We start from the raw sequence: 144,179 nt of genomic DNA, 5'->3' as shown, positions 1-144,179 counted from the left end.
TTCTTTCTTCTCTCTCTTTTGTAAAACACTGAATTTGGACTGCTGAGGTGGCACAACTATGACAGCTCAAAGTTTCAGTCTTGATTTGAAGATGAAAGCCAAACTGTGTACATGAGCTCTTTATTCCTTTGCTAAATAAATTCCTCTCTGAACTACAGGAAATAAAGGACTCTACTGAGGGAGGCAGTAGAGTCAGAGAAGGCCACTGCCTCCCATCTGTGCAGAGCTGCACTTAATGCTCCTTAGGGAATCTTTTCTAGCCTCTTCCCCATCATCAGTCTTTAGGAACTCTCTTTATTTAGAGACATGCAGGCCTTGATAAGTGCTAGATTTTGTGTGTAGCATTGAAGATACAGGAGGAATTAAACATCACCCCTGCCCCAGTGTAGAGGGCAGGGTATAAACAAGCAGCAAGTTAGACCAGGAACAGTGTTGTAAGAAGCCTTTGACAAGACATCTCTCCCAGGTCCTTTGCTAGAGCTTTTGGATTGCATTTATTAAGAACTAATTTCCATTTTTTGCGTTAACTTAGAAGCCAAAGAGGGCCCGAGGAAGAGGGTGAGATTAAAGGGGTAGGGTTTCACCTTTAGTATTTAGAGTAACAATAATGTAAGATGTATGGATTGAGGGAAGCTCCCCTTACCTTAATCTGGAATTCATTGCAAGACCAAGGACTATACGTCTCATGGATATTTTGTTTCTATCTGGCTAGTATCCATTCCCCTGTTTTCCTCCATTCATATTGAACTTTATACAGGCAACCACCCCTCCTCATTTTCTCCATGGCTTTAGAGTTCAGACCTCTCCTGCATGTAAACCATGACTGGCCACTCAGAGTCTGACATCCTCAGTCTACTATAATAAGTTCAAGGAAGGGCACAAAGCTTGGGCTGGACCAGTTAGGGCAAATGGGACTCCATCCCAGGACTTTTGTTGAAGCTATTGAGGGAAAGCATTCTTTCTCTTGTGTGGTAGTCAAGAGGATGGGATATAAGCCTGGAGCTGCTGACATCTTGCCACCATGAAGGGAGAAGTTATCTAAGAGGTCAGCCATTCTAGAGGAAAGAAGAGAAATTGGTGCCAGGGTCTTAATGACATTGTTTGAACTCCTGGATACAATCATGTTTGAAGCCTCATATATCCATGAACTTTTCAGTTATATGAACCAATCTCTTGCTTCTTGGCTCTTGCTCAAGTCAGTGGTTCTTAGACTTTGGTGTGTATCAGATCATTTGAGGAACTTGTTAAAATACAGATTGCTGTGCCCCATCTGAAAGTAGGTCTAGGGTAGGGACCAGAAACTTACACTGCAAATAATTTTTCAGGAGTTGCTGATGCTGCTGGTACAGGCACCCTACTTTGAGGACCGTTGGCTGATAAGCTGTTTTTGTTTCCTGCTGCTTATGACCAAAACTGTCCTGACTGATACCAGAAGATCTTTTTTATTTTATTTTTTTGCGGTACGCGGGCCTCTCACTGCTGTGGCTTCTCCCGTTGCGGAGCACAGGCTCCGGACGCGCAGGCTCAGCGGCCATGGCTCACAGGCCTAGCTGCTCCGCGGCATGTGGGATCCTCCCAGACCGGGGCACGAACCCATGTCCCCTGCATCGGCAGGCAGACTCTCAACCACTGCACCACGAGGGAAGCCCCAGAAGATCTTTTCTAAGTGGGAAAGAATCTTATTCTTAGAAGAATGAGTAGAAAAAGATAAAATAACGTGTTTGGGAAGTTACCAATAAGCACTTGAAAAATGACACGGCCATACCTCACGACGGCACAGGACCAATTTGAAATTTTCTTAAGGTGGTTTTCACACTGTTTTGACTTATGCCTGAGCCCTTTGTATGGCTAAAGGCAAGGCCAATGGAGTATATGACAAATGAGCAAAAACAGCAGGATGAATACGTGTTTTCTCAAACCTGTTTTGTCAATGCACTTAAAACCTGTGCATTGAGAAGGTGCAGTTTTTTTTCGCTGTGATCCAGTCTGTCAACAAAATGCTTTTCATGGGAAACATCAAAGCCATTTCATCTGCACATTTCACTTTTTTGAATCCCTTAATCTACACTGTTAACAAAAGTTTCTGTCAAGTGCCTCAGACCATTGTATTAACAAATTTTGTTTTGTCAGTCATGATTTAGTCTGCTTGCAAGTGCGTTTTGTAATGTTCTGCTCCATCCTTCAGGAAGAATACCTAAGTCAATGCCTCAATCTTAATATTGAAAGTAAGTGAAGAGGCAAAGTAAAAGTGTTGTCGAGCCTGTTCATTTAGCACATCTATCGGATGTCCCTGTGCATTTTAAATAAATCCAACTCATCTGAAGTCTTCCCTGAGTGATGCAAGCCACAGTGACGGTAAGGATATTACAGTTGGTGAAATTATACAGTGCTGTTCCTGTTTTCCAGTTTGGTTTCTCATCTGCTAATCATAACCTTTCTGTTCTTACCTCTGAGACTTCTCACTGTGACTGGTCCTTGTGGCTTTTACAAAAGCATCACCATTCACTATTTTCCCTCCTTGTAAATTCAGAAGGATGGCATGTACATTGCAGTGTCTTCAGATTTCAGTGTATCTCCACTTCAGTTATCACGCCATTAAAGTAAGGTATGGTCACTGCAGTTTTCCGGAGGTGCTGTAAGAGCATCTGGGTATTTCTGCTCAAGAAGATTCAGTGGTGGGTAATCTCAAGCTTGAGATGTTTGTTTTCTGCCTAGCTTATTCCTGAGTTCTTGGTGACGCCACGACAAGAAGGTTGAATTTCCTGATAATCTCTGACATGTTAAATTGCTGTGTTTTCTTATTTACTTCAAAACAAGTTAGTTATAAATTGACGCCACCAAGTCACATTATGGTGGCTACCCTTATGGAGAATTTGCAGGTGCCAATGTATTTGTAGGAGATTGGACAACTTGTACTGTAGACAAGAATAAAGGATGTGCCTGGTTAAAAGCTGGGGGATCAGAGTTTGAGTTCCGATCCCACCTTATAATAGCTGTTTGACCTTGAGCAAGTCACTGGACATCTCTGTCCCCCGACTCTCCTTGCCTATACAGTGGAGCTGATATAACTACTTGTGCCTTGCAGACCTTCGGAGCTCTAAGGAAGATCAAAGGAGATGAATGTATAAGTCTAAGTTTAGAGTGATTGTCCAATGCTAGATAAATGTAAGGCTGCACTGGATGTTGTTTCAGAAATGCTTATTTCATTTTAGCTATCTTCAAGGAGGCAGTAGATTCCCCTCTGTGGTGTAAGCCAATGGCAGAGTGGTGATGTAATTTGAGAACTCGCCTCAAATCTCTCCTGTGTTGACCTTCTGTATAGCCTGAAAACTCGCTCTTAGGTGGTCTTTGGAGTCTGGCATGCAAAGGAGAGGGGACCACATATAAAGTGTGTTGGCAAAGGTGGGTGTGCTTGTGTATACCATATTGTTTTCTTGTATGAGCATCACTGGACACAGGGATTGATCTGATGCAGGAATCGTTGAGACCTGGAACCCAGAAGCTGCCCTTGAAGAGAAGGTAGGGAGGACACTAGGCAGGAGAAGACTCCCCTGGGCATCTGGGGGAAGTAGCAGGTCATCAAGGCCTCTTACACAATTTTGCTTTCATCTAGTCCTTCACAAACAAAGAATCATTTTATAATCCCAAACTACACCTAGAAACAGTGGTCACTGAAGAAATGCTGTGGTGGCAAGTTTGGGTGGGTGTGACTTTTGCCAGGGGGACCCTGTGTCCAGCATTGTGACAAGTCCACTGAGTTCTGCATATCCTCTTACAGCCTTCTTGACCCCTCTAAGACTTCTTCACACTTCTCTTCTCCTGGCAAAACTGCCCCAGTTCCTGCACTCACTCTTCCCAAGCCATTCATCATCTCCATGGTCACCAAAATCCATGTTTCCTCACATGACAAATTATGTGTAGCTAATAATAGACTTCCTGGAGCTCTGGGCCCCAGATTTGCTATCTACAGCCAAGGGAATCGAGATTGAGTGCACAGTTAGGGAGAAGCAAATCAATTATAATAAGTGACAAACAAGCAAACTCTCCTTTCTGTCAGAAGCCTAAGGTAGTAGGGTGAGTTACACAGACAAGGGCTTTCTGAACTCATGGTTTCTGAGGAGTAGTTCTCAGGATGCACATTCACAGATGTTGGGAGGAAAGGGCCCTGGGCAGCCCAGAGGAGAGAGAAAAGTAACGTGGTGGTCTCTGGCCGCAGGTTCTGCACATTTGTGCACATAACCTTTACTTCTGGAAAATGAGATAGGCCCACAAACTACTATGTTGGGTAGTATGATGAGAAAGGGTTTTTTTTTGTTGTTGTTGTTGTTGTTTTGGTGGTACGCGGGCCTCTCATTGTCGTGGCCTCTCCCGTTGCGGAGCGCAGGCTCCGGACGCGCAGGCTCAGCGGCCATGGCTCACGGGCCCAGCCGCTCCGTGGCACGTGAGATCCTCCCGGACCGGGGCACGAACCCGTGTTCCCTGCATCGGCAGGCAGACTCTCAACCACTGCGCCACCAGGGAAGCCCGAGAAAGGGTTTTTGATTGCAAATGTTGGAGAATGTAACCTAGACTGGCTTATAGAAAAAAGAAATAAATGAAACCCCCTTGGCTTGTATACCTTAATAACCACCTAGGATTTAATCTTACTTTAGGTGCAGCTGGTTACAAGAACTCAAGCCACCAGAGATGTAATTTATTCTCCATTTCTTGGCTCAGCTTTCTTTTTGGAGAACTCATCCTCAGATGGGTTTCTTCTCACGGATGCAAGATGCCTGATTCTGGTTTTCAGGGTCACATCCTGCTAGCTTCAGATCTGACATAAGAGAGTTAGAGTCTTTATTCTTAGCATTCCCAGAAAACTTTCCTGAGATTCACTCCGACTGGGTAGGCTTGCGTCACATGCTTTCACCCCTGAAGCAGTGACTGCGTGAAGAGGGCTTGGGCCTTTCATTGGCTTAGGCCTGGGTTGTATATCCTACTCATGGGGGTCTAGAAGGACTGAGGTAAGACAAGATGGGCCTTCAGCTAAAAATTGGGACTGATAGTGGAAAAGGAGGATCTGTTAGTCACAGCTCAGGGGCAGAACACACAAATTGCTGTTTTATGAAGAAAGCAATTTGCGGAATATGCAGTACTTAGAAAATGGGAAGAGCTAGGAATGACTTGCAGAAGAGCCATAGAGAATTGGTTCACATAAGGAATGGCTCCTGTTATGCTCAGGAGGTGGAGAATTGAGGGGCTGCCCTGCCAAGTGCAAGCTCCTAGTCTTACCACTTTCCTGTGAGCCAAGGATTGGGAAGTTTGCCATCAGAACCATTGGCTTCAGAGCTATACTACTTCTGTATCCACATCAGCAAAATGGTGCCCTGCATCCTGCCTCTTGACTTCCACAAAGCTAGTGAGTCCCTTCCCTGGACTTCTGCTAACCTTGCTGTAGAAAAATCAAATATTGTTATGGCACCTCTGGCCAGAAGCAGCAGCAGAAGCATGGTTGCTGCCTCACTGCTGCCTTCCAGGTCTTATGCATCTGAGTGGCCAAACCCAAATGACATCCTGAACCTTGAGAAGTCTGAGAAGTAGAGTCTTTAGCTGTACAAAATCTGCAGCCACTAGAGAGAGGATAAAATGGAAGTTGAACGGCCGTCTCCATCACTACATGGAGGGCCAGTTAGGAATGTCCACTGCAGTTAAGATTTGAACAGTACCTAAGTCCCCTCACGGGCAGTTTCCATGCTGAAAGCTCCCCCCAGGTAGATCCATCTTGCTGAGACAAAGCTGCAGAGACCCATGGAAGGACAGACACACCGCATCAGGGAGAGTCACTCATGAACTACCACGGATGCTCAGTAAAAGGTCTAAATGTGCACACCTAGCTGGGAGAAGAAACCCAGAGATATAAGCATGGAGAGACTGTCAAGTTCACATAATGTTTTGCCAGGGGGACAGCAGCACACCAGAGAGCAGAGAGTGGGCTGAGGAGGAAGAAGCACTCCTGATGACCACCTTGACTGTACACCCAGGGCTGTTTTGGCTCTGGTGAATCAAACCTGAGACTGTGGCTGTGTGTATTTAGGGTTAGTAATCCTTCATTTGGACAAAGCTTATTGCCAGTGTTACGATATCCAGTGTTTCTTGTACGCATACCATGGGCCAGGCACCAGTCTACATCCTTCACGGATATAATCTCATTTAAGTCACACTGCAGTCCTGTGTGATAGGAACCATTATTCATTCATTCATTCATTCATTCGACAAATACTTGTTAAATTCCAGCAACGTAGCAGGCACAGTCCTAGGTAGGAGGGGTACAGCTGTGAACAAAATAGATAAGGATCCCTGCCCTATGTTTCTTACTTCCTAATGGTAACTATTATTATCCCCATTTTACAGGGAGAGGGACTAGAGGTACAGATGAGTTGAGTCACTCACTCAAGGTCATTTGGCCAGTGTCAAGCACAGTGACCTGTGCTTGAAACCTGGCAGTCTGGCTCCAGAGCCCATGCCATCACCCTGCCACATTTCTGCTTCCTCACGGCTGCTTTGAGAGAGGGTGACACAGCCTGGTCTTATCTCCATTTCACTGATGGTAAATTGAAGCTCAGAGGCTCTGAGTTGATGTGGCCAGGCTCACAGTAACGCCAAGGAGCAAAGCTGGAGCCCTGCCACCGGTGTGTAGAGTCACAGTTAAGTCTTTTCAGGGTACCGTTCTGCCTCCAGGGCTTAGCATGTGATGTTACCGCCACCCTTCCCCATCGTGCTCCTAGTAATGATCATGATGACGTTGCTAAGGGCTGGCATTCGAGGGCTAACTATGAACCAGGCTCTGCGCTAATCACTTTACATGGTTAGCTCATTTAATCTTCACTGCTCTGAGAAATATATACAGTTATTATTCCCATTTTACAGGTGAGAAAAATGACTCCAAGAGTAATTTCCCCAAGACCACACAGCTAGGAAATGGAGAGCCAGGGTTTAAGCCAGTTTTCCTGATCCAGAGCTATACAAAATTCCACTTGACTGTAGTGAACCTCTGTCTTTCCCTCATACTTGGAGGAAAAGCTTTGGGCATTGGCAAAGAAAAATATGTTTCTGAATGCAAGAAGCATCTCATGTTTTTACCTGTATTGTCACAAAATAGGTTCAGAATTCTGGTGAAGAATAACCATTTTGGCAAAGCCACTTTGGGTAAGTGTTCATTCCAGCACATGAGCCAAGATTAGGTGATACTAAAAATAAACAAACAGAAATTCATAATACAAATCATCTGCCTGCTTTTCCTTGGCACCACCCCTCTACTTCCCCTTGCTGTTCTGGTTGGAGCAGACTCTTGGTTTGGCTCATGTCTCTGATTATTTGCAGTCGTATTTCCAAAGGATATATTTTTATTGGAGCAATAATTTCCATCATAAGTTAGATAATTGGCACTTTGCTTTTTGCATTAAAGGAAAGAAAATCCCTCTATTATTTAAATTTAACAGTTTCATGTCAGTCTCAGGAGCTCTTCTAGTGGGGCAACCTCTGGTGCCTCATCCTTTCGTAGAATCATATAATGTTAAGAACAGCGTTTCTCAGTCGGGGCGCTATTGACATTTTGGCTAGGTGATTGTTTGCTGTGGGGACTTCTCTGTGCATTTTAGGATGTATAACAGCATCTTTGGCCTCTTCCCATTAATGCCAATACTGCCACCTCCCCTCCCTCCCCTCAGCTGTGACAATCAAAATGTCTAGAGACATTGCCAAGTATCTCTGCGGGGGGTGGGTGCAGGCAGGCAAAATCGTCCCTACTTGAGAAGCAGTGGTTAAGGGCATAGGTTTAGGAGTTAAAACGACCTGCATTCTGAGTACCGTTTGGGCTTTGTGAACTTGGGGAGGTATCTGACTTCTTTGTAACTCAGTTGTACGTGGAAATGAAGATGGTGCCCACCTCATATACTTGTTGGTGGGATTAGCTGAGATCATGTGAAAAATGTGTGTTGGTAGAGATTCCTATGCATTCCCTGAAAGCTTGTCCATCCTCTTCCTGGACACAAAGCCAGCCTACATTTCCCAGCCTCCCCTGCAGTTAGCTGAGGTCAGATGACTAAGTTCTAGCTAATGGAATATGAGCGAAAGTTATCTGTGCCAGGTCCATAAAAACCTCCTAGAGGCGAACCTCCATGATCTTTCCCTGTTTGTAAGGTCTCTGAGGCTGTATGGAATGAGGGATCCATATGATGGAATCAACTTATGTCTCTATTTGGCTGCATGGAGCATAACCAAACTCTCTATGTTGCCACTACTGACTGCACTTTTCGTGAGTGAAAAAGTTAATCTTTTATTACGTTAAGCCACTGAAACGTGGGAGTCTATCTGTTACAGCAGCTAGCATGATACTAACTGCTATATGTGCATAACAATACTTTTGGCATATAGCAATCTTCAATAGATGTGAGATAATACTCTTATTATTAATAATTAGTGAATCCTATCTTGGTTTTCTTAACCTGACAGACAATTGGAGATCAGCTAGGGGAAGAAATGGGAACTGAGCTGATTGACATATGTCACAATGTGTTTCCCTTTAAGCTATGAAATTTGATGGATGAGTCAACCTCAGCTTATGTCAGACATTCAAGAACAATCTTGTCAGCATCTCAAAAACTAGCTGCCTTGGCTCTCCCAGAGCATGGATCTTTCCCGTCTGTAAGTAAAATCTGTGGTGCCCTCCCTTGAGGCCAAGCCCACATCTATGCTTAGATCCAAGTAAAGAGCATGATTTAAGGGGAAGGCCCTTTGGGTCCTCAAATTTCTTTTGTGTCAAATGCTAGAAGTTCATATTGCTGTAGAGAACTACAAAATAATGTACGTTGGACAAAGGAAAAACTTAACATAGGAGTCCACACTGGTAAAATGACAATGAGACCCCTCAAGCCCGCAGGGAGGACCTGGTGGCTCTATTCTTCTTTGTCCTTTTGCCTATAATCCTCTGCCTTCCCTGATATTGAAGATGTTTACAACACTGGGCTTTGGAAAGACTGCAAATACTTCACCTACTTTTTTTTTCTATAAATGCTTTTTGCACACAGCTATGCTAAGCTGAATAATGGCCCCTCAAAAATGCCCACATCCTAATCCCTAGAACCTGTGAATATGTTTCCTTCCGTGGTAAAGGGGACTTTGCAGATGTAATTAAGTTAAAGATCTTGAGATGGGGAGGTAATTCTGGGTTATACAGATGGGCCTAATCACAAGAGTTCCTAGAGGAGGAAGGCAGGAGGAACGGAGTGAGTACCAGCGGAGGGGACGACAAAAGCAAAAGGTTGGAGTGCTCTGAGGAAGCGCCCTGAGCCAAGGAACACAAGTGGTCCTAGGAGCTGGAAAAGCAAGGCAACACCTACTCTCAGGACCTTCCGAAGGAACAGCCCTGCCAACACCTTGACTTCAGCTCAGTGAGGCTTACTTTAAATTGCTGACTTCCAGACATCTAAGACAAGACACTTGTTTTGCTTTAAGCGCTGAGTTTGTGGCCATTTGTTACAGCAGTGATAGGAAACTAATACACCAGCCAATCGTCATTTACAGGTTGAGGAGCTGGGGGGGGAATTAATGATTCCCCTGCCCTGGAAGTGCTCATTGAGCTCACTGTCTGTTCATCAAAATGGACAATTAAAAAACCATTGCGGGCTTCCCCGGTGGTGCAGTGGTTGAGAGTCTGCCTGGCAATGCAGGGGACACGGGTTCGTGCCCCGGTCCAGGAAGATCCCACATGCCGCGGAGCGGCTGGGCCCATGAGCCATGGCCGCTGAGCCTGCGCATCCGGAGCCTGTGCTGCGCAGTGGGAGAGGCCACAGCAGTGAGAGGCCCACGTACCGCAAAACAAACAACTTGCAATTAGTGCCATTTTCAGAGAAGATAAACTAATCCAGTTTTGAGGGGGATCACTATATAGGTCAGATTCTTTCAGTTGTGACAGAAAATCCAGCAAAAACTATCTTCAGTCAAAAACAAAAAATTAATGGCTTCAGGCATGCTTAAAATGAACTCAAACAGTGTCGCCAAATCTCTCTCGCTCAGTCTCACTGTTATTCTTGCCTTACCACTTCCATCTCTTTGTACTGAGTTTCTCCCCGTTAGTCTTGCTCTTTTACTTTATATGGGAAGATGGCTGCCAGCAACTCTAGAGAGAAAGAAGTCCAACTCATTGAGTAGGGAAAAATGTTCTTCTTCCAGAATTTACAGGACAACCATGAGGAGTATTCTGATTGGCAGGTTTGGGTCACGTGCTAATCCCTGGGCCAATCTTTGGGACCATGGGAATCACATAGTATGATTTGTTAATACTAGGGCATGTGTGAACACCTGGTGATTGGGAGGGGGGCAGGTCAAGGTAATTGGATGCCCATCAGAATCACATGGAGCACAGGATGAGTAGTTTTTCGGATGAAGTGGAGGACTTCTTTTCAGAAGAAGGAAAAAGCATGCTGGACAGATCAACTCCTGAGATGACCATTAAAGTTGGCGAAGACTGTGTAAAGTTGATTATAATGAAAGTTTTAAGTGACTGGCTAAAGGGACCCACCTAAAACAGGATTGCATGATCCCCCCTTCCTTTCTTTTTTCTTTTTTTTTTTTTTTAAGAGTGGCTGTATCCCCAGTTTCAATTTCTACTAAAAAAACCTACTGCTGAAAAGGTCAGAGCTATCTTGGCTCTCCATTTTGCCATTCACCCTGTTATATTTTGGACTAAGAACTTCTAAGAATCAACTCCTGAGCATAGCTCTGGGGGCTCTCTTTGCAAAGACTAACTCAGATGGATGTAATTAATCATGGTAACTATTTAATTTTCTTACGGAGAATGTCAGTCTTTCCTAAAGAAGCAGCACTCCTGAGTTCTGGCAGCATTTCATACCTAGAATTAGCTCTCTGCCCCTTTTGCCCTGGCCCTGATCTTTTCTGCACATTAATATAGCTTATTTGGTTCCTGCGGAGTTGACCATGAGAGCCATCAAGTGAATTTTCTTCCACTGTAGTTCTGGATTAGGATAATGCCAGTGAGAACCTGCTGATTATCTAAAAATGACTCGAAGAGTGTGTCTGACTCTATTAATCTTTCCTAATTTGTGCCAGCCTGTTACATTCAAATTCAAAGCTTTTCTCCTTGCCTTGATATTTAAATGCTCCTCGGTAAGTTCACCCTCCAGTGTTTGTGTTTGAGCTGCTGTGGATGTGTGTGAGGTGGGGGGTTAGGTTAAGGGTCTACACCCTTGCTTCTATCCCTTTGGAAAGCAGACATGCTGAAATGGAAGTGGGCTGGGAATATGGAGCAGGTGCTGCTGGGAAGCTCTAGGCTTTCTGCTTATCACGCTCTAGCTATGCCTGGGCCGGGCCATGGGAAAGGGTTACTCGCTCACTGGTGGCCCTTGTCCAGTCCTTCCCCCATTCATGGTCCACACATCAGATCCAGGAGGCGGGGGTGCTAATGGATGTTTGGAAGCAAAACGTGTTCCTTAGCAATAAACAGTTTGGGGTAAACAGCGTACTAAATAAAGTGAGACATATTTCTTTTCTGCAGAACTTCTCAGAGTCTTTATTTTTGCTTTTTTGTGCTGGGGATCTCAAAAGAGAGGATAAAACATGGAACGTTTCTCCAGCTTATTTGACGAGAGACTAGGTTTTCATGGCAGCTTTATTCACTCACTTAAATGTATATTTGGTGCTTACCCCCCCCCCCCGCCACACACACAAGGCTCTCTGCTAGGCACAGCGTGTGCCATTTTGAGAAGAGCAGACTCAGTTCCACATCTCCCAAGATTAACGTTCCAAGGAACCTTCTGGGAAATGTGACCCTGGCCCACTGCATTTGCCTTGGAATAATAGGTTTCTATGGGGTTTGTGTCCTAATCTTCTTGCTCTCAAGAACTGGTTTATGGACTGAAATGAAGCAGTTTGAAAGAGGGAATGGCAGATATTGTTTAGTGCCACTGAACACAACCATTAGAGAGAAGAGTTTTATGGTCATTCATATTCTTGTACGATTTTATAAGTGTACCTTTGTGCTGGTTAAGGCCTCAAATAGCTATACTGGCCTCTTTAACTAGATGTTAAGCTCCTTGAAAGTTGAGATCATGGCCTATTTTCTATTTTATTTCCCCTTCTCTATTTGCAAGTGACAGGAACCCACCTTTAGATAATTTCTTGGCTTTTATAATCAAACAAGGACAGAGCAAAAGTAAAGTTGGCTTTGGGTATTACAGATCCTGGGAATCAAACCCCGAAGACATTCTACCTTCACCTCTCTCTTTCTCTCGTACACATACACATGTGTGTACACGTATAAACACGTGTGCACACGTGCGTGCACACACACGCACACACTTTTCCCTCTCTTTTTGTGTCACTTCATTTCCTCTTCTGTAGTCATCTTCTCTGCCAGCTGGGCGATGTAGCCCTGTGACAGCCACAGAGACAGAGTCCTACATCTCCTGGACCACAGAATAAAGAGAAGTCTGGTCAGCGTCTCCAGTGAAAAAGCCCCAGAGCAGGGCTCTGATCAGGCTGTGTTTATGTGCCCATCACAGACCATTCCTGTGAGCACGGGATATACTGGGATGATCCACTCCCCACCTCTGTGGCCATGGGCACATGGTGTTTCATCAGAAGGGAAATACACAGTGGGCAGTTGAAATAGCACCCCTGTCAGTTTCACACCTCTGGGAGCATTGAGAAGCTTGGAGGCACTCAGTGAATTGTTGCTAGGTAAATGGAACAGTGAGACATGGAACAGTGAATAGTAGCAAGAAGTGGGATTATTTGTAATTAAAGAATATGTTTCTCCTTTTCTAACACAGTCTTGGAATATAGTAGATGCTTAGTAAAAATTTGTATAATGAGAGGTGGGGTCTCTGTTTTGGTTTAGTATGATATAAAGTTTTGTTATATGTTTCATTTTCTTTGGAAGCCTCTGAACTTAAGATCTTTATAAACATTTGTATTTTATGAATTCTTTTTAGTGAAGTTTGGCAAGCTTCTGACAAGTACCTGCCCCCAAATAGATTCCCTTTTTTCATCCCTAGTGCTGAAAATGCTTTCTGTTTCTAATTAGCCTCCTGTTTTTCTGGGTATTAGGTTCGTCACTTCTTGTCCTTATAAAGACGGTCGACCTTCACTTTATCACTCACTTTAATGAGGTTCCACACAGAGATACTGGTCTGTATGCACTCTCGTAATTGCAGCTCAAGAAACCTCATGCCATTTTATAGGCTGATGAAACACATGGGTGGGGAAGGCCCAGTGGTGGCTGAACAGTGACCTTGGGCTGGAAAATTAGAGCTGAGGGTCTCTGGACTCGTCCTCTCTCTCCCTGTCTCCTGAAATACAACTCCACACAATCTCAATTCTTTTTTTTTTTTTTCAAGGCAGGGATATTATTTATTAATAATATTTTTGTTCACGTCCATGGACAAAATCTGAATTAGCTGTTATAGACAACTCTCATTACCAGAAAACTAGAAAACATTTTATACTATACATCTTTCACAATTTTTAAGAATAATTTTGTTTGTAAAAAAATTACATTTTTATAAGTTTTCAGTAATACAGAAAAGCATTAAGGAAGGTGGGAGTGATCTCTAGATTGAGCCTTGGTTGGGCAAGCTCCCTCTTGGTCTGAGAAAGTGACTGCTCCAGAAAAGTCTCCTGGACTAACAGGTATAGGTGTCACAGGGGGGCCGCTCCATCCTGCTCAACTAACCATGACCCTGGACTTGCTGCCAGGCATGGGCTGTTCTGCTCTGAATGAACTCAGAACAGAACCAGGAAGGCTGTCTCCCAGGGGCCTCAGGAAGGGGTGGCACCGGGTGTTGCCGGGACCTGCTGGAGGTGCCCTCACAGCAGACAGCACAGGCCCTGTGAGTTATGACAGGGACTGTGCTTCTTCAGCCAGCTGCACTCTGTCCCCAAACCCCTGGTTCCTCCCTCACCTGCACACTGAGATGGCCTTGTGTGGGGATAAGACCATCCCCCTACCTTTTCCTCTATTCCTCCCACCCCAGACCCATAACCTCACATAGAGCTCAGACTCAGCAGTGCTGGAGGTTCTCCCTTTATGCACAAATCTCATTATTTCACTAGGAGCTTCCAGAAGTTTCACCACAACTAAACTCAGGAGCATTTCTGATTGTTAGGATATTAAGATGGAGATTTAGTTTCACACTTGGTCTTGAAGAGAAAATTCTGCAGTGCTAGATTCCTGCTCTGTGCCCATATTAGCCTCACTTCTCTGGGGCTGAAGTGGGTTTCCCAAATACACCTAGACGCCTAGTAAAGCTGTTTCTTCATTAGTGGAAAAAAAAAATTAAAATTAAATTCGGGGTAAGGTTACCTCAAATCCCACTAATCACATGAACATATGATAAACATCATTTCAGACCAATCTCTATGCATATGTATTGGGTTGGCCAGAAAGTTCGTTTGGGTTTTTCCTGTAACATCTAAAAAACCCGAATGAACTTTTTGGTCAACCCAATACAAAAAGGTTCACAGAAATAATTTTAGAAAGACATTTTAATACAAGTTTTACATTTAATTGTACTTGGACTTAACTAACAAAGAAAAACTGAAAGGTATTAATATACTTTAATAAAAATAATTCTGTGACACAGAAGCTAATCATTCTTAAAAGAAGTCTCTAAATTTAAGACAATGTGTTATAAACATTGAGGCTGGAGTAATTTCTGTAACTTAAAAAAAATAAATTTATTTATTTTTGGCTGTGTTGGGTCTTCGTTGCTACGTGCGGGCTTTCTCTAGTTGCGGTGAGCGGGGGCTACTCTTCATTGTGGTGCACGGGCTTCTCATTGCGGTGGCTTCTCGTTGCAGAGCACGGGCTCTAGGCATGAGGGCTTCAGTAGTTGTGGCAATCGGGCTCAGCAGTTGTGGCTCATGGGCTCTAGAGCGCAGGCTCAGTAGTTGTGGTGCACGGGCTTAGTTGCTCCGCGGCATGTGGGATCTTCCTGGTCCAGGGTGCAAACCCATGTCCTCTGCATTGGCAGGCAGATTCTTAACCACTGCGCTACCAGGGAAGTCCCTCTGTAACTTTTAATTCATGGAAAATTTCAAGCATATACAAAGTAAACAGAACGATACAATGAATATGTATTCATCATCCAATTTCAACAATTATCATTCTATATTCTATCAATATCACCACCCAATGCCCACCACCTGCATTATTATTATTATTATTATTATTACACTCAATTCTAATGGCTGTCTTATTAGGAAAAATGGGACTGAACACCTGTGTGCAGGGGGCTGTCTAAACATATGGCCTATGCCTCTAGCACAGAGGCTGTTCTGCCTGTCCTTTGCTTCTTTTCTAAACTGCAGAGAGGATTAGGCAGGGTCAGAGCAGAGAACAAAAATATCTCAGTCATCCTCATAATAGGTGATTGTTTGAGCATTCATTACATGCCAGGTATTGTATTAGTTCCTTTATAGTTAATAGCTCATTCAATCTTCAGTCATTTGAATGTTATTTTTCCTATTTTATAGTTGAAGAAACAGGTTCAGAAAAGTTAATGTTAAGTAACTTGCCTATATTCATATAGTAAAGATCGGGTCCAGATTTGAGTGAGGGCAGTTTGATTCCAGAGGACCTTCTCCCACACCCCACCCACCCCACCCTTGTGCCAAGTAAGTACACACTCTATTTGCCTGTGAAGTGAAAAGAGAGGAGGCATTTATACTGTGCAATTAGTGTACTTGACAGTACACTGCGGGTGCAGGAAGGCTGCAGCGTCCTGAAATGTGAGGCTGGAACACTCTTTCAGGTCCTGGCACGATGGGCTCAATTACAGAGGAAGAAACAGGCTGAGAGAAGAATGTGGCAGATCTGGTATCTTGGCTCCCAGGACCCCACGCTCCTTCCTTATTCTAGAACCTTGTAGAACAGTGATATTCAGAGTGTGGCTCACTGGCTGTATGTATCAAAACCACCCTCAGAAATGGGAGAAGCTGTGCATTCAGTGCATCCCTGTCCTCAGACCCCGTGAATTGGAGCAATTCCCACTTCTCGGTTAAGCTCCCTAGAGGAACTTTGTACACTGTAACATTAGTGAAAGGTTGTTGTTGAGTTCTGGGGTCAGAATTTTGTGTTGCATGTAGCATTATACATGTAGAGGCAGCTGCGGTTTGGAGGAAAACAGGACTGAGTTTGAAGGTCGATATGTCCAATGTGGCTCATTTCTTTTTACAAGCCTTAGTTTTTTTCATCTGCAAAATGAGCATCAGACACCTACTTATCTCATAGAAGTGACAGCATATGTGAGATATACTTTGTGAATAGAAGAAGAGCTTCGTGTAGAAATTAGCAGTGGGCATCGGAGCAGAGGAGGACCTTGTGTGGAATTTGTATAGATCCTGTGTCTGCCCTGGGAGCTCGTGTGTAGGGATGAATCTCACGATCCATGTGTTTGCTTGTCATTCAGCTTTCTGGGGTGGAAGGAATCCCAAGGGCAGATGGGGACTTCGGGTGGTTGATAGAACTTAGGTGGTGGTGTTACCACCTAGCAGACTTTCTTTGCCTCTGGCCATCTCCACCGTGCGTAGCTGTGGACTACCTGCTCCCCTTCACCTGCCTTGGACATCCTGTGTCCCCTTGCATGCTGCTCAGCCATCTCCCTTACCATCTTGTCGTAGAAGTTTAGATCCCAGAAGGGCAGAGCTGGAGGAAGCTCTTGCAATAATCTAGAGATGAAAGTTTCTAATGTCTCCAGCATTTCTCAAAGCCTAGTACACAAACTACTGGTGGTACTGCAATTTGTTCAGTGTGGTAATGGACAAATATTCTATCTTTCATTATAGTGATGCTGTAGTTATTTGAATGCATATTACAAAAGAACTTTAACTCTTTATATTTATGGTAAGGATATAAAATTTCCTTTTAAATATGTTTGTTAACAAATGTAATAGTATAGGAGTTACACGCAAACGTTGTTATAATGACGTGTGGAGGGAGAGGCTGTGCTCATCCCAGTTAGTGTCGACTTAAGTTAAATGACATTAGGAAAGTAAACCAGATCCTTAAAAAAATCCTCTCTAAGGTCAGCTAAAATACATTTTGGAGTAAAATCTCTGTCTTTTTCTTTTGATTATGTGTTTATTTATTGGTGATCCCTAGTGAGGGAAAAGCCAAACCTATGGCACGAGCTGGGATTCCGCAGCAGTGGTATGAGGCAGGGAGAGGCAGGCAGTGAATTCACCCGTCAAGGCTCCTCTCTGCTGAGTTGGGAGGTCAGGATGGTGTTCAGGGCCATCCCCACCATATCTTCAAAGCCCTAGGCTGCTGTAGAGGAATCTTAGGGGCCTCTGTGAGGCTGGGGTCTGTGTACGGGCAGCTGAGTTAGGTGGGCTCTGTCCCCAAGCCCTCTCTGCATTTACATAGTTTACAAATCAGAGTGCCACATAGGATTCCATTTCAATTTTTTAAAAAGGGGATTGTTGACAGGTTCCTTAGCAAAAGCTGGAAAATTGCTGGTATAGTGGAAAGAGCATAGACTTTGGAGAAATATGGGTCTGACAAATCCTAGCTTTGTCATACACCAGAACTGTGATCTGTGGTAAGTTAACCGACCTTTGTGAACCACAGTTTCTTCAGTGTTAAAGTTAAACACCCCTCCTTTTTGACCCACCTCCTAGAGAAAGGGAAATAAAAACAAAAATAAACAAATGGGACCTAATGAAACTTAAAAGCTTTTGCACAGCAAAGGAAACCGTAAACAAGATGGAAAGACAACCCTCAGGATGGGAGAAAATATTTGCAAATGAAGCAACTGATAAATCTCCAAAATTTATAAGTAGCTCATGCAGCTCAGTATCAAAAACACAAACAACCCAATACGAAAATGGGCAGAAGACCTAAATAGACATTTCTCCAAAGAAGATATACAGATTGCCAACAAACACATGAAAGGATGCTCAACATCACTAATCGTTAGAGAAATGCAAATCAAAACTACAATGAGGTATCACCTCACACCGGTCAGAATGGCCATCATCAAAAAATCTACAAATGATAAATGCTGGAGAGGGTGTGGAGAAAAGGGAACCCTCTTGCACTGTTGGTGGGGATGTAAACTGATACAACCACTATGGAGAACAGTATGGAGGTTCCTTAAAAAACTAAATATAGAACTACCATATGACCCAGCAATCCCACTATTGGGCATATACCCTGAGAAAACCATAATTCAAAAAGAGTCATGATAGGGAGGGTGGGAGGGAGGGAGATGCAAGAGGGAAGAGATATGGGAACATATGTTCCCACATGTATATGTGTTCATATGTATATACATATACATATGTATATGTATATACATATACATATGTATATACATATGTATATATGTATATGATTCACTTTGTTATAAAGCAGAAACTAACACACCATTGTAAGGCAATTAAACTCCAATAAAGATGTTAAAATAAAAAGAGTCATGTACCAAAATGTTCATTGCAGCTGTATTTACAGTAGCTAGGACATGGAAGCAACCTAAGTGTCCATCAATAGATAAATGGATAAAGCAGAAGTGGCACATAAATACAATGGAATATTACTCAGCCATAAAAAGAAACAAAACTGAGTTATTTGTAGTGAGGTGGATGGACCTAGAGTCTGTCATACAGAGTGAAGTAAGTCAGAAAGAGAAAAAAATACCATATGCTAACATATATATATGGAATCTACAAAAAAAAAAAGGTTCTAAAGAACCTAGGGGCAGGACAGGAATAAAGACACAGACATAGAGAATGGACTTGAGGACAGGACTTGGGGAGGGGAAAGGGTAAGCTGGGACGAAGTGAGAAAGTAGCATGGACATATATACACGACCAAATGTAAAATAGATAGCTTGTGGGAAGCAGCTGCATAGCACGGGGAGGTGAACTCGGTGCTTTGTCTCCACCTAGAGGGGTGGGATAGGGAGGGTGGGAGGGAGACGCAAGAGGGAAGGGATATGGGGATATATGTATATGTATAGCTGATTCACTTTGTTATACAGCAGAAACTAACACACATTGTAAAGCAATTATACTCCAATAAAGATGTTAAAAACAATAAATAAAGTTAAACTCCCCTGTTTCTTAAGAGTTTATTATAAATATCAAATGAAACAACATATAGGAAAGCACCTAGCATCATTCTTGGCATGTGGTAGACAATAGATAATTCGGAATTTTTATTAATCATCATCATCATCGTAATAATAATTATGTCACCTCTCCCAAAGTTATTTGTATTTTAAGAGGGTGCAAAACTCTAAGCTAGAATACTAGACTCAATAAGGAACTTTCAGGCATCCACGAATAGGCTGTGAGCATGCTAGGGTCGGTGGGGGAGATGGAGAGAGCCATGGGTGCACACCCAGGAGTGGTCTAGGGCATATGTATTAACACAGGGTACAGAAGTAGTTTATATGGTGGTCATCCTATTAACCAGTCCCCTAGAATGTGCTTTCTTCCCATAGGATGCCTCATTGTGGAGAAGGGAAGATAAATTGATTCATTCTACTTATGGATCTAGGAGATTATTCATAATGGCCTTTTTTCTTTTTTTTCCAAATGAATTCTTGCAAGAGTCAGTACCCTGAGCCAGCAGTGCTGAGGAAATGCTCTCACTAATAATGGTTTATCTGAAACGACCTCCACCTCCACCCTTCCCACTCTGTCTTCCCATCCTTCTGTCCAAACACTGCATTCTGGCCCAATTAGAAACGCACAATGACTGATGTTCAGGAAGTCTGTTTTGAACTTTAAGTTGCCTCTTCATAGTTTTAAATCATTGCATTTAAGTCTAATTCAATAAGATTCTTTATTTCCTTCAATTTAATCTGTGATCTGCTTTCGCCTACCTGTTGCTAGGACAACCAGTGCCTGCTCTGGCTTTCACTTGTTGTCCTGGCACAGGCTGTGTTAATTAACTCCCTGAAATTGTAGGCCAGGTAATCAATACCAAATGTATGGACTTGGCTGGAAAGTTTTAATTAAATTTACAGTAATTTTATTTGCAGCTTCTTCTGCAATCTGCATGGTGGGCAATTGATTTTTATTTCAGATACAATGGTCTGCTTGCTAGCTGGGTCATCCCTTCTCCTAAGTGCCTTTCTCCATCAGCTGAGCCGCTGTTAAATGAGGAATAGCCAAGGCAGATTATTAGTCAAAATAATAATAAAAAGAAACAAACCTTAAAATATCAGGAGGGTTGAGTTTTTGCCAGCTAAGATACCCTCTGGCTGGGTGTGTTTTGTATGGAATGAATTCAGAAGACAGACCAGTAGGATCCTGTGGAAAACGTCCAATTATGATGGGTAGGAAATACAAATACTGTGTGCTACAGGCACCTCTGTGCCACTTAAAAGAAAAAAACGCAAACTGCCCTCCATCACCCGTATTCTTGGTAAAGACGTGTCCTAACAGAATTGAGCTGTGTTCTGTTTAGGAGAACCTCTTCTCTATTCTTTAAGTATAGTGGTTAACTGTTTGGGCTCCCAAGACAGGTAAACCTGGGATCAGCAATGTCATCAAGACAACTTTATCAACTTTTCTTCCTATCTCAAGGAGAGGAGATCATACCCACCTTACAGCGTTATTGTTGGATTAAATGAAGTACACATGATGGGGTGTATTAGATCACGATGTTAAGACCATGAAGTCTTGAATCAGTCTGGGTTTGTATCCCAGCTCTATCACTTGCTCTTTGGATGACTTTAGGCAAAGTACTTACCCTTCTAGGCCCTCAAGCTCCTCACTTCAGAAATGAGGATATTGTCATCCTGTCTCATAGAATTATGCTGGGGATCCTGTGAAATACGCATGTAAAGCATGGACCTCAGTGCCTGGCACGTACATTTGCTAGGGTCTTCTTGATGTTGGGATCTCAGCACCCTACTGGGGGTAGCCATATGGTGTCAGCCAAGCAGCTTCCTCGGGCGTAAGGACCAAACCTGTGTCAGATGCTTGAGAGTGATGGAAGTTTATTGCAAGGATCTGTGAAGATAACAGGGAGAGCTAGAATTTGTCCCACAGATAAGCATTAGTCACACTAACACTCTAGACTCTGTTTCTCCCCACATGGAGGCCTTCAGAAGTAACCCAGAGTCTGTAACTTCTTTAAGACTAGGAACCGGAGCTGAGTATCCTACCATTTTCTTTGTTTACCCTGCATTCCCACTTTTCCACAGTGGGTAGTTTCCCTGCCATAAGTAATGGGGAGCTTTTACTGGACAAATTCCCTTCAACCACTTCAGAATCAGTTGAATTTTCTTCTGTTCAGATATGACCCTGCTCCAGTCCTCTGTGGTGGGAGCAAAGGCTGGCTGTGCTGCCCTTACCAAAGGAAACAGCCTAAAATGACTTAAACAGGAACAAAACAAAATAAGATGGCAGAGTTCCCTGACCCAGTAGTGGCACTAAGACTTTTATACCATCCAGTGGAGGCAACTTTTATTTGTAGATAAACCTTTTATTGTTTGAAATACCTAGTAGAAATTTACTAGATATCATTGCATGAATGAAAGAGGTAGGAACAATTTAGGGAGGCAAACATGATTCTATATTGTTCCTTCAAAATGGTGGAGAGGCAGCCAACCACTTACTCTGCTAATGTGTTTCCATAGCCATTTTCTAAGAATGGATTTAACTAAAGGCATTATTGGCCACAGGAGCTTGGAATGGCCGTTGGGGAATAAGACTGAGATTTTCTTATGGTGAACACCTGACTAAAAATCTTTCCTCTCTGCCCACATCTTACATTCCAAGTAAACAGAAATTTAATGAGAATATATTCATTTCCCTTCAAAGGCAACAGCAGAATACTGTATTGGAAGAGCTTCAGCTAATGGAAAAAAAATTGTGTCCCCTGGTGAAAATATAGTCGTCGTGTTGGAATTTCAGGATATTTCCCTTGGCAATAAAATTAATCTTTTTTTCATTGCTTAAGATGATTTCCTGATGGGAGACACTGTGTCTGTGGAGATATTTTTGCTAATTTATTTGAGTCCAGTTAGAGAATTGATTCTAATTCATTTTAGTTAGGGGATGGCTGACCCTTGACAACTACTTACTCTCTAGTTAAGTTTTCCCAATAAGCACCTCTTTTTCACTCACTCTTTCTTCACATTTATTGTGGTATCTAGACCCAGAAAAACACATTAGACAGAAACTGAAATCTATGAAGAAGTCAGGATTGAGTGATGTGAGGCCCAGTTGCCCAACCTTTCCTGTAGAGATAACGGAGTGCCATAGGTGAAGAGGCGGCCACGACCCCCAGTGTGAGAATCCCGCCCAGCGCAAACCTCAGGGGGCCTGGCTCAGGGCTGTGTAAGATTCCTGGAATCTCAGGGAGCTCAGAATTGCCTTAAAAGAACGTTAACAAAGCTGAAAACCAAACAAAACTCCTGTGACTTTTTGGTCATTTGTCTTGTCATTGCCCCTGAGCAGATTTTCTTTTCATCCACATATATGATTTCACATAATTGTTAATGTGGCTTGCCTTTTTTCTCTAACATTTCTTCTCTCTTTCCCAACTGCCAAAGCACCAGCATTGTGTGCATTCGCCAGGTTGCTCTGTCCTTAAGACCCAGATTGAGTTTGACAGTTGACATAACTCTGTGATCCCTCAAATGCAGTACTGATCTGGGAGAGTTTGATATGGGCTCAGTGCTCATTATCTCCACAAATAAGAGCAGAATAGATGCACAGATAATAAAATAACACAGTAGATATATATACAATGATAACCATGTACAAGGTACATATATAAACTCATTTAATTTTCATAGCAGCCCTCTGAGGAAAGTACTATTATTGTCACTTTTTTATAAGAGGAAATTGCGGCAAAATGAATTTAAGAAACTTGCCCCAAATCACACAGCTGGTAAGGGGAAGAGCCCAAATTCAAACTTAGGGAGTCTGACTTCAGAGTATGGTCCTATTGTATTTTCAGTATTCCTACTTCGCTCTTGAAAATATTTGGTGGTTCGCTTCCCAATGGGTTTCTCTTCCTAATTCCGCTTGGGTAATTCATCCATTTTTTAACTTATTCATTCAATTACTCACACATTCATCTGTTCAAAAAAATACTTACTTAGCACCCAGTGTGTCTCACTCTATCCTGGATCCTGGCACTGAGGCTCTGAACAGGAGGGCCACAGGCCTGCTTGGGAGTGTACAGACTAGCAGGGGAGCCAGACGAACGAGTATTTACAGGATTAACTGGCTGCTTAAAATTTCTAGTTGCATCTAATACCATTGCATTTAATATCTACTGATTGAAACAGTGGAAGGATGTGAACAGATTCATGGAGAGTGTATGAAAAGGGGCAAGAACTGGGCAGGAAGAAGGAAGGGGAGGCTGTTGCAGGAGTCTGGGTGAGAGGGGCAAGGCAAGAGAGGTGTCTGGATTCGGAGACACAGCATGAGTTTTTTCCATTCAAGAATACTTGAAGCAAATATGATTAGATGCTAACAACCGACAATTCTGAGTAAATTTTAATATTTCATTTATAAAAAGAAAGGAATAGGAAAAATGTGGAGTAGAACATTTCAGACTGACTTATTGTTTCTTGAAAGTGGAGTGGAGTTTCCAGTGCAAGGGTCTAATCTGACATGGAGTCAGATGTGTGGATTGACTCTCTAGTCTGGGAATAAGAGGCAGGCCACAGAGAGCCTTTAGTTTCAGCCTAATGGGGTGAGCATGTGAAGCATTGACGCATCCCTTCACATTCTGAAGGAGAAACAGCAGGTCCATTTGTGTCTGTGGTTTGTGGGTAGCATCTCTCCACCTCAGGGAGCAGGCGGAAGAGTCCACCTCTGAACCCAGATGAAGTCATAGAGTCCATTATATCAGGGCTACATTTCCCTGCCTTGTCAGAAGAGTGAGCATCTTAAGCACGTGTGTTCCATTGTCAGATGTGGTGTTTGATAAAGTAAAGGCCTTGGCTTCATGATATAAGCCCTGCAAGTGATGGGATCTACAAACCTTGTCAGGGCCTCCTCCGTGCATAGTGCTCATGTTAGCAGTAGATGATTGGAAATCACTCCTCTACCCACTCAGACTTGGACCCTACCTGGAAGATGAAAAGGGGTGACCCAGAATCACCCAGTCTCAGAGATGGAGGGCCCTCTTAAAGGCCACCTGACCATTGACTTCCAAATCTGACTGCTCATCCAAAGCAATTGAGAGCATTTGTTGCTTAAAACAGATTAAAAAAAATTTAGAGATACTGATTTAGTGGGTTTGCGATGGGACACAAGAACCTTCGAGCTGATGATTCAAAAACTGGATCTAGATTAGTGCTTCTCCCCTGGGGGAGCTTGTTAAAATGAAGGTTCTGTTTCAGTAGATCTGGGATAAGGCCCAAGATTCTGCATTTCTAATAAGTACCCTAGCGATGCTGCTGGTTCAGGGATCATTCTTTAGTTGCAAGGACTAAAGATAACCTTATAACCAGTGAGATTCTTTTTCAGTCCTATTTGAATCCTTCTAGAGATATGGAGCTCCCAGCCACAAGGCAGTTCCTACCATTGAGAGAAGTTTCAATTATTAGCAAGATCTTTCTTTTATTGAGTCGAAATCTCTATGTTGATAACTTCTAGAAGGTACTGTAGTGCAGTGGTTAAGTATGAGCTCTGTAGACAGATGACCTGATTTGGATCTTGGCTCTGACTTTTGCTAGCTTTGTGATTTTGATTAAATATATGGCCTTCTTGAATCTATAAAATAGGGTAATAATAGTATGTACCTCATAGGATTACTGTAAATTCATAATAGCATTAAACCATCATCTGATCCAAAAAGATTAGAACAATGCTTGGCATGGAGTAAGTACTTATAAGCATTTTCTTACTGGTGCAGCTGCACTTCAAGCAGAATCATTTGACATCAATCCTATTTCATTTCCCAATCAGAGGCATTAATAGACCAGGTAGAAACCTATAAAATACTGCTAAGACAAAAGTTAGAGTTCACTCTTTCTAACATTTCACTAACCTTTCCAAACTTCACACCCTGGTGGTGGGTATTGCTATAGGTCTATGCAGTTGGATCTGCCTCATATTACTTCGTTCAGGTAGAAATTAATAAAGCATTTAAAATGTGGAAGAGGACTTTTCGTCTAAGAACACAGTAATTTGAATATAAGCCACTGTGGTTTCATATTAAGCTTGGAAATTTGAATCCCCAACCCCAAACAGTGGAAGAAGAGAGAATCGTTTTTTCTTTTCTTCTTAAAAAATTACTAAATACTTTGGACATACAGAAATATTTATGAATACTATAACAAGGACCCATAAGCCTCCCTCCCAGCTTAAGAAATAGAATATTAGTAGTTACTTAAAAATAAATAAATAAAATCTCCCTATGACCCTTCCCCTGGTTGTTGTCTCTCTTTTTCAGAAGAGGCAACCACTATTCAGAATTTAGTATTTATCATGTTCACATATTTGGGTTATTCTTTTAACTATAAACATATGTATTCCTAAATAATGTAAGGTATTCTTTTGTGTGTTTAAAATGTTTATAGTATATATACTTCTGCAATACATAATTCTTTTTTTCCCTCTAATATACATTTAAAACGTGTGTTCAGAAGTTCAGTTTACTTTTTGTTCCAGGCTGTGTAAACTTCCTCTTTCTCCCACTAACCAGCTATTTCTGTTGATGAATGGAATCAGAAGAGTAATGGATACAAGGAAGTGGGAAAAAGGGATTGGATGGGAGGCAAAATCTCAGTCAATATCTTTTTTTTTTTTTTTTTTTTTTTTGGTGGTACGCATGCCTCTCACTGTTGTGGCCTCTCCCGTTGTGGAGCACAGGCTCCGGACGCGCAGGCTCAGCGGCCATGGCTCACGGGGCCAGCGGCTCTGCGGCATGTGGGATCTTCCCGGATCGGGGCACGAACCCGTGTCCCCTGCATCGGCAGGCGGACTCCCAACCACTGCGCCACCAGGGAAGCCCTCAGTCAATACCTTTAAATAATATCTGCCATACTGATAGGGACAAGTAAGTTGGCACTGGTGACTATATGACTAGCTAATGATACTGATTTGCATTGAATAATGTCCCATCTGTCAAACGCTATTGCATATGCCTGTCATCTAGGGATCTTATTAACATGTAGATTCTGATACCACAGGTCTGGGGTGTGAGCTGAGATTCTGCATTCCTAGCAAGCTCCCAGGTGATGCAGGTGCTGCTGGTTCTGGGCCAGGCTTTGAGTAGCAAGGGTGTATGGACGGGGCACACGTTTGTCTTAGACCTGAGTTCGAATCTTGGCTCCCTTGTTTTCATTATCTCGGGGGAACTTGGGAAAATTAGTTTCCAGTGCTGCAGCTTTTATTCTTGGCTGCACATTATATATAAGTCCCCTGAGTTAAAAGTCTTATACCCACTCCGTATGACAGACTCTAGGTCCATCCACCTCACTACGAATAATTCAATTTTGTTTCTTTTTATGGCTGAGTAATATTCCATTGTATATATATGCCACATCCTCTCCATTCATATACACTACTGAACATAAAATAGTTGGCTGGTGGGAAGCAGCAGCGTAGCACAGGGAGATCGGCTTGGTGCTTTGCAGTGACTTAGAGGGGTGGGATAGGGAGGGGGAGAGGGAGGCTCAAGAGGGAGGGGATATGGGGACATGTGTATGCATATGGCTGATTCACTTTGTTGTGCAACAGAAACTAACATGGTATTGTGAAGCAATTATACTCCAATAAAGATCTATTAAGAAAAAAAAAGTCCTGTACCCAGGTTGCACCCAGATCAATTAAATCAGGTATATAGTGATGAGATGCAAGCATCTTGTAGTTTTAGAAACTGTTCAGATTTCATTGTGCAGCCAAGGCTGAGAACCTTTGCTCCAGGGTGGAGATTCTCAAATTTTGGCATGCATCAGTATCACCTGGAGGGCTTGTTAAAACTGGTTTCTGGGTCCCAGCCCCGGAGTTTCTGATTCACGAGGTCTGGTGTTGGGCCTGATAATTTGCATTTATAACAAGTCCCTAGGTGAATCTGTTGCTGCTGGTCCTGTCCTAAGAGCTTAAGTTCTCATCAGTAAAATGGGTATAAATATTACCCATCTTTTGGTCCATTGGAGAATCAATGAAATAATACACCTAGTGATGTTTGGCATGTAGTAGACAATCAAGAAATGGTGGTTTCCTTCTATTATTACTAATAGTATTATGTCTATGTTGAAGTTAGGTGCCTATTTAGTCATTAGTTAGTTTACCCATAATATTGGTTAGGGTATTCCAGCTTAACATCTTCCTACTTAAAGTGTCTTCCTACTTAAAGATCACTTCCGACTGTGGTTGAATTTGTGCTGGCACCTCTCAGAAGGGTTTAACTTGTGATGTTTAACTTGTGATGTTGTTGTCAGAGACTAACCTTGTTTGAGTTTTCCAGACCATGTGTATACATACCCAGTGGTTAACAAGTGACCCCTTGTACATAATCCCCCTTGTTGTGTCTGATAAATTCATCATGGTCCTTATCTTGTTCTTTTTTTTTTTTTTTCAAGAAGAACCCCACAGGTCTTGCCTTCCTGGTGGTAGAACCAAGAGCCCCCAGGACCTCAGTCTGTATAATACCTGGTGGTCTCCAGATGGGCTGGCAGATGGGAATGGAGGGGGTAGGTGGACCCCTCCCTAGGCTGATGCTCTGTTGTGAACACTTTTCCTCTACTGGTATATACTCTGGTGTATTTGGTAACTCCATTGTGATTTTTCTCCTCTTGAATATTGTATTTGCACACAACTCCTTCCCAGTAAGAATGGTTCCCAGGTGATATTCTCTGGCCTGAAGGCTTCTACTTCATTATCATCTTTGTTAACCTGAGAATACCGCCCTTTGGGTTCGGCAAAGGAGCACATCATTCTCGCTAAACTGTGTCAAACAAGACTCCTTGCTGGGCTTTGGAGCTTCGTTGGTGAACTGCAGCTATTGATCTTGCTTCCAGGATTGTGCATAATGCAGATAATACGGTTTCTGGGTGTCTTCTCTGAAAACTGCCCAGATTTTGGACTTGAGCTTGATGCAAACTGCATTATAAACATGCCAGGCTTGTACTGACAGCACTGAAAGCACATTGGGATAAACATTTGTGTTTGCTAAAAATGCCTCTAAAAAATTGGAAGTATTTAATCAAAAGATTTATCTGTGTGTTTCTGGGGGTGTTTTAAAGCTTTCCATGACCCAAAAGCAATGGTTCCTGAGTGTCTCTCTCCTTTATCAGTTTCTGTATGTTCTAACTTTAGGCTTCAAAAGGAAAATAAGAATGAAAAGGTTAATTCTTGTTTAAAATTGACATGTGTCCCTTCTGTGGGATAAAAGATTTTAATTGACAGGATGTTTAGGTAGAGTTTTTGGCTTCGATGTGACTATTTTGCTATCTCTTTTAGGTTTCTTAGCAAATCTGGGCTTGGGGATCAGGTCTGTTGCTTAAGAAAAGATAGTAATTATCACTAAGAAATTGCTGAGTTAATTAGTTCCATCAGTAATTCAGAGGGCAATTGGAGCAAAGTTGAGACAGGTTTAGAGCCAAGCCTTGTTGCTGTTTTGTGAGACAATCTGAAATAAATCTCTCTTCCATCGATAACTCTGACTTGAGTAACATTTCACCTTTGGAATTGAGTTTAGGCAGAAGGAGCCAGTAAAAGCTCTGTGTTTATTAAGATCCACTAGCCATAGGACATTAAATTCTTCTATTGTAGAGTGGAACTGAAGCTGGAAGGAGGGAGTATCCATTAAGGAGAGATTAATGTTGTATGCCCATTTGAAAACTCAGTTTGTATCTTTGTGATGGTAACCAATGTTGTGGCCACATTTTATAAATGGTCTTTTAATGGGGATGATATAGTGCTGATTAGAATATATACATCAGTATTTATTTTTTAATATGTATATGAAGGTACTTTTGTAGTAATAATAGTAATAAGAACAATAACCATGATGATAATAATAATAGTGATTCCAATATGTTGAGTATCTCCTTTGTGCCAGGTACTAGGATATGTGATCTGCGATTCTCACAATAACTCGTAAAGGTAGGGATTATTAACTGCATTTTATAGATTAGGAGACTGAGGAACAGAGAAGTTAAATGATTTGCTCAAGGTCACATAGCTTATAAGTGGCAGAGCTGAGAACTTAGCTCAAGACTATGGGGCTTTGAACCTGCCTTCCACTGAGGAGGCAAATGGTTCAAGGAGAAAATGGTCCAGGGGGTAGAGCATTCAAAATGCCCGAGGTGATATTCTACTTGTACTAGGAACTGTGGTGTAAGTCTGACTTTTTGGCTCTAACCTTGTTCACCCAGGAGGACTCATCAGTGTTTTCTGCACATGTGCAGGGGAAGAGCCCAAAGGCAAAGTTTGGATTTACTGAACATCTCCTATAAATTGGGAAGTTGGATGAAGCATGGCACATATGTGAAGTCCTTTGGTTATCATAAAAATTTTGGGAGGTAGGTTTCTTAGCCATGTTTTACATATGTGGGAATTGAGGTCCAGAAAGAAAAAAATCTTGCTCATATGGTGTGTAAGCAGACAGAAAAATAATTTTTTGTCTTAAAAGTTTATAAAATGCGTAATATAAACCTTCCTGGATTTTTCAGCATGTGTGCCCTATATTTGATACTGTGACTAGATTCTGCAAATATAGGAGCATGTTGAGTTGCTTTTTGGGTTAGTTGTTCTTTCTTTCTATCTATCTATCTATCTACCTACCTGTCTATCTATATTTTAACATCCAAAAATAGAGAAAAATATTCTTTATACTTTAATAAACATCCATCAGATCAACTTGAAATCTCCTATGTCCACTTCTGCTATCACATTCTCTTTTCTTACTTCACAGTCCATTTCTCCTACTACATTGCTACATGTATACCACATTCACTAAAACACATAGAATTTTTATACTTTTCAAATGTATATGAAAGGGACCGTATGGCATGTATTATTCTGCAACTTGCTTTTATCTTTTAAGATGAATAGGTATGATCTTGGACCATCTTTGAATTCCTAGCATAATGTATCACGTCCAAGTAAGATTATTATTTTTAACAAATAAACTGCCAATTTTATTTTATTAATAATTTATTGGAACTTTTTACTTAAGATTGGTCTATAATTTACTTTTCCTGATTGACCTTGCTTGTTTATGCATATGGTTTTAGTAGCTTATAAAAATGAGTTAGTGGAGTTCCACTGTTACAATGGCAATGTGATTAGTTCCATGAACCTGCTCTTCAGCAAAACAAAAATAACTGTGGAAATTTATTTTAAAAAAAACAACCATTTAAAGTCTCCGGAAATTTTCCTAAGGGCATATAGTAAATATTCAAGAAAATCTACTAAAACTTGTTAAGAGCATTGGGAATCTGTGACATTTGAATCATGACCTGTTCCCTCTCTACCCTTCTCAGCTCAGTGTGATTGAAACCATACTCAAGGCAGATACAGCCAAGAACATAGGATTCCTTATCCTTATAAGTTGTAAATTGAGATCTAAGTAATCTTCCTGGGAAGGGCAGGGCTACTAGCATTTCTTGTCTTTCCCAGCTACAGTTTCAGAGGCTAAACTCCAGGTGAATGTGGTTGAAAGTTGGGGGCTCCCTTCTTTCACCCAGTCACTACTAATAGGGTGGAGGCTCTACTTCAGTCGTGGAATGCTGAAAATCCTGGGTCCACTATCATCCTTACTGGAGCTAATCCATAGAGTGGAGGTTCTGTACCAGGGAGAACAAGGGAATAAGAATGTAGGATACTGCCCTACCTAGTATCCTGCTCTTAAAGCAAAGAGAGTTGTTATTCAGATAGAAGCAGGCCTCTGTCCTTGTTTCCAGTTCTGGAGCTGGTGACTCAGAAATTTTGTCCAAGGGGAGAGGTAGGCCTTAATGACTGAGAACTTTAAAGCCCTACCCAAAGGAAATGACTTTATTTGAAACAGTGTGGGGGAAGTTCAAACCTAAAAGTGCTCTCAAAGACAGTGAAGGTCTTAGAGGTAAAAGCAACAAGCTAAACACTAAGCCAGTTAGTTTACCAAAGAGAATCAGGGAAAGAGATATCTAAGAGCTCTCCCTTGGTCAGAACAAACCTCAAACACTGGCCTCAAAAACTACCCATGCAGAGGGATCCAAATTTAATTGGAGCAGACTGTGGAACCATTTATGCTCCAGGCCATTGTCAAAAACAATATACAGCAACTATCTGTTCATTAATGGAGACTAACAGCTGGGTGTGATCATGGAAAGAAACAATCGAAGGGAGTCCTGCTCAAACCACTGTCATCCCAGGGTGATTGTGGGCATACCCAAAGCTGTGCCTCCAGAGGAACAACACCAAAGGCTACTACATACCATAGGGACAACAGTGGAGAATAGACTTAGAATAGTCCAGCCATTCACTGACAAAATGAACAAACAACAACAAGAGTCCTCAGAGGTAGGGCACCAGTATCCAGAGTTGTTATAATATATATCTAAAATGTCCCATCACCCCACAGCACAAAAGATGAGACATGCAAAGATATGGGGAAATATGATACATAAGCTGGAAAAAAAACCCAGACAACAGAAACTGTTTGTGAAAGGAACCAGACATTGGATTTAACACAAACCCTTCAAAGTAGCCATTCTAAACATATTCAAGGAACTAAAGGAAACCATGGTTAAAGAAGTAAAGTATGATGACAATGTAGCATAAAATAGAGAATATTGGTAGAAATTATAAAAAAGAACAAAATATTCTGTACAGTTGACCCTTGCACAACATGGGTACACTTATATGCACATTTTTTTCAATAAATACTTACTATAGTACTACACAATATGTGGTTGGTTGAATCTGTGGCTGTGGAACCACAGATATGCGGGGGCCAACTGTAAAGTTATACACCAATTTTTGACTGCATGGAGGGTCAGTGTCCCTAATCCCCTCATTGTTCAAGGATTAATTATAGTTTAAAAGTATAATAACTGAAATGAAAAACTCACTGATGGGCTCAATAGTAGACTTGAACTGGCAGAAGAAAGGATCAGTGAATGTGAACATAGATCAATAGAGATTATTCAATCTGAAGAAGATAGAGGGGAAATAATGAAGAAAAATGAGCAGAGCATCAAATGTGGGATACCATTAAGCACACCAACGTGTACATAGGGGTACCAGAGGAAAGGAGACAAAGGGTTGGAAAAATACCTGAAGAAATAATGGCTGAAAGTTTTCCCAGTCTGATGAAAAATTAAACATCTAAGAAGCACAATGCACTGTAAGTAGAGTAAATGCAAAGAGATCCACACACAGACACATCATAGTATAAATGCTGAAAGTCAAATATCAAGAGATAATATTGAAATCAGCAGAGAATAATGACTCATCATGTTCAAGGGGACTCCAATAAGACTAAAGTTGACTCCTCATCAGAGAGCATGAAGGCGAGAAGTCAGTGAGATGACATATTCAACAAACTGTGATTTAAAAAAAACCAAACTATCAATGATGAATTTTATATCCAGCAAAACTATTTTCAGAAATAAAGCCCTAGAGAAATGAGTATGAAAATATCTCAAAAAAATAGGGAAAAAATCATTAAAGCAATTAAATTGTTACATTGGAAAATATTCACTTCATGCAAAAGAAACCAGTAAAAGAGAAAGAGAAGGGAGAAAGAGACATGAGACATACAGAAACAAAAGGTAAAATGGCAGACTGTATAAATACATTAAATACAAGTGGATTAAACAATCACGAAGCAAAGATTGTTAGAGTGGAGAAAGAAAAATATTATCTTATTATATGCTGTCTATAGGAGACACACTTTAGATTCAGTGATACAAATAGATTAAAAGAAAAAGAATGGAAAAAAAATGTATCATGCAAATAGCAACCATAAGAAAGCTAGAGTGACTACAATAGTTAAGATAAAATATTTTTAAAACAACGTGACTAGAGAAAACAAGGGACATCTTATAATGGTAAAAGGGTCCGTCCTTTGGGAAAATGTAACAATTATAAACATACATGCCCTAAAAATAGAGCCCCGTAAAAGCTGACAGAATGAAAGTGAGAAATAGACATTTCAACAGTAATGTGAAATATGGATGTGGAAGCATCCATATCCTACTTTGAAGAATAGGTAATAAAACACCCATGCTGAAGATCCACAAGGATATGGAAGACAACCCACAAAATGGGAGAAAATACTTGCAACTCCCATATATGATAAGGGACTTCCATGTAGACTATATACAGACTCCTATAACTCAATAGTAAAAAGACACATAACCCAATTGAAAAATGGGCAAAGGATCTGGATAGACATTTTTCCATAAAAGTTATAAAAATTGCCAGTAAACACATGAAAATAAGCTTTGACATTATTAGCTGTTTGGAGATGCAAATTAAAGCCACAGTGAGCTACCACTTCACACTTACTAGGATGGACATAATAAAAAAGACAGATAATAATAATTGCTGGCAAGAATGTGAGAAATTGGAACCATCATACACTGTTGGTAGGAATGCAAAATGGTGCAGCCACACTGGAAAACCATCTGGAAGTTCCTCAAAAAGTTAAACAATGAGCACCATGTGACCAACAATTAAACTCCTGTTTATATTCAAGATAAATGAAAACATATGTTAACACAAAATGTACACTTATACAGAAATGCTTATAAGAACATTATTTATAATAACCTCAAAGTAAAAACAGCTCAAATGTCCATTAACTAATGGTATATCCATACAATGCAGTATTTGACAATAAACAGGAATAAAATGCTTATGCATGCTACAACATGGATGAATCTTAAAAATATTATGCTAAGTGAAAGTAGCCAGTTACAGAGGAACACATATTTTATGATTCCATTTGTATGAAATGTCCAGAATAGGCAGATCCATGGAGAGAGAAAATAGATACTGCTAAAGAGTATGGAGTTTTTTGGGGGGTGATGAAAGTATCCTAAAATTGATTGTGGTGATGGCTGCACAACTGTGAATAAATGAAATGCTGTTGAATCATATGCTTTAAATGAGTAAATTATATGGTATATGAATTATATTTTTATAAAGCTGTTAATAAATTAATGGAAAGGGCTTCCCTGGTGGCTCAGTGGTTGGGAGTCTGCCTGCTGATGCAGGGGACACGGGTTCGTGTCCCGGTCTGGGAGGATCCCATGTGCCGCGGAGCGGCTGGGCCCGTGAGCCATGGCCGCTGAGCCTGTGCGTCCGGAGCCTGTGCTCCGCGACAGGAGAGGCCACAGCAGTGAGAGGCCTGCGTAATGCAAAAAAAAATAATAATAAAATAAAATAAATTAATGGAAAGAAAAAGAATAATTAAGGAAGCTTTACCTTCTTATTGCTAGTCTCTGAAACTATAAAATGGTAAAATGCAGGAATTATCTTCTTGTTGTTCATGAAAAAATTAGTGTAAAATGTCTGGGCATGGTGTCTTTATAAGGAAGAGATCTGTTTTTCCTATTAGATTAAAATTATTGGTATTTAATTATGACTAGTTTGCTTAGATATCTTCGCAAGTTATTTTTGATTACCTTCCCCCCCAAAAATATTAGATATTTCATCTAAGTTAAAAAAGACTGTTATAAAGTAGATCATGGTATTTATTAGTTTTAGCATCTTTGTTACTAAATCTATTTTCCAATAAAAGTAGTTGGGCCTTCTTGGAGAAATGCTGATTCCCAAGTTAAGGTCAGCAAAATATAAGATGAACCTAAAACATCTTGTGATGTCCTAAAGAAAGGAAGTTCTGAAACAATGTCATGTTGAAAATACACGGGAACTCATCCAAGAGTTCTAAATGGTCATATCTTGGATAATTAGATGAACAATATAAACAATAATAGATAGTAATGGGTGATAATCCATAGAATAAAGCAAATACCCATGAGTCCATACTGATAGGAACAAATAACTGAATAATTGTTTAAATAAATAAGTGGAGAAAGGATAGCTTTTCCTTAAGGAGGATTTCAATTAATAAAGGTAGAATGAATTATGATATAGAGAATCATCATTTTATAAACATCATAGTAACAATTGTTGCAGACAAGAATCATCAATAGGTGTTGAAATTAGTGGGAGAAATTATTATGCCAAGCAGGTATCTGTATCGCCTCCATGTATTTCCCCATAAGATATTCATTAATTACAAAGGGAAAAAGGTAACTTTACTGTGGAGAAACTATCTTAACTCTCTTAACCCTGTGATTATATTTAGCATCTCCAGTATGAGACATACTGATATTATGTATTGCTGTTATGTTGTTAAGGACACAACATCACTTCTGTAGTTTTGTTGCCAAAAATGCATAACCTGAGTTTAATTGTGAGAATGCATAAGGGGAACACTAATTAAGAAATATTCTACAAAATACCTCTTTAAAGTATCACAGTCTTAAAAGAGAAAGGACACTGTGGAACTGAGAATGGAAGTACTAAAGAGGTAATGACAACTAAGTGCAGCGTTATGAGTTTGAATTAGATTGTGGTTTAGATAAAGGTCTAGATAAAAGATAAGCACTGTGTTAACATTGGAGAAGATGTTAACATTTAAGGAAACTTGGATGAGGGTTATACCAGAATCCTGCATAATTTTTCAAATTTTAAAACATTCTGAAATTATTATAAAATAAAAATTAAAAATATTTTAAAGTATTTAAAAATCTATTTTATCTGTTGTTTGGTAGTTTTTTATCCCTAATATTGTTGTGAGTGGCTTTTCTCTTTTCTTAATTAGTTTATACGTTGTTTTAAAATTTGTATCGCTTCCCCAACAGATTCAGCTTTTTTGTTATTGGTTTCTATTCCTTTTGTTTGATTGTTCTTCTCTCATTTATTACTTACTATTAATTTTATTATTATTTATTTTGTTATTTATTTACTTTATTTTATTATTGTATTATTTTTAACTCATACGTCCTTTGAATTTGTTTTTAGTTACCTTTCTAGCTTCATTTAGTGAATTCATTACTGTATTTAGTTACATAGGACTGCTGTAATAAAGTACCACAAACTGGCTGGCTTAAAAGCGTAGAAATTTATTATCTCCCTGTTCTTGAGGCTAGAAGTTTAAGATCAAGGATCATGTTCTCTATGAAACCTCTAGGAAAAGACTCATTTTTCCAGCTTCTTCCAGCTTCTGGTAGCCCTGGCTGTTCCTTGGTCTGTGATAGCATCACTCCAATCTCTGTCTCTGCCTTCACATGGCCTTCTTCCTATATCTGTCTCTTATTCTCTGGTAAGGACACCAGTCATATTGGATTTAGGGCCTACCCTACTCCAGTAAGACCACATCTTAACTTGATTACATCTTGCAAAGACCTTATTTCCAAATAAGGCCACATTTACAGGTACCAGGGATTAGGACTTGAACATATTTCCTTGGGAAGGGGGTACAATTTAATTACATTTTTTCTTATTTTTTGATACATGCATTTAAAAGCCATACTTTTGTCTCTAAGTAGTGTTTTAGCTGTATCCCACAATTTTAAAAATAAACTTTTGCAGATGTGCAATATGAATAAAGAAAAAAATGTACAAATAATAAGTACAATGCTCTATGAATATTCCATAATTTAACATACCTGGGTAACAAGTACCCAGAATACACGAGTGTATTTCTTACACTCTAGAAGCCCCCTTTAACACCTTTCTAGTCACTGCCCGCTCAAGAATAGTTAGTATCCTGATTTCTAAAAGCATTGATTAGTTTGGCTTGTTATTTAACTTTAGGTAAATGGGATCATAGGTCATGTCTTATGCAACTGGCTTCTTCTGTTAAACATTTTGCTTGTGAGATTCATTCATGTTTTACATGGTATTGAAAATTATTCACTCCTGTTGTTGTCTAGGATTCCATTTTTTATCCATTCTCCTGTTGACAGGCATTTGGTTAGTTTCCAGTTTTTGGTTAATAGTTGCCGTAAATATTCTGTATATCTCTTTTAATGAACACGTGTATGCATTTCTGTTTTGTGTTACCTGGGAGGAGAATTACTTGGTTACAGAGTTGGAAAATATTTAGTTTTAGTCAGTAGTGTCATATAGTTTCCTATATAGTTTCATAAAGTTGTATCAATTAACTTTCTCACCAGCAGTGTAAAAGAATTTAAGTCAATTCTTGCCAACAGTTGTTATATTCTGTCTTTTCCATCTTAGGAGTTCTGGGTGTGTGGTGTTATGTAATTTTGGTTTTAATTGTATTTTTATGATGAAATCAAACGTGTTTTCATAATTGTAATGACCATTTAAATATCGTATTTTGTGAAGTGTCTGTTGAAGTGTTTTGCCCTTTTGTCTATTCTGTTGTATTCTTTCTGATTTATAGTTCTTTTTATAAGTCCATTGCTGGATATATGTGTTATATATCTCCCATAAGTGACTGTTTTTTTTTTTTTTTTTTTTTTTTGGGCTGTACCATGTGGCTTGCAGTAACTTAGTTCCCCGACCAGGGATTGAACTGGGGCCACAGCAGTGAAAGCGCTGAGTCCTAATCACTGGACCGCTGGGGAATTCCCGGTAAGTTTTTTTTTTAATTATTTATTTATTTATTTATTTATTTATTTATGGCTGTGTTGGTTCTTCGTTTCTGTGTGAGGGCTTTCTCTAGTTGCGGCAAGTGGGGGCCACTCTTCATTGTGGTGCGCAGGCCTTTCACTATTGCGGCCTCTCTTGTTGCGGAGCACAGGCTCCAGACACGCAGGCTCAGTAATTGTGGCTCATGGACCTAGTTGCTCCGTGGCATGTGGGTTCTTCCCGGACCAGGGCTCGAACCCTTGTCCACTGCATTGGCAGGCAGATTCTCAACCACTGCGCCTCCAGGGAAGCCCCTCCTGTAAGTTTTTTATATATATTATTTATAATTGTCATTTGTTCTAAATATTCTAGAATTACAATCTAATTTCCTTAACCCATGGTTTATTTAGGTGGGCATTTAGTTACATGTATGTATAATATGCATAATAATATGTGTATGTAATGTTCATAATATATATTACACATACATGAAACTAAAATGCTTACCCTAAATAAACCATGGGTTAAGGGAAATGCATTTTAACTATAGAATATGTTTATTCCTTGTTCCAAGTGTACTTGAAACATTTTTCTTTTTCCTCTCTAGATATATAGACAGATCTGTTTATAAATAAACAGAGGTGACCTTCTAAAGAGAATCACTTAAAGTGGGAACTATGTCACTAATAATAAATCTTACTATGTTATTTATATCTCCTTTATCCTTGATTTTGGTAATTTTGATCTATTAGTTTATAAACAAAGTGTGTTAAAATCTCCCACTGTATGAAATTAAACCCTTTTTTGCTTTATGTTTTTAAGCTGCATTTGTTTGATGCATATGATTTTAATATCTTCTTGGTTATTTCTCTTTATGCAATAGTTATTTCTTTATGGTTATCTTATTAGGCAATATCCTTCTTTAGCTTTATTAGTATCACTTGCTTTAAATGCTATTTTATTATAATAATAATGCCAGTGTACCAGGTTTTGATGTTGTTTATAATTGTTTTTCTTTCACCATCTCTTTCTTCTTAACCTTCCTAATCATTTCTCTTAGTTTGATGTCTCTAAGCAGAAAACAATTGGGTTTTCATTATTTATCCAATCTGGCATTTCCTTGAACTAATATCATAGCACTTTAAAAAAAAAAAAAACTTATTTCTACTGTCTGTCTTTGGTTTTCAGTTGACCATGCTTTTTCTTAGCTTTTTTTTTTTCTTTTCATACTTCTTGTAGATTGGATAGGATTTTGTTTATTCCCTTTGATTTCCTCTCTTAGTTTGGAAGCTTTGATTTATGGTTTGTATCTCAGGTCTTTTGGTGATTATTCTTAAACTTATAAGACAATACTTAGATGCCTAACTTTCTTTCTGCTCTCTCTTTCTTCCTTTCTCTCCTCTTAGGTTTTACTTAGTCAAATAATTCAATGGCATAGTTTCAAAAGTTAAATAGATTTACAAGGCTTATAATGAAAAGTAACACTTGATATTGTCTTTTAAAAAATGTTAAATTCATTGTTTTGGACACTCCATAGACTCTTTTAGTAATCCAAAATTATTATTGCTAGTCAAAAAGAAACAATAATGCCCTTTTATTCTATGAAAAGGAAAATTAAAAACATAGTAGGTGAGAGCCTTCAGACACTTTACTCTCATCGCCCAAAAATATTTGGGCTTCTAAGACAGTGAAGGTGAAACCATAACTCTGTGGAGACTAAGTCTTAAAGGTAAACTTAGCACTGTGATCTAAAGAGAATGTTTGCACTACTCAGATGTGATAAGGAAATGCATGGCAGGAAGGGAAATCTCTCAGTTGGATGGCCCAATACAGGCTCTATCTTGGTTTCTGAATATCTTCCAAAGTGAGTCACCAAAGGTGAACTTATTAAGTAGGCACTGTGCTGTACATTGTGACATTGTAGATCTGCCTAAAATGTTAGTGTCTCAATAGCTTATTTCCTTAGTCCTTGAAACAAACAAAAAAATGATCATGAAGAATAAGTGGGTTTAGGGCTTCCCTGGTGGCGCAGTGGTTGAGAGTCCGCCTGCCGATGCAGGGGACGCGGGTTTGTGCCCCAGTCCGGGAGGATCCCACATGCCACGGAGCGGCTGGGCCTGTGAGCCATGGCTGCTGGGCCTGTGCGTCCGGAGCCTGTGCTCCGCAACGGGAGAGGCCATGGCAGTGAAAGGCCCGCGTACCACACACACACACACACACACACAAAAAAAAAAGAGTAAGTGGGTTTTAAGATTTGTGAAAACTAGATGAGAAACAGAAAAGTCAGACATATTCACTTAATTTTAAAAAATTAAATGGCTTTCTTAGAGGACTTCCTGAGTTGGTTAATTAATGAGTTTACACGAAGAATAAAGGAATATGTATTAATACTTATTTTTATTCTCACTCAAACCTCTGGCACATTACATCTTATCTGATTGCATTGTCTCTAAATGGCTTGAGGTGGTGATATATGGACAGTCAATAATTTCTGAGCGTTTTCATCTTTACAGTACACATCTAATGAGTTTATGTCTTCATTCTTAATTACTTCAGCAATAGATATTATATGATCCCATGTGAAAAGACATATTTAATTATTATTGCCTCTTAAAGCTTTGCGAGGAAACATTTCTTTGATTTGTCGTATAAATTTATAGGTTCCATCATGGATATCACTCATGCAATAAGTGCCTTGGGAAAAGAGTGCTAAGCAAAACCACTCAGCGATCTGGTGGCAAACAGGAAGGGAGGCAACAGCTTTATTTTCAATGTAAGGCCCCAGGGTGGAACACAAAGAATAGACATAGATCATCTCAAGTGTTACCAGATTTATGACAGGTTCTCCTCTTCACCAACAGAATGAAGGAAGAGAGGTGGCAGTGAGACCAAATTCTCTTCTAGTGCATTGAGGGAAAAAAAAGAAAGAACACAGGAGACTGGGATCATCTCCTAAGATTTTGTTATTTTCTTTTTTGACGTTTTAAAAACACTTTTTGAGGTTTTTAATTTTTTTTCTTTTTTGGTCGCACACATGGGATCTTAGTTCCTGGATCAGGGATGGAACCCACACCCTCTGCAATGGAGGCACAGAGTCTTAACCACTGGGCCACCAGGAAAGTCCCTGTTTTTTATTATTGTGGGAAATTTAACAATTAGAAAATAGTTTAAAGTGTAGAAAAAAATCCTAACACCCTGGTATAGTCACTGTTGTGGTATATATTTCCTTCCAGTCTTCTTCTTCTTTTTTTTTAATATGGTTGACTATCTTACATATATTTATATCTTCAATTTCACTTTACAGTCTTCAGAAATATCACTTTAATGCCTAAAAACCATATTGTTTTGATATTACTTAAAATGATTATTCATTTTCTTCACAATTCCCATTTTTCGACAAAGAGGTAATGATAGTTCTGTGTGTACTCCTCAAATAGTTATTAGCTGACTAATATTTTCTGCATCTCCATCTCTCCATCTCTAAAATGGGATTCTGAGACACACTTCTTCTTTCTGTTGCTAAATCCATACACATATAAATGTCCAAGACAGCCATTGACATTATGTTGAGGTAAAGAGCTTTTCTTAAGAGATTCAGGATCCAGAAGGGTAGACCTGGGGTTAATAGTGGACTGAGTTTCATGCATTTTAATTACTGACAAACCCAAATTAGATTCTCAGATAAAACATCATCAGGTATTAACAGGGACCAAGAGGTCAGAAGTTCCAGGGCCCTGCCAACTTCACCAGCCATCCATGCTATAATTGGTTAAAGCATTACAGGGTAATATTTTGCTAAGTGTGTCACAGCATCTCTTCTCATTAGGTGCTACATTGGCTTGCTGATGTAAAACATGCTGAAATAATTAGATTACTGGCAATCACAGGGAAAATAATGTCTGCCATGGATATGATGTCACAATATTTTAAAGGAAAAAATTCAAGATACCTCTTTCACAGCCTGCAAATTTTCTGTCTCATTCTTATCCTTTGTTCACGCTCTAACTCCTTGCTGCTTTGCTAAAAGGCAGAAAAGAGTCAGATTTCTCTGGGGTGTCAACTGCACAATACTTGAATGCGTAGGTAGACTAGAAGCTGATATGTTTCCCTGAAGGTCTTTAGGGATGGAATATCTATCTGGATATTTATATGGAATATCAGAGTGAGAAAACGTTTTCACCAATCTACAGATTTTACAACATCACAGTGGGTGCTCTGGGGATCATAGAAGAAACCCTGAATTGGAGACTGTTAGTTTTAGGGTCCCATTTCCTGGCCATGTTGGTTGTCTAATGCCACCAAGCTTCACTTTCTTCATCTGTAAAAATAAGGAAGTTGAATTATGAATTCAGCAGCTTCTCCTTGCTTTAGTTGGCTGTCAGAAGAAATTTTCTCTCCTCAAGCTGCCTACAGAAAGAGCAAAAGATCTTGTACATTAAATCCAAGAAACAGAATCACAGCATAGGAAATTAAGAAAGCTTGGAAGCTGGTGGAGGGTGCATCTGAAAAGGTCTGGTGGTCATTGACTAGTGGGAGTGACTGAAAAGTAAGTGACTTGCTTGTTGCTTACCTTTTCCCTCCAGAATGTGAGGTCCCTGAGAGATCGCCTGTCTCATTTTCATCTAGCTGTCTTTATTGCCTAGAATAGTTCCTGTAACACAAAGATGTCAGTATTTTTTAAGGGGCTGAATAATGAATAGGTTTGCTCAGTAGTAGAAATTTGTAATATGAGATGCAGGTTCATGCAATTACTATTCACAAAGAGGAAAGACATTCTTGGCAAAGTGTCCTCACCTTTTAATTGCCTCATGCCCAAGGATTGAGGGGGAGGTGGGTCTATGTGAAATCTAGAGCTATTTTCTTAATTGATTGGGTGGCAACTGGATTGACTTTCAGGGATACAGTTCAGGTACTAAAAAGACTGGAAATACTAGATTGGTTCTACTCTTCATTGTGAGGTTGCTCACCTAAATAAGTCCTAAATCTTAGCATTCACACATCTGTCTATGGTAATGTGTAGATTCTGAAAGAGCAAAAATAATTTCCGATGGGATTCTCTAGGGTGTCCGGTCTGACTAGGGAGCAATTCCTTTTGGCCTAGGGGAATTGTTTGCCAGGTGTCTCCACCCCACCCCCCTTCTTTAGGGTACACTTGGGAAGGAAGTTACTATGCACAGTCCACACTTAAGGAGTGAAAAGTCATGCTCCAGCTCCTTGAGGACAGAGTAAATATATAAATTATTTGCACTTCTGAATTTGAGAAATTCGTTGCTTCTCCCCTAATTTATTTGCTCAACTATTTATATCCATATGAACTCATAGATATTTATATTATGCTTTGAGTTATAATCCAGCACTATTTTATTTACATTGCTGCCCAAGTTGTTCCACCATTGTCCATTGGGAGCTCTTTCAGTTGACTCCTTTGTCCCTTTGATACACCCACATCAATGTGGGTTTTTTGTTTTGTTATGCTTTTTAGTTTTTTAGCACATCCTTACTTTCTGCTATTACAAGATGCTCCAGGCTCATTTTGTATATCTCTTACCCCAGTCCAATAAATCAGTTACTTCTCCAAAGATGTGCAACCTTTAAAAATCGACTTTTCCTTCCTTGAGAATATTTTGGTTCTTATTTTCAGATTTAGCTGTGCTCAGAAACTTTTATTGTTAACTTCTCCGTATGTCAGTCCAGAGGTGCAGGTATTAGTCAGGTTCTATTACTAAATAGGAGTTTAGAAATAGACTTGCACTTTCTTTTCTGAGGCGCCTATATCACCAGTGTCAAATGCTGTAGCTTGTTAACAAGAAAGCTACTACCCAGAGAGGGCTTAGAAATGCCAATTAGAGTCAGATCATTTATTTATAAATGTACGAATTCATTTCACGTTTTATCATGTGGCAAAGCATGCCTTGCCCCTTTAACTGTCAAGATTACTGAGCTGGGCAGAACGAATGACATGTTCTCCAAATGACATTTCTGACTTCCACAGCTGCTTCCCTCCTCCCCAAAGGCTCCCACTTCTCCTGAATTCACAGGGGGCGGGCTTTTTTATTGCTTTTAAGGATTGTTTTCCATGGAAAGAAGAAAAGACGAGTTTCCCTTGGTTAAGTAATAGGTGTGAAGAGAGCAGTTTATACGCATAAGAAGGATAATTTTAACCCTGGGCAAGTTCTTGAGTTGGTTTATTGAGTGATATTTTTTAAAAGTAGCAAAATATAACACACATTCTTTTCCTAGTCATTCTAGGTCTCAGGCCTGTGAAGGAAGTCTTTCCCTTGGTAATGTGTAGATTCTGAAAGAGCAAAAATAATTTCCGATGGGATTCTCCAGGGTGTCCAGTCTGACTAGGGAGCAATTTCTTTTGGCCTACAGGAAAATTGTACATTCGGATCCGGGAAAAAGAGACGCCACCTCTGGCGGCTGCCTCTTTCTTCTGGAGACTCAGATTATTAGCATCCTCTTTTTCGGCTGCGACTGCATCTCAGTGGACTGGCCAGAGGAAATGTAAATCCAGCTCCTCCCGGCTCTGAAATCAGGCAGCAAGTGAATTATTCAACGTGAACTCAATTAACAACACCAATACCTGTTATAGAATCCTGAACAAGATGGACAATTTAGGGGCAGCATTTAGCTACATTCCAAAAATGTGGCAAGGTGGACTAGGAAAAGGGAGCAGGGAAGTTTTATTTCTGGTTTCTACTAAGATACGTGATTGATTTGTCAATAACCGTCACAAGTTTTATAGATACTTGGATTAAACTTTAATATGTGTGTATGTCAGTGTCCCTCCAAAATAAAAGAAAATTGTTCAGAATTCCAGAAAGCTGTTGACCCAGATTGGTTGAGATCTGAAAGCTCTGAAATTCACTGTAGTGTCCTTTTTTAAAAAACTTCTTTTGCCTGGATGAGTCATTTGACATAAACTCAAAAGTTCCTCTCCAGATACAGAATGAGATGCCATTACTATTGGAATTGCTAGTCACCCTTTGATATATTAAACCTCACTTGTTCAATCATATTTATTGCAAGCTGTGAAATAATTACTATCTATAACCTTGGTTCAGGAGAGTTCAACTTTTCCTTTGAATAGCCCCTTCGTTATGCAGGGCTGTGCTTCCAAATTAACCATCCATCAGGGGAAATTTCTGTTGAGGCCCGCTTTCTGGACTTTCTGCCCTGGAGCCCAAATTTACAGGTCTCCTTCGGCTTCAGTTTGGGTAGGTAGATCAGATGTGATGAGAGGTGGAGGGCTCTCACCATTCCCACTAAGTGATCTCATGGTTGATGCAGAATGGGGACTCAAATTGCAGGGCTATTAAACTGAAAGGCCTCCTTTACACTTGCCCGTTTCCAGGTAGAGCTTGAAAGATATCCACATTAAAGTTTACTACATATGAAATGTACATAATGGCGGAAGGCAAAATGTGTGACAGTCTCCTGGCAGGATTCATCAATCATTCCAGACTTTTTTTCAGTAGGGATAAACAGCTCAGCAGGACTCAGTAAGGGTTTACATCCCAGGAATCTTGGTTTAGTAGAAATATATCCTCAGAGTTACTTTTTATTAATAGCTCTTTGGGGAGAAAAGGTTGTAAGAAAATTCCCCCTTCTTGGACCATGGATTTATTACTAAAAGCCCATATCACATCTCTTGATCCATTAAGTACTGTATGTTACTATACATCACAGGTGACTGTCTTTGGAGAAACAGTGACATAGTGTATAAGACAGACAATACTTTGTGGATTGAAGCTGTTCAGTACACTTTGCTGCTCCTCATTTTTTTTTTAACCAAGAGTGATCAGGAAATGGGATGTACCATGCAGTTAGATATTTGGTTAACTGTAAATATATATTTACTAATATATTTGCTAATATTTTAGCATTTTTCAAAGATTAAAGAACAGTGAAATATTCACACTTTTTTTTGTGTGTGTGGTACTCCCGTTGCGGAGCACAGGCTCCGGTCACGCAGGCTCAGCGGCCATGGCTCACGGGCCCAGCTGCTCCGAGGCATGTGGTATCTTCCCGGACCGGGGCATGAACCTGTGTCCCCTGCATCGGCAGGTGGATTCTCAACCACTGCGCCACCAGGGAAGCCCTTCACACTTTAAAAATATGCCAAATTTTCACCAGCTAAAATTTTCATTTTTAGCTAAAAGTAGCTAATATTTATTGAGTGCCCTGTATGTGCTAGACACCCTATTAACTGCTGTAGGTGCATTAGCTCACTGATTGTTCTTCATTTTTCTCTGAGGTAGGCACACATTGGCTTCAGTTTAATGAGTTGATAATTGAGGCTCAGGGAGGTTGTGTTTTGCCCAAGGTTTCACAGCTATTCAGTGATGGGGCTAGGATTTGAACCAAGGCAGGCTGCCTGTCCTCTAAACTGCCTGCCAAATAATGTAAAGTGCTACCGTGGTCTAGTCTGACCTCTTCTAATATTCCAGATGTAGGCCAGCTTTAACACACCAGAATGGGAACTCTGAATCTCCAGATAGTCCTTTGTTATAAAAAATCATTTTCTTTTATTATCTAAAAATCTCAATTCTTGTAGCTTTTTAATCCACTGCTTCTGGTTTTATCCCTAGTATATATCAAAGCATTTTAGGAACTAGAGAGTCTTGTTCTGGCATTGAGTGTTTTTATTTTAATTATTATTATATGAAAGGTGAATCCCCCTTCTGTGTGGTAGCCTTGCATGTATTTAAAGGCAACTACTATGACCCTTCAGCCCCATCCACCACTTTTTCAGGCTGAACATCATCAGTCGCTACAAGTATCTTTAATAGAAAATAATAATGATCATAATTATAATTCTGGAGGCGTGTGCCAAGCACTTAGATAAGTATGAATCTACTGAGTCCTCATGGGAACCCAGTAATATTTTTCCATTTTATAGATGCAACAACTGAAGCTCAAATCAATTAGGTTACATATTCAGGCCTTGTAGATGGCAGATGAATTTCAAACCTGAGTCCATGGAACTCCAAAGCCTTTGCTCCTACCATGATGCTCTTGGTGGCAACCCTTCTAAGGCTTTTCTATTGTTGAGTGGGATTGTTGGGTCATATGGTATCTTTAGGTTACATGTATTTTTATAAGAAAAAATATATATTCTTATAAGAAAAAATATTTCCCGTGAGAAAATTATGACTATTCATGGTTATTGAGGTGAGCAGAGTCATGAATCACCTAAAACAATAGATGATAATGTTATTGTTGTTTGGTTTGAATACACAGTGTGTGGTATCTTTGCAGCAGATTTATCTTCCTGATTACATTTGCTCTGAGCTGATGTTTAAATGAGTCAGTGTTCCCTGGGCACACACCAGTGTTGCAACCAAGCAGAAGGCTGCAGGTCAGAGAGGGGACAACCAATTGAGGATATCAGTGTGGCCACAGATAATCCACAAAGTGGATAACAAGCATGCAGACAATCAGTTGATGCCTACAATATTCTAATAGTTACATTGACAGTTGCCCTATTTTGCTTGTGCAGGATATTGAGTTTTTATTCTCAGAGTGCAATATAAGTCAGGATCATCCCCATTCCTTAAAGTGAAAATATAAAATTTGATTTTCCCCAGAAGGCCCATCCCAACTTCCATAGAGTTCTATTTCGTTTTTTAAAAACCATGACACATAACATCCTCATTGTATAGATGTACCCCAAATTTATTTATTCAACCTCTTGTAGATGGGCTAGTGGGCTTTTTAAACGGGGGTTTAGAAAGGTGGAGAGTAGTAAGAGAGGGCTAGAAACACTGGCAATAGGGAGAAGTTAAGAAGAACTGTTCTTCTGGGAAGGGAAAAAAAGAAAAATATGAGGGAAAAGTCATTAGTGAAAAATTCCACACCTATGATAGAAGCCATAACTTTCTTAAAGATGAAATAAATTAGAATATGAAAAGCCAAATTATATCTGGAAGAAAATATAGGAGGATATTATTATGATTTCAGAGGAGGAAAAGATTTCTTAGGACTCAAAAAGTGCTATAAATAAAGGAAAGGATAGATGAATTTGACTATATTTAATTTGTTTACAGTTCTTCTCACTAAAAGACACCATAAGGAATGAAGAATAAGCCACAAGTTGGGAGAAGAACTTGCATCACCTATGACTGACAAAGGATTAGTATCTAAAATATATTTGAAAACTGTTCTAATCATAAAAAGAAGCAAAGAAAAGGTAGAATAATGCACAAAAGATATAAAACAGATGTTTCATAAACTATATATTTGAATAGCCTGTAGACATATGAAAAGATAATCTCATTAGTAAGCTAGGAAATGCAAAATAAAATATCACTATTTTACAGACTTGCCCAATTGGTAAACATTTAAAATTCACACAACCAGGTGACAGCAAGGACATGAAGGACTGGGAAATTTCATTCACCTCTAGTAGAAGTATAAATTATTACCACAACCATGGAAAAGGGTTTGGTGGTGTGTGCATTGTATTATGCTGCATAACACATTACCATAAAATTTAACAGCTTAAAATAACATTTATTATTCACAGTTTCTCTGGGTCAGAAATCCTGGAATGGCCTTGCTGGGTTCTTTGTCTCAGGGTTTCACATAAGGCTGTAATCAAGGTTTTGGCTCAGGCTCTGATCTCATCTCAAGGCTTGACTAGGGAAAGATTCACTTCGAAGCTCACTCATGTATTGATAGCTGTTGGCAAGATTCAGTTCCTTGTGTATTGCTGGACTAGGGGGCCTTGGCTCCTTGCTGTCCTCTGGTTAGAGGCCTCTATCTGGTCCTTGCTACATGGATCTCTCCACAAGGCAGCTCACAACATGGCAGCTGGTTTCATCAGAGTGAACAAGGGAGAAAGAGTGACAGAGCCACAGTCTTTTTTTTAAAGAGCTTTATTGAGTAATTCACATAATATTTGCCCATTTAAAGTATTCAGTTTAGTGGTTTTTATATTCACACATTTGTGCAGCCAATGCTACCATCTAATTGAAAAACATTTTTATGACCTAAAAGGAATTTCATCATAAATACAGTCAATTGATCTTTGACAAAGGGGCAAAGATAATACAATAGAGCAAAGAAAGCCTTTTCAACTAATGGTGCTGGAACAACTGGACAGTCACATGCAAAAAAATAAATCTAGACAGACTTTACACACTTCAAAAAATTAACTCAAAATGGATCATAGAGCTAGATGTAAAATGTGAAAATATAAAACTCCTAGAAGAATAACGTAGGAGAAAACCTAGGTAACCTTGGGTACAGTGATGACTTTGTAGATTCAACACCCAAGGTACAATCCATGAAAGAAATAATTGATAAGCTGGACTTCATTAAAATTAAAAACTTCTCTAGGAAAGATAATGTCAAGAGAAAGAGAAGACAAACCACAGGCTGGGAGAAAATATTTGCAAAAAAATCTGATAAAAAACTGTTATCCAAAATTTATAATGAACTGTTAAAGCTCAACAATAAGAAAACAAACAACCTGATTTAAAAAAAATAGGCCAAAGATCTTAACAGATACCGCACCAAAGAAGATATACAGATGGCAAGTAAACATCTGAAAAGATGCTCCCCATCATATGCACCAGGGAAATGCAAATTAAAACAACGAGGTAACACTGCACCTTTTAAAATGGTCAAGATCCAGAGCATTGACAGAGCCAAATGCTGGTGAGAATAAGGACCAACAAGAACTCTCCCTCATTGCTGGTGGGAATACACATTTGGTGATTTCTTACAAAACTAAACATATTCTTACCATACGACCCAGTGATTTTGTTCCTTGGTATTTACCCAGAGGAGCTGAAAACACATCCACACAGAAACCTGCACATGGATATTTATTCTCACTTTATTTATGATTGCCCAGACTTGGAAGCAACAAAGATGTCCTTCAGTAGGTGAATGGATAAATTAACTCTGGCACATCCAGACAATGGAATACTATTCAGTACTAAAAAGTAATAAGCTATCAAGCCATAAAAAGACATGGAGGAACCTTAAGTGCATGTTGCCAACTGAAAGAATTCAGTCTGAAAAGGCTGCACACTGTGTGATTCCAACCAGATGACATTCTAGAAAAGGCAAAACTATGGAGGCAGTAAAAAAATCAGTGGCTTCAGGGGCTGGGCGGAGGGCAGGGAGGGAGGCATGGAGCACAGGACTTTTAAGGTGGTGATAATACTCTGTACGATACTATAATGATGGGTATATGTAATTATACATTTATCCAAACCATAGAATGTACAACACCAAGAGTAAACCATAATATAAACTATGGACTCTGGTTGTTAATTATGTGTTAATGTAGGTTCATCAATTGTAAGAAGTGTACATCAAAGGTACCATACTGGTAGGAGTTGGTGATAATGGAGGAAGATGTGCATGTGTGAAGATGGGATATATGGGAAATTTCTGAACCTTCTTAAACCTAAAACTATTCTAAAAAAATAAAGTCTTAAAAAAAAAGGAATCCCATACTCATTAACAGTCACTACCCCTTCCTGCCCTCTAGCACCCCCAGCCACAGGTAACGACATTAATATGCGTTCTGTTTCTGTGGATTTGCCTATTCTGGATATTTCACATAAATGGAATCACACAGTACATGGCCTTTGTGACTGGCTTATTTCACTTGATAATTTTTAGGGTTCACTCATGTTGTAGCATGTATCAGTACTTGATTTTTTTTTACTGCTTAGTGATATTCCATTGTATGGATATACTCCAATTTTTTTCCATTCATCAGTTGGACACTTAGGTTGTTTCCAGTTTTTCACTATTATGAATGATACTGTTATGCACATGTGTATACAACTTTCTGGGTGGACATAGTTTTTATTTCCCTTATGTATATACTTAGGAGTGGAATTTCTGGCTTGTATGGTAACATGTTTAACTTTTTTTTTTTTTTTAAAGAAGATGTTGGGGGTAGGAGTTTATTAATTAATTAAATTATTTTTGCTGTGTTGGGTCTTTGTTTCTATGCAAGGGCTTTCGCTAGTTGTGGCAAGCGGGGGCCACTCTTCATCGCGGTGCAAGGGCCTCTCACTATCGCAGCCTCTCTTGTTGCGGAGCACAGGCTCCAGGCTTGCAGGCTCAGTAGTTGTGGCTCACGGGCCTAGTTGCTCTGCGGCATGTGGGATCCTCCCAGACCAGGGCTCGAACCCATGTCCCCTGCATTAGCAGGCAGATTCTCAACCACTGCACCACCAAGGAAGCCCATGTTTAACTTTTTAAGGAACTCAGAACTGTTTTCCATAGCAGCTGTACCATTTTTACATTCTTACCAGCAATGTATGAAAGTTCCAATTTCTCCATGTCTTTATCAAAACTTATTATTACCTGTTATTATTATGTTATTACCTGTCATTTTGATTATAGCTATCCTAGTGGGTATGAAATGGTATGTCATAGTGGTTTGGATTTGCAATTCCCTAATAACTAACAATATTAGTCCTTATTGGCCATTTGTAATCTTATTTGGAAAAAATATCTGTTTAGATATGTTGGCCATTTAAAAATTATGTTATTTATCTTTTAAATGTTGCATTATAATAGTTTTTTATATGTTATAGATATATATTTCTTGTCAGATATGTTATTTGAAAATATTTTCTTTTTTGCAATGGGTTGTCTTTTCACTTTTCTGATGGTGTCCTTTCTTAAAAATTCTATGATTTTTAAGTGAAGTATAGTCATTTAAAGTATTATATTAGTTTCAGGTGTGCAACATAGTGCTTCAATATTTTTACAGATTATAATCCATTTAAAGTTCTTACAAAATAATGGCTGTAGTTCCCTGTGCTTTACAGTATGTCCCTGTTGCTTATCTATTTTATACATAGTAGTTTGTATCTATTAATCCCATACCCTTATTTTGCCCCTCCCCTGTTCCCTCTCTCCACTGGCAACCACTAGTTTGTTTTCTATATCTGTGAGTCTGTTTCTGTTTTGTTATATACATTCGTTTTATTTTTTAGTTTCCACATGTAAGTGATAATATACAGTATTTGTCTTTGTCTGACTTATTTCACTAAGCATGATAATTTCTAAGTCCAACCACATTGTTGCAAATGGCAGAATTTCAGATGACATGGTACTTTGTATAGAAAACCCTAAAGTCTCCATCATAAAACTATTAGAACTAATAAATGAATTCAGTAAATTTGCAGAATACAAAATTAAGATATAGAAATCTGTTACTTTTCTATACATCAGAAAGAAAAAGCAAAATAAAATCCTGTTTAAAATTTCATCAAAAAGAATAAAATACCTATAATAAACTTAACCAAGGAGGTGAATGACCTATACTTTGAAAACTATGAAACACTGATAAAGGAAATTGAAGATGATACAAAATAATGGAAAGATATCCCATGTTCTTGGGTTGGAAGAATTAATGTCATTAAAATGGCCATACTGCCCAAAGCAATCTACAGATTCAATGCAATCTCTATCAAAATACCCATGATATTTTCACTTAACTGCTTCAAGTAATCCTAAAATTTATATAGAATCACAAAAGATTCCCAATTGCCAAAGCAATCTTGAGAAAAAAGAACAAAGCTGGAGGTATCAATGCTCCTTGACTTCAGACTAAACTACAAAGCTACAGTAATCAAAACAGTATGATACTGTCACAAAAACAGACACACAGATCAATGGAACAGACTAGAGAGCCCAGAAATAAACCCACACACCTATGGTCAATTAATCTACAACAAAGGAAGCAAGAATATACAATGGAGACAGTCTGTTCAATAAGTGGTGCTGGGAAAACTGGACAGCTACATGTAAAAGAATGAGGTTATAACATTTCCTCACATGATATACAAAAAGCAAACTAAAAATGGATTAAAGTCCTAAATGTAAGACTTGAAACCATAAAACTCCTAAAAGAGAACATAGTCAGTACACTTTGACATAAATAAATAAATAAATATATATATATATATATACACACATACAGGATCTATATCCTAAGGCAAAAGAAATAAAAACAAAAATAAGTGGGATGTAATAAAACTTAAAAGATTTTACACAGCAAAGGAAACCATCAACAAAATGAAAAGACAACCTACTGAATGAAAAGACAACAAAATGAAAAGACAACAAAATGAAAAGACAACCTACAATCTATATCCTAAGGCAAAAGAAATAAAAACAAAAATAAACAAGTGGGATGTAATAAAACTTAAAAGTTTTTACACAGGAAAGGAAACCATCAACAAAATGAAAAGACAACTACTGAATGGGAGAAAATATTTGTAAATGATATGAGCAATAAAGGGTTAATATTCAAAAAACATGAACAGCTCATACAACTTAATATCAAAAAAATGTGATTTAAAAATGGGCAGAAATGTTTGCAGATGACATGATACTATACATAGAGAATCCTAAAAATGTTACCAGAAAACTAGTAGAGCTAATCAATGAATTTGGTAAAGTAGCAGGATACAAAATTAATGCACAGAAATCTCTTGCATTCCTATACACTAATTATGAAAAATCTGAAAGAGAAATTAAGGAAACACTCCCATTTACCATTGCAACAAAAAGAATAAAATATCTAGGAATAAACCTACCTAAGGAGACAAAAGACCTGTATACAGAAAAGTATAAGGCACTGATGAAAGATATTAAAGTTGATGCAAACAGATGGAGAGATATGCCATGTTCTTGGATTGGAAGAATCAATATTGTGAAAATGACTATACTACCCAAAGCAATCTTTAGATTCAATGCAATCCCTGTCAAACTACCAATGGCATTTGTCACAGAACTAGAACCAAAAATTTCATAATTTGTATGGAAAAACAAAAGACCCCGGATAGCCAAAGCAATCTTGAGAAAGAAAAATGGAGCTGGAGGAATCAGACTCCCTGACTTCAGTCTATACCACAAAGCTACAGTAATCAAGACAGTATGGTACTGGCACAAAAACAGAAACATAAATCAATGGGATAGGATAGAAAACCTCAGAGATAAACCCATGCACATATGGTCACCGTATCTTTGATAAAGGAGGCAAGACTATACAATGGAGAAAAGAGAGCCTCTTCAATAAGTGGTGCTGGGAAAACTGGACAGCTACATGTAAAAGAATGAAATTAGAACACTCCCTAACACCATACACAAAAATAAACTCAAAATGGATTAAATACCTAAATTTAAGGCCAGACACTATCAAACTCTTAGAGGATATCATAGGCAGAACACTCTGACATAAATCACAGCAAGATCCTTTTTGACCCACCTCCTAGAATAATGGAAATAAAAACAAAAATAAACAAATGGGACCTAATGAAACTTAAAAGCTTTTGCACAGCAAAGGAAACCATAAACAAGACAAAAAGACAACCCTCAGAATGGGAGAAAATATTTGCAAATGAAGCAACTGACAAAGGATTAATCTCCAAAATATACAAACAGCTCATGCAGTTCAATATCAAAAAAACAAATAACCCAATCCAAAAATGGGCAAAAGACCTAAATAGACATTTCTCCAAAGAAGATATACAGATTGCCAACAAGCACATGAAAGGATGCTCAACATCACTAATCATTAGAGAAATGCAAATCAAAACTACAATGAGGTATCACCTCACACCTGTCAGAATGGCCATTATCAAAAAAATCTACAAACAGTAAATGCTGGAGAGGGTGTGGAGGAAAGAGAACCCTCTTGCACTATTGGTGGGAATGTAAATTGATACAGCCACTATGGAGAACAGTATGGAGGTTCCTTAAAAAACTAAAATAGAGCTAACATATGACCCAGCAATCCCACTACTGGGCATATACCCTGAGAAAACCATAATTCAAAAGGAGTCATGTACCACTATGTTCATTGCAGCACTATTTACAATAGCCAGGACATGGAAGCAACCTAAGTGTCCATCGACAGATGAATGGATAAAGAAGATGTGGCACATATATACAATGGAATATTACTCAGCCATATAAAGAAATAAAATTGAGTTATTTGTAGTGAGGTGGATGGACCTAGAGTCTGTCATACAGAGTGAAGTAAGTCAGAAAGAGAAAAACAAATATTGTGTGCTAACACATATATATGGAATCTGAAAAAAAAAGTTCTGAAGAAACTAGGGGCAGGACAGTAATAAAATTGCAGACATAGAGAATGGACTTGAGGACACGGAGAAGGGGAAGGGTTAGCTGGGATGAAGTGAGGGAGTGACATGGACATATATACACTACCAGATGTAAAATAGATAGCTAGTGGGAAGCAGCCGCATAGCACAGGGAGATCAGCTTGGTGCTTTGTGACCACCTAGAGGGGTGGGATAAGGAGGGTGGGAGAGAGACACAAGAGGGAGGGGATATGGGGATATACGTATGCATATAACTGATTCGCTTTGTTACACAGCAGAAACTAACACAACACTGTAAAGCAATTATACTCCAATAAAGATGTTAAAAAAAATGGGCAGAAGACCTAACATATTTTTCCAAAGAAGACATACAGATAGCTGTCAGGCATATGATAAGATGCTAAACATCACTAATCACTAGATTAGATATCACCTCACACCTTTCAGAATGGCTATCATCAAAAAGTCTACAAATAACAAATGTTGCTGAGTGTGTGGAGAAAAGGGAACCCTTGTACACTGTTGGTGAGAATGTAAATTGGTGCAGCCACTATGGAAAACAGTATGGAGTTTCCTCAAGAAAAATAAATAGAACTACCATATGATCCAGCAGTTCCACTCCTGGGTATTATATCTGGAAAAAGAAACAACACTCATTCAAAATGATACATGTTCCCTAATGTTTATAGCAGCATTACTTAACAATAGCCAAGATATGAAAGCAACCTGTGTCCATCAATAAATGAATGAGTAAAGAAGATGTGGTGTCTGTATACAATGAAATATTACTCTGCTGTAAAGAAGATTGATGGTGTCCTTTTATGCACACAAATTTTTAGGTGAAGTCCAATTGATCTGTTTTTATTTTTTAGCTTGTGCTTTTCATGTCATATTGAATAAAATATTGCCTATCCCAAAGTCATTTAGAAGCAGCCTACCACATGTAGTAAAGTTGAACCTGCACTTTCTCAATAAACCAGCTGTTGTGTCCTCCAAAGTATGAATCCTAGAGAAATGCTTGCATGAGTGTACATCAAGAATATTCAGAGCAGCATAATCCATAGTATTAAAAATAGGGATGAAACTTATGTTCATCAACAGTAGAAAGGATGAATAAGTTTTTCTACAGTCATTCAGCGAGAATGAAAATGAATGAACTGTAGATACACACTTCAACATGATATCTAAAATATTATACATTTGGTGAAAAAGCAAGACAGCAGAATACATGCTGTTTTTATAAAGTTCATTTATAGAAAGTTCCACGTGAGGCACAATTAAACAGTATTTATTTAGGAGTAAATACATGTATAGCAAAGCTATAAGAGGAGCACAGGATGAATGCAAAATCCAGGATATTGGTTGCCTTTGGAAGAGAGAAAAGGGATATGATAAAAAGCAATGTATAGGCTATTTCTAAGGCTCTGGTAACATAATTTCTTATCACAGTAATTGGTACATAGATCATTCTTTTATTATTTTTTTAACCCGTACATATATTACACATCCCTATATTATCTTTCTTTGAACCATTTTTATACACTCACATGTCTTAATAAAAATTAACAATTTTCTGAAATAGATAATAAAACTTTTGAAATGCCTAAGGCCTGATTGTCTAACTTCCTACTGATCTGGAATCTTTTATTCCATAGATATTCCAGGTCTTAGTTGGAAACTTCTAGCAACAGAAATGATGTCTAGACCCACCATTATGGAAGCCAGTTTTACATTTCTTAAAAGCTGACTCTTCTCAAGTCCTCAATATGTTGAACTGAAAACTCTCTCCTAGTGACTTTTGCTACCGGTAGTAGTCCTACTCAAATAAGTCATGTACAACTTTCTAATCTCTCATTTAATTAGACCTACCCCCTAATTATTCAAAAATATCTACATGTATTTTTCCTTTGACCCTAAAGCCTTCCTTACCAAATTTCCTTGGTAAGCATGCTCAATTGCTTGAAATACAGACCAAATAAGATATGGCTGGAGCCATTTTTATTCTGGCTCTTTTTTTCCAAAGCCTCCTGATTGCTTCTCAAAAAGCTCATTGTCTATTTGGGAGAAGGGAGCTGAACACAGGAAATGAATTAACTGTCAAAGTCTGTGAACAGACAAAACATACTAAAAGAATTTAGAAGATGATTCTCAGCAGAATACTCAGTTTTGCTTAAAGAAAGGATAAAGCATTTTATGATTTGATTAGTTGTGTCACAGTTTAAAATTTTAATCTGACTTTGTACATTGAATAATAAGCCTGCAAACTAAAGAGAAGTACACAATTACAACTGAATATAGCTTTGATTTTTACAAAGTAAGACTTGCCCCTTAGAATGCCTGAAAGGTAATAACATAATCTAAACATCAATATTAAGAACATGATGGGCAAGAGATCTCTTAAGTCAGCATTTAAAAATAGTGGGCCCCTCCTTTCCTCTGGGACAGGGATCTGCCCAGAATTTATTCATCATGTATGAATTGACATTTTTGGAACTCTGATGTATTTCAATTAAATCCCATGGGGAGGGTTACACAGGCTCTTTGTTCACCACTTACTAGCTGTTATTCTGCTCCTTGGTTCCTCATCTGTAAATTGGTGATGAGAATTGTATCTACTTTGTAGGATGGTAGTCGGGATGGGATGGGATGATGTTTTTGAAGAGTTTAGCCCTGGGCCTGGCACATGGTAAACTTTCATGTGTTAGCTTTGCTATAATTTCCCCACTATGTTCAAGGATTTCACAGCCCAGGGATCTACAGCTCCATAGCACCAGGTGTCTTCTTGCGTATTCTTGGGGCTTTCTCTTTCTTCTTGAGGACTTCCCCCCTTACAGACCACACTCAGATATTTGAGGTGGTCCCAGCATTCCTCCTTTCCTGGAAATTGAAAGGGGAACATTGACTCCCAAGAACCCTATTCAGTTTGCCTGGCAAAATAATAATAATAATTTGGAAAACTTGAAAACTGGGAGACTTCACATAAAAATCTACAAATTCTAGTGTCTCTTTAAAAACAATACTCTCTACCAGCTCTGGGACTGTGCATCCTCAAGGCATCATTGGCTAGAGCTGAACAATGGCTTTTGTGACACAGAGCATGCTTTCTCCAGTTCCCCACCATCTCCAGCCTGGTCACTTCTCTCATATCCACACATTCGGTCCCTATACTCAATGAGTTTGCAAACTTTCCTCTTCCTAACTGAAAAGGGCTTCCTTTATTGAGAACATGAGCTTGGGTTTTGCTATGTGGAAAGGGAATATTACCTGCTATTCCAGTAAACAAAGAATGTTGCCATCCATTCCATTTCTACAAGGATCAAGTCATCAGCCACTGTGATTGCCTCCCCGGCTCCCTAAGGGGAATTCAGGATGGAGAAAAACAGGAAGAATTCTGTGCTTTGGATACTGGCTCTAGATAGTTAAGATGTGTATCTAAGTTATAATTTCAGTGAGCCCAGGCTCTTGCATCTCCCCATACATAGAGAACCACTAAACTCATTAACTTGAGACGTCTGTTTTTTATGATTAGCAGTATTCTTTTGATATTCGACTACATGTTTTGTTTCAGCAAAAAAAAAAAAAAAAAAAAAAACCTTATATATCCTGGTTCCCTCCCATAGCTCTTCGCAGCAGTTCCTCAGAGTTATCCGAGAGGCTGTCTCCAGGGCTATAGTCCTCAATAAGGTCCCCAAGTAAAACTTAACTCGAAACTTTTAGGTTATGTGCTTTTCTTTAGTCAACAACTATCATAGGTTTTAGCTTTTGATTTTTTTTTTTTAGATGATTTTGAATTTCTTCTCGCTTTTCAGAGAAACTTTGTTTTTTTCTGCTGCAGTTTTCTTTTTGTATTCTCCAAGAACAGCTTGCTGGCTTGCAAAAAAGAAGAAGCAGGGCTCTTCGGGGAGCTGTCAGAAAGAGCAGATGCAGCCCCAGCATGGTGCTTCTGATCCCCACAAGTGGCATGTAACACTTTATCTGTAAAGAGAAGGACAGAGAACTTCTCTTCTCCCCATGTTTCGATTTGCATTTTATTAGGCACCCAGTAGGATGGTTTGCAAATCACTATCTTCACTCGAGGATCTCTCTATCAATCCCCAACCTACCCGAGGGCAAAACACAAGGATGCAAAAAACAGAATGGTCTTAAAAGGAATCGGAAGAATGCAGCTCACAACTGTGACATTTTATTCTTCTCCAAAAAGTGCCTTTGTTTATAAGACTTCTCAGTGGCTTCTGCCCAGCTAAGTAGAGGTAGTACAAGGTTAAGGAGAGGAAGGCTGTTATAGGGGAGAGAGGCAGAGACTGAGGTTCTAGATTTAGCACCTCCACTTGCTGGTTGTGTGTTCTGGCATAAACAACTTCATGCCTAAGCCTCAGTCTCCAAATAATTTATTTCATAGAGCTGGCCTGGTTGCAGTGAAACAGTGCATGTAACTTCCCTGGTCATCTCCACATGGCCCTCCTCCCCTTCATCTTTTTTTTTCTTATCCAGCGTTTCCCATATTAGGCATTAGGAAGTGCACTAGGAAGTAAGCACTAGGAAGACTGTACCTTCCAAAGAAGAGCTTTGCTTTACTTCTTCACTCAGTTGTTACTATTATTTTAATCATTACAGAGAAATCTTGCTGTTGAAACAAGATAAAATATGATTTTTTCCTTCAGAATTTTATTTACTGGAAAGTGGGAAACTTTTGCATGAAATTAGGAATAACTTCAACTGGGAACATGTCCTGGGGAATCTTTTGAAACATGGAAGAAAGACCAGATTGTGTTTGGTTTAGTTTATCTTAAATATACATCATGGAAAGTAGATAGTCTATGTATGGTGTATGTGATACTTCCTTTGGTGTCAGAGCAACTACCTGGCCATTCTACAGGTAGGTTCAGCCTGTATTCAATATAATTTGGATTTAAAAAGTAAAGCTGTCAGCCATTACTGAGGAGATTGGAAGGTAGGATCGAAGTTTCTAGAATCAGTGCTAACTTCTTGTCTTTTTAAAAAAGTTATAATAGAAAGACTCCATAAAGAAGTCAAATTTTCAGGGTTTTATTTTCATAGGTACATGGGGGTTGGATTTGCTCTAGTTCTTTTGTTTTTCCAGGATGTTGAGAAGGGATTGGACTGTTCAGTTGCTCTCAGTCTTTCCCAGGCTAGATGCTAAGGTTAGATCTTGTAGGTCCCTGGAAGGTTGAAGTCAATGATCACTCAGAGTCTCTTCCAAGCCTGTGGCTCAATGAGGTGCCACAAGATTCACTCTTTAGATTGGCAAATTCCGTATCTCTTTGTCTCTACGCATTCCTTGTACCTCTTACCATGGAGCAAAGACCACCTCCTTCCTCTATTATAATCCCTTAACACCATTGAAGACATTTCACTGTAATTATCTATTTATCTGTAATTATCAGTATGTGTTGTCTGTGGATTTTCTGATGACACATATCAGGTCTCATTCATCTTTTTATTCCTGACACTTAGCATAATGGGTAAGTATTTTGCTGGGGGGCAAACATAATACTGTTTTGAATGAAAATTGAATGAATATGGCCCCTGTTGCAGTCAAAAGTGTGGCCCATCTTTTTATTGGTCACATTTACATACCCTCAACATAGGAAAAAGTTTGGCTAAATAGGGAAAGGTTCTTGGGAGAAAAAAGACCCATCCATGTTCCAACTCTTTGATTCAGCTTTGCTACTGAGGAGGGGATGGTGGGAGATGGAGGTTTTATTTTAACCATGGTCCTGGTGAGAAACAGTTCCCACCCCTCACTTATCCCATTCTTTCCCGGGGTAAAGGTTATGGTGGGAGGCTTTACTTTTACTACCAATATCACCGCAGAGATGCCCATGTTTCACCCTCTTTACCCTTGACACTGCAAGGAGGCTTGTCCACATGGAGCTGTATACATGTGGAAAAAGAATGAACAAAGTCTCTGGTCCCAGGTCTAGTCAGTCCTCAGGCAGAGCTAACCAGCTGTGGCAAAGGAGGTCCTTCCCAGAAGCTAGAGGTAAGCAAGATGGCAGAGCCTCTGAAGCAGTGCTTCTGGAGGGCACTCACTGGGATGAGACTGGGAACCTTATGGGCTACCCACTCAGCTCCCACAGTGAATGTCCCTGGTGGGTCCTCCCCTGAAATCATCTATATTTCTGTGGCCATGACGTTCTAACCCTCTTCCTTTGGAACCCCACTAATCTCTCTTCTCTCATCTCTTCCTCTTTTGTCTCTCTTTTCAACACAGGGGACTCTTTTGTTGTTGGAGAAATTATGTAAGGAATATGCCTTTGGAAAACAAGGAATTCTGTGTTTTCTGCCTCTTTTTTCTTCTTGGTTTTATATACATGGAGATGGCCTAGCTGACTAAATGGGAATGGGGCTAGGTGATGACTGAACATGAAAAACTGGTAGGACAAAAATGGAGTTACAGTTTGAAAAATACCATCTTACCAAATCTGTTATGCTGTGAAACCAGAGTTCATCCTATAGGTGATGGGAAGCCATAGAGTTTTGAGCAACGGAGCAATATGATCAAAGTTGACCTTTACGAATGGCATATCTGTTTGGAAGGCTTTTTTTCGTTAATTCATACTTTTTGTGTGTCTACCCTGTTCCAGTATTGTACTAGGATTTATGGGGGGTATATGAAGTAAAAGGCACCACTCATTCTTCAAAGTGCTTTAAAAACGTAGAGAATGGACTTGAGGACATGGGGTGGGAAGGGGAAGTGGGGGCAAAGTGAGAGTAGCGTTGACATATATACACGACCAAATGTAAAACAGTTGGCTAGTGGGAAGCAGCAGCATAGCACAGGGAGATCAGCTTGGTGCTTTGCTAAGACCTAGAGGGGTGGGATAGGGAGGGTGGGAGGGAGGATCAACAAGGAGGGGATGTGGGCACATGTGTATGCATATGGCTGATTCACTTTGTTGTACAGCAGAAACTAACACACCATTGTAAAGCAATTATACTCCAATAAAGATCTATTTAAAAAAAAGACTTCAGGAAATGAAATATTTTATCCATAAATAATGGAAATTCGGTTAAGTATGTGTGTAAACCAGTACTCTGGGTAATACAGTATGAAGTGTTAAGTATTATAGTTGTGTTTGGAAGAAAGAGCTAGTGACTTGGGGAAGATTTTCTGGGGAGGTTTTATATGAGTCAAGCTTCAAAGGATGGATGATAAGAAATTTGATTGACAAGAGGAGTGAAGGGAAAGTACAAAGTGGAGGGAGAAATATGCTATGGTAGGTGCTTGGTAATTGCCTCTTTTAACATTCATCTCCATTTCTATCTTCTCTACAGCCCCTGACTTTTGTTTATGGACCCACATGGTTCTGGGGAAGTTTACTCCACTCCTACTTCTAGGAGTGGATCATATGACCTATATCAATCATCATTGCATTAATTTGGCTGGAGCACCAATATAATATGACCTACAGCTAAAGAAAAATTCTAGAAAAATTTCTGCCGAAAATAAACCTCTTGTGTTTTTTTGTTCTAAGTTCCATTTACCTTTTAGAGAATGGAAGGGTAAATTAATCACTGTGGCTAAGTCATTTGAAATATTACAAAGCTTGTAGAGTATAGTTCCTGTGAAAGCTACGTCCCTTGAAGATGCCATACTCCTGATAAGGTTTTAGAAATTTAATTGAAAAAATGTTATAAAGATTTTAAGTGACCTTAGGATCCTTTGTTAGAAGAGAAAAAAACAGAGTCCTCTGATTCTTCTCAAAAGGATATGTGTGTGTGTTGAGGGTAGTGGGGTAGAGTGAATGAATACAATTCCCTTGAATAATGTCTCGATATATTGCCACTGTTAATAAAATTATGGTTGGTGAGCCAAGCAGAATACATTTGAAGTAAATAGCTTCTAAACCGGTATTACAGAGATTTCCAATATCAACTTGTTTCTGTTTCACAGTGTGTAGATAATAGGAGGGAAGACACATACAAAGGTCATTGCTTATGTTGTGGTTATATGTCTTAACAATGGCAGACTGATGTTTTTAAAAGAATGACTGAACACTTATACCATCCAGGATGGATATTCTCTCAGATGCTGACAAACACACATCTATCTAGATAATAGAACTGATTCTTTTTTTTTTAATGTGTTTGTTCACATAAATACAACACGTACAGCATTCAGCTGTGACTCATGAATAAATCTTGAAGATGCACGAGAAGACACAGCATTCAAATTTGATTTTCAACTAAAAGTGAGAGGATGGGGGAGAGAGATCATTCCATGGGAAAGAATGCTATTTTATTAAATTCCTGTGGTTTCATCGGGGAAATAAGGTTGCACATTATGGAGAATTTGCATGTCTTAGATTCAAATCGTGCTCATAAAAGCCAAAACATTTTGTGGTTTTTGCTGTTATTGTTGCTCTTGTTACCATCGCAGCATCTTGATCTTTGCTATCTAACATGATGGAAGGCCATTTTAATTTAGTTGATTTAATGAATGAATCCACATTGAGCACCTAAGGTGTGCTTAAGTTCAGTTCTGGAGGATTAAAGAAAAGTGATGGTTCTTTTCCATAAAAAAAACTAGAGCGTTAGAAACGTAGAGTGAGTAAAGTATAATTCTCAGTTAGGATCAGCAAAATGTGCACACCTGCTTACTACTTCCATCTTCAGTGTTCTTGGCAGACGTTGCTAATCACTCAGGCCTCTCCTTTCTTTTGAACTTGGATGTAGCTTCTCCTCTCAGCATCACACTCCAAGAAGCCACTACCAATGAATTGAAGATGACATTTTCAGTAAAACTTATTTGCTCTCCTTGTTCTCAAACTTATACAGGTGTCTTAGTCAGTTTGAGCTGCTATAACAAAAATACCATAGACTGGGTGGCTTAAACAACAAACATTTACTTCTCATGGTTCTGAAGGCTGGAAAGTCCAAGATCAAGGTGCCAGCAGATTCAGTGTCTGGAGAGCACTCACTTCTTCTTGTATCCTCACATGGCAGAGGATACTGTCTAGCATCTGTTATCTACTATCAGCAGTAGAAGTTCAAGGACTGCTGCCCACTGCATCTTGGTCCCCAAGGAGAAGACAAACCAGGCAAGCACTGGATAGAACAGTGCTTTACTCACACAGGGAAGAGACAGCAAGATCTGTTTCAGTTGTGGGCATCGGTCTTCCGTGGCCAGCAGGTCCCTCTCAGCAGCATTCAGTCTGCACACAGCCCTCTTGTGCTGTAGCAGACAGACCTTGTTTCTTGCCTGAAGAGGACGGATATGGGAGTGGGGTTGGCCAGGTGCCACATGACACACATGCTTAAACAGAACAAAGGAGTACACATTGAGTCTGAAACAGGGAAAGATATTCCCACATAAGGTGACAAGTCCAACACAGGCTGTGAGGGCTCTTTATCTCTTGGTAAGGAAGTGTTACAGGACCAAGGTCCATTCTTCTGTGGCTAAGTGGGGGTCAAAAGACTGCGTGCAAGAGATTGCCTTTCCTAACAGACATTAATCCCATTATGTGGGCTCCACCCTCATGACCTAACTACCTCCTAAAGCCCCCACCTGCTAATACCATCCCATTGGAGCTTGGGGTTTCAGAATATGAATTTTGGGGGACACAAATTTTCAGTTTATAATAATGAGTAATCCAATCTCATCAAGTGAGCTTATTTATTTACTTGAAAAATGAGAGTAAAAATATCTGTCCTCAAAGGAGCTAGTCAAATAGTGTAGGTAAGAGTTCTGAGGTGTGGAAAGGCCAAAGGTGGAGACGTTACCCTTCAAGTGGCTGGATGAGATTTATACATACTAGTTAAATAGTGTTAATATTATTGGTTGTGAATAATACTGTGATCACTAACAGCTTCTGGTAGGCCAGAAGTTAGTTTTGAAACCAGTGGGGGATTTTCTCTTTATTTGTTCATTCATTCATTATTTATTTATTTCCTTCAACAATTCAACAAGGAGCCTACCTACTCTAGGCCAGCATCTGTGCTTTTTGAGGACACTTCACACTAGTCCGAGGAGAAATGTCCACGATGCACACTGTTTTGTATCTCAGAATTGTCTGCAGCTCTGGGACCAATTAGCATTTAATTTCAATAAGTGGGACACAAAGCTGTCCATATTAACCCAGGTTTTTACAGGCCTAAGCTTACCTGCCTCACAGATCTTCCTAGAAACAACAGAAGAAGCTGGAAATACCATAGTGTTTGATGCCCAGATGGGGCATATGTGAATTTTCAGCACAGACAATTCAACATCTCTTTGTTAAGTCATTGCAGCCTTCATGGGGAAAAAGAATTGTCATTCAGCATATTGGAAATACTCCTCTGTAACATTTTTTGGCACCTGCTAATTATGCAGATTTCTTGGTAAATGAGCATTTTGGAAATGACACATTCAGAACCACAGTATATAGCAAATATATTAAGTATTTTTAAAAGATGCCTTGTGTGCTTATGGAGTCTTTACTGAAAGACTCTAAACGGTACTGGGATTCCTTCTGCATAGGTGAACATGCTCACTTAGCTCTCAACACAGATGGCAATCACATTAAAAACACTCCTGTGAAATGATGAAGATATCGTTTGATAGTTCCTGGTGGAAGTGGAGATGAGAGACAGGATATTAAGAAAAGGAGGGAGGAAAAAAGCACATGAAAAGGACATTCATTTAAAAATGACAAAAAGTTCTGTTTACTCTTTTATCAAACAAGGATAATACAACCTGTTTTGCCTTACAGAATTGTTTTGAGGTATAAATTGGGTAAGAGATGATAATTCCTTGGAGAGTTAGAAAACATGAGGTGTGTTCTGTCTTCCCTTCCAGTTCTAGCTTAAAGAAGATAATGTGTTTGTAGTCACAGAAAGCGCAGTTGTCTTCAAATTACCAGGAACAGTGCTCAGTGGATATAGCACATGTTAGCCAAAAGGTGTAAATAGATCCATGGCTGGATGGAGGCAGTTAGTCCGGGATGCTGCCCACCTCAAGTCTACCAGGCCACTTTGAGAGATGAGTGGGTCAGATTCTTGCCACACCTGTCAAACAGAGGTTTCTTTGTTGGGTTGCTTATGAAACTTCACTTTCGTGAGCTCTGTGCAAGAGCCTGCACCTAATTTTGAATCCATAGGAGTTTTTCCAAAAAATTATTTATTTATTATTTTTTCTTCAGTTTTATTGAGATATAATTGACATACAGCACTGTATAAGTTTAAGGTGTACAGCATAGTAATCTGACTTAAATTTATCATGAAATGATTATCACAGTAAGGTTAGTGAGCATCTATGCATCTCATATAGCTGCAAAATTAAAGGACTAAAAAAATTTTCCTTGTGATGAGAACCCTTAGGATTTACTTTTAACAACTTTCATATAAAACATAGAGCAGTGATAATTATATTTATCATGTTGTACATTACATCCCTAGTAATTATTTATCTTATAACTGGAAGTTTGTGCCTTTTGACTACCTTCATCCAGATTTCCCTCCCTCAAGCCCCTGCCACTGGTAACCACAAATCTTACCTCTTTTTCCATTTTTTATTTTTTTAAGTATAATTGACCTACAGCACTGTGTTACTTCCTGTTACATGACATAGTAATTCGTTGTTTCTATACATTTCATAATGAATTCGAAATGAGTAATACCCCATTTTATATATATATATATATACACACATATATATGATAATATCTATGACATATATGCTATATATGATAATATATATACACATATATATGATAATATATATCACATCTTTATCCATTCACCTATTGATGGACACTTAGGTTGCTTCCATATTTTGGCAATTATGAATGATGTTGCTATGAACATAGGGGTGCATATATCTTTTCTAATTAGTGGTTTCATTTTTGTTTGGGATAAATACCCAGGAGTGGAATTAGTGGATCATATGGTAGTTCTATTTTTAATTTTTTGAGGAATCTCCATGCTATTTTCCATAGTGACCGCACCAATTTACATTCCCACCAGCAGTGCACAGGGGTTCTCTTTTCTCCACATCCTCACCAATACTTGATATTTGTTGTGGTTTTGAGAATAGCCATTCTGATGGTAGCTCATTGTGGTTTTGATTTGTGTTGCTTTTATGATTAGTGATGTTGAGCATCTTTTCATGTGTCTGTTGACACTTGTGGGTGCCACTTGATAGTATATGGTAAGGAACTCCACAGTTTCAAACATGTCTTCTCTCTTTCTATTCAGTTGTTCTCAAGGTAATTTTACTTTATAAAAAATACAAAACGAGTAGAACTTGTCTTCGGTGTTATCCCACTTCTCATCTCAAGGACCCCTCAACTCTCTAACATCTCCTTTGTTCAGTTTTCTTTCAATGATTCATGGGATTGCAGAGTTAGAGAGGAACTTAGAGTTATTGTTGGTAACCCTTAACTGATTCTTAAATAATCTCTATAGCATCCTTGACAAGTAAAAGGCCATTTGGTACTCGGACACACCCAATAATGGAAAATCCACTGCCTGTATCACCTGCCTCCATCCATTTAACTTTGCCCTGATTGTGAGAATGATTTTTCTGACACTTGGCTCAAATCATTTTCCCTTTCTGTTTGTTCAAACAGCCTACCTCTCTGTTCACTGGCCTTATGGCAATTCTCTCCTTATTTTGCTAGCATTTCTACCAAGGTGCTAACTGATGATTTAAGCTTTTCTTCTATAAGGACTATTCTATCAACAGGAAATTCTAGAAAAAATAGTTTATTAAATCTTGTAAGATCCCCAAAGGATAATTAATGATGATGAAATTCCAAGCTCTGGCTTATAAAGAGGATCCTGTTCCTTACCCATCAATCACATCTTGGAGGATGCTACCTCACTCCTTTTTTTGTCTCACAGTAGCACAATAGGAAGCCCTATAGGGACCCCTGGAGTGTCCATGAGGCATGGAGGAGCAAATACGGGACTAGAATTGACAAACTTTCCTATGAGTAGGACCTGTATAAGACACAACTTCCCTGATAGTACCCTATATTCTCATCTGTAGAAGGAAGAAGTTCGTTTCAATCTCTTAGGTGCCCTCCAGCAGCAAGGTAGATTTGGGGTGCCATATTATCTAACAGTGCACTAATTTAGATTTATTCCAGTCATACAAATAGAACACTGATTTTGTACGTTTGGATTAATCTTTGAAAACCATATGCTGTAGTACAGTGACTTGGAAAGTTGTGTTTCTTTAAAATCATGTCATCTCTTGGCAGATACTAATTTTCATTTCTGGTAAGTGCTTGCTAAACCATTTCAATCCATGTTGGCATTGGATTATTAAATATCATAATAGATCTGTCAGAGAGTTGTATGTGAATAGAATGCATATGAATTATAATAGTTTACTTCTAAGCAGTCTATAATATGCTCAGAAGTCTTTTTTTTGCACCTTAACTGTGTTAAAGATTAGAAACTAATTTTGTATACATTATAATATCAATATTTGTAATTAATTTGATTTACAGAATACTAAATAATAAACTGGGTTAAAATTTTAACAAGTTATGTGGATAGTCATTAATGTGTTCCTTTTCTATTTCCTTATTCATTTTTAGAAGTAAATTAAATGAGTTTTGATGTTTTTAAAAGCACATTAGGGCTTTCCTGGTGGCGCAGTGGTTGGGAGTCCTCCTGCCGATGCAGGGGACACGGGTTCATGCCCCGGTCCGGGAGGATCCCACATGCCACGGAGCGGCTGGGCTTGTGAGCCATGGCCGCTAGGCCTGCGTGTCCGGAGCCTGTGCTCTGCAACGGGAGAGGCCACAACAGTGAGAGGCCCGCCCAGCACACACACACACACACAAAAAACACATTAAAGGCATGTGCAGCCCAGATAAAGCCCAGTGAATATGATTATTTAGCAGCAATGCAGATTGTTCTTATAGCTTCTCCTCAGCCCACTGTGATACTCTGTATTTCAAGAAATGAAAAGAACTCTGAAAAGAATTAAATTCTGTGAATTGAATTCATACATTAGGACAGAGACAGTCCTTGGGAACCATGAATTGTGATGGTAAGGGAGGTTAGTGAAGGTACATCTTGGGTCATGTTCTATCGAGGAGGATACGAAGCAATGATGATGTATAAATTCATGTTAGTGGACAGAGCCAAATTTGAGATGACATATTTGAGTCATACTAGTGACACTACGGCACTAGAGTAATACCAAGGACACTCTAGAGTCAATACTCCATTTCTAGAATACAAACATTTCCCCTATCCTCCCACCAATTGATCCTGACAACTCCATAATTATTGATTTGTTCCCTGGTGTTATAGAGGTATCCAGGTTATATATATCATAGTACATAGTGAAGTGCTGGATTCATTTTAGGTGCTACACAATTAATTGTTGAATGAATTGTTAAGTTAATTAAGTAATTCTGTGGTGCTATGATTATGATGTTCTAGGTAAAACCAGAATCATAGTTCTCCTCTACAACGACTTACTTCCTATTGCTTTGCCTTAATTCATGTTTGTTCTTGTACAGACATGGACCACCTGTCTTGCATTCCTACTTAACCAAATCACAACCATTCCTTGTGGTTCAGCTCAGAGGCTTCCTTTCTATTCTAGGCGTTTTGGTTGCTCCAGAGGGAAGAATTTTTTCCTTTCTCAACCCTTGTAGCAACTTTCTGGCTGTTTGTCATATGTAATGTTGTGGCATATAGCTAATCATAGCATATGTCAGTATTTTCAGTACTGAATTCAACAATGGCTTGTGAAGAACAGTAAACAGTATATAATGGAAACTAAATTTCTGGTTCTTGCAAATATCCTGTTATAAAAATATAAAACAACCTGCACATATTTGGAAGAAAATCAACTAGTATTAGGACTATTACTAAGGAAGGCTGCTCAAGTGCCAGACAAGTTTCCCCAAGACTCCAGAACATTTCCCATAACATGAGAATGTGTTATTTTTTATTTGAGTATGCAAATAGGCAGCACTTAGGGGCGGTGTGGGCAGATATTGCCCTGTAGGGCCTGCAGATGAGTTGAGGAGAATCTAAGTAGTATTAAAAGAGAGAAAAAACAAGGAGGGGTTTTGATTTTATAATGAGTATGAAAATTTAAATGAGTATCTAAGAACTTCGTGGGTACCTGCTTCTGTGTCATGAGCCATGTGAGTTGTATCATGTTGCTTGGCCTACACCCTCTCTCTCCCTTTGCCTCACTGTGACTTATACTTATGTGACTGCAAAATGGGAGTGCTTGTCAGCTGGCTGAGCTTGTAGGATCCGACAGGCAATCGCTGTGAACAAGCTGCTCTCCTATTCCTTGGGACTACCCACACAAAGGCAGACTTGCTGAGGAGCTCTGAATCTTATATGATTCATTATGTGCATACAAATAATAATGAAAACAACAAAGAGCAATATAATGACGGCCCTTTATTGTATGCTTGCTATTTTTCAGAGTTCCAGCAGATAAAACCTCACTTTAAGAAAAATACTTATTGTAGACATGAGGAAGCTGAGGTTCTCATAGCTAATTTGTGGCAGAGTCAGGAGCTGTCCTTAGATCTGTCCTAGATCCATCCTTAGATGTTGATCTGTCCCACTCCAAGGCCTCTTCACCTCCACACTACCTTACCTGACTAGATAAAGGATTCTTATGGTGACAGGGTTCTATTTTATGCATCCTGATGGCTGAACACCAGCACATGCTATAGTTGATTAAAATAATAGCTGAAGGAGTGCCCTTCTTCCCCAACCCCTTTTATTATAAAACATTAAAAAAAAAGAAAAGTCTAAGGATTAATGTAAGGAATATCATTCTAAAAAATAGTAGTTCTCAAACAAGGGTGATTTTGCCCCCAGGGAACAATTTGGCAATGTCTAGAGACATTTTTGATGGTCACGATGGGGCATGGTGGCACTGGCATCCAGTATGTAGAGGCCAGGGATGCTAAACATCTGGCTATGCATAGGAAAATCCTCCACAACAAAAAATTATCTGTTCCAAAATGTCAATGGTGCAATGGTTGAAAAAATAAATAAATGGTTTAATAAACCAGACATTTTTGAAGCCCTTTAATATCCATCCTTGATTACTCCTTTCTTTAGAAGTAGATGTCCCTAGGCATTCTTTTATATATCTACTATAATATATTTACTACTAATGTAAGTGTCTATAAGTAATGCAATGGATTGTTTTAATATCATTCAGCAATTTGATGTTTTTCACTTAAAACTATCTTTTGAGATTTATCCACTTTAAAAATAAATTTAAACATAGTTTATTAATTTAAACAGCAGAATAGTGTTCTGTTATATGAATATACCACAATTTATCCATTCACCTTTGAATATTAGTTTAAATACAGTGATTCAATTAATATCCTTGTACATGTACCTGTAGAGCAGAGTTCCTCTAAGGTTTATACAGAGAAGTCAAATTTCTGGATTGTATCAATATGCATTTCCAGAAACAGTGAAGATGAGTTTCCATTTCCTCACATCTTCTCCAGAGTGTGATATCGTCAACTGTAGTTTTTGTGAGATGCTCCTTCTTTTACATTGTAAAGTCTGCTGGGAGTCCTTAATACTTAATGTTAAAGGATTTTCAGATTTCTTTAACATTTTATGTGGACAGTCATTAATATGTCCCATTTCTATTGCCTTCTATTTATGTTTAGAAGAAAAGTAAATGAATTAATGTAAGTGCCTTTTTTAATAGGCTATATTGACTCTTATCCAATTGCCAACTAAATTAAATATCCATTATTGAGATTGAAGGTCCAAGTTCAAATAAAACATCCAGGGGTTACCATGAACTCTTCCTTTACCCTTGACCACACCTAGGCATCCCAACCTAAACTTTTTGAATTCATTCTCTTCTCTTTATCCTCACTGCTAGTCCCTTAGTCTGGGTCTTCATCACTTCTTATGGAATTTCAGGAGCAAATCCTCCTCACCCCCAGTACTCCTCTTCTCCAATCTGTTTTCCATTCACAGTGCAGAATAATCTTTCTAAAACTCAGAACTCTTCTTCTTTAAACCCTTTACTGGCTCTTCCCAATACAGTTCACCTTAGCATGGTCTGGCACCTGCTTGCTACTCTAGCTTTCTTGCTAACTAGTCCCTCCACAATCTATTCTACATTCCAATCAAATGGAACTACCAGCACTCCCTGTAAAGCCAAGCTTCCCATATCTCTGCCCTTATACATGCTACTCTCAGTGCTGTGATGTTGTCAGTAAGCTCTTTGCCCAGCTACTCCTGTTCATCCTCCAGGTTTCTGAGTAGATGTCATTAGGATGACATTAGAAGATACTAGGATGTCTTCCCTCACCCTTCCATCACCCCAGGCAGGGTGAAAGTCCCTCTTTGTACTGTCCTGACAGTATGTTATACTACACTGATCACATTGCATTGTTGTTATCTCTTTCCATATCTAGTTTTTTCTCACTAGGACTTCAACTCCTTGAGCACAAGTCTGTCTCTAATTTGTCTTTATTTCTCTGATTCCCAGAACAGAAGAAGTGTTCATTAAAATGGATGGGGAGTAATGGTAAAAGCCTTCTTCACTTTGAATAGTTTGCATCCCTCTAAGTCATGAACCCAAACAAGGGTGGACCCTGGGTTCAAAGAACTAACTCCCTCTTTGAAATCTCATTTGAGAGGTCAAAAGATCTCCTCTACAAGAACCAACCTGCTCCAAATGTTCTACATATTTTAGATTCACCGTATTGTGGAGTGTGTTTCTCCTAAGGTATTTCCATTAGTTTTTAAAGTCCACATGCATCTTAAAGGAAATGTAAACCACATGTTTGACATTCATTTACACTTAACTATGTTGTTTTTTTCTATAAAAAAGAAAAATGTAAATTGATGTTCACATGCCTTTGGGGCTTTTTAATAAATACAACTTTCAAGTCATTTTTCTTTCCATGGAATTATTACAAAGGAAAATGCCTTTGAACAATAGAAGGTTATGGCTCAGTCCCAAACTCTAAGTAAATGGTATTTTAGTAGGTTCCAAACTTGGTTATAGCCCTTATCCCAGAGCCCTGTACTCAAATTCCCAGTTGTATTTGCTCTCTTCAACAGTCAGAGGTAGAAACAGAGGGTACTGACCTTTTATTTATCTTTGCATCTTTAAAGTTAATTTGTCCGAGGAAAGCGTTCTGTACTTAGAACATCTGGGTTCTAGCCTTGACTCATGCTAGATTCAGGGGTGACATCCATATTCTACCTGCTTCGTAACACTGGTGGGAGCATCGAGTGACATGAATGTGAAAGTAAAGTAGACACAGTAAAAAGCACTACTCATGGTCTGTTAGTGGGAGGATGAATTGATGCAGCCTTTTTAGAGGGATGTTTGGCAACGTCTATAGGAATTTTAAGCAGTGCAGAGGATCCTTGACTAAATATATCTGACTGCTTTATATTTACCCTATGGATATACTCAGAGAACTATGTCAAAATATATGGTTAAGAATATTCATTGTACTAAAGTTTTTCATTAGAAAAAAATATATAATCTAAATTAACTTTTTGGGAGCTAGTTAAATAAGTTAATGGAATACTAAATGATTGTTTAAAAAATATATTTATATATATAAACATACATATATGGAAAGAGCACCAAGATATAAAACATGAAAATAAAAGCTAAGGTACACCAGTGTATATTGGGTTGTCTCATGAATGAAGAACAATATGAAGGAGGAAACAAACAAAACAAAAAACTGGAGGAGGAAATATATGTATTTCACAAGTCAATAGAGAATACTTTTTTTTTTAAACATCTTTATTGGAGTATAACTGTTTTACAATAGTGTGTTAGTTTCTCCTTTACAACAAAGTGAATCAGTTATACATATACATATGTTCCCATATCTCTTCCCTCTTGCGGCACCCTCTCTCCCACCCTCCCTATCCCACCCCTCTAGGTGGTCACAAAGCACAGAGGTGATCTCCCTGTGCTATGCGGCAGCTTCCCACTAGCTATCTAATTTACATTTGGTAGTGTATATATGTCCCTGCCACTCTCTCACTTTGTCACAGCTTACCCTTCCCCCTCCCCATATCCTCAAGTCCATGCTCTAGTAGTTCTGTGTTTTATTCCCATCCTACCACTAATCTCTTCATGACATTTTTTTTCCTTAGAGTCCATACATATATATGTGTTAGCATACGGTATTTGTTTTTCTCCTTCTGACTTACTTCACTCTGTATGACAGACTCCAGGTCTATCCACCTCATTACTAATAACTCAGTTTCATTTCTTTTTATGGCTGAGTAATATTCCATTGTATATATGGATACTTTTTATTGGTAGGTTATATAAGAAAATTTACAAGTAGTTACTGTTGGGGAAATCTTTTAATTTTTATCTTAGGCTATACTACACTTGTATTTTCATGCCATGTACATGTGTAGGCAATGGGCTTGTACATTTTTGCTTTCTTCTTCATGCTCTTTTGTACACACACACACACATACACATTCACACATACAAGAATATTTAAATAATTTTTAAAGAAAAACAGAAGTATACAGTCCCTTAGCCGAGCACAATCTTCAGAGCAGACAGATTTGGGTGTGAATCCTAGCTCAGCCCCCATTATAGTTATGTTACCTTGGAAAAATTACTTGAAGTCTCTAAACGTCAGTTTTACTACCTTTTGGGGGGAATAAACTACCTTTGAAATTGGGAGACAATAACCTACCTTTCAAGCCTATTAAGAGTTACATTTTATAATAAATAATGCATAAAGCTGAATATAATTTGCAAAATGGTAAACCCTCATTAAGTTAGGTATATAGTTATTGTTTTTGTTATTATTATTATCACTATAAGATAGCCAACTCCTTTAAACCTCGTTCTCCATTAAGAAGACTAGTTCAAGTCCTCAGCCTTGATTCAGGGCTAGTTTTAAGAAAAAGAAATGCAAGACTGGGCTTCCGATAAAGTCTAGCTATTATAACCAAAGGCTTAGACTGTTGGGGGTGGATAAACCAAGTATGTTGGAGCAGCAGATTTCATTTGAAACAAACTCATGTGTGGCCCTTGGAATTCCCAGCTGAGACATGGCTTCTTAACCAGCTCACAGTATTTAGCTTTCCCATTTTCATAAGAAGCTCCAGTTTCACGTTCAGACTCTAGAATCCCTGGTCTCTGGCTTAGTGTCCTTCAGTAGATCCATGGTTTAGGGCATCCCTGGAACAGACTTTTCTAGAATTCGAAAAAGTTACAAAGTATATTGCTGACCCAAAACCACTTCTTGATTCTGAAAAGAAATTGTTCCTGGAAGTGCTTCAGGGGAAAGATTTGGAGGAGCAGCTTTCCATCTTGACTTGAATTGCAAACTCACATTAAAAAACATTAAGGATAATAAACTGGAAATTCAATTACCAGGCTTGAAGCCAGAATACCGCACACTCAATTTGGATTTGCATGTTAACTTATAGCTTGTTCTTGCCAATATTACTTACAATTCAGACCTTTGCTCATGGTATAAAAACACTTAGTGCACAGATGATTTCTCACCAAGTGCTTTTTGATGGACCTGCCCAAATGTCGATTTGGGTATGAGTTTAAATTAGGAGGAAACTTAAAACATTTCTCCCTTTTATTTTTTATTTTTTTTTCTGCGGTACGCGGGCCTCTCACTGTTGTGGCCTCTCCCATTGCGGAGCACAGGCTCCGGACGTGCAGGCCCAGCGGCCATGGCTCACGGGACCAGCCGCTCCGCGGCACGTGGGATCTTCCCGGACCAGGGCACGAACCCGTGTCTCCTGCATCGGCAGGCGGATTCTCAACCACTGCGCCACCAGGGAAGCCCTCTCCCTTTTATTTTTGTATTTTTATTATTGCACATTGGGAATCCACAGAATTACATGACAGGGGTTTCAAATTTCCATACAATGTTGTGTCTCCTCTTAGATACCAATCAAGGTTTCTATTTGGCTTACAATCGAATTTGTTTACAAGACACTTGTGTTGAGATGTTGGACACCTGCCCTTATGAAGGTGATTCCTATATAGGGGTTGGAGAAAAATGAGGGGATATGTTATAGCCTTGCCAAAGAAAGCAGCTATAATGCTATGAATTTTTGGCTTGCCTTGATTTTTTAAAAAATACTTCAAGTGTCCAGATGAGGGCTTCCATGAATCTGGATAAATGACCCTCAAGATGGCTCTGTCCAATTCCCTTGAGAAGAGTGGCATGACTTAGCCATGAAGGGCATAGGCAGTACCAAGTATGTTCGCATTCCCTAGGTGTGAATCCATGCTCCATCATTTATCAGCTGTGTGACCATGGACAAGTTACTTAAACTTTCTGTGCCTCAGTTCTCTCATGTGTAAAACTGGGATGAAGATGACAGTACCTATCTTTTAGGATTGTGTAATGATAGAGAGTTAATGCATGTAAAGCTCTTAGAATAGTGCTTGGCAATAGTAAACAATAAATATAATTTTTATTATTATGAGGTGTGGTTCACCAAAGACTTACAGCAATAGTGGATCATTGTGCTTGTTGTAGAGAAAACAGTGGTTTCTCTTTGGATGCCTCCCAGGATTTTGGCTTCTGTCTATAGCAGTGAATCCCAATCTTGGATGCACACTGTTATCATCCGGCGTCAAAGTATAATTTTTAAAAGTTGAAAGCTTGACTCTCATGTAAATATAGAGTACTTGCCCAAAATTTATTTGATTCATTAATGAGAGAACCAGCAGGATAAGTTCAAACAGAATTAGAAAGGCCAAATAGCTGTTCAGTCAAGGTTGAGAACCACTGATCTTAAAAGTTTCCCTCATTTCCTGACTACATTCTACATTTTATGCAGTGTCAAGAACATGGTATGTGTTCAATATTATGTATTTAGTTATAAAGTTAATAAATTAGATTAAACGAGCACAGACCAATTTGGAATGGCTGGTGTTGGAATGGGCATGGGTATCTGGCCAGCCATCAGTAGAGACGGAAGCTTCCCCAAGGGATGACCACTCCATTCTCAGTTTCAGGAAGACAGCAAAGAATTCTCCAGTTAACATTCCTTCATGTCTGGTGCACTGTTCACACAGCTGTACCCAATTTACAGGTCTCTTGGATGTAACTAAACTATCTCCTTGTTCCTACCTGTTCTAGGCAAATCCTTCTTATCAAATCCATATATATATTTTTTCTTTCAGTCACTGGCAAAAGTCTTCTTATCATGAGATTAAAAGTAATTCTTTTTGGCTCTTATTTTACTCTCACAGCCTCAATGGCTGTTAAAACAACTCAGTTGTTTTCAACTCCAGGATTTCCATCTCTTCCCTTCAAGTTGGTACTTCCAGTGTGATGTTACTGCTGGTAGCAAGTAAGGTGGATGACTTATGTATGATGTGGGCTTCTCAGCTACCATTTCCTCATTGTGATCTATTTTAAGGAGCCATCAGTCTTTGGTTTTGTTTACTTCATTCTTCCCACCCTCCGTGCTTTTGTTTGGGCATTCTGTAACGGGGATAAAAATGGTCTTCACTACTGTCACCAAAATTTTTTGGGGGGAGGAAGCTGCTTGATGTGGAAAAATAATGTCAATCAGTGCTAGAATTCAAGATGAGACTGAGAATACAGGAGTTGGCTGGGACTTATGCAAAATAAGATAATGGCTGAACTTCTCTACCTGAGACAAAGCAAGATATTTGTTTCTGTTCCTGAGAGTGAATAAGAGAGACAAGAAGGAGCAGAGAACAGACAAGGTGATGGTAAAAGGCTGGGCAGCTATCTGAGGTGAAGGGCCAGTGTAAAGCCTCTGGTGACAGGGAGCCCGCAAGGATGTTTAAGAACAGGCTGGCTTTGTTTGCAGCTCTTTACATTGCTGTGATATGAGCCCCACCTTTCTGCAAACCTGTTTCCCAAGTCTTCAGGAAAGTCTCTTTCACACATGTGTGTCTAGGGCAAATATGTGTACAAATGTCAATTATAAAAAAACAGCATGGAATTTTATGATTGGATCAAGGTAACAGAGTCAACATACATAGCCAAAGCCAGAAGGAAACTGTGATTATGGAAATCTTGGAGAGGACTTTGAACATGCTAAGGTTCTAAAATGGGGTTCAAGGTAATATCATGTGTCCCACAAGTAAGGTTATAGGAATTCACTCTTTCTACAATAATTTAATGGAGGGATGAAGAATGAATGGATCTCTATACTGTGCAGTATCTCAAAATCACTCAGACGTGCCTCATCCAGGGGCTGACAATCTAGTCATAAAGATGTGAGATATGTACAAAGAGCTAGACCTTAGCACCAGGGAGAATCTAAGTGTCTTAAAAGTGCAAACATAAGAATGTTAGTTCAAAGTAAAACAGGATCTGATCTGATTAGGGAAACTATCACAGGCCTCATGGAAGTGAAGGTGTCTAAGGTAAACTTTGAGAAATGGATAGAATTCAGATATGGAGAGGACGGAATTATAATAATAATTACTCCCATTTATTAGACAAAGAAGATATACCCATGCAACCACTGCTCCCATCAAAATACACAATGTGTTTATTAGCTTAGAAAGTTTCCTAGTGCCCCTATCCAAGCAACGACCTATGACTCTTCACTGCAGGCAACCTCTGATCTGATTTCTCTCACCAGAAGTTAGGTTTGCATATCGCGCGAAGTGTGCACTTGGATTATCTCAGTTGATCCTCACAAAAGTCTTTTGATGTAAGAGACTGTCTCCACTGTACACATGAGAGAACCACTCAGTTTATTAAGTAATTTGCTCCAAATCGTACAGCTAGAAAATGACACAGCTAGCACTTGAACCCAAGGATAATTCCAAAGCCCAAACTCTTATCCAGTATACAGAGGGAATAACATGAGCGAGAAGAGGGAAATTGTAGGATATGTATGGTCAATAGTGATAGTTTGACTGTGGTTTAAGTTGTATGAGGGAAAGAATAGGGAAGTATAGCTAGAAATCTGTGTTTTTTTATGGATCTCTTTTCCACCCAGAAAAGGGTTGTGTATAATCCTCCAATAGTCTAGTAATTCTGACCCTTGAACTTGCAGGTTTAAATTACCTTCTAGATGATTTTTACATGTCCAAGAGTGTCCTCTTTATGAGGCAGAGAATAACTCCCAGGTGGCTGTGTGAAATATTAAGTGTTGACTTCATAGTATTTGCTGTTATTTATACATATGCATGTACACATTTATACAGAAATAAATACACATTGTACACATGGGTATCTGTGCTGAAGTACGTGGCCAAGTGTCAGCACATTATCAGATTTAAATTAGCTGCCTGTCTATTAATAGTCCTGGTTTTCCAGTTTCTAAAATGAAAGATCCCAGAACAGCTGGACTGAAATCTGAAGCAGAATGGCAGAATACAACCCTGTAGGCAGTCGTAGTCTGTCTGTAACTGCTAAATAAAGTTTGTAGCTTTATAGATTTGTGGAGATGCCTATAAAAGAACCCTTGAAATGCTAAGTGTTTTTTGAAAACAGCATAATTCCCAACCACTGAAAGGGACTGGTTATGCCTTATCAGTCATGGGATTTTGAATACCTCTCTGACATCCCATTAAAATATGAAAACAGAGCTGAATCCAGGATCAGACAGGGTCCACGTTGGCCACTTGGTTTAGTTGAAAGGGCAACGTGAAGGCCTCCACCTACCCACCACGATTTCTCTCCCATCAGTTTATCACTTCTGAGATCCCACCATTAAATGTCTGACTTTTCAAGTGCAGTGACTTTCACAATCCAGTCCAATATCTTTTCTAGACTTGGCTCCTGCTTTCTGCTCCGTTCCTTCCTGTACCCCTTAGTACCTTGTGCTTCTCCCTCACTGCTCCCTGAACATGCAGTGTACCGTGCTTTGCTCTGCTGCTTAGTTCATGCTGTTCGCTCAACCCATGCATCCTTCCTTCCTCTACCTGGAAAAATGCCACTCACTCTTCAAAGATCATCTCAAACAACCTCTTCCATTCCCATCCAGGCAGAATGAATCATGTCCTCCCTGCTGTTCCTACAGTACTTTGTTCTCGATCTGTGGTGAAAAGTATCACATCCTTGAGTGAGCTCTACCTCCTTGTGGCCTTAAAGTGTGATCCTGGGACCAGCACTGGTTTCACCTGGAAGCTTGTTAGAAAATCAGGATATCAGACTCTGTCCCAGATATACTGTATCAGAAACTCATTTTAACAGTATCCTGAGGTGAATTCATATAAACATTAATGTTTGAGAATGGTGGCCTAGAGGACAGAGAACATGGCTTAGTGAGCCTGTCCCATAAGTTTAGAATTCATTTTGTCTGGTCTGTTGACTGTGTTTGTATTGTTTTATCTGGCAATTTAACTATTGAACATCCTGCTAACTTTTCAACTGGATTGTAAACTCTCAGAGCAGAAGGAAGAATCTTGTGCTTATTTGTTTTTCTACTCTCACTTTCACATTGGCACTTAATAAGTGTTTATTGATGCTTGTCCAGTGTCTGCCTTGCAAGCTAGTGGAGGCTTGCAATACATGGTGGGTGCTTGATAAATATCTGATTTACAATAGGCCCAAAAGGGATTTAGCAAAAATCCCAAAGGGGAAGGCATTTGAATGGGGATTGTAATCTTGGCTCAGCCGTTAGCTGTGTTGATTCTGAGCCAGTCACTTACCCTCTCTGAGCCCCGGCATTCACTTCATCTGCCAAGCATAGTCACTGGGTGACAGTCTCCCGTGGAGTCTGGATCTGCAAGCTTATGATCCTTCAAGTACATGAAGAGGGATTTGAATTTAATTTTAGGGAAAATTCTGTACTCTGCTTTCCTGGAAATAGTGTTTGAAAATTAAAGTCAATATTTTGAAATAATTTAGAGGAGAGTTGCCCCCAAGGTCATTACACAAATTCTCCTTTTTTTTTTTGAGTTTGTTTAAAAAGAGAATTATTTAATGATTTTCCTCTAGTCTCCTATATTAGTTATAACTGATAAATAATGTTACGGTTTCTGCTCTTTCAGTTGTTAATGTTATCAGAGCTTTTTATTATAATCCCTTTCTGGTTAGAAGAACAAAAATTTTCTCCTTTAGTAGTCAAGAAATGTCCTAGAACGCGAGTAAATATTTTAAAAGGCATCTGATACCTACAGTGATACTTTTTCAAATGTCTGTCTGATGAGGGTCCACACAAATGGCAGGTGTTCCCACAGAGTGTCTGTGAGAGACACAAAGTCTGTGAGAGACCTGAGAGAGTTTCAGGTCTGATATCCTGTGATCTGTAAAATGGTAATAGTAACATGTTTCCCTCTACCATTGTTCATTCTGAACTTGGATAAGTCTGAGGAGATGTAGCCTTAGTAATTTAAAAAGTAGCTGCTAGAAATATAATTAGACAATAACCATAACAAGAAGAGAATTTAAACAGGCGTCAGACTCAAAAGCATTACTAATACTAGGTTAATAAATAGTACTTTATGCTTAAGAGTATGGTTCTTCCAAGCTGCTCAAAGCATTTCAGATTGATGACTGGAAATGTTAATATCATCATTTTATGGTTAGGTGAACAGCAGTCCGGAGTGGGGCTAGCTGACCAAAATCCCGATATCCTAGTCAGAGCTGGGCATTGCGGCTTGACCTCATGCTCCCCAGTATGGCCTTTCCCCCACCAACAGGTATGCAGAACGTTCATTCTGATCTCCAGCCTGATTGATAAAAGCTGTCTTCCCTCTGAAATATGTGTATATTTACTGGATTACTGTGTATTTATGTGTCGTATACAAGAAATGTGATTTCCTGAAACCTGCAGATAAACAACGGTAATTGGAAATGGACAGAGTGCTTTGGCAGACTGGAAATACTGTAATACTTAATATAAGTCCAGATGCTTCCTGTGATAAGCAACCTTCACTTACCCAAAATCGGGGCCCATGATTAACCGGCATTTGGCTAGTATTAATTATGAGCCACGTCCTGTAATCCCTCTGCTGAGGGAACCCCAGGCAGGTCTGAGGACAGCCTAGGCCTGCAGCATGGTTGAGTTTGGAAACACAGGCCAGGGCCTAATGCTCTTCCTCCTCAGCCACATCTGCTTCCTAGTTCCTGGCAGCCCCGATTGCATGTATTTCAAACTTCATTTCCATCTCAATGAGTTTATGTCCAATGTGATTGTACCTTCCCCTGGCAGGGCCCATCCACCACCCTTGCTCTTTTATCTCCCCCTCGGCCTCTTACATCAGAGGACTTGTGGCTCCTTATGATCTGCTGAACATTAATATTCACTAACTTGCTCCAGGGAGCTATGCTTCACTGAGCGCATTTTCACCTGAAAGGAGATGTTTAATATAAACATTTGGTTAATATTCTGTACATTTGAAAGTATTTTATCAGCATCAGTGTAGGACCAAAAGTCATTTAAATTCAGTGGGAACTGATTATGCGCCAAGAATCGGTCCTTTCCAAAAGAGTGTGTTTTTCCCCCTGCTATAATGTATACATTATAAAACTCACTTACACGGTTGATGGGAACACTTTGTGGACAGACCAGCAGGCCTGCATTTCATCTGACTGAGTATTCATCAGCTCTGACGCTAGTGTTAAATGGAAGAAAATATACAATATTGCTTTAAAAACTGTCTAAATATAATTATCAACATCTTTGGAGTGATAATAATTATCATAACAAGAGCTCATCAGAGGAAACACGCAGTTTGATGAGGATCCTCTATTCCTGAGTCCTGCCCCCTTGCAGAGGGAGGATGTAGTTCTTTTCTTTTTTTTTTTTTTTTTTCCTTCCTAAAGAACCCTAGCTCTCTGAACTCTTCTTCTGGCCCTTCTACAATTTTTCTCTCCATGTGTCTCTGTGAAACTCATTATCCCAAAGAGTTGTTAGGTAGACAATATAAGCAGCTCCAAGAAAGGCTGAAACAGATGAATGGAAAATGCATTCCTAGATGGTTACTGAGGTTTGTTTGAATCACACTCCAAACTTTTGGATAAACTCTTCACAAAAGCAAACTATTGTTACTTTCTACTTGAGGCACTTGTTGGATACTGATTTTTCTTTAAATGTTTTTCTCTTGTGAAATATAACTTACCAAGGAGTGAAGTGTGTGTGTGTGTGTGTGTGTGTGTGTGTGTGTGTGTGTGTGTGTGTGTGTACATAAAACAATAAAATTCTATGTGGCTACCATCCCGGTTAAGCACACATTATATGCTTTCCTGACAACACTCCCTACCCCACAGAGTTAACTGCGTTTTCAAGTTTAGCTTGAGTTTGTTCATTTTCAATGCTATATAGCATTCTGAGGATAAGTGGATCTACTTATCCATTCTAGTACTGACAGACATTTGGGAAATTCCCATTTAGTACTATTCCAAGCGATGTTGCTATGAGCATTCTCATTGGAGAGAGATACGTATACAGTTGTATCTCTGAAACACATACTGTAGAGTATGATTGTTGGGTCATAATATTTGCAATTCTTCAATTTTACTGGGGAATGCCTAGCTGTTCTCCAAAGTGGTGGTACCATTTTACACAGTTTACATTCCTACCAGCAACATAAGAGAGCTCGGATGCCCCTCATCTTCATCAATACTTGATAATGGCAGATTTAAATTTGAGCTAATCTGGTGGGTGTGTGGTGGTATTTTACTATAGTTTTAATTTGTACTTCTCTGATTATGAATGAGATTAAGCACGATTTTGACTTTTTAGTTGGCTGTTCGGAATTCTCTTGTGAAGCATCTGTTCAAGTCCTCTGCCCATTTGTTGAGTGGATTGTCTGTCTTTTCCTGATTGATTTGATGCCAGGATAAATGAAAGCCCTATCATGGTATCTATTTAGAAAGTACCCAGCACCATTATGTGGTGCTTTGACATAATTTAATGAGTATAAAGACAACAAATTAGTGTAGGTTGCCTAGGTTGGGGCCATATCTCTTAGCATCAAAAGTCTTTTTTTTTTTTTTTTTTTTTTTAATAGTTGGGCTGTTCTGGCTGCTTCAAGAGTCACTTTGATGGCTGCACCAGGGATTTAATAATGTGTACCATGGAGTTCCAGGAAGAAATGAATTCCTCTATCAGTGAATAGCCAATCTACTCACAGAACCCTGGAAGAATACCGAAAAGTGATCTCTTGGACATTCAAGACACTCGTTAGTGTCCTGACAGTGGACAGAGTCAGTCCTAATTGGCAACATAATCACATACATGATTGTTGCCTTGAGTCAGACGATGAAACGTGAAGTTCTTTAAGGAGAAGAGTTCGGGCAAGAATGTGACCAACCTACCCTCTGAGATGTTGCTTCAAAGGCTCCAGACACCTTCTAACTCTTAAGACTCACTTAGGACTTATCATCTATATTAAACACTTCTCAATTCTACCTGTGGTCCCAGAATTCACACATTCCTTCTGCATATCTTGAGGTTCAACTCCCTAAGAGAGGGCATTGGTCACTCCAGTTGCCCCCCCCTCCCAAGAATGTGTCCCCTTGTCAACTATAAATCTTTCTAGATCCCCTCATAGGCCTTTTTTCAAAGTATAAGTACTTTATTTGGGTCAGGTGCTGACCAGACTGCTAGGGTAGTGATTTGTGTGAAAGAATACTTTGCAAATGTGTTTGCTTAGAGACCATAGCAATGGCATATATTTAGGGTCAGAACAGAGGCTCATAAGACAACTCCGTGCTACCTGGAACCTTGGGATAGGTGAGACTGCATGGCCCCCCTCTGCTCATTTGTCCTTTTGTAATGGAATCAGTTGACTTGAAGCTGAACATATGGCAACTGCCATCACAACATAGAAACCATTCCCTCTGCCATGGCAACTGAAGAATCAATGCACACTTAGGGCTTGGACTTATTCAATAAATGCACAACATTCTAGGAGGGTTTCTTCTTTTCCTCTCTTCTCTTCTCTTCTCTTCTCTTTTCTTTTCTTCCTCCCTCCCTCTCTTTCTTCCTGTCTCTCTCCCTCTCTCTCTCTCTCTCTCTCTCTCTCTCTCTCTCTCTCTCTCTCTCTCTCTCGCATTTGGAAAAGCAGCAGGGAATTAAGACTTTTTCTTCAAACATACCTCTCACGTCTTTCTGTGGACAGAGGTGCTTGGAATTTCCCACACACCTTGTTCTACTTCATTTCTGCAGCAGCTTCTTAATGGGAACACATTTCACTGCCAAATTTCATCCCTGAATGCATTGGATCCAATTCAGTTTTCTCCCAAAGATCTTTGAAATCGATTCACCAATATATTGTTCACAAGTTTAACACCTAAGGGATAGCACCGCAATTAGAAGAACTGTCCTAATGCATCTGACATCTATAGACTAGACTAAATAATTTGACTCAATAGTGATGAGAATATGAGGCATGCATTCTGTCTAGTATTGTAAGGATAGGTGACTTAGTTTTGGTCTAGTGTTCATCTTGGTGGTTTATTCTCTCCTTTCTCAGCCCTAGAGGGTAATTGCATCTTATTGTCTATATCAAAGCAGTTGCATCACATAAATGGTTGGAGGGGGAAGAAAAGAAAACGGATATTTTCTGTGAAAAAGCATTGCCAGGGGCTGTTCTTCAGACTTCACATAACCGTATTCCAAGAAAACCCAAGCCAAAGAGTCAAAAGAAGCAATAACTGGGATTAGGAGGCATGAAAAGTTTGGTTTTTGCTTCTGCTTCTGTCCTACTTTTGCTGTCTCTAGACCCTCAAATGGAGCAGGGTTGAACAGACTGCAGTTCGAAGGACCTTTCTTCATGAAATCCATGTTCCCTTCACTCTCGGCAGTGTGCTGTTTTCTCTGTGTTGTGCTCACCCATTAGCATTTTAATTTAGCTTCATATGGCACTCTTCTGCAGATGGATTTGCTTTCTTGCTTTTGTTTATTGTATGAGTGACAAACATGAGGGCATTTTCATGATGTGAAAAAATGCCGTGAAGTTGTGAAAATGAGGTGACTTCTCCTTGCCAAGCCCCAAGGAATGTTAAAGCAGAGATGGCTCTGACAAAGAACTGCAAATGTTCCCAGTACTAAAATGTTCAGAAGCCTTGATCAAATCAAGTTTTGGCAAAGGCCTATACACTCAGACATGACCTGCACTTCTGTCTGATAAATGGGATGTGGCTCATCTGACTCTCAGGAAGTCACTCAATCTTTTCTTTAATGGGGACACATCCTTCTTTATGTGGATTTGGAACAGTACTTGGAAATCAGACACGTACTGCTTTGTGGACATACTGGTGAGTTGGTAGGCTGTTCACTCTTATGAAACTATTTTCTGACCATGAGGGGCTTCTATTTTATGAATCTATCACTCCTTGAGGTCTGTAAATTCTTACATCTACCTGGTACTCCCTAAGGACCCATTTACGGACTGCGTCTGAAACTAAACTTCTTCATTGGAGATTTTTAAATAGGAAAATGAAAGTTTTAGGGATGGGAAACCTAAGAAACTGTCTTTAAAGAGTTGTCTCTTCCCTCTACACCAGATGTTCCTAAGCACTTGCCCTTTTGTTGAGACTTCTTAGGGTAAAGTATACAGTTTAAGGCAGGGACGGCCAAAGCCTGGTCAACATTAATCCAGAGTTCATGACAGACATCACTAATCAAGCACAGAACTCTTTCCTGCTGAACCAAGAAAAATCGTTTGAGAGTCCTTCCCAGTACAACACTACAAGCTGACTCTACCATAGAGATCAGAGTTGATCAGAATTGCAATGCAAGATGAAACTGACCTATCCTCCCTGGTCTGCGCTCAGCAAGTGATGTGATTCCTCTTCTTAGGGTGAGTGGCCAGATATAGCAGACAACCTTCATCTGGAAACTATGAATGTTCAACTCTTCCTACAACTCCCCCCTCCATCTGTCTCTGGTGAAGCCTTGTGAGTACAGGAGGGGCTCTTTTGGCAAGCAGACGTAGTTCCTTCTTTGTCCTTGTTCCAGACCACCTCGCCCCCCCCTATGTCTTTGTGCCTTCTCCCTGCATTCATCAGGGATTTGGCATGTTTTCTCATGGTGCATCGTCTAACTTCAGACTGAGTCCTGGTTCCACCCACAGGTATGGCAGGCAGAATTCTGAGACAGCCACCAAGATTTCTGCTCCCTGGTGTTTACACCCTTTACTCTCATGATTAGGTTACATGGCATGACAAAGGTGAAGCGATTTAGCAAATGTAATAAAGATCTCAAATCAGTTGACTTTGAGTTAGTCTAAAGGGAGATCATCTTGGGTGGGTCTGATCTAATCAGGCGAGTTCTTAAAAGGTGGGTTCTTTGTGAAGGAAGAAATAGAAAATCTTCTGTTGGTCTTGAGGAATTACAGAGCTATGTTGTAAACTGCCTATGGAGCAGGCCATGTGGCAAGACCCCGAGAGCAGCCTCTAGCTGCTAAGAGCACTCCTCGGCCAATAGCCAGCAAGAACGTGGGGACCTCCCCCATACAGCATCAAGAAAATACACTCTCCCAAACACCTAAAGGGGCTTGGAAATGGACATTTCTCTGATTGAACCTTCAGATGAGGAAGTAGACGGCCAACATCTTGTTTTCAGCCTTGTGAGGACCCAACTGAAACATGTTGGCCTCCTGACCCGTGGAACCTGTGAGATAATAAATTTAACTGTGTTAAGCTGCTAAAGTTGTGGTAATTTGTTACAGAGTAAGAGAAAACTAATCTACCAGGCCAGATGTAAATCAGGGTACAGGATTATCCACTTGACCCTTTCTGCTGCCTTCTAAAATCAGCACAGACTTCATTTTGTTTGAAAATGAGTGCAGTATAACAACAGTAACAATAAAGCAGTGGTGATATCAGGAGAATTAAAGAAATTTTAAAACCTTATATGTCACAGTAGTTATTTCTAGTCCGTATAAGAACATAAAGAGGCAGAATTAGCCTTTGCTCACCTCCTCATTTCCAATGTCAGACCCTGTATCTGTACAATGAAATGGGCAGTGTCCCTGACTTAGGAAACATCCAGTAATAATGTCTGGTGAGGCCTAGCTTAGAAAAAAACCTCAATACTTAACACTTACCAAACCCACCTTCAAAAATTCTACTATTTGCATACCTTGAAACTATTTACCCTATCTTTCATTTTAATCCCTGTACCTTTTCTGTATGGATACCTCATCCCCCTCATGAAGGGAGGCTGCTGTCCTCAAGGTGTTTGGTAGGAAACAAACATTAATCAGTTACATTTTGAAAAGTTCCAGACAAGAGTCTAGTTCTCAATATGCCATTGCTCAGGGCAGGCAAATTCACCACAAAAAACTATCATAGCATTTCTTTGCAATGAATAAAATGGATCCCCTCCCTCTTTGGAATAATAATAATATGATAATTTTACTTACTTCATAAGGATTTTGTGAAGATTAAATGAGGAAATACATGAGAAGTTCTTAGTCCCATAAGGTACATAGCACATGCTTAATAAATGTTAGCCATTATTATTATAGTTACTGTTAAAATCTATGATGTGCCCAGCAATTTGCAGGACTTTAAGTGGTGAAGGAAAAATCCTTCTGTGCCACCTGCCTGTGTCACAAGAGAGTCTTAGTTCAAATATCACAGTGGCTCCTGATCATTCAGGAAGGAGTGGGTGGGGATTGGGAGCCAGAGTATAAACTAGGGGACCTGAGCTTGCTGAAAGCAGACAGCCAAGCTCCATCAGTGAAGAGAAGCTTAATCCAGAAGGGCAGAGTACAAGGTTGAGATTGGGGGCGGGGAGGGTAGTTGAGAAAAATCTCTCTTTTGGGCTTTTTGTTGACTGATGGTAAGAAAGAGTTGAGTGGATGGTTATAAAATTTCTGAATCAAAGTCGTGTGTAATCTGGAAGTTGCAGTTGATGATGAAGATACTGGGATATGAGTTCTGGGTACCTAAAGAGTATGCCGAATCAGTATGGTTCCTGTCAGTTTTTCTATTTCTGGGCCCTCAGAAGAATTTAATTAAATCATTCAGTTGTCAGTTTTGTGTATATACATGTGGATGTGCGCATATATGTGCACAATATATCATTCAATAGAGGCAGCGTAGCTGACCATAGGACCTTAATGTATGTTCCTCTGTCCTTGCTGTCTGTCCCAATTATAGCTAAGCTCAACAACGGCTTCTTTATAAACTTAGGGAGTTTCATGTTGTCTGCTGTTTGGCCTGTATGATCTTTGTGTTTTACATCTATAGCCCTTTAAAAATGTCATTCTTTTCCCAGAGTTCTTCTGATCATTGGGTCAGAAGGATCTGAGTTCTTGTCATCAGTTGTCCTTCAGCCATGCTGGCACTAGAAGTATAAGAATATCATAGGGCTTCCCTGGTGGCGCAGTGGTTGAGAGTCCGCCTGCTGATGCAGGGGACACGGGTTCGTGCCCCGGTCCGGGAAGATCCCACATGCCGCGGAGCGGCTGGGCCCGTGAGCCATGGCCGCTGAGCCTGCGCGTCCGGAGCCTGTGCTCCGCAACGGGAAAGGCCACAACAGTGAGAGGCCTGCGTACCGCAAAAAAAAAAAAAAAAAAGAATATCATAATCCCAGAGTGATATAAAAACCTTTCCAAGGAAGATGAGATACCCAGAGGCTGTAAAGGAAAATTCTGAAGGATTTGACTACATTAAAATGAAAAGCCTCAGTTCAGCAAAACACCAGAAACAAATTCAAAAGATAAAATACACACCGGAGAAGCCCATTCTCTCCACACATCTGACAGTTCACAAAGAGCAACTGTTGCCCAACTTGAAAAATGAACAAAATGATAGGAAAGTGGGCAATGTACACTAAGAGGCAACTATACAAGCAGAAATAGGAGTACCCAATCAACCAGCAAAAGTCTGTTCCATCTTAATAAAGAGTGAAGATGAAAGCTTAGTTAAGATTAAAATTTATTGAAAATTAAAATGACACTTCTGCCATAGATAAAAATATTGTTGGCAAGGAAGCGGGTCATTAGGTAGCCTCCCATGGGCATCCAGGAGGAGGGGTGTGGGCATCCAGTAAGAATAGTAAACAGCAGTGTCAGCTTAAGCAGTGCCTGAGTTTGTGGTCCACAGTCTGAGCAGGGACCCAGGAAGGTGAAGGCTCCCCCTGTGTCATGGGCCCCACCTCTAAACTAAGTTCAAACAAAGAATGACACATTTTGGTGACACACCTCAAATATGGGGAGTTCTTTAACAGTATTCCAGTGTTTATTTGGTTAAAATTTTCCTTTGTGCCTTTTCCTGCCTAGAATTTTTTTAATCCTTGAAGTTCATTACCAGACCGTCTTAGTGTTTTCCCAGGATATGGACAGTCCTTTCTAGCCTCAGTTAGGCCTTTCTTTCCTTTAATTCAGCAATGTTTTTCTTTTATTATGCCTAATTTCTCTTTTTCTATCCTCCCTTCCTACTCTAGAGGCTACAAGTTACTTATATGTTAGATCTCTTTGTTATTGTGCCATGGATCTCTTTTTTATTATACCATGTCTGTAATCACTTTTTATTTTGTGTCAGGGATTTTTGTCCCCCAGAGAACATTTGGCAATTGTCAAATGCTAGAGACAAGCTACTGGCATCTAATGGGTAGAGGCCAAGGATGCTGCTGCTAAACATTCTACAATGCACAGGACAGCCGCTGTCACAACAAAGAATTATCCAGTCCAAAATTTCAATAGTGAGGTTGAGAAATGCCCCCCGAGGGTCAAGGTTGGATCCTGATAGGTCTGTAATTTCAAATCAATTCAAATAATCATGGAAAAAACCCAGAACTTATACAGAAGCAATATGTAAATTTTCTCCTGCAGATAATATTTTTGATACTAATGCTAATGTTGGGAGCATTTGGGAGCATGTATATGAATATTTGAAGCACAAAACCAGAGAGATGTCCTTTACATCTAGCTCATAATTTTAAATAATAGATACTATAATAAACCTTGATTAAACCTTAGTTATTTAACATGCTAAGGGATTGTACTATTTGTATGGATTACATTTCCTAGTTAATGGCTCTAAATACTTTTGTTTAAACCTTTGTTTTTCAAAAAAGATGGGATTTTCTGCCTGAGATTCTTGCAGTTGAACTTATCAAGCAAGAGGAAAACCCAGAAATTCCATATAAAAACTCTAAAATCCCATATAAATTTAGTAGGAGAGAATTCTGATTATTAAGATAATTTCTCCTAGATATAGGATTAGACTAAAATGACACTGAACACAATATGTATTCTAAAAGTGATTTTAAAAAAAGTTTAGATCTAGCCATATGGAGTTCCAGTTGGTTATTCAACATCTGAAATTTTCATTTAATGCCTCAAATACATATGTGCATTGCTCTTATCAGGATAGAGAAATTCCATGAGACTAATGAACTGATCCAGACTCACTTTATCTCTTTTTTTCCATAAATAAACATATTTGAGTGTCTGCTGTTCTAATTGTTTGCAAATTCATTTGCACTGTTTCCATCAATATTTCATAGAACTTACAAAATTAATTACTTGACCTCTGTAATAATAACCATCCTGTCTCCTCCTTTTCGGTATTAAGGCTAATTTAAAGGGAGGAATTTAATTCAATAGAGTCTCATTGTTTACTCAAATTACACATGCATGATAAAATCTCAGTAGGCAAAGATGCTGAATGCCACCTTTGAGACTCAGTCAGTACCTTGGGGCAAAAATATGATAGTCTAACCATGTAGTCATTAAGACTTCCCATATTATAGCCTTTGGATGGTTAGACCTATAGTTTCTAGGGCTCTTCTCAATTCTAAAATGCTAAACAGCAGTTTCAGAGAAGGACGGGAAAAAACTTCAGGAGGCAGAAGTCCTCACTGTCATCCCTGCAGTGGGTTGTATAGGTTTTGTAATTTCCAAAACTCACTGATACTTTACACTTGATAAAATCATGTGATATCTTCAGTTTATTTTCCTTTTCTATGGCAATTCCTTGATATTCCCCTAATATCCTCTCCACAAAGGGTTGAAATAAAACATTAAGAAAACTAACGCATACTGTCATCTATGTGGACCAAGTTTTGGATGCCATTTTCATTTCTTTCTCTCTCCCCTTCTTTCTGCTCAGCAGTTCTGTGGGACTGACCACAACAATCTTAAATGAGATTTTAAAAAATTTAACAATTACTTAGCTTTCATTCGTGGATGTTTAATCCAGAGGTTACTCAACCCATGGTCTCTTGGGAAGATGCAGCACTTTTTACTTAATGTAACTAGACCACACCACTTTGCTTACATCTAACCATGTTCCAGAAAGAGTTTAAGTTGGCTTACAGAGATGCAAAATTAAAATGCCGTGTTCATGTTTTACTGCACTATGCAATGCCTAGGGCGGTCAAAATAGCACCTAGTGTGAAGAATCTTTTGGTCGTTATTGGACACTCTTTGTAGATGAAGGCTGTAATCAATAAGCAATTTGTTCAGTGTCTTCTGTGGGCTCAGCATTGTGTTGGACACTGTGGAAGATGAAGAAAACATTACCTAATGGTTTTAGAAAACAATACCTAGGAGCTTTCCTAGGAAAGCTGTAGATAGGAACATTTCCGTTATCCAGAAAATTTATCTAGAAAACAGTCAGGAGACAGAAATTAAATCTTTGATCTGCCCAGATAATGAGATAGTACCTTTATCACTAACTGGAGCCCTGTTTACTCATATTTTGCTTACAGATCTAACAAACATGATTCTCTGATTTCCAAGCTTGTAGCACTTTGGGAGCAGTGAATTGTAAGGTGGTAGTTTTCTACTGCAGGTGTGTGGATGGCTGAAAGCCTCTGTAAGTAAGAGAGGAGAGATTTGATAAAAGTCAGAAGGCTCTAGAGTATGAGGGCATTAAGTACAGGGACACCTAGTAATAAGGCACAATGCAATAATGCATGGCAAAGATCTAATACGTCTTTGTATGTATTACATCTAGTTTGTATGTATTACATGTACTAATGTAATGCATGGCAAAGATGTTTAAAAAGACAGGTATACAAGATATACCATAAATGCACTTCTGGTCAAAATTTTTACACTTTTTTTTCAAAAAAGCTTGGGCCTACAGAAGAATGCCCTTAATTATCAGGAAAACTGCTACTGTGTTGGATTTATTTTCTGGATCTCTGGATAGCTGAGATTTTAGCATTGCTGATGAGGCTGGACTAATAGTAAACAGCAATTGACAGGATGTCATTAAATACTGGGTCGTCTGCCATTTCTTTTGATAGATACCAAGGAAAAGTAACTGAATGTAAGGTTTAATAGTGAAAGAATGGTTAAGATTGTTCTAGGCCTTGAATTTGGACTAGAATTTAGATAGATGGTGTGGTTTCGCACTGATTAAATATGAAATCAATTTTTTCAACTTTTTATTTTATTTTATAGTACAGTTGATTAACAATGTTGTGATAGTTTCAGGTGTACAGCAAAGTGAGTCAGTTATACATATACATGTATCTATTCTTTTTCAAATTATTTTCCCAATTAGGTTGTTACAGAATACCAGCAGTGTGTACCTGGCAATCCCAAACTCCCTAACTATCCTTCCCCACCCTTCCCCCACTGGTAACCATAGGTTCGTTCTCTATGTCTGCGAGTCTGTTTCTGTTTTGTAAATAAGTTCATTTGTATCGTTCTTTTCAGATTCCACATATAAGCAATATCATTCGGTATGAAATCAAGTTTTAAAAATCTTTTTATTCCCACTTTCTCTCTGGAAAGTAGTCCAAGGAGATGGGCCACTTGGGGGTAGAGATTATAAAAGGAGCAGGTAGTGATACCAAAGCAAAATCTTCATCTTCACCATTTTCTTAGTGCCTCCTTCCATCTCTCTGACTGTCTTTCTTCCTCCAGTCACCTTCAGTCAAGGTATTCGGTTCCAGAGGGAAGGGAAAGCAGAGCAAGGCGGTAAGAGCCATGTCCTAGGTTCAAATTCTAGAGTCTTACTAGGTGGGGTCTTACTATCTTGAGCAAGATGTTGTACCTGCGCTCCTAGAGATGACACCAGTACTCACAAAATCACAGTGATGAGTCACCAGGACAACACAGGTGATGAGTGTTTTTCCAAACATCAAAATTCTATGAGAAATGTTTTAAATGTTAAAACATTGAGTGATACGATTCTTTGGGATTCCTATTTTCTCTTCACAAATCTAGGACCTTGGGGGCCTGATTATGGGAACAGACTGATCTTGAGGACTTTAAATAACTCAGTAGCAATGGTTTAAATCTCAGCACGAAGAGCAAGTACTTGAAAAACCTTCTTTCCAGCATTTGCTCTAAGAAAGTATCTAAAAATGAGTATTATTTGGTGGATCGAGTGAAATGTGCTAGGAAATTATAAAAATGTAGATGGCAGGACTGAGAGGGAATAGTAATGACGCCAAGTCAGTCTGTCTGGAGGCTTTGTGGAGAGGATGATAATGACCGATGACTGCCCATTTGAGCCATTATGGCCTGTTAGGTTCAAGTGCACAGGCTGGAAATCCTTATCAATCAAATGAGGGGGGTGGTGTGGCCACTTATACGACAAGCCATTCGCATCCAAACCAGCTTGCCTACCAGTCTATTTACCCAGAGCAAGGCCTGCTGTGTCTCACTCAGAACTGTACACTGCTCGGGTTTTGCTCCTAATGAGAAAGAGCTCATTGTTCTAATTGGTTTGAGAGTGAATCCTACTCCATGTCCCCTGGGAGATCTGCAAATGCCCCGGGCTCCTCTTGTCCTCTCTCATCACCATCTAGCCTCATCCCGTTGAACCCCTCCTTACCACTGGAGCCAGAACAATCTATTTAAAATGCAAATCTAACCACTACTCCTCTTCTTTTGTTCTCTAAACCCTCTAGAATAAATCCTAAATTCCTTAGCATGGACAGTAAAGCCCTTTGTGGTCCCGTCCCCTGGTCAGTGACACAACCTTACCTTCTGCCAGTCTCCAACTATAAATTTATGCTCTAATAATGTCAGAGTACGTGAAATCCATGTACCCCTTGACCCTTACCATGCTACTATTTCATACCTCCATGCCTTTGCACTGTTCTTTATTGGGACACTCTTCTATACTCTTCTTAGCTGGTTATTCTTTCTCGCCTTTAAAACTTAACACAAACGTCTTTTCTAACAGCCTTCCTTATAACTCCAAGAGGTGGGTACAAGGAGGGTTGCTGTGTGCTTACATCAGACTTCGTGCATGCCTCTCTACTTATGGTGGTACATTGAAGTATCTGTTTATGTGCTGTTTCCCCACTAGAATATGAGCCTTTTCAAAAGCAAGGACTGTATTTTGTTTATCACTAAGGCACAAGCACTTAGCAAGAGACCTGGCAGTCTACACAGTGTGTGTCAAATTGAATCATTAGTTGTATCTTTAGAACATTCCTACATTGAGGTCCATCTGTTGGCCTGTGAATGGAGACCTACCTTGATTACTGGACAAAGAGGAGAACTGAGGTACTTACCCAGCAGATATGGATAAGCTGGCTGTTGTCTACATTTTCCACTGAATGAATATCACTGTGTTTCAAAAGTCATTTTAACATCTCCTCTGTTCCTTGAATCATAATAGACATTATGGCAGAGCACCTGCCCCCAACGGTTTGTTTCCTAGGGGCACAAAGCTAAATATAAGTGCTGCAAGAAAAGTCACAGCCTTGCGGTTTCAGCGAAGAGACAGACTGCATGCTCCTCGGAGAGTCAGACTTCACAGGGTCGGGACATATGAAATAGCCTTGGAAATGGCTAAGATTTTTAAAAGTTAGAGATTAGGAAGAGGTTGAAGCGGGAGGGGGAAATATGATGCTTTTTGCCAGAAGAAACATCAGTGGCAAAGAGATGGAAAAGCCCTGAGTATATTTGGGAAACGAGAGTATACCTGATGGTTCTCAATTTGAACCTAATGTGACTCATTTTCCACCACTTACCCCCGTCTCCATGCTCCAGCCACCCCAACTCCTTTCTCTAGCCCAGTGGTTCACAAACTCAAGTGAGCATCAGAATTGTCTGGCTGGCTTATAAAACACAGATTGTTGGACCCCATTCCAACTACTGAATTTCTGATTCAGCAGCAGGTCAGATGATACTGACGCTGTGGTCTGGGGCCATGTTTGAAAACCACTGCAAAACTTTCCTGTGGACACCACCATGGCAAAGACCTGAAGACATTGCTCCTCCCTCCCACCCCTGACACAGTAGGAGATGGACCTCAGAACTGGAGCCTTGGGTCCTTTTGGACTCTGAAGGAACAACTGCCCCTTGAAATCACAGCCAACCACCTATTGGCAAGGCAGCCACCACCATTTAAGTTGTGGAACCAGGCAGTGTTTTCCCATCATCCTGGCAAATGAAAGACTAATTTGAGCCATCTGGTTCTGTAACACCCTCCTACACCACGGCTTAAAAGCAGCCGAACATATTTTCTCTTACGTTTTGTCAATAAAATATTGCTCCTGAGGCTGTCGGCTTGTCAGGTTTGCAGCCCATAAAGCAAAGATGGAGCAGTTAGTGGTGGCACCAGCAAGAAGAGGGCCATGGGGGCAGCTCCTCAGCGTTTTCCTGCTGATGCTCTGTGCACCCTTCTTCTCAGGGCAGGTTCTCTACACGGATGCATGAAAATATTTTTTTTTAAGTGGAACCAAAATGTGTCCAGACCTTTCCTGGCCACTCTGCCCTTTCTGTCCTGTTGATTTTGCTTTGCCTTATGACAGTGAAGAATCAATGTCTAGCATTTCCAACAGCCAGGTGTAGAGTGTGTACACATTTATTAAGATTAATTAAAAAGTAACAAATTCTAAAGTAATAATATTAACAACCAGTAGAAAAAGTGCAGACATTTTGACAGTCTTTTTGAATTTCATTAAAAGATGGTAGTGACAAAAACCCCAGAGACTATTTCTACTTTACTAAAGAAATAGGTCACAGATTCAATTACAGTCACTGAAGCATGGACTCAATCTATCATGGCAAATTAAGTACGTTTTAGCAACCTACTTTCCTTTAAAAATTTTATAGACACTTTCAGTGGAAGAAGAAAGACTATAGAAAAAAAAAAAAGAAATTGCAAACCAAGTCCCACTGTCACTCCCCCCTCGGCTTTGAGTAAGCATTTGGCTTATTTGCTTTGGGTATAAGACAGAAAATCATTAAAAAATACTCAGCTCGTTCACAATTATTACTCTTCACTTGTTCATGGTTTAATGATGCAGCTTTGGAATTGGGAGTGGGAAATGGCTCCAAATTAGAGTCGCTAGTCTTCAAAGGGGGGGGGCTTTGTTCTACAGGCTGAGCCCCACCTCCTTCTTTTAAAAGACGACTATTTGTACTTTATAGCTTTTACGAAATTTTTGCCTCAGACTGTCAGAGCAGACACTCTGTGTTCATTTCTGGAAAGATAAATAAATAAATAAAAAGTGCTCATTCAGCCTGTGGATGCGGTTTAGCCAGGTGCACATATTGGGACAATGAAACATCCTTTCGCCCATAGCGAAATTGATTATATGTTGACAACTGGGATTTACGGAGGGCCCCTTGCAGCAAAGCAGCAGGGGCCATCTTTAAGACACTGCAGCAGCAACAGCAAGTGTAGAGCAGCAGAGGGTGAGACCCTCATGTTTCCCCTTTGACAAGTGAGAACCCGGGGCCGGGACACTCACAAAGTCTTAGGAATCTGTTGTTTGGCCTGGCCAGGAAGCTTCCGAAGCCTCTCAGGTCTTGTTCTCCAAAAGGCAGGGCCACCAAAGCACCCACCCAGCTGAGTGCTGGTGTTTGTTACTTATCCTCCTTGCATTTGCTTCCAAAAGGAGTGACAGACACGCTCCGTGCATCTCTGAAATGCCTTGCTACTGCCCAATTAAACAAGAGACCCCCTTCAGCCAGGCAGAAGACTAAACTCACTGTAAAGGCCCAGACAGCCTCATTTCTCATTTAGACAGCAAAATTGCAACCTCCTTAGGAAGTAGGTTTAACAGTAGCTGGTCAGGTGATATTGCACATAGTCAATATCACCCTTCAAAATATTGCAAACCCATAAGTCTCCACAGCCTACTTGCTTGGGGAGTATACATAATGAGTTAAGAGCCAACAGGTCTTACAGAACGAGTTCCTTCAAACTAGAGTTTTAAGATAAATGTGGGCTGATGTGTCTACCTTGTGTGCTGTGAAACTTGAATCTGTGTGATTTCTCCTGGAAAAGGAGAGTGATGAGTTGGGGAGTGGTCATAATTGTTGGGATGGTTCATTCAATTACATTTTCTTTTCCTAGCTTAAATAATAGGACAAAAAAGGGTATGTTTTCAGAAGAAACATATAGACATCCATCTTTGGTGGACCATTGCCAAAACAACGTAGTAAAGTGGATTTGGGACCGGAAGACCTGTACCTTTCAGCTTCCTATGAGTAGCCTTGGTCAAGTCTTTGGAACTTATTGAGTCATAGTTTTCTTAAATGCAAACATGGAAATTCTCTATTTTCCTTGTATTCTTTAATAGGATTCTCATTAGATCCTAAAACAATTTTCATGTTTATATAGCACTTATTTACAGAGCATGTCTCATAAATCGTTACATTTAAGCCTCACGCTAACACTTTGAGATAGATATTATCTTCCCCAATTTACAACTAATGAAATAGAGGCCAAGAATTTCCCAAGGCCACCAAATGGATTAAGTGGCAAGTACTTAAGGCTCCAAAATTTAGCTGTATTTCTAATAGAACTTAAGTGCATTGTTTTAGATAAATGATACAGGGGAACATGCTTAGGAAATTAAAGTGTGTCATGTAAATGGTATATTGTATTATTATTTAGAGATTCTCCCTTTGATGTTATATAAAGAGAAAGGTAGACAGAAACAACAAGCTTTAGTTACAGGAGTCAGTCACTTATCACTCATTAGCAGTGAAGTTGGTTCCCAAACAGTAACTGCATCCCTGTATCTAGTGTTGACTTAGGAGAGGCATCACGCTATTGATTCCTTTGATCATTTACCCTGCATTCTTTTGTTGGTTTTCACTTCAGGGTGACACATAGCTGACCTATTAAACAGTCATCTTTGTCCACATGGAAATTAATTAACTGATAATTGTCTCCAGCATATAACAGTGAATTAAAGCTCAGGAAGTAGAAGGAAGATCTCTGGAAAGTAGACTAGCCAGTGTTTCTTGTTTGAGTTCTTCCCTTCCCTCCAAGTCTCATTCTGCCTTCCTCTCTACCAGCTCCCTGAGAAGCTTAACCACCTCTTGATGAACTTGGCATAATAACCATGCACAGCTGGACTGAAGTATGGCTTGAGAAGAAGTACACTCGCAGCCTCTGATGCTAGATGAGCTTCAATTTGTTCAGACCACTTGCTGTGTCAGTCTGACTCCAGGCATCAGTGTGAAAAATGGGAAATTTAGTTGCCTATATAGATAGTAATAGCAACAGTCATACCTTGAAATTATGTAATATTTTTCAAGTTACTCTGCACATTTACACATGTGTCAGGCAATTCTTACAATTTGGTGAGATAGGATTCTTATTATACACTGAGCAAACCTGAGACTTGGGAAGTTTTTACCTATTCTCTCCTACAGCTGGTAAAGGGGCAGGCTGATGTCTTGACTAACCTGGCCTCTTTGTGTGGGCACTCATGTTTTGCCTTCGCAGGACTGCCTTTCTGGCAATAGGCCCCCTTTTATTTTGGGAACTCGTATGTTCCCAACTTGTTTCCAGCTACTATGTTGTTATCAAACCTCATCCTCCTGGCCATAGTTGACCGACACAGGGTTGGGCATCTGACCCAAATTAGGCCAATCTTTCCTGACAGTTTTTCAAATTAGAAATGGGATATAGAGGTAAGAAGCTTCCAGTAAAGGAAACTTGGACAGGCATGATTTTTTACTGTGTTGAGAAAGCTGGGTTGAGGGGAAAGAATGAAGCTGACAGAGAAGCAAGTTTCTTTATGCCTCAGTTATGTCATCTGTAAATTGGGGGATAATAATAGAGCTGCTTCCTTTGGTTATGTAGAGGCTAAAGAAGTCAGTATTGAAAAAGTGCTTAGAATGATGCTTTGAGCATAATGTATGCTACATAAGTATAAGCTATTTATTATTATTCAATGAATTTCTAGTTTTAAGCAGGGGTAAATGAGAGAATCTTGGCAGCAGTGAAGTCACTAGTTCTAACTGTTCCTAAGACTGCATACCTTGGGAAAATGGTATTTCAATAAATTCTCTCTTTTTTCCCTAAGTTTCTTCTGTTGAAGAAACCCTCATATTTCTTTTTTTAAAAATAAATGTATAAATTTATTTATTTATTTTTGGCTCTGTTGGGTCTTTGTTGCTGTGTGTGGGCTTTCTCTAGTTATGGTGAGTGGGGGCTACTCTTCGTTGCAGTGTGTGGACTTCTCATTGCTGTGACTTCTCTGGTTGTGGAGCACAGGCTGTAGGCACATGGGCTTCAGTAGTTGTGGCATGTGGGCTCAGTAGTTGTGGCACACGGGCTCCGTAGTTGTGCCTTGCAGGCTTTGGAGCACAGGCTCAGTAGCTGTGGTGCACGGGCTTAGTTGCTCCATGTCATGTGGGATCTTCCCAGACCACGGCTCGAACCCATGTCCCCTGCATTGGCAGGCAGATTCTTAACCACTGCGCCACCAGGGAATTCCCATAAAGAACATTTATGATGCTACTGAATAACAAAGGGAATGTTAGAGGAAGAGAAATTTAGATGAGGAATACCTGAACATTCCATATTTAAGGTAAGGATATTTTAAAGGGCTAGGAATTAAGTATATGATCACAAATTTGGAGACAATTTCTTTTTAGTATGAGCTATGTTGAGAACAAGGTCTGACTAGTTGGAGATGGGGACTAAAAACCAAGCAAAATGTCTGTAAAAAAGAGCGGTTCTATTTCATATTAAATATGAAAACTCTTCTCTTGATTATACACTGCTGTCACAGAGTACTAGTGGCAGAGTTCATTAGAGGAACTGAAATGATAAGAATGACATCCTAACTCCCATGCAGCTAACTAAAGATTTTCATGCCTGAAAAAATGAAACCAGAAATTTTTCATATTGTTCCCCTTTTAAAACCCAGAAGCATTGTGAGTACACAAGTTATTTCTTTTAGAACTTCAGGTATTAAGAAAAGAACCAAAGTGGATAATTTTTACATCAGAAAAAAATGAAAGACTAAGTTAGCAATTACTATAGAGAGATAAAGTGAGAGAAAATGTGGCTGTGTACTAGGAATTCTATATCTTTTAAGTCTTGCTCCTTGCATAATTCTTTTGTTGATGTCCAACTCTTTTTTTTTTTCTCTATAGGGGAGCTTAACTGTTTGTTTTTTTTTTTAACATCTTTGTTGGAGTATAATTGCTTTACAATGGTGTGTTAGTTTCTGCTTTCTAACAAAGTGAATCAGCTATACGTATACATATATCCCCATATCTCTTCCCTCTTGTGTCTCCCTCCCTCCCACCCTCCCTATCCCACACCTCTAGGTGGTCACAAAGCATCGAGCTGATCTCCCTGTGCTATACGGCTGCTTCCCACTAGCTATCTATTTTACATTTGGTAGTGTATATATGTCCATGACACTCTCTCACTTCGTCCCAGCTTACCCCTCCCCCTCCCTGTGTCATCAAGTCCATTCTCTACATCTACATCTTTATTCCTATTCTGCCCCTAGGTTCTTTAGAACCTTTTTTTTTTTTTTTTTTTAGATTCCATATATATGTGTTAGCATACAGTATTTGTTTTTCTCTTTATGACTTACTTCACTCTGTATGAGAGACTCTAGGTCCATCCACCTCACTACAAATAACTCAATTGTGTTTCTTTTTATGCCTCAGTAATATTCCACTGTATATATGTGCCACATCTTCTTTATCCACTCATCTGTCGATGGACACTTAGGTTGCTTCCATGTCCTGACTATTGTAAATAGAGTTGCAATGAACATTGTGACACATGACTCTTTTTGAATTACGGTTTTCTCAGGGTATATGCCCAATAGTGGGATTGCTGGATCTTATGGTAGTTCTATTTTTAGTTTTTTAAGGAACCGCTATACTGTTCTCCATAGTGGCTGAATCAATTTACATTCCCACCAACAGTGCAAGAGGGTTCCCTTTTCTCCACACCCTCTCCAGCATTTATTGTTTGTAGATTTTTTGGTGATGGCCATTCTGACTGGTGTGAGGTGATACCTCACTGTAGTTTTGATTTGCATTTCTCTAATGATTAGTGATATTGAGCATCCTTTCATGTGTTTGTTGGCAATCTGTATCTCTTCTTTGGAGAAATGTCTCTTTAGGTCTTCTGCCCATTTTTGGATTGTGTTGTTTGTTTTTTTGATATTGAGCTGCTTGTAAATTTTGGAGATTAATCCTTTGTCAGTTGCTTCATTTGCAAATATTTTCTCCCATTCTGCGGGTTGTCTTTTCATCTTGTTTATGTTTTCCTTTGCTGTGCAAAAGCTTTTAAGTTTCATTAGATCCCATTTGTTTATTTTTTTGATTTATGTCATAGAGTGTTCTGCCTATGTTTTCCTCTAAGAGTTTTATAGTGTCTGGCCTTACATTTAGTTCTTTAATCCACTTTAAGTTTATTTTTGTGTGTGTTGTTAGGGAGTGTTCTAATTTCCTTGTTTTACATGTAGCTGTCCAGTTTTCCCAGCACCACTTATTGAAGAGGCCGTCTTTTCTCCATTGTATATTCTTGCCTCCTTTATCAAATATAAGGTGACCATATGTGTGTGGGTTTATCTCTGGGCTTTCTATCCTGTTCCATTGATCTATATCTTTTTTGTTTTTGTGCCAGTACCATACTGTCTTGATTACTGTAGCTTTGTAGTATAGTCTGAAGTCTGTGAGCCTGATTCCTCCAGCTCCGTTTTTCTTTCTCAAGATTGCTTTGGCTATTCGGGGTCCTTTGTGTTTCCATACAAATTGTGAAATTTTTTTGTTCTAGTTCTGTGAAAAATGTCATTGGTAGTTTGATAGGGATTGCATTGAATCTGGAGATTGCTTTGGGTAATATAGTCATTTTCACAATGTTCATTCTTCCAATCCAAGAACATGGTATATCTCTCCATCTGTTTGTATTATCTTTAATTTCTTTCATCAGTGTCTTATAGTTTTCTGCATATAGGTCTGTCTCCTTAGGTACGTTTATTCTTAGGTGTTTTATTCTTTTTGTTGCAATGGTAAATGAGAGTGTTTCCTTAATTTCTCTTTCAGATTTTTCATCATTAGTATATAGGAATGCAAGAAATTTCTGTGCATTACTTTTGTGTCCTGCTACTTTACCAAACTGATTAGCTCTAGTAGTTTTCTGGTAGCATCTTTAAGATTCTCTATGTATAGTATCATGTCATCTGCAAACAGTGACAGCTTTACTTCTTCTTTTCCCATTTGGATTCCTTTTATTTCTTTTTCTTCTCTGATTTCTGTGGCTAAAACTTCCAAAACTATGTTGAATAATAGTGGTGAGAGTGGAGAACCTTGTCTTGTTCCTGATCTTAGAGGAAATATGTCCTACTCTTATAGTGAGTAGTTCATTGTAATTTCTATAAAACTGTATGCTTTATACAGGGAAAACAATGAATGCTTGGGCCATGAGCTGATACTCAACTAGCCACATCCAAGAAGATGTTTCTAACTCTTGTGCAGTTACTATCCCTAAGGCAGAGCTACTTCACAATATCTATTGGATATCTACAGATGACATCCCAGAGGAAATTCGAGAATATTCTGTTACAAGGGTATACTTTCAAATTTATCTCCATTAAGCAATGGCAGGCATTGCATTTCAGAACTTTTAGCTTTTTTTTTTTTTTTTAAAGTTTAGCAACATTTAAGATATTTATTTTTTGGGGCTTCCCTGGTGGCACAGTGGTTGAGAGTCCGCCTGCCGATGCAGGGGACACGGGTTTGTGACCCCGTCCGGGAAGATCCCACATGCTGCGGAGCGGCTGGGCCCATGAGCCATGGCCACTGAGCCTGTGCATCCAGAGCCTGTGCTCCGCAACGGGAGAGGCCACAACAGTGAGGGGCCCGCGTACTGCAAAAAAAAAAAAAAAAAAAAAAAAAAAGGTATTTATTTGTTAATTATTAATAGATGTCTGTGCAAGTGGGGCTAATTAGCCAGTCATGAAAACGGACATATAGACCCATATATACTGTTTAGTGTGTACCAGAAGTTCCCTGTGTACTATGTGGAGTGTATTAGGTGAACTTCTGAGAGATTGGAGATTGATGGACTGGAGCTAATGGGATGTTGGTACAAATGAGAAACATGTAGTTAACCTTCACTCATTTTGGGAAGTTCAGCATAGAACTGGCTTTAGGTTTTAGAACCTCTTTTAGAACCTGTGGCAGACATTTTTTCATAGCAACTTAAATAACTATAAATAAAATTTCCAGCAATATAATTCTTACATTTTTGTAGCATTCATGTTAACAAAGCCTTTTATGCTCATTTTTGTCTTTAATTCTTGTAAAACACTGTGAGATAGATAACTCTCACCACCCCAAACACATGTACTAATGAGGAGACTATGGCTTGGAGAAATAAGTGGTTTGGTAGACAGACTCTGCTCTGAAGTTGAATTAGATAGCCCTGCTCCTTGTAGATGTTTATATAAGGGACACAGCAAGTTTTCTACCCATGTAGATTTTCTGTTCTTTCATTCTTTCCTACCTGTAGCCTCTTAATACTTACCTGCTCTAGAATTCGGAATATTCCGGGGTTACTGGGCAATATCCTGCTTTCTAGGCACCAGGTATCTCTCATATAATGTCTATGAATTTGTTTTTTAAGTTTTCTGAAGCTAATACCTAAAGCTTTCTTCAGGACATTTTATAATAGATTTTCTTATAATTATGCAGCAATCAAGATAGACCTAGAACTCTCACAAAGCTTTTTATTTGTTCAAAGAGGCAATGCTTTATAATTTATTAAATTCCAGAAAAAGTAGATAAATTCTATGATTTGGCATAATCTATTTCTTCCTTTTGGCTTTCGTTTTGGACAATATACCACTCACTCATTCTTAGCAATGAGAGTTTAGGTGAGATTGATGCTATTCCCAGCTTCAGTGTAGTGATTCTGATTGGATTAAGTCAATAAGCCACACAGATCTTCCTAGCTGAGACTGGTTCAGAGATGGACCCGTGACCCAGTCTGAATCAATAAGAGGGTCAATCACAGGTGAGGAACTTTAAAAACTGACACTGGTTTCTTCTGAAAATGTGGTTCAGTGGGACCGTAGGAGATCTGGACCTGCTTAGATAATTTTGTTACCACAAGAAGGTAGCCTAGAACCACTGAAGTTATGGGATGAAGCTGGCAGATGAACCTAAGACCTCAAGGACTGGGCCCATGAGCACATCCTTTGAGCAACTAGGACTTCTGGACTTTTATAGTGTGTGAGCCAATAATTTTTCTTTATTATTTAAGCCAGTGTGGCTGGGTTTCCTAGCTTATACAAGGTTTATTTGGCCCTCAAACAACGGCGTGCTAGCTCCTTTCTAAGTCTTTTCTCCCCTTTCTCTCTTCCCACCACTCCCATCCATGGAGAATGAGAACTGGATTCCAAAGACCTGATTTCATGCTTACCTTTAGTACTTACCTACTGTGCATATTGAATAAGACAATAACCCATATTGTATATTGGTGAAATAGTGATGATAAAAACAATATTTAACCTACAGGATTATTGGGAGGGTCAAATGAGGTAATGAAGATCAAAATACCACACAAATATTAATTATCTTTCTGCACAGTGCTAATTTAATCTAAAACTTGTTTTTGAGCCCGTTTCTCCCAGGTTCTTTCCAGGGATAGATTTATAATGATATGGTAACAGATCTACAACCATGTAGAAGCAAGAAGGATTATGTGCAAATAGGTCATAGGTAGAAAAGTAAAACTCTAATTTTTAGTGTCATAATTATTTTATGTAGACCCTGGCTTAATGCATTATGGAATATTTCACTGAATGAAATCATTGCAGACTTTAAACAGCAAGCTATTAAGAGACAGAATTTGTACATTGTGATGGATCATATTAAAATAATTTAGTTCAAAGTAAGCATCATTATATTTGATTTGGAAATTTCTCCTAATGTGAAGAAATGGTAAATTTGCTGCCAGAGACACATGCAGCTCCCTGGGGCTGAAATGTTCTGGAAGCTGGGCAGTGTCCCTTCGACCTCACTAAGGAATGAGCATGTGCCCTAGACTCTCCCCTCTTGCCTAACTGTTGTCTGCCTCAGGCCTGATCTTTTCAGGAAATGTTATACAGTTACATAAACAAGTTCAAAACGGACTCCATTTTTCTGGTCTCCCCGAATCAAACTTATAAACATGGAAAAAGCATTCACTAGCACTTCCTGCTCTATAGTTGAATTCATTTCGATTGCCCCATCTTGTGGAAGAAAGAAAAATAGCCAGATTTTTTTTTTCCACCTTTGGGCATAAGCCCTAGAGGAACAAATTCAGCCCATCTGTTTCTCTCTATCTCTGTCTATCATCTCTTCTTTTGCACATAATATATTTCAAACAGTTTATTCTGAAGAAAGGCCAGTATTCCTCATATATTTGTAACCTGACCTTCTTTCCTTACTGATAGGACCAGAGCATGTTGATTATACTCAAAAGTGCTAGACAGAAGTCTGTTGCTGCTTGGAGGATTTAAGCCCTGCTACCAGAATTTAGGCCCAAGTCAGACTGCATTTCTGCAGGTCTCTTAGCTTGCTGAATTCTTCTTATGCTTCTGGGAACATAGTGACCATCACCTTTCCAGCTACCTGAGATATTCTCCCCTACTTCCATCCTACCTTTTATGCATTCGTTTGTGCATGGAGGTCTGTTCAGAGGAAGAATGGATGAAATCAATTCATTTATTTGTTTTTTCACCACTTCAGTTATTTATTCACTCATTCACCCATTTAACATTTTTTTATTGAGGACCTTCTATATATCAAGCACTATACTGGGTACTAGGAAACACTAATGGGCAAAACAGCCCGTCTCTACTCTGATGGAGTTTACACCTTAGTTGAAGTTGACTATATAGACATTAATCATATAATCAGACAAATATATATTTGGAAATTCTGATAAGCCTATGAGAGGAAGTTAAAGGGTACTCTGAGACCATAAAAGAAGAGACCTGATCCGTGGGACTTGACCTTTCCTGATGAAGGGACATTTGAGCTGAGAGCTGAAGAAATGGGAGCTAAGGGTGTGGCAAGAACATTCTAAGCAGAGCCTTTGAGTCCTGAGGGAACATAGTGCTTGGAATAGAGAGAGATCGGTGGCTGGAATAAAGAGAAAAGAGGAGAGAGGTTCCTGATGAGGCTGCAGAACCCAGCAGGGGCCAGATTATGTCAGGCCTTGAGGACACACTAGGAGTTTGACCATCTGACCACGTGGCTTGCAAACATGAAGCACTGTCCGTTAATCAAACAGACTGACTTGGTCTCACCTTCCTCTGCCCTCACTCACAACGCTGTGGCAAAGGAGTCAGACCAGTACTTCCTGGATGTATCTATCCGGTTCTGGGCCAGAAGAGTGCTGTGGGTTCCACCATCCATCCTGTGCTCATTCACTCCAGCCCTTTCCACACAGCTTGGGCGTTAGAAGGTGCTGTGGAATTTCTCAAGTTACAGTTTGCAGTGGACCTCTAAGATTTATCCAGCACCTAAGGGTGTTTGTGTTCATGCATATAAATGACTGTTATTCTGTCTCTAAGTGACAGAGACCAGCTTGCCTCCTCAAACACTCAACCTGAAAGTTGCACAACACTGACATCTGGTGCTTGTGTGCAGTTTGAGATTGTACAAGGTCAGAAGGAGGCTCCTGAGACTAGTCCACACTGCAAATGTAGCAAATGCAAATGGAGCAAGACTTAAATGTTTAAAAACGTGGGAAGGTGTGTATGTGCAAACACACGCACGTGCGCGCACACACACACAGCCTCTCTACAGTCTTTTGTTTTGAATTTCTTCTGACTTTCCAATAATATGCATGATAGAAGGCTAACTTCAATATGGCATTTTCTTATTATCAATATTTGCCAATTTGGACATGTGGCTCATATGATGGAAGGTGAGTTCTACCTGGGTTTGGGAGAAAAACAACCGACAAAAAAGTAAATCAATGTTTACTCAGCATCTCTTAATACAAAGCATAGAATTAAGTGAAAAAGTCAGTCTCATAAAAACAATTTAATAATGGTGATTTTCTGGATGATAAATAATATTTGCATAATAATTTATAAGCTCTAAAGCATTTTAGCATATATTTCCACATTCCCTCAATCATTCAGCCATTTATTCATTCATCTATGAACTATTTATTGAGTGTTTACTCTATGTGAGCGATTGGTGTAAGCTGCGAGAAATCTTTTGGTCCTGGCAGGGCAATTAAGAGAGAGGATAGTGTAGTTCTTAACCCAGTGTGCTTTGGATTCAGACTTAGCTGCTCTAAACACCTGAGTCCTTGTGTGTTAAATGGCCGGTGATAAAAGCAGTGCCTAGCTTATTGAAATGTTGTGAAGATTAAAGAAAAAATGTAAACGTAAAATATTTACCACAGTGTTTAGTACAAGTTACCAAAGAACCATATAAAATAATTATTTTATTGCAATTTTCAGTTTAGGAAACAAGATTTTCAGCAATGGGAAAGTGAAAAAAATGATGGAAAACAAAAAATAGGTATGCAGTTTATGAGTTTATCAGTCTGGGAAGATATAATGATTAATGGAAATGAGTAGGTTGAAAGGTGAGAAAAATGGCCTGGCCCTGTTGTCAAGGAATTTTAGTGTCTATGAGTTTTCACTTCATTCTGTAGGGAGATTCGAAGGAAATTCTGTTCTCAGAGTAATGCTTTTGGAATAGAGGTTATGGGGTTGAATGATGAAAAGGGTCAGAGATGGAAAGCAGAACCATTAGATATGAAGCTTTTCTAAGGGGCCTGGTCTGAATTAATTGGACCTTGAAGCACACCAGAGGTAATGGTGGGAATGTAAAGGAGTAGGTCGATGAAAAATATTGTAAAGGATGAATGTAGGTGAGACGTCTGTTCATTGTTTATTGGCCTTTTCATAAGAGAGCTACATTGTCACCTGTTGTAATCCCATTCCTTGGAAATACAGAAGAGAACAGTCCGTTTCTTTTATTGATTTGCTGTTTGTATTTTGTGGAGATCAAATTCTCCTCCAGAAAATTCAGTGTATCCCAGCAACTTATTTATGCAGTGAGCACTTAATCAGAAAGTTCCCTGTCAGAGTACTGCCTGTGGCCACCAGAACTTTCAGACATTTTTCTTTCTGAGAGATGGAACCAAGAGGGACATTGCAAATATGATATGGCTGGTCTTATGTCTGAATGCTCTGGATTTAGACCTCCCAAGAGAGTCTCTAAAAGATGCTTCTAGAAAGTGAAGAGAATTGGGTCTTTAATGAAGTGAAAGTAAAGAGAATGCTAACTAAGAGATGGACACTATTAACTCATTTAGTAAATATATGTAAAATTTTATGACCTATAGCAAATACACAAGCTTTTCTTATGACAGAAACATTTGTCAATATTGATTATGTGATGATAAAGAAAACAAATTCCAAAATATAGAGGTCTTAGGGAAACTCAAACCCGGTTTACAAATAATTTAGAAAAGTATGTAGCTCATTGTGGTTATTTCAGTTATTAAGCAAGAAAGATTTAAAACATTGAAATGAATTAAATAATTAACTTAAGAAACTAAAGATAACATCAAAACAATCCAAATAAAGGTATAAGATAGTTAATGATGATGAAAACTGAATTTAATGGATTAGAAAACAAAATGCAATTAATAAACCAAAAGCCTCTTCTTTAGAGAGTCATAGTGACCCCCTTTCCCCTGAAAGTCTGGTAGAGAAGGCACTAGAAGAGAGAGAAAAAAACAAAACTTTGTTTTACCTAAAACAGAAATGTAACTATAGATGTTAAGAGTTTAGAAGAACTAGAAGGAATATACTGTGAACCTTATGCCAATAAATTTCAAGTCCTAGATCAAGTGGATAGCTTCCTAAGAACATGAATTATTCAGAGTGGCTCAACAAAGGTAAATAGCCATACTACTTCAATAATCATAAAAGAACTATAAAGATTTGTCTAAGAGCCACCATTTTATTTTTTTTGCGGTGAGCGTGCCTCTCACTGTTGTGGCCTCTCCCGCCGCGGAGCACAGGCTCCGGACGCGCAGGCTCAGCGGCCGTGGCCCACGGGCCCAGCCGCTCCGTGGCATGTGGGATCCTCCCAGACCGGGATATGAACCCACATCCCCTGCATCAGCAGGCGGACTCTCAACCACTGCGCCACCAGGGAAGCCCAAGCCACCATTTTAAAAGAAGATATCGTAATTGTGAACAACTCTTAGGATAACCTTCGTGAAGTGGACCAATTCCTTGAAAAACACACTACCAAAACTCATACAAGGAGAAGCAGAAAAAATGAATAGGCCTATATCTACTAAAGAAATTGAATCAATAAGTAATAACCTTCCAGGAAAGAGAGCACTGGGATCAGAAGGGCTCACTGGTGAATTCAAACAAATATTTAAGGAAAAATGATTTAAAAAAATCTGTTCCAGAAAATAGAAACAGAGGGAATACTTCCTAACACATTCTATGAAACCAGCATTACCCTAATACCAAAACCAGACAAAAACATTACAAAAAAAGAAAACTATAGATCAATATGTTTCATGAACATAGATATAAAAATCCTTAACAAAATATTAGCAAATCAAATCCAACATTGTATAAAATGTACATACAACCAAGTGGGATTTATTTCAGTTATTCAAGATTGGTTCAACATTTAAAAATCAATGAATATAATCCATCATGTCAACAAGCTAAAGAAGAAAAATCATATGATCATACCAATAGATGCAGAAAAAGAAATTGACAGATCTGTCCACTCATGATTAAAAAACAAAACAAAACGAACAAACAGAAACTCTCAGCAAACTAGGAATAGAGGGAAACTTCTTCAACTTGAGAAAGAACATATACAAAAACCCAACAGCTAACATCATATTTAATGGTGAGAAACTACATGTTTCCTGCTAAGATCAGGAACAAGGCAATGATGTCCACTCTCAACACTCTTATTGAATATAGTACTGGAAGTCCTAGATAATGCAGTGCGACAAGAAAAGGAAATAAAAATGTATACAGATTGAGAAGGAAGAATTAAAACTGTCTTTGTTCACAGGTGATATGATTGTCTATGTAGAAAATTCCAAAGAATGAACAAAAGAAAACCTCCTGGAACTATTAAGCAAATACAGCAAGGCTGCAGGATACAAAGTTACTCTACAAAATTCAATTGCTTTCTTACATACCAGCAATGAACATTTGGGATTTGAAAATAAAAACACAAAACCATTTATATTAATGGGACAGAGAGATAGAGACAGAGAAGGAGAGAGATGGAGAGGGAGAGAGAATGTACAAGATATACATAAGGAAAACAACAAAACTCTGATGAAAGTAATTAACAAAGATCTAAATAAATGGAGAGATATTTCATGTACACAGACAGGAAGGCGCAATATTGTCAAGATGTCAGTTCTTCCAAAATTGATCTAAGATTCAATGCAATCCCAATCACAATTCCAGCAAATTATTTTGTGGATATCAACAAACAGATTCTAAAATAAACATGGAAACACAAAACTCAGAATACCCAACACAATATTGAAGAAGAACAAAATTGGAAGACTTCACTACTTGACTTCAAGACTTACTCTAAAGCTACAGTAATCAAGACAGCAAGATACTGATGAAAAAATAGACAAATACATCAGTAGAACAGATTAGACTGCCCAGAAATAGACCCACACCACTGTATTCAGCTGATCTTTGACAAAGGAGCAAAGGCAACTTAATGGAGAAAGGATAGTATTTTCAAGAAAGGCATCCACATGCAAAAACATGAATCTAAACACAGACCTTACACCGTTCACAAAAAAGTTAGTTCAAAGTAGATCATAGACCTGAATGTAAACTGCAAAACTATTAGACATCTAGAGGATAACATAGGAGAGAATCTAGGTAATCTTGGGTTTGGCAATGACTTTTTTTTAGTTACAACACAAAAATCACATTCCATGAAAGAGAAAGAAAAAGGCAAGTTAGACTTCATTAAAATTAAAAAGTTCTGCTCTACGAAATACATGGTTAAGAAAGTAAAAGATAAACCACAGAAAGGAGAAGATATTTGCAAAGCATATCTGATAAGGGACTGGTATCCAAAATATACAAACAGCTCTTAAAACTCAACAATAAGAAAACATTCCAGTTTAAAAATGGGCAAAATATCTGAACAGACACCTCACCAGAGAAGATGTACAAATGGCAAATATGAATAGAAGATGCTCAAAATCACATTTCACCACATAACTGCAAATTAAAACAACGAGATACCACTTCACACCTATTAGAATGGCTAAAATCCAAAACACTGACAATACCGAATACTGGCAAGGATGTGGAGCAACAGGAACTCTCATTCATTCCTGGGGAGGTGCAAAATGGTACAGCCACTTTAGAAGTTAGTTTGGCAGTTTCTTATAGAACTAAAAATACTCTTGCCATATGATTGCACTACTTGGAATTTACTCAAATGAACTGAAAATTTATGTCCACACAAATGTTTATACAGCTTTATTCATAATTGTCAAAACTTGGAAGCAACCAAGATGTCCTTCGATATGTGAATGAATAAACAAATGGTGGCAAGCATATATAGTGCAGTATTATTCAGCAGTAAAAAGAGATGAGCTATCAAGCCACACAAAGACATGCAGGAACCTTAAGTACATATTGCTCAATGAAAGAGGTTGGTCCGCAAAGGTTATATACTATATGATTCCAACTATATGACATTCTGGAAAAGGCAAAACTATGGAGACAGTTAAAAGATCAATGTTTGCCAGGGGCTTAGGGGACGGGAGGGAGGATGAATAGGTGAAGCACAGGGAATTTTTAGCGCAATGAAATTATTCTGTATGACACTGAAATGGTGGCTACATATCATTATTCCTTTACAAAAACCATCCAATGTACAACACAAATAGTGAACCCTAATACAAACTATGGACTTTAGTTAATAATAATGTATCAACATTGGCTTAGAAATTATAACAGATGTACTACACTAATGCATTATGTTCATTATAGGGGAAACTCTGGGTGGGTGGTGTTGGGAGTGAGGGGGCCTATGTACTCTCTGCTCAATTTTTCTAGAAACATAAAACTGCTCTAACAAAATTAATTTTTTAAAGTTATAGGATAAAAAATAAAAATAAAGGATACCAGGGGTGAATAATTTTATAGGGCACTCTTTTTAAATTTTGGGGGACAGCTAACATTTAAATTATCCATGTAATGCTAGAATTTGGGGAAAAAAGGCATATCTTCCTAATTCTTCTGAAAAATTATAAAATCAAATAAAATTTATACTGAAAAGCTGTAACCCAATCACATAAATGATGGTGCAAATATCTAACGCAATATTAGCAAAGAGAATACAGTCATGTAGTAAAATAAAAAAATTATAGTGTTGTAGATTTTATTCTGAAAGTTCCACAAAGGATCAATATTTAGGGACCATACTGAGAATTCCATGTCAAATCTGTTTAGGAAATACCCTCTTGGCAAGTCACCGTGCACACTGACACATCAAGAATTCTGAAATCCTACAGAAAAGATAACTGTTTTTGGTTTAAAACACTTTTTTTTCAAAAATATTTGATAAAAGGACACTCTGTTACTCGTATGTATCACCCATTAACATCCATAGTAATGGCATACCACAGAACACACCTCACCGCTCAACACAGAGATACCTCTCTCCTTCAACTTGCATAAGGACTGTGGTAGATAGATTAATGGTCCCAAGATGCCCATGTCCTAATCCCTGCAACCTGTAAATATAATATGTTACCTTCCACAGCAAAGGGGAGTTAAGGTTGCAGGTGGAATTAAGATTGCTAATCACTGACTTTCAGATAAGACAATTATACTGGATTATCTGGAAGGGTGAAATGTAATCACGAGGGGCCTTACAAATGGAAAAGGAGGAAGAGAGAATCAGAGAAAGAGGTGTCAAGATGGAAGCACGTCAGAGTGCTATGGTGTGAGAAGCAGTTGACTTGCCCTTGCTAGCTTTGCAGATGGAGGAAGAGGCTGTGAGCCAATGAATGTGGGCAAACTCTAGAAGATGGAAAATACAAGGAAATGGATTCTTCCCTGGAACCTCCAGAAAGGAAAGCAGCCCTGCTGACACCTTGATTTTAGCCCAGTGAGACCTGTGTTGTACTTCAGAATTGTAAAATAATAAATTTATGTTGCTTTAGCCACCAAATTTATAATAATTTGTTACAGCAGAAATAGGAAACTAATATAGAGGCTGTCTTAACACCTCTTTTAAGACCCCATTACTTATTTTTGGTCTTTTAATTTACAGTTGATCCTATGAAATAATCGTAGTGAAGGGAAGTGAGTTGGAATTTGTACAGAGTCAAAATTTTAGAATATTTTAAGAGTATATTTGTAATGTTTTTTTTTTTTTTTTTTCCTGTGGTTGTGGTATAGTAGAAAGAAAACAGTATTTGTAGTTTTAATGCTTGTGTGATTTTGGGAAAACTTTTTTCAGGCTCTATTTGCACTTCCACAATTATATCATGGAGCTATTGTGAAGACTTAATAAGCTTCAGTGTTGCAAAGAACTTGAAAGCAGGGCTATAGAGTAATCTGGTGGGTTTGAAGCCTGGCTGTGGTCCTTGCTGCCTGTGTTATCTTGAATTTCCCTCTTGCTTACCCTGCCTGCCTTCCCTACTCTCTCCATTCTTTCTTCCCTTCCTTTTTCATGCAAACTTTGCACAGCTAACACACTGGTATGTGTCAGACTCCAATAAATACATTATAAAATCTCCAGTAGTGAAATGTCTTTCTCTTAACCTTGTCCTACATCTGCCCAGTTCCCCTGCCACACCCTCCATGCACCCATTCATAACAACTATTCTTAGTTTCCTATATATTTTCCAGACCTATTCTATGAAATTTGAGACAATATAGATTGGTATTTTCCCATTTTACTTAAAAGATCGAATTTTATACACATTGTACTGCATTTTTCTTTTTTCCCCTCAAAGACTTTTATTTTTTTAATAAATTTATTTATTTATTTTTTGGCTGCATTGGGTCTTCATTGTTACACCTGGGCTTTCTCTAGCTGCAGTGAGCAGGGGCTACTCTTCGTTGTGGTGCGCGAGCTTCTCATTGCAGTGGCTTCCCTTGTTGTGGAGCATGGGCTCTAGGCACCCGGGCTTCAGTAGTTGTGGCATGTGGGCTTCAGTAGTTGTGGCTCACAGGCTCTAGAGCATAGGCTCAGTAGTTGTGGCACACAGGCTTAGTTGCTCTGTGGCATGTGAGATCTTTCTGGACCAGGGCTTGAACCTGTGTCCCCTGCATTGGCAGATGGATTCTTAACCACTGTGCCGCCAGAGAAGCCCTCAAAGATTTTTTTATCTTGAATACCTTTCCCCATCTGCACACAGAAGACTCCTTTATTTTTCCCAGCTGTATAGTATTCCTATATGGTTGAACTATAATTTATTTAACCTACTTATGAACACAAGACTGTTTTCATTCTTTTCTCTTACAAACAGTACTGAGGTGAATGGTCTTGTACATAAATACGTGTACACATTTGCAAATATATCAGTAGGGAAAAGAATCCCAGAAGTGGCATTGTTGAGTCAAAGGGTTTAAACACTTGTAATTGATAGATATGAGCCAGTTTCTGACCTTCCCTTAGCTGCAGTTTCCTCGTCTATAAAGTAGGGATAATCATAAACATGCCTCATGGAGGGAGACCTTCAAGACATGGAGATCACCACCCTCCCCCAAAATACATAAAAAATACACCTACATGTGGAACAACTCCTACAGAACACCCACTGAACGCTGGCAGAAGACCTCAGACTTCCCAAAAGGCGAGAAACTCCCCATGTATCTAGGTAGGGCAAAAGAAAAAAGAAAAAACAGACACAAAAGAATAGGGATGGGACCTGCACCTCTGGGAGGGAGCTGTGAAGGAGGAAAAGCTTCCACACACTAGGAAGCCCTTTCACCAGTGGAGATGGGGGGTAGCGGGGAGAAGCTTTGGCACCACCAAGGAGAGTGCCGTAACAGGGGTGCAGAGGGCAAAGCAGAGAGATTCCTGCACAGTATATGGGTGCCAACCAGCATTCAGCAGCCCGAGAGGCTGGTCTGCTCACCCGCTGGGGTGGGCGGGGGCTGGGAGCTGAGGCACGAGCTTCGGTTGGATGCAGGGAGAGGACTGGGGTTGGCGCCGTGAACACAGCCTGAAGGGGGCTAGTGCACCACAGCTAGCCAGGAGGGAGTCCGGGAAAAAGTCTGGACCTGCCTAAGAGGCAAGAGACCATTGTTTCGGGACGTGTGAGGAGAGGGGATTCAGTGCACTGCCTAAACAAGCTCCAGAGATGGGCGCGAGCCGTGGCTATCAGCGTGGACACCAGAGACCGGCATGAAATGCTAAGGCTGCTCCTGCAGCCACCAAGAAGCCTGTGTGCAAGCACAGGTCACTATCCACACCTCCCCTCCCGGGAGCCTGTGCAGCCCAACACTACCAGGGTCCTGTGATCCAGGGATAACTTCCCCGGGAGAACACACAGCGCGCCTCAGGCTGGTGCAACGTCATGCTGGCCTCTGACGCCACAAGCTCGCCCAGCATTCTGTACCACTCCCTCACCCAAGCGTAAGTGAGCCAGAGCCTGCTAATCAGCTGCTCCTTTAACCCCATCCTGTCTGGGCAGGAACAGATGCCAGAGGGCGACCTACATGCAGAGGCAGGGCCAAATCCAAAGCTGAACCCCAGGAGCTCTGCGAACAAAGAAGAGAAAGGGAAATCTCTCCCAGAAGCCTCAGGAGCAGTGGATTAAATCTCCACAATCAACTTGATGTACCCTACATCTGTGGAATACGTGAATAGACAATGAATCAACCCAAAATTGAGGAGGTGGACTTTGGGAGCAACTGTAGACTTGGGGTTTGCTTTCTGCATCTAATTTGTTTCTGGCTTTATGTTTATCTCAGTTTAGTAGTTAGAGCTTATTATCATTGGTAGATTTGTTTATTGATTTGGTTGTTCTCTTCCTTTATATATATATATATATATATATATATATATATATGTGTGTGTGTATATATATATATATATATATATATATGTTTTTTTTTCCTTTTTCTCTTTTTGTGAGTGTGTATGTGTATGCTTCTTTTGTGTGATTTTGGCTGTATAACTTTGCTTTTACCATTTCTCCTAGGGTTCTGTCTGGCTGGTTTTTTTTTTTTTTTTTTCTTTTTAGTATATAGCGCTTGTTAACATTGGTACATTGGTGGATTTGTTTATTGGTTTGGTTGCTCTCTTCTTTCTTCTTTTATTACTTTAAAAAATTATAATAGGTTTTTAAATTTTTTATTTTAATAACTTTTATTTATTTATTTTTTCTTTCTTTCTTTCTTTTTCTCACTTTTCTTCAGAGCTGTGTGGCTGACAGGGTCTTGGTGCTCCAGCTGGGTGTCAGGCCTGAGCCTCTTAGCTAGGAGAGCCGAGTTCAGGTCATTGGTCCACCGGAGACCTCCCGGCCCCATATAATATCAAACAGTGAGAGCTCTCCCAGAGAGCTCCATCTCAATGCTAAGACCCAGCTCCACTCAATGACCAGCAAGCTACAGTGCTGGACACCCTATGCCAAACAACTAGCAAAACAGGAACAAAACCCCACCCATTAGCAGAGAGGCTGCCTAAAATAATAATAAGGTCATAGACACCCCCAAACACACCACCGGACGTGGTCCTGCCCACCAAAAAAACAAGATCCTGCCTCATCCACCAAAGCACAGGCACTAGTCCCCTCCACCAGGAAGCCTACACAACCCACTGAACCAACCTTAGCCACTCGGGACAGACACCAAAAACAATGGGAACTATGAACCTGCAGCCTGTGAAAAGGAGACCCCAAACACAGTAAGTTAAGCAAAATGAGAAGACAGAGAAACACACAGCAGATGAAGGAGCAAGATAAAAACCCACCAGACCAAACAAATGAAGAGGAAGTAAGCAGTCTACCTGAAAAAGAATTCAGAGTAATGATAGTAAAGATGTCCCAAAATCTTGGAAATAGAATGGAGAAAATACAATAAACGTTTAACAAGGACCTAGAAGAACTAAAGAGCAAACAAACAATGATGACAACACAATAAATGAAATTAAAAATTCTCTAGAAGGAATCAATAGCAGAATAACTGAGGCAGAAGAACGGATATGTGACCTGGAAGATAAAATAGTGGAAATAACTACCTAAGAGCAGAATAAAGAAAAAAGAATGAAAAGAATTGAGGACAGTCTCCGAGACGTCTGGGACAACATTAAACATACCAACATTCGAATTATAGGGGTCCCAGAAGAAGAAGAGGAAAAGAAAGGGACTGAGAAAATATTTGAAGACATTATAGTTGAAAACTTCCCTAATATGGGAAAGGAAATAATCAGTCCAGGAAGTGCAGAGAGTCCCATACAGGATAAATCCAAACAGAAACACACCAAGACACATATTAATCAAACTATTGAAAATTAAATACAAAGCAAAAATATTAAAAGCAAGGGGAAAACAACAAATAACATACAAGGGGAACCTCGTAAGGTTAACAGCTGGTTTCTCAGCAGAAACTTTGCAAGCCAGAAGGGTGTGGCAGGACGTATTTAAAGTGATGAAAGGGAAAAACCTACAAACAAGATTACTCTATCCAGCAAGGATCTCATTCAGATTCGATGGTGAAATTAAAACCTTTATAGACAAACAAAAGCTAAGAGAATTCAGCACCACCAAACCAGCTTTACAACAAATGCTAAAGGAACTTTTCTAGGCAGGAAACACAAGAGAAGGAAAAGACCTACAATAACAAATGCAAAACAATTATGAAAATGGTAATAGGAGCATACATATCAATAATTACCTTAAATGTAAATGGATTAAATGTTCTAACCAAAACACATAGACTGGCTAAATGGATACAAAAACAAGACCCATACATATGCTGTCTACAAGAGACCCACTTCAGACCTAGGGACACATACAGACTGAAAATGAAGTGATGGAATAAGATATTCCATGTAACTGGAAATCAAAAGAAATCTGGAGTAGCAATTCTCATATCAGACAAAATAGACTTTAAAATAAACACTAGTACAAGAGACAAAGAAGGACACTACATAATGATCAAGGGATCAATCCAAGAAGAAGATATAACAATTGTAAATATTTATGCACCCAACATAGAAGCACCTCAATACATAAGGCAAGTGCTACCAGCCATAAAAGGGGAACTCGACAGTGACACAATAATAGTAGGGGACTTTAACACCACACTTTCACCAATGGACAGATCATCCAAAATGAAAATAAATAAGGAAACACAAGCTTTAAATGATACATTAAACAAGATGGACGTAATTAATTGATATTTATAGGACATTACATCCAAAAACAACAGAATACACTTTCTTCTCAAGTGCTCATGGGACATTCTTCAGGATAGATCATAGCTTGGGTCACAGATCAAGCCTTGGTAAATTTAAGAAAATTGAAATCGTATCGAGTATCTTTCCAACCACAATGCTATGAGACTAGATATCAATTACAGGAAAAAATCTGTAAAAAATACAAAAACATGGAGGCTAAACAATACACTACTAAATAATCAAGAGATCACTGAAGAAATCAAAGAGGAAATAAAAAAATACCTAGAAACAAATGACAATGAAAGCACGACGACCCAAGGCCTATGGGATGCAGCAAAGGCAGTTCTAAGAGGGAAGTTTATAGCAATACAATCCTCCTTTAAGAAACAGGAAACATGTTAAATAAATAACCTAACCTTGCACCTAAAGCAATTAGAGAAAGAAGAACGAAAAATCCCAAAAGTTAGCAGAAGGAAAGAAATCATAAAGATCAGATCAGGAATAAATGAAAAAGAAATGAAGGAAATGATAGCAAAGATCAATAAAACTAAAAGCTGGTTCTTTGAGAAGATAAACAAAATTGATAAACCATTAGCCAGACTCATCAAGAAAAAAAGGGAGAAGACTCAAATCAATAGAATTAGAAATGAAAAAGGAGAAGTAACAAGTGACACTGTAGAAATACAAAGGATCATGAGAGATTACTACAAGCAACTGTATGCCAATAAAATGGACAACCTGGAAGAAATGGAAAAATGCCTAGAAATGCACAACCTTCCGAGACTGAACCAGGAAGAAATACAAAATGTGAATAGACCAGTCACAAGCACTGAAATTGAAACTGTGATTAAAAGTCTTCCAACAAGCAAAAGCCCAGGACCAGATGGCTTCACTGGCGAATTTTATCAAACATTTAGAGAAGAGCTAGCACCTATCCTTCTCAAACTCTTCCAAAATATAGCAGAGCGAGGAACACTCCCAAACTCATTCTACGAGGCCACCATCACCTTGATACCAAAACCAGACAAAGACATCACAAAGAAAGAAAACTACAGGCCAATATCACTGATGAACACAGATGCAGAAATCCTCAACAAAATACTAGCAAACAGAATCCAACAGCACATTAAAAGGATCATACAGCATGATGAAATGGGGTTTATCCCAGGAATGCAAGAATTCTTCAATATATGCAAATCAATCAATATGGTACACCATATTAACAAACTGAAAGAGAAAAACCATGTCATCATCTCAATCGATGCAGAGAAAGCTTTCAACAAAATTCAACACCCATTTATGATAAAAACCCTGCAGAAAGTAGGCATAGGGGGAACTTTCCTCAACATAATAAAGGACATATATGACAACCCACAGCCAATATCGTCCTCAGTGGTGAAAAACTGAAACCGTTTCCACTAAGATCAGGAACAAGACAAGGTTGCCCACTCTCACCACTGTTATTCAACATAGTTTTGGAAGTTTTAGCCACAGCAATCAGAGAAGAAAAAGAAATAGAAGGAATCCAAATCAGAAAAGAAGAAGACAAGCTGTCACTGTTTGCAGATGCCATGATACTATACACAGAGAATCCTAAAGATGGTACCAGAAAACTACTAGAGCTAATCGATGAATTTGGTAAAGTAGCAGGATACAAAATTAATGCACAGAAATCTCTTGCATTCCTATACACTAATGCTGAAAAATATGAAAGTGAAATTAAGAAAACACTCCCATTTACCATTGCAACAAAAAGAATAAAATATCTAGGAATAAACCTACCTCAGGAGACAAAAGACCTCTATGCAGAAAATTGTAAGACACTGATGAAAGAAATTAAAAATGATACAAATAGATGGAGAGAAATACCATGTTCTTGGACTGGAAGAATCAACATTGTGAAAATGACTCTACTACCCAAAGCAATCTACAGATTCAATGCAATCCCTATCAAACTACCACTGGCATTTTTCACAGAACTAGGACAAAATTTTCGCAATCTGTATGTAAACGCAAAAGACCCCGAATAGCCAAAGTAATCTTGAGAAAGAAAAACGGAGCTGAAGGTATGAGGCTCCCTGACTTCAAACTATACTACAATGCTACAGTAATCAAGACAGTATGGTACTGGCACAAAAACAGAAATATAGATCAATGGAACAGGATAGAAAGCCCAGAGATAAAACCACGCATATATGGTCACCTTATCTTTGACAAAGGAGGCAAGGATATACAGTGGAGAAAAGACAGCCTCTTCAGGAAGTGGTGCTGGGAAAACTGGACAGGTACATGTAAAAGTATGAAATTAGAAACTCCCTAACACCATACACAAAAATAAACTCAAAATGGATTAAAGACCTAAATGTAAGTCCAGGCACTATCAAACTCTTAGAGGAAATCATAGGCAGAACACTCTACGACATAAATCACAGCAAGATCCTTTTTGACCCACCTCCTAGAGAAATGGAAATAAAAACAAAAATAAACAAATGGGACCTAATGAAACTTAAAAGCTTTTGCACAGAAAAGGAAACCATAAACAAGACCAAAAGACAATCCTCAGAATGGAAGAAAATATTTGTAAATGAAGCAACTGACAAAGGATTAATCTCCAAAATTTACAAGTAGCTCATGCAGCTCAATATGAAAAAAACGAATAACCCAATCCAAAAATGGGCAGAAGACCTAAACAGACATTTCTCCAAAGAAGATATACCGATTGCCAACAAACACATGAAAGAATGCTCGGGGGCTTCCCTGGTGGCGCAGTGGTTGAGAATCTGCCTGCTAATGCAGGGGACACAGGTTCGAGCCCTAGTCTGGGAGGATCCCATATGCCTCATAGCAACTAGGCCCATGAGCCACAACTACTGAGCCTGCGCTTCTGGAGCCTGTGCTCCACAACAAGAGAGGCTGCGATAGAGCCCCACGCACTGCGATGAAGAGTGGCCCCCGCTTGCCACAACTTGGGAAAGCCCTCGCACAGAAACGAAGACTCAACACAGCAAAAATAAATAAATAAATAAACTCCTACCCCCAACATCTAAAAAAAAAAAGAATGCTCAACATCATTAATCTTTACAGAAATGCAGATCAAAACTACAATGAGGTATCATCTCACATCGGTTAGAATGGCCATCATCAAAAAATCTACAAACAATAAATGCTTGAGAGGGTGTGGAGAAAAGGGAACCCTCTTGTAGTGTTGGTGGGAATGTAAATTGATACAGCCACTGTGGAGAACAGTATGGAGGTTCCTTAAAAAACTAAAAATAGAACTACCATATGACCCAACAGTCCCACTCCTGGGTATATACCCTGAGAAAACCATAATTCAAAAAGTCATGGGGCTTCCCTGGTGGTTTAGTGGTTGAGAGTCCGCCTGCCGATGCAGGGGACACGGGTTCGTGCCCCGGTCCGGGAGGATCCCACATGACACGGAGCGGCTGGCCCCATGGGCCATGGCCACTGAGCTTGTGTCTCCGGAGCCTGTGCTCCACAATGGGAGAGGCCACAACAGTGAGAGGCCCGCATACCACAAAAAAAAAAAAAAAAGAGTCATGTACCAAAATGTTCATTACAGCGCTATTTACAATAGCCAGGACAAGGAAGCAACTGTAGTATCCATCAACAGATGAATGGATAAAGAAGATGTGGCACATATTTACTATGGAATATTACTCAGCCATAACAAGAAATGAAATTGAGTTATTTGTAGTTAGGTGGACGGACCTAGAGTCTGTCATACAGAGTGAAGTAAGTCAGAAAGAGAAAAACAAATACTGTATGCTAACAAATATATATGGAATGTAAAAAAAACACACCAATGGTTCTGAAGAACCTAGGGGCAGGACAGGAATAAAGATGCAGATGTAGAGAATGGACTTGAGGACACAGGGAGGGAGAAGGGTAAGCTGGGATGAAGTGAGAGTAGCGTGGACATATACACACTACCAAATGTAAAATAGCTAGAGGGAAGCAGCCGCATTGTACAGGGAGATCATCTGGATGCTTTGTGATCACCTAGAGGGGTGGGATAGGGAGGGTGGGAGGGCGAAGCAAGAGGGAGGAGATATGGGGATATGTGTATACATATAGCTAGTTCATTTTGTTATAAAGCAGAAACTAACACACCATTGTAAAGCAATTATACTCCAATAAAGATGTTAAAAAAATAAATTAAAAAAAACATGCCTCATGGAGGGGTTTGTGAGTATTAAATGATGTACAAGTGTAAAACACTTGGCATTAAACAAATTTTACCATCAATTATTACTACTGTTAGATGACACAGTGTTATACATTGCAAAGTGCCAGTCATGGCAATTTAAATATTGACTATTAATATTGTTTGAAATTCCATAAATGCTAACTTGGATGTAGTAAATACAACAAGACAAAGAATTTACCTAATGAACAGGTTGGCGTTCTTTGCAGTCAGCATATTTACTTACGTATTCATTATGCTAATAACTTGCTTAAAATTTATTTTCTCTTATATATGTTAAACACTTTCCCAATTATCCAAATTATGACAAATTGAATAATAGTGGACTGCTCTAATGGCAAGTCACTCCTACACTATTAACATAACTAAAGCGTATTTGGCCAAAACAGTCCAGATTGAAAGTTTTCCAAAGATGAAATGAGAAAGGATGTACCCCAGTATGGTTTTGGGTGATTTTCATAGTCATTAGACTAGTCAGCAGGTGTGTGCCTAATTCTAAAGAAAATGGATATTTCTAGTGGGAAAACATCCCAACTCAGAGAATTCAATTCTCCTGTTACTAAGCTTTCCATAAAATAATTCAAAAATTGCTAAAAGGTAGGTTAATTGCATACTTCATACATTTCTATATATTATGTAATACATGTCTATTGTATACCCATCATTTTTATGTTTGCTCAAAGGTTAATATTTGTCCTAATTCTATTCATTTGCAGAGTAATTTTAGGGGCCGCCAGCCGGATAAAAATCACACACAAAAAATAATAAACATTCAGCTGTAATTAGCATCTTACAAAACTTTCAATTTGGAGTCTGTTGGAATGTCACAAAAAGAAGTTATGTGGCATTTTGAAATAATGTACTAGACCAAGACTTAGGAGGTTTCTTTGATATTCAGCTTTGATAACTATTATATTGGTAGGGTACGATGGCATCTCATGGGACCCAAGGGCAAGAATTACAGTTGATTTTTATGAGGATCTGCAAATGGAATTTCTTAATTAGTAGCTCAATTTCTACAGGTTTGGTGGTCCCTGTTCTCTCTTTTCTACCCTGATCAGCTATCTTTCAATATGATGGGTTTTAACTAGATTATTTTGAAACAATTGTCACTCCAAAAGGGTATCTTCCTAACTACCTGTAGATTTTTCTAGTTTCAAGAAAGATCTTCTACAAACTTACAATGGAGAGAATATCAGGCTAGACAGTAGTCAGCAATCCACCATGATCTTGGTATGTAAGAAAAAAATCATGTAATTACTTTGACCCTTAGTCTTGTCCTGCCACATTGAAGGGTTACTTATTTCTGAAATCTATCTCAAATATGCCTCTTCTCTCCATCCCTATAACTGGAGCCTTAGACTTACCTTGCACATTGCAGTTACAGCCTGGTTGCTCTCTGAAGGGCTCACTGCTGGAACGATGTGGTCAACAGACTGGGAGAAGGAAGATTGACAGGAATTTGCATTTTTTATCTGAATAGTAATCTTATTATGACAGCTTGAATATGGATTTGTAGTGCAGAAAGAAGACAGTAGGTAGTGAGACAGATTCACTTTTCTACCTATAAAAGTCACAGATGTTATGTAAAACCTAAATTGAACTGTCTAAGGCTTAACAAGGATGTCTCCCCTACAGGTATAGATTAGAAATCATCAGAGTGTAGGTGGTAGTAAGGCCATGGAAGTGAATGAAATACCCAGGGAGAATATTTACTAAAAGGTGAAATCCAAGCAAGTAATTTGATGGCTGTCTTGTACAATGTTCCTCCCCCAGAGTTTGGGACTGTGGTTTCCACGCATTTAATTTATTTTGAGAACTATTCTCAGGGAGCAGGACCAAGGCACTGTTAGGGTAGGAGGAAAGGAGGAAAAGTTGATTATAGGTGGTTATCAATCTGTTCACTACCGTGGGCAATCTGGGCCCGGGTTGCTCAGAAGAATGCACCTTAGAGGGGAAGTTTATCTTTCTATCATCTTTGTTATAATCTGCCTCTAAGGCTTGATTATTTCTCTCTTCACATATCGTCCTTGAAGGTCTGTCTCTGGATATCTCAGTTCTAGCCCAGGGGTGATTGTAACAATTTCAGGGACCATGGGCATCCTTGTGCGAGACTGTGGTAACTCATTTCCTGCTCAGCACCTCAACCAAACTGCTGCAAAGCTCTAAGTGCTGATAGTATTGCTGCGTTGTCCTCCAGAGATAGGCCAGCCATTGGGAACCTGAGTTGGGCTGCCAGATTTAGCAAATTAAAATACAGGTGATATTTGAAACATACTTATACTAAAGAATTACTAGTTGTTTTTCTGAAATTAAATTAACTGGGCACATACCTTGTTTACCCCTATCTCATCACTGATGGGAAAATAGAGTGACTGTGTTTTTGGATTGCAGGAGCAGTGCAACCAAGCAATGAATATCCTATGTGCTATAGACTGAATATTTGTGTCCCTCAAAATTCATATGTTGAAACGTAATCCCCGGTGTGATGGTATTTGGAAGTGGGCTCTGGGAGGTGTAGGTAAGGAAGGTAGAGTCCTAATGAATGGGATTAGACCCAGAGAGCTCTCTCACCTTCTGCCCTGTGAGGATACAACAAGAAGACAGCTATCCATGAATCAGTAAGCTTGCCTCATCAGGTACAGAATCTGCCAGCTCCTTGATCTTGGACTTTTCAAAAGCCTCTAGAACTGTGAGAAATAAATTTCTGTCATTTGTAAGCCACCCAATCTGTGATATTTTGTTACAGAAGCCTGAACAGACTAAGACATCTATGCCTTGGGGTGTGAGAAGCATGGCATGGTTTCTTATTCTCTCAGATGAATGTGATTCTCTCCAGGCAGCACAGGCCAGACGAATCTGACACTGAGAAATAGTGAGCACTGTGTGGTCGGGTGTGCTTTCTCCCTTAGCTTGAGTTGTATTTTGCTTGGGTTGATGATGTAAGTTACACTGGACATGTCCTCCCCTTTATCAGCCTCATATTCATAATGTAGTGAAATCATATCTTACCAAGGATTAGGTTCAAAAACAGTGCAGCTTCACACCCAATAGGATGGCTACTATTTTTTAAAAAGCAGAAAATAACAAGTGTTGTGAGGATGTGGAGATACTGGAAACCTTGTGCATTGCTGATGGGAATGTGAAATGGTACAGCTGCTGTGGAAAAAAGTATGGACGTTCCTCAAAAAATTAAACAGAACTAAGATCTAACAATTCCATTTCTGGGTATATGCCCCAAAGAATTGAAAGCAGGGACCTAAACAGATATTTGTACACCATTGTTTATAGCAGAATTATTCACAATAGTCAGAAAGATGGAAACAACCCAAATGTTCACTGACAGATGGATAAAATGTGGTGTTATATGCATACAATGGAATATTATTCAGCCTTTAAAAAGGAGTGGAATTCTGTCACATGCTACAACATGGATGATCCTCGAGGACATTATTCTAAGTGAAATGATTCAGATACAAAAGGACAAATACTGTATGAGGCCACTTATATAAGCAAAATAATGAAATTCATAGAGACAAAGTAGAATAATGATTGCCAGGGTCTGGGAGTCGGATCTCAGATGGCAAAAGAAGAATGCGAAGTTAGTATTTAATGTGAACAGAAGTTCACTTTAGAAAGATGAAAACATTCTGGAGATGGATGGTAGTGATGGTTGCACAACAGTGTAAAAGTACTTACTGCCACTGAACTGTCCACCTAAAAATGAAGGTGGTAAATTTTATGTTATGTATACTTTACCACATAAAAAAGATGGTTCATAAGGTGAGAATTGATCAAAGTCAAAATTTAGAAATTGTTTAAAGCCAGAATGTCTTGAACCACCTGATATTATTTTTAAAACCCTGTAGAAGAGGGGTCCCCAACCCCTGGGCCGTGGACTGGCACTGGTCCGTGGCCTGTTAGGAACCAAGCCACACAGCAGGAGGTGAGCAGCAGGGAAGCAGGCGAAGCTTCATCTGCGCTCCCCATCGCTTGCGTTACCACCTGAACCATCCCCCCTGCACCCTCGCCACAGTCCATGGAAAAACTGTCTTCCACGAAACCGGTCCCTGGTGTCAAAAATGTTGGGGACCGCTGCTGTAGATGGTGTCTCACTGGAGACTTCCAGTGCAGCCATTTTTCCTCTAGTGTCAGACCAGGCTGTTGCACACAGGTGAAGTAACTGGCCATGTTGTACCAAAAGCATTATCTTCAAGCATCAGAATCCCAGGCACCATGGTGAGATGCTCACACTGTGAGAGACCTACAGGGACTGAGACCCAGTGAGGGAATGAGAGAGCTTTGTCTTTCATCTCATACTCACTCCAGGCAACATTCTTTGAGTATAATTCTGGGCTGAATGGTTGGAGCATTGAGATGTTTTCTTATTCTCTGTTTCCCTTTCTTGGATATGTATAGTTGAATTCATGCAAGTAAAATGAATATTTGGTGCAACTCCACTGGAATAACTATTATTTCTCAACATTTTACTCTGTGCCAGGCATTGTTCTAAGTGCTTTACTTGGAATATTTCATTTACTTTTTACAGTCAAACCATGAGAAAGGTCAATTTGCCGAGCTGCTGCAGCCTCTGTAAGGACACACAGTATTAACCTCATGCCCAACCCCTAACTGTGAAAGATGTGACCACTGATAAGGTTATTTCTGCTGGTAATTGAGCTAGGAGGATTAGAGGTAACCATTGATGGGAGGGTCTGGCACAGTAGGGCATGTAGATTCAGGGCTAGTGGCTGGTAGCCAGGTTGTGTCATTTATAAATAAGGGCTGGTGGGTGAGAGAGAGGAGACCAAGAAGGAGAGATGAGAGAGACCAACATGAGAGATGGAAGGAGATGCATCTGTTACTGAGAATTTTCAAATTTCCATGAGACCTGACTGCACTTACAGCCTTTGTGTTCCAGGTGGTTTCCTTGCATATGTTCCATTTTTCTTTTATTTGTGGTAGCTTGAGAAGGTTTCTTTCTTTCCAGCCTTGATTAGAGCCCAAGCCCATATTATTGGAACTCCAGTTGCATTCATAAATGGTTCATATACATTATGAGGAGAAAGATTGCTTTGTCTGATGGGAACGGCCAAGAGCTAGGGATCAGGGGATGTATTCTAGTTCCAGTACTGCCATTAACTTGTGTGAACTTGGGCAAAGTATTTACCCTTTCTAGACCACAGTTTCCTGATCTATGAAATAAGGATAACATTGCTTGCCATGTCGATTTCATAGAAGGAGGATGCTTGAAAGTCATATATGTTCAAAGCATTTTAAAAGGTTACAAAGCAATATATAAATTCAAATAAAGATCATTACATTTGGCCAAAATAAAAGTATGTTCATCTTGAAACTTTTTTTTTTTTTTTTTTTTGCGGTACGCGGGCCTCTCACTGTTGTGGCCTCTCTCGTTGCGGAGCACAGGCTCCGGACGCACAGGCCCAGCGGCCATGGCTCACGGGCCCAGCCGCTCCGCGGCATGTGGGCTCTTCCCAGACTGGGGCATGAACCCGTGTCCCCTGCATCGGCAGGCGGACTCTTAACCACTGCGCCACCAGGGAAGCCCTTGAAACTTTTTATACTAGTAAAACTTCTGAGAGCTCATCAGACACTTGAATTTGAGTCAAAGTTCTCAGAAAGGCTCTGATGGGAATGGAACCAAGAGATCACATGTAGTTTTCTAAATTTTTGTGCCCTTGTGCCTTATCTCTCCAACTAGATTTTAAGTTTATGGGTATTTATTTCTTCCTTAGGACAAAGCACAATGTAGATGCTTGTGAATATGTGATGAGTGAGTATCTGACTAAAAGGAAAGGTGGATGGATGTTCTAGGAAACTTCACCTTCTATGGAAATCCAGAATGAGTTTTCAGTTCTCTCTAATTACTTCTCTTTTAAGAAAACAATAGGAAAAATAGGAAAAAATAGTTTGTGGGTAGGCATATTTATAATATGCAGTGCATACACATTTCATAGATGTTTTTACACAGGAGCAATGCACATGAAATCAGTCTCATTGATCGTTCCGGCTGGGTGAGAGGCTATTTTAAAGTCAAGGTTCATATATTCACTAGTGTATTTAGAATGCCCTGTATAATATTGCTCACTAGAAAAATTTTCTCATCTTCTTGGACAGAATGTGTTCACCTTGTCGAGATTTCAGTATTTGGAAATTTACCAACTTAGCATTCTATTAGTCAAAGAAACAGAAATCTAATTTTAAAATACCCTAAACCCCCCACATGCCCCTTGATGAAGATGCGTAACCTGTGCAGGTGTGAACTTCCTGTCAGTGGAGATGTTTGAGCTGTGGCTGAATGACCATCTCTTAGGGGTAGTTTCAGGCCAATATTTTTGGAGGGAGCAGAAAATGGTCTTGTTTCCTTCTGATGGTCCTTTCCAACTTGGATTCTGGAATCAGATGGCATATACTGGAGACTTACTATTGATATATGTCTCTATGATACCTATTGAGAATAATGCCCAAACTTCAAGGAGTTTATATTCTAAGACAGGGGTGAGCAAACTATGGCCACAGACCAAATCTGGCCTATCACCTGATTTTGCAAATACTGTTTTATTAGAATACAGCCATGCCCATTCCTTTATTTATTTTTCTGTGGTTGCTTTTGTACTACAACAGCATTGTCGATTAGTTACTACAGAGACCGTTTGGCCTACAAAGCCTAAAATATTTACTATTTGGCCCTTTACAGAAAAAGTGTACCAGTCTCCAGAAGCAGTAGACTGCAAAGTTCAGCACATGCTTCTCAGAGAGTGCATCCTTACCTATTGAGATATATAAGGTACGTTAGAACTTCTGTATATATTTTATCTTATTTTGTGTGTGTGTGTTACGCGGGCCTCTCACCACTGTGGCCTCTCCCGTTGCGGAGCACAGGCTCCGGATGTGCAGGCTCAGTGGCCATGGCCCACGGGCCCAGCCGCTCCGCAGCATGTGGGATCTTCCCTGACTGGGGCACGAACCCGTGTCCCCTGCATCAGCAGGAGGACTCTCAACCACTGTGCCACCAGAGAAGCCCAATTTTATCTTATTTTTAACTTTTGACTTTAATTACTAAGTCTAAGTTCCTCATCCCTAGAGTGAGGGTATTAGTAAAACCCACTTCATTTGGGTTGTTGTGAGGATTAAAAGTGATGATGCGTGTGAAACAGTGCACACAACTTGAATCTGAACTCCTAACCAATACACTGTATTACAGTAGAACAAAATAGAGGAGAGTGAACTAGATGAGGGTTGGGAAAGTAAAGGAAGGCTTGTTGTAAGAGGTGTGACTGGAGTTGTGTTTTTGAAGAGAGGATGAGGACTGGAGTGGTCATGGAGATACTCAGTTACAGGGAGGTTGGCTACGCTAACCTCTAATCTTCTTAGCAAGAGTCCTACCCCCTCTCCCGCACACCTCCGCCATATTTTGAAAGTCCAGAGAGATTTTTTTGCCTGCTAGTTATTCACTTGATCCAGAGAAGTAAGTGCCTCTGTAATTTCAATCTGTGCCTTCTATCACTAAGATAAACTAGTAATGATTTGCCAATAAGATGCAATTACAGTGCCTGCTGAGATCAATATTCAATCAGTGGTTCCATTCTGAGTGCTGCTTTGATCAGTTGGTCAAAAATTTCCTTTCCTTAGATGCTTTGTAAACCATGATTGATCAAAAGGTTTAGGGATTTAAGACTGGGATGTGATTTCATTTTTAATCCAACTTTTGAGCAGCACTTCAAACTGGTCAAATGTGACAGGGTCTCCCTTGGGAAGCTCGAGCCCACCCAGAGACCAGACTTGACACTTCTTTGCATTGCTCATAACCATTTCCTCCCCTCCCCCAAATAACAGTCAAATTCTATAAAGTATCATAAATAAAGTAGATCATTCTGAAGGTTTTGTGGGGAGATCAGGAAGTCACATTGCTTACTCCATACCAAAAATTTAATGCATATTTTTCATTAAACTTTTTTTTCAGTTCTTTCCTAGTGCCTGATTCCCATTTTTCTCTTTTCTCCTCCCTCACATAGCCTCTTAGCCTTTTCTCTATCAACTACAACAACCTAGGTTTTCCCCTCACTTTGGAAATATCACTAAAAATGATGCAGCCCCTCTAGATAACCAAACAAGGCCACTGATTGTTCCTCAGACACACCCCTTGGGAGTACCAGCCTAGATCACCACATCAGGAGATCTTTGGCTGATTTATAGCAATAAAGAGGGACTTGCCTGAGAATAAATCAAAATGAAATTGAGACATTTCATCCCAGAGGCCCTGGGATGTTTCATGGAACCCTGAGACTTCTTTTTTCTGGGGCTTCTCAGACAAACTTACAGGCATTCCATCTGTCAATCAGACCGTCGTGGCACTCTGTTGAAGGCCCTTTCAGAGGAATGGGTTCTAAACCATATACCTCAGGAAAACCTGCTCTAGCCAGTGTCAGACTCTTTCTCCCTCCCACCCCCAACTCTAGAGACTCTTGCTTAGCTCTTGTAAGAGGGGGGATTTAAATATTACTTGTTGTTCTCCTTTGGGTGCCCAAGCGATTAATTAATTTTCGTTGTAAGGAAGTGGGAATTGCCAAGTGTCCTTTGTGCTTGTGATCTGGTGTTCTTTTGTCCGAAAGCGCTGAGGCCCGTTGTTCTAGTCCCTCTTGTGTTCACATTGTATATTTCATGACAAAGCTTATTTATGGTCTTCCATCCAGATTTTGGATTCTGTGTGTGGGCTTTTGGGAGTTTGCCTTTCAGAAGAGGAGCAGGGCAGAATGGCTCTGCTGACAGTGCACTTGAACGAGGCTGCTAAAAGTGACCAGCTCTGTCTCTTCTTAGTCGTATGTGTTTCAGGTGGGTTTTCCAGTGCCCATGCTAACTAAGGATAGAGGAGAGACTGTTCTCTGCTTGTATATGAATTTTCTCCCCATGAGAAAAAAAAAAAAAGAGCTGGGAGATGGATCACTGGGTGTTTACCCAGCACAGAGATGTAGTCAGCATTCATCTATCTTCCATTCAGTCTCCCTTCAGAGAGACATTACAGTTGAGCTCCACTCTTCTAACTGCAAGTATCCCCAGTGACAGCTTTGCAAGTGGCCTTAACAGCTTGTCAGGAAACTAATCAATGCAGCTTTTCACAAAGGAATCTACTCGATCAATATCACCAAGCAAACCCAGACCTCAAAACAGATCACATAAGCGTTTTCATGATCAATAGAAGTTACACACAAAATAAATTATTGGCAATATTTCAACGAACATAACATAAATGCTTCTCGCAGATAGCTCTTTCTCTGGGAGCCACAGTAATATACCAAAAGTGAGAGAAGACACAGTGTGTATGTTGTTAGACCCTTAAAAATATGATCTCAACACGGGACATTAGCTTAGGAGATGTGACTCTGGTTTTGAAGGAAAAATTGGTTTAAATATTCGACATCCTAATTTTTTCCACCAAGTGTATTGTAAATTTTTGAAGGGATGGGATTATTTTGGTATCTCAGTACCATGAGCATGGTCATATAACAGGCATGTCAGTACATTTTTGCTGCATCAATCATCATTCTCTCTACCTATCCAGGACCTAGTGCTAATACCAGGAAGTCATCCCTGTAATTTCTACATTTCTACCTTCTGATTTTTTCCCTAGACTCCTTGGGGAAGTTCCAATTTTAAATGTTGTGAGATTTCCTGACAAATAATCTAGAAATGTGGACAGGAGATGCTGAAATACCTGGAAAAAAACCTAAGGCACAGCCATACTACAGTAATACATCAAGACATTACCCAACTTTTCTATCCCTGGTGTTTTAAGTCGGTATCACTTATCCACCTTGTAACAAACGGGTCCACAACTTAGTGGCTTAAAATAACTACTGTTTAATTTACTTATGATTTTGTGGGTCAGCAATTTGGGTTGGGCTCAGCATTGGGCTTTTCTGCTGGTCTTGCCTGAGGTCACCCTTGTGTCTTCAGTGATTTGGGGGCTCAACTGGGGCTGAATGGTCCAGGACAGCCTCACACCATGTCAGGCAGTTGGTGCTGGCCGTCAGCTGAGCTTCTCTCTTTAGGAAAGGTTGCCTTGACTTCTTTGCATCATGGTACTGCATTCCAAGAGGTTGAAAGTGAAAGCTGCAAGGACTTTTGAGGCCTAGCCTTGGGAGTCACACAATATCACTTCCTTTATATTCTGTTGGTCAAAGGTAAGACTCAGGGTCAGCCCAGATTCAAAAGGAGGGGAAATAGACTCCACATCTTTATGGAAGGAGCAGCAAAGTCATACTGCAAAGGGTCAGAGTAAAAGGATGGAAAGGATTACTGAAGCCATTTTCACAAAAAGTATCTACTACAATTTCCCTCTATCTGCCCCTGCCCCCCAACCACCCAAATGCACATCACCTCATTCAAGAGGTTTTCTCTGCGCAAAGGGCTGCAGCGGAGAAGGGATGAAAGCATGGAAAGCAAGGGAAAAAAATGAGTCTTTCTCAGGTTTTCATGTTCTAAAGGGCTAGGCACAGGGTAAGGGGGAGGCAAGGCATAGACAAGATGTTGGGAAGAAACATCTTGAGTCAGTTTCTTCAGAGACTAGATAGAATTTCATTGGGCTGGGCTTGGGGGTCAGGGTCAGGGAGGATGTGGAGAGGAGGATTCCAATAACTATGGGAGGGACCTGAACCAGGCTTTTGCATAGATGGTTATTCCCCAATGTCATGGGAGGAACAACATAAATCCCACAGTGTCAAGCATGTCTCAGAAGTAACTGGAGAGCCACCCAACCTGAAGGAGCCACGGATCAAAAGGAAAATGGAGACCGATGTGAAACAATGGCCAAAGATGAGAAGGGAGGTGGTGTCCCAGAAGGTTATCAGCTCCAACAGAAAACTCAGAGGATCTTGCTAGCAATACTGTGAAACTACTTACTTACACCCAATCCCAGAACCTTACCTGGGGGAAGAGGAAGAGCCAAGTTGTTTGAGATTACATTCCTACTACCTTAGTGGGACACGGACTTGATATTTGCATGTCTTGGTTAATTCATGGTCAGATCTCTTGAAGCTGTGCAGTTGAAGGGTCTTATCAACATAAGGCCAGTGGAATTCTGGGTAAACAGCACCAGGGAGAGCTCCTTTTTGGGGGTACCTCTTGGTCTACAAGAACTGAGAATGTATGATATGTTTATTCTATTCCATTTAATTGAAAATGGATGAGATTTTCCCATAATGCAAACACAAATTTGCCCACGTAAACACCCATTTACGTGATGATGAGGCATATAGTGTTTAGCTTATGACATCTGATCCATCATTCCAGGTTCAAAATGTTTTCTCCATGCCCATGTTCTTACATTGAATAAATATTTTTGAGCACTTACTATGTGCCAGGTGCTTTGGAAGCCACAAGGAAGAGCAAAAAGACACTAGGTCCTTGCCTTTTTGGAGTTTAGAAGGTTCAAGAAGGGCTCATCAGTGTAACCTTTATAGGTTCCATTATAGGAAAAGACCACATAGTCCTAAATGTGTCTGAACAACTCCTGGGAGGGGTGCACCGCCGAGGTATCCGAAGGGAGTTATTAGAACCAACTTGACATTAACCTTCCCTGGGATAAACCAGATCAAACTGGTTCACCTATCTGTAACCCAAAATATTTCCTATCTGTAGCCAGAAAAGAAAACAATTAATTACCACCACTTACCATGGGTCAAACACTGTGCTACAGGATTTACCTATATTATATCCCTTAATCTCCTCAACACATCTGACTGTCCAGTGTCTCCCAATTCTGTGCCCCATCTTCATGGGTCCACTTGGAAATTATCCAGTGTAGTGAACATTATCTCCCTTTCATCTTAAACAAACAACATTTTGACAGTTCTGTTAGCTTTCATTCAAAACTTTGTTATCTCCTAGGAGTGATAAGAGCTGATCTGGTAAACTAAGGCAATGTGACAATGGGTAATTATGATCCAATGATGAAAACAATTAGGCTTCCATACTTTGTAGGAATTAAGCCATGCATACCATTAAAAATAACCCAAGAACAGAAGCAGGAATACCAACAGAGCTTTGGGAATTCAGTATTGATTCAGCAGTATATTTTTGATGATCTGTGTTTAACCCCACTCCAAGCATAATGGAAACTTATTTATAAGTTTCCTTCCTTTTTTAACTTTCAGATAACCTGGCAGCCAGCTGAAGAGAAAGAATGCACTGATGTTTGTGAATGAGCACACAGCCCTCTCTCACTGATCTTTTCTCCTCCGAGTGTCCTTGGAGAGAAATACATATATAATTCTAGGGGCAAAAATCTTTTCTCTGACAATGAACAATCTGTAGTTATATCCTGGAAAAGCCCAGTCAGACTCAAAGATTGGTTAGATGTCAGATAAGAGCTTAGAGGGCAACTTGGAATTTCTCAGGGATATAAAATAACCCTTAGATTTCAACCAAAACAAAACAGACAGTAAAAAAAAAAATTTTTAAGCCCATTAATCTGTTTGCTTGTCATCAGAAAAGCACCCTTTGAAAGGTTACAATATTTTGATTTTTCAAATAGTGAATCAAGACGAGAAGTCCTTACAAGTTCTGGTTTAAAGATTTTCCTGCCATTAACCTGGGGGTGGGCACCTTCAGGGAACGCTCTTTGCTACTGAAGTTCTTTTGGCTTTTATTTCTGTTGGCATTGAATAGCTAAAAGCAGTCAAGGGCTAACTATGGGGTTGACGATGAGAAAAAAATGCTCTCATGAGGTTTTAGTTTCTCCTGAAATATTCTTAAATGCTTTATAAGGTCTCAACAACTGACTACTTGTAGGACATTAAGTACCTTAAAAAATTGATAAGCAATAAATTGATACGATGAGCTCCTACCTGCATATCATATGGAGTGATCTGTTCCAAAATCAGTCAAGCCTGGGTCTCTTGATTGGGTGAGTGGCCAGAATCAATGCTATTGCTGAGTCCCAGCTGGCACAAGGCTCTGTAGTGACACATGTTGGGGTTCTAATCCCAACTGCACCTCTTTCCAGCTGCTTGTCCTGGGACAGATCACATACCCTGTCTGATCTAGAGTTCTTGTCTGAAAAAATGAGAATGATAATGGTTCTTACCTAACAGGTTTTTTGTGGGGATAAAAATGACTTCTGTGGCACTTAGCACCGTGTTGTACACACAGAAAGTGCCTAATAAATGATATATGTTACAATGAAACCCTGTGAGCTGCTGGGTTCCATTAAGCTGAGGCTGTGTCTATACAACCAGGGATTTTTATCCCTGTGGGGGAGGGGTTATGCGGATAGAATCTCAGCAGGGGAGGTGAATGAACTTGGATGGGAAAAAATAACATCTCTGCTAACTTCTACCTGAAATCTTCAATCATGAATGTACATAACAAACCACAGTAATATTAATGGCACCTGTAATTTTTTCACCAACAGAAATCCCTGGTATTTTCATATTATATTACAGTTGTCACAGGGATCTTGAAATAGTGTTTATGCACAACAGTGCTTCAAAATTATAGTAGTTATTAGGTCTGCCAGTATATCTTGTTTGTTAATGCCATTGGCCCACGTGTTATGAGTGGGCAGGCTCACTCTGGTAGAAGGTGGAAAGGAAATGCAGTCTTCCTCTTGCACATCCTGTCTGCACAAAGCAAGAACATCTGGGAAGAGCCAGCTTCTGAGTCAGGACTGGCCTCTCTATCCCTCTTTTTGTTTCCTTCCTCTATCTCTGATTACAGGCCACCTCAGTTTCAAGGAGAAAACATGAAACAAGAGCTCTCATTTAGTTTTGTGTCTTGAGCAACATTGTCCAGTCTCGCTTTGAGCTCTACATGGAAAAGTTGAAGCAGAGCCTATAATCCCAACTAGCTACGGTTCCTTGTATTTAGAGTGCTTTGGTTGGAACTCCATAGGGAAAGAGGAGTGGAGTGTCTTATCTAGGTCTCGAACTTCTACAGCTCCCCATCAATATCACTGTTAGATAATCCCTCTAGTAAGATATTAACATTTAATGAGCACTTACTATGTCCCAAGGACTGCACTAAGTTTTTCACATATATTATCTCATCTAATTCCCATAATCATCTAAGATATGGCTGTCAATACACTGATTATACAGATGACAGAATTAGGGTTTATACAGCTTCAATAGCTCGCTTAAGATTACCCAGCAAGTATGTGGGGAAGTAGGATTCAAACACTGGCTTCTCTGTCTCTGAGTTTTGTGTTGTTTCTACTACTTCCCTCGAAGCCAAGTAGAAAAAGCACATTTTACTTCCCTGTTTGGTTTCTTAATAAGCTACCTGATACTTTTGTCATAAAATATCATGGGGAAGAAAACTTCCCCAGCTGTACAAAAATGACATGGAAACTTTTTTTTCTAGATGCTTTTCCTTGGGCAGGGGCAAGGCAGTTCTTTTTTTGAAGCAAATATTTTCTTTGCTTCAATGATGAAATACTTGGAATTGTTTAAACAATGCCTGCTCCCTCAGATGGGGTTAAACTTTATTTTTTTATTTTTATTTTTTTGTGGTTCGTGGACCTCTCACTATTGTGGCCTCTCCCATTGCGGAGCACAGGCTCCGGACGCGCAGGATCAGCGGCCATGGCTCACAGGCCCAGCCGCTCCGTGGCATGTGGGATCTTCCCGGACCGAGGCACGAACCCGTGTCCCCTGCCTCGGCATGTGGATTCTCAACCACTGCGCCACCAGGGAAGCCCTAAACTTTTTTCTTGCTGGTGAATGAATGTCGGAATAAGTCCTTCGCTCAAAACCATTCCTGGACACTATAAACTTTTTGTTGAAACCCTGCTTTGGGCTCCTCTTTTATTAGGACCCATTTTAGTAAGTGACCCCATCCTTCATCCAGTTGGATAAGCCAGCAATCTGGGGGCCTCCCCGTCTCCCAACACCCATACTCAGTCATTACCAACGTCTCATCAGTTTTAACCTTTGAAAGAGATCTCAGCTATATACACTACTTCCCATCTCTGTCACCACCACCACCCTAGCAAAACTATGATGATCTCTTGCCTGGACTATGCAACCAAATCACAACTGGTCTACCATTTCTACTCCTCTATGATTTGGCTTCTTTCCCATCTTTTTTCCATGTAAAGTTAGTTTTGTTTGTTTGTTTCAGATCCTTCAGTGATTTCCCTTTGCTCTTAGGATGACATCAAATCTCCTTAACATGAGTCACAAACTCTTAACTATGTGACCCCTAAATATCTCTCTGTCTTGCTTCACATGATGCTTTCCCTTACTCTCTCATTGTCAGTTACACTGACCTTCTTTATCAGTCAGGATATGATAGGTTAAGCTGCTGCAACAAACAACCCCTAAATCTCAGCATCTTAAAAGTGCAAAGGCTAACTTATTGTTCATACTATGTGTTAAACATGTATCAGCAATGGTGGGGATGTGGGCGCATGGGTGGTGGTGCACTGATTGGGAAAAGAAGGCATGGCAAATTACATACCGGCCCTTGAGGCTTCCACCCAGGATTGACACACACATGTATGTTCACACTCCATTGGCAAGAGCAAGTCATGTGTCCACGCCTACCTTCAGAGAGGCAGGGAAGCCCAATCCCAGCATGTTCCCAGGATGACAACCCAAATCAGCATCAGGGCATTCTACTTGCTTCCTTCCTCCACAGACCTTTGAACATACTCGTCCCTCTGCCTGGAACACCTTTTTGTCCATTTTTTGGAGTAATTCCTGTTTATCCTTCAGCTCTAAGTTCAAACTATGGAAAACCTTCCCTGACTGGGTCAAATAGTCTGCTCCACCCACCCACCCCATTGAGTCTAGATGCCTGTTACCCATTTCCCAGAGGCATGGTATGCCCCATGGGCAGGGAAGTATGCCAACCACCACCTCCATAATTCTGTCTACTGGAATCCAGGTCCTTAGAATGCAAACCCAATTTCCTCAGCTCCCTGAGAAGAAAGAAGGTGTACAAGTGTTCCTCATTCCTCTGTATCCACTGGGGATTTGTTCCAGGACCCCTGCAGATATTAAGTCCACAGTTGCTCAAACCCCTTATGGGCAATGACATAGTATTTGCATATAGCCTGTGCACATCCTCTTGTATATTTTAAATCATCTCTAGATTACTTACAATACCTAATACAATGTAAGTGCTATGTAATTAGTTGTAAATACAATGTAAACGCTATGTAAATAGTTGCTGGGTATGGGCAAAATCAAGTTTTTCTTTTTGGAACTTTCTGGAATTTTTTTGGAATATTTTTATCTGCAGTTGGTTGAATCCTAGGATGTGGAACCTGCAGATATGGAGGACCAGCTGTATAATAGGTTTTGGCCGAGCAGAAATGCTCTGGACAAAGGGCTGGATCAGGTGGATGTGGTGTGTGGAAGGAGAATACCTTTGAACATGAGATTTACTCATTTTCTCCCCAAGGAGGGAAGGGCACTGATAGATAGTTCATTAGAGGCCCTTTGAGCCCTGAGAATTACACAGATGAGGGAGAATTGTGCCTTGTGGTAACTGAGCATCCTTTGCCCAAATGGGAAATGACTGAACCAGAGCTTGGTAAGATGAGTGAAAAGCAGAAGTGGGTCCCGAGGCCTCTTGGAGATCCAGATAGAACAGGGAAGTCGTAGGGAGGCTAGGCTCCCTCTCTTAAGCCTCATCCTCTTGATGTTATCTTTCCAAAGTGCCCTTTGTTCCTTCAATTTTCTATCTTTGTAAGAATACAGGCTTCTCTGACCCCCCCCCACCCAGCCTGGAAATCCAATGACGATGGGTCATTTCTGCAGGAATAAGGACAAGAGGGAGTGAGAGAAGGGATGTGTGGTTTGGGGCTGGAGAGTAGTATCCAACTCATACTTTACCCCCCAGCCCCCTCCCCTTCCCGGGGAGTCTGATTCTGTGTCTCATCCTTGACACCAGAATGGACCCATAGGTTAGAGAGGGTGAGGCAGCATCTCTATCCTGGTTGCTGGATCATTAATAGATGTGGTGCCTCTTCTGAAGCAAAATATTGCAGGCTTTGTTGCAGTTAACCTCATACCTGATCTGGAATCCGGGGCCATTGTCTCTGAACATCCACTCTAGGACATGTATTCTGTTTTCGTCTTCATTGCTCTCTGCCTAGTATTTTTCAACTTAGCATCCATCCTCCCATCCTCCCCTTCCATATTCATTCCTTTAATCAATTAACACTTGTTTTATGCATGTGTGTCAGATACTGTGCTCTATGTTTTAGGGGACACAGAGAGAAGTGACTCAGCCAGATGGATTCAGGATCTGTCTGCATAGTGATTGTGAAAGGTCTGTGTAAGAGCTTGTTCATCCCTCATGGAGAAGGCATTAAATTATTCTTATTCTGTCACCCATACTGCCAAGCTTGATGACTGAGTCTGATCTGCCTTATAATCAGCCTAACCTGGAAGGAAAGGTGCAGTGACTGTAGGAAAATCACCCACCTCCCTCTCCTACCCCCATCCCAGCAGAGGAATTCCCCTTTCCCAGAATGCCTCTGCGCCTCATTTCTGCTTTGCTGTGCCCAAGTTTTAGCTGAAGACATTCCCCTCTGGAAAGAGCTGGGCCTCTTCTTTCAGGAAATTATAGCAGAATAGGAGAATAGAGAGATATCAGCTCCCTATGAGGGCAAGGGTTGAGTGGTCAGTTTCTATGACTCAAGCAACAACTTCAGCTAGGACATGGTTAAATGGAACCACATGCACATGTTCTTTCTTTGTTGTGATTGGACAATGCCAATTTGAAGTATAATCTTTCAGTTAAGTCATCCAGAATCTGGTACAGAACTGGGAGAACAACATGCTTTGAGACTGCAAAATGATTTCATAGCCATCCTATGAAGAGTTTCTCTATAGGCCTGTGAGAATAGGCAGGGCAAGAGGCCATCATCTTATTTTACAGGTGAGGAACCAACACTTGAGGAAGAATAACATCTAAACACTTCCTGTGCGTCTGGTCCTATGCTAAACACTTCCCATGCACCAACCTCACTGGACACCTAAAACAGCCTCAAACTGCTAGTATAAAGGTAACTAAAATAAGGCCCAGAGAGGATAAGCCATTTTCCCCAAGTCACAGGTAAGAGAATGGTACATCCAAGTTTCAAACCCAAGACTTCTAGACCTCAGGTTTCTACTCTTAAAGACCCTGAGCTATATATTATCTTAAGGGCACACAGCCACCAGTGGTGGGCCTGGGACGGGAGCCCAGGTGCTTGACCCAGTCTAGTATTTTTCCAGTGCTTCAGTTTTCCAGTATGGTCTCCACCCACTTGAATTCCAACTTAGCAGATTGGAATCTAGAGAAGATGTGCTGGCTACTGCTCCAAGGGGGCTGTGTGGTGGGCATGGACTCCCAGTCACCCCTTGTCACCCTAGAAGGGAACTGTTGCTGGCAAAAGCCTTAAATCCATGGGGTAAGAGCTTTTTAATTCATTTGAATGCCTTGAATGCCCTGAGCTCATCTAGATTGGAATACCTGGAGTAAGGAGTTTCATTTGGCAAAGGTAACACTTAAAAGCATAGGTTCATCCATAACCAGAGAGAGTTAGCTAGTAGAGACTGGTGGGTTCCTTTCCTGCATACTGGACAGGAAGAGCCACAAATACTGAGGACTTGCAAAGTAGATAGGTAGGTATTCTTACCTCCACCTAAAAGTTAAAGAAACTGAGATTCAGAGAGGGCAACTAGCATGCCCCAGGTCACACAGCTGATAAGGCCAGCTGAGCTTTGAACTCTGATCTGTGTGGCTCCCAGGATCCAGTCCCTGTTAGGCACCCTCAGCTGGACTGCTTACCAGAGTCAGAACAGGGGCCTCAAAATGGGGGTCACAATTGTGAGCAGGCAGGAAGAGAGGAAAGGCAGGGCAGATGTGGAATGGAATTCAGGCCAACTCTAGCTAGTTAATGCCTACCAGGGTCTCTGATTTTTATTCACATTAACCCTGAAATACAAAGTAATACCTGGGAGAGAGGCACAGTCTTCTCTCTGGCAGGACAGACCAATATATAGAGTTCCTTCTTTGTCAATGAGACATTTCACATTCCACTTCTTTCTTGAAATTTACAGGTTGAAAATGTATATTTTCTTGAAATTTGCCCTCCATACGGATTTAAACAGATATAAACATTTACATATTTATAAAATTTTTTACTGGTGCCATGTGGAATCTCCAGTTCTGTCTGCTGATTGCCAGAGTGCCTCCTCTCTACTAGAGGATCAATAATAATAATGATGAAAGGCCTAAAAACGCATAAGCATTTTCTGTTCCCAGCTTCTATTTTACGAATAAAACATTGATGCTCTTTTTAAGTTGGCCATCACTCATCTGGTAGGTTTTGCAGACAATAACAGTTCATTAGTAATATCTAGTGGGGAAGATGTATGATGCTGTAAATATTTAAAATCAAATTTGAAAAAGAAGACAGAGATGAATGCGTGGGATGGGGTTGGGGGATGAGCGTGGTGCTCAGGGCTGTGGTTTTCACAGGAACTTCCACTCTGGCCTTGTCATTGTTTTCCCTTCCAAGACCTATGAAAGGGGACTTAGCCATGGGCTGAGCCCAGCAGGGTCCAAAATGGCAGACATCAAATTTAATGGGTGATTTAGCCTGTGGTCCTTCTAAAAGTCTCCCACTAGACAAGGATTTAGGTACAAGTTACATTTTGGGAGGATGATTCCAGGAAGAATCATGGTGAGAGAGTGAGGACACATGACAGGGAAGGGGAAAAAGGCCAATCAAAATCATGTTAAAGGGGGAGTTTTCTGTGGATCAATAGGCTCAATCCCCCTGGGGATGGTCTGAGAAACCTCTTTGAGGGAACCCTCAGGGCCCAGGAAACTGAGTGCATCCTCTACCAGCTCTTTCTCCTAATTGATTAGAGTGTTGTTCCCAAGAAGGCCCTTTGGGATCTGTAGGTGGCAGGCGTGTTTGGAAAGTGTCTGTGTGTCAGCTCCCAGTTAGGTCCCTGGGAATGGGCAGGACCCTGACAGCTCAGCTGCGACGGCTGGGAGTGGAGCCCAGTGTTTGCTGAGGTAGAAGGGACAGCTAATAAAGAGAGTCCAGCTAGGGAAACTGAGGCCCAGAAAGAACAACCGGAGTGAACACAAGCCACCAGTGGCACCCCATGATGGAACTCAGCAAGAGGAGAAATGATCATTGGAGAAGCTGCCCATAGCTGTTGGGAGGCAGTCCAGAAAAGCCCTTGGCAGTGCCACTTTTTCTATCCCATTGCTCTCAGGCACATTTGGAGAGATCTGACCCTTGCTGGGACCGACTGGCCAATGCCTTCCCTTTGAGCCATCCCTCTCAGATCTGTCCCTTCCATTCTGCCTTTTAAAAACTCCCCTGAATATGTTTTATTTCTTCAAATCCCTGTTTTCTACCAAAAGAACTAATCTGTACTCCAATGTTAATAACTGAGATTGAATTTTTTAAATGTCTGTTTTTCAATGAGGGATTCCTTGAGTTAAAATGTTTTAGCCAAAGTATTTCTAAGCTCTCCTCCAGCTCTGATTCATATGCATTGATAAAATTGTGACATGTCAGATCAGGGAGGACCTCAGGCCCACCTAATTCAATGTCCTCAGTTCACAGAGTTCCAAACCAGGGCTCAGAGATGGGAAGAGACTTCCTTTAGGTCATGACTGTATGACATTGTGACAGGCTGGTAAAAGCAGTATGTCATATATCCTTCAGAGATCTCAGAGCTGGGATAGAACCTGGGAGAAGTCAGCTGTGATCTGGGAAACACAGGAGGTG

This window comes from Kogia breviceps, chromosome 18 (genome assembly GCF_026419965.1).
Source record: "Kogia breviceps isolate mKogBre1 chromosome 18, mKogBre1 haplotype 1, whole genome shotgun sequence".
NCBI lineage: Eukaryota > Metazoa > Chordata > Mammalia > Artiodactyla > Physeteridae > Kogia > Kogia breviceps.
The sequence above is the reverse complement of the archived record's forward strand: the minus strand, read 5'-3'. Positions refer to the sequence as shown.